The sequence below is a fragment of the Mustela nivalis genome (genome assembly GCF_964662115.1).
Source record: "Mustela nivalis genome assembly, chromosome: 3".
In the NCBI taxonomy this organism is placed as follows: domain Eukaryota; kingdom Metazoa; phylum Chordata; class Mammalia; order Carnivora; family Mustelidae; genus Mustela; species Mustela nivalis.
In genome coordinates, this window is record NC_139022.1 from 105708669 (window position 1) to 105830564 (window position 121896).

Here is a 121896-nt window from a genome sequence, read left to right on the forward strand (position 1 = left end):
CCGAGGTAGTGGCAACCTGCAGGATGAGTGCGAGCAGCTGGAAGAATCCTTCTCCCACAACCCCTGCCTCAGTGAGTGTGTTCATCTGCTTCCAGCCCCCATGGGTCTGTCAGCTGGATCCAGGCAGAGGAAAAGAGTCAACTCTGTGGTCCACCCTGGTTCCATCCATCTGCTGCAGACGTCTTCTGCCCCCTCCTCAGCATAGGTTTACATCCCCTCCAGTCTGGGCCTTCTTCCTTCTCCCATTCCATGAATGACCGACCCCCAAGCTTCCTGTTCTATCTGTCTTGGCCCCAGGGACACTCTCTATCTCAAGGAATAAGCAAGCAGAATGAGACAATAGCCCACTCCCTGCTGCCCTGCTATATGCCAGGGTCCCTTCCATGGGAGCCTGAGAAATCTCTGTCATTTGCCTGCTTGCATTTTACCTTCTCTCTTCTCCTCAGTGGAGGCCATTGCAGCTAAGATGCGTTTTCACAGCCAACTCTTCTCTCAGGACTGGGAAGACTCCACCTTTCCTGTGATGGAACACCAGGTAGGGCCTCCTCTATTACACACGTCTTACCTTTACTGGACTATCTGGAGGAAACCCAAAGAAGGGGATAGAGGGTGTGACCTCTCTGTGGTCATGAATACCATAGACCTCTAATGGATACCTCAGGGGAGGGGGCAAGGCCTTGACTGAGGCCAAGGTGAGGAACAGGGTAGAGCTGACTCCATTCCATTTCTTTTACAGAACAAAAACCCTGCTCTGAGACCACAGCCATGGGTGTCCTCTCTTTTCTTCTGTACGCTTCCCTTGATTCTGTTCCTGAGCCTCTGGTAACTGGACTTCCTCTGGGCCCCTTTGCCCTCTACCACACCCAGCCTGACCCGCAGCCTGCAAGGGCTAAGGAAAGAGCAGCATCAGGAAGGAGGTGCAGTAAACAACATGGCGACCCTGACTGCACACTCATATCCAGCTGACTCCAGATGGGGCCATAGTAGAAACTGACTGAGTTCTCAATCCCTCTGCTTCTGACTCAGGCTGCCCTTCCTTAGGACTTGGTGACCATGGTTTAGTCCTATCTTTTGGTGGAGACCACCTCTACAAAGCTCTCTCCTAATCCCTTCCTTCTGCCCACCAGAATCACCCAGGCTCTAGCCAATCAGTCATTCTCTATTGCATTCTCCAGGTAGGCAGGGCTGGATGTTCTGATGGGAACCTAGAAAGACATTCCCCATGGTGAGGAAGGCTTGGGCAAGACTCCTACCCCTTTGTCAGCAGGAGATGAGAACCTGCTGCCTACCCTTCCTGGGGATCCTGCAGAGCATTTGAGCATCAGGGAGCCAGAGCATTTGGGTCTGGCTTTCTTCCTGCTCCTGTCCCAAAGTACTCCCAGCCACTTGCATCATGATTAAATATTTGTCTTAAAGACTTTGCTCTTTTCCTACTTTCTCACATTGTGAATTTATACAGAATTAAGGGTGTTGTGGACACAAGAGTAGAGGCCAAGTGAGACAGCAACCCTGCCACCGGAAGCTGTGTGACTTCCAGCAAGTCTCTCAACCTCTCTGTGTACTTGACATGGAGTTGGAAGAACAGACAGCTTATGGGAAGCTGTTGACTTTGTATCTGTCCCAGATCCAGCTATTTCTAGAATACTGTCTGGGATTTGCCACAGCAGCTAAGAGGGGAGTGTCCTTAGCCTATCAAAGCAATTATGGAGCACGTTTTTTGTTTGCTCCAGACCATGATGGGGGCCAGACGAAAGGAGAGACTGGCCCTTGATCTCATTTGCAATCCTGTTGGGATAAGGAAACAAAGTAGTTGGGAAAATATATTTATAGAGCTGTGGATGTTTGCCTATTAATTCATTCACTCATTCTTTCCATAAGCATCTCATGAGGGCTGGCTCTCAGGCACTGTGCTGGATGTAGGAGATTCTGAAGTAATAATTCAGATCCTGTTTCAAGTCTTTTACATACCATAGCAGGGGTGTAGACAAGACAAGAAGAAGGAGGTAGTATGATGAGTTATTATAATAATAACCCTCACTTATCAAGTTCCTACTACATGCATTAATTCATTTGGTCCTCCAACATTTGACTTTGTCAGTTACTAGCTATATGACCTCAGGCTCATCCTTTCTAGACCTCACTATCTACATCTGTAACACAAAAAAGCATAGAACCCAGTTCATAAGGAATGAGATAATCCATGTGAAAGCATTGGGACTGACACATAGTAAGAATTGAATAAAGGTAGCAATTATAGTAAGTGGTTTTTGTAGATTTGGACGATACAGACAATTATAAAGAAGAAAGTAAAATCTTTAAAATCCCACCCACAAACTGACGAATGCTCTCTGCATATCTGCACATGAGAATTGGTGGGTATGTATAATTTTATGTAAATGGGGTATCCTTGTGTGAGGCACAGATACCTTTCAGCATGCCTAAATGGAGCTCGAACTGCATCACCCTTTTTATCAGCTGCAGAACACAGACTTGTGTGGATGTGTATTCCTTCATATGTGGTTTATTTAACCAGATGGATATTTTGACTGTCTTCCCATTCTTCTCCTAACCAAGTTTTAAGGTGGTGAGGAGGTGACTGGGGGTGGAATGTGTGTAGTTGTTGTCAGAATGGTGGGTGAAATAGGGAAGCCTCTCCTTAAATGTTCTTGTATCCCCTCCCCCGCATAGTCCACCCTGCTCCCAGGAAATGCTTGGCCAGCGTGCAGCCCTGCAAACTTCAGTGAGGGCCCTGGGTAGACCTTCCCTTACTTCCCCTCCCAGGAAGATCTCTGAGCTGGCAAAGCCTCTCCATTTGCTTTGGCTCCATTAGCCTGGGGCTGGGGGTGTGAATGGTACAGTCATTCCTTGCTAAGTGCTTGAATTAGACTAATAGGTCATCTGTGCTTTTCTCTGAAGAAGGTCCAAATTTCTGGTAAACAACCAGACCACTCCCTGAGCCCAGGGCCCAGAGCCAAGACCTGGGGTGGGGGCACAGTGGCTGGACAAAAGCTTTTAATGGTGTGCTGGCTGAGTGGAATGGTGAATGCCATTAGACTAGCTCCTGGGTAACAAGGTGGGAAGGGCCAAGGGCTGCAGTGGTAAATAGCGAGTGCTGAATTACAGGCTTCTCCACAGTCTGGGGGTAGAACAGACTGTCTTTTAAGTGAATATCTTCATACTCACCTATTCATTCATTCATTCATTCAACAAACCTTTAGCAAGCCTTTGCTCTGTGCCAGGTTATGAGTATTTTTCAAGACCTTTCCCTGACCATTGATGGGCTCTCACTGTGGTGAAGGGGCAGCCCAGGACTCTAACAGCTGGACCTCAATTGTTTATATCAATTTTAATGGTTTTGGTTGGCAAGTTTTTGGCTTTCTATTTCTAGAAAAGCTTATAAGCATGAGAGATTTATGCTCGTTTTGTTCTCTATGTATATTTAAGTTAGATAATAGTAAAAAATACTTAAAACCAATTAAAAAAACAATTCATGTTCTTTTGAGGACTGGAAATAATACTTGGTACAGCATCTGATAGAGGATGAGTATTCAGTAATGAGTAGGTATTACTGTTACTGCCTCTGGGAGGGCATCTCTGGGTACCGGGTGTTCTGGAGCAGGGGAGTGATGGTGCTGGGTCTCCTTCCAGTTGTGGGTTGAATTCTAGATGGGGCTGCCCCTGGGACATTCACTATTCAAACTCTGAACTCCAAGGGAAGCCAGAGCTCTGGGTCTGTATCTCTGGTCTGAGGGACCTTGGGTAAGAAGACATGGAGTCAAAGAAAGTCAATTTCTTTAAAAGATTTTATTTATTTATTTGAGAGACAGAATGAATGAGAGAGAGAACATGGTGGGGGTGTGAGGGCGGAGGTCAGAGGGAGAAGCAGACTCTCCGCTGAGCCCAGAGCCTGATGCAGGACTCGATCCTGGGTTTCTAGGATTATGACCTGAGCTAAAAGGCAGCTGCCTAACCAACTGAGCCACCCAGGCACCCCAAAGAAAGTCAGTGTCTTAGTCAGGGATCTTTTGGCTAACAGAATCATTGGAATTACCTAGTAAAAGGGATAAGTCATGTACTCCAATCCCAGGAAATTCAGCCAGGCCTTGTACTGAGAATGGTGAGTTGGGAGCCAGTCTTGATTGGCCCTCTGTTGAAGGCCTAGACATCTTGAACCATCTACTTCATTCTCTCTGCAGACCAGCTTCTTGTGCATGACCTTACAAGTCTAGCGAATTCACCTTAAATGATCTCCCATCTTAGTTCCAAATTCACAGAAAATCTGATTGTCTGTGCACAGGATCTCGACTGGCCTTCCTGGATCAAGGTACAGTACCAGGCCTACCAGCTTGGTAAAGGAAACAGAGCCACATACTACTAAAGTAATTACAGGGTCTCAGGTCAGTTAGTGGAGGGCATTTCTCAGAGAACACAGTGTGGCTCAGCAGAACCCCCAAAGGCATAGACTCTTGTCCGGGAATTGGGGTGGATCTTAATCACCCAAAGCCCAGCTTTGCTTCTTTAGTGGCTTCCTTCTTGGCCTTGGAGTATCTTCTCTGAGCTTCCTTTTTGGATACCCTGAAGCTTTCCCATCCCTGAAGGGATGGGAATGTAGGAACACAGGCCAGTTGCTGTGGTCCTTTGGGTCTGAGAAGTACGCTTGGAGCTAGATCTGAGTAGCAGTTCTTTATGGCTGCAGAAAGAGGCTTTGCTAGATTTTTGTTTCTGGCAGTTGAAAAGGAAGGCAAAGTGAAGGGGATCAGAGTATGCCATTCCAAAATATGGCACTTTGGCGTAAAGATTATTTTGAGCTGAAGGCAGTAGAGAAGCAACAGATGCAGGAAGAGTTTTGTGCCCTCCACTTAACAGCCTTAAAGCAGGGCGTAATTGAAGATGGGGAGTCAACACCAAGATGAGTTTGTATAAGCAGACCTTCTAAAATAGCCCTTCTCTTCCATTAGTTCCCCCATATATTTCCTACTCGCTTCTCTACAATTTATTGCCCTTTGGCCCCAAACCCTCTTTACTTTGTTAGAAGGGCACATAAGACACCTGATCTAACTCTGGGTCTTATTTGAGTTTCACTTCTTTTCTGTAAACTCCCATGCAGGTAGGTATTAATAGAAGTTTTGTCTTTTCTCCTGTTTTTTTTTGTTTGTTTGTTTTTTGTTTTTTTAAAGATTTTATTTATTTATTTGACAGAGATCACAAGTAGGCAGAGAGGCAGGCAGAGAGAGAGAGAGGGGAGGAAGCAGGCTCCTGCTGAGCAGACAGCCCGATGCGGGACTCGATCCCAGGACCCCGAGATCATGACCTGAGCCGAATGCAGCGGCTTAACCCACTGAGCCACCCAGGCGCCCGTCTTTTCTCCTGTTAATCTGCCTTTTGTTAGTTTAATTCACAGGCTTCCAGATACTGAACATAGAGGGCAAAATAAAAGACTTTTCCCCCCTGATGAAAGCATTGCTGTTTCTTTGGCTGATAACTCTCCATCTCCAACTCTACATTCCATCCAACCAACAATCATGGTCTCTCACCCTTTCCTTTCCTGGGATCCCTGTTGTCAGAAATTCCAGTCTCTTTTCAGTATCTCTGCTTCTTTCAGGAGGAAGCCTCTTCACATCTGGAACTTGGGAGACTTGGTCCAGTAAGATTCCTCTTTCACATATGGAGCTGGTCAAGGCCTTGAGTGGCATACTGTGGGGGTGGGTCTAAAGGTGGAAGAGAGCCAAAAAAATATTAACAACTCACATTTATTAAGAGCCACATGTATGCAAAGCATGATGCTGATGGCTTAATGAGCATTACCTCATTTACTTTTCAGAACGGTCCCACTTTTTCCCCCATTTTACGCGGGGGCTTAAGAAGGCCAAGTAACTTGTCCAGGAATATAGGGCTGTCAAGTGACTGATGCAGGAATCAGACCTCAATCTCCCTGACTCCCAGGCATGATCTTTGATCCAAATCACTTTTGTGCAGTGTTGGGGTGAGACCTTATGTTCTGAATTACAACAGAGGCTACGATGAGGAGTGTGGGATAAGGGGGAGGAGCTCTTTTAGGATGTAGATATGGTTTCCTGGAAAAGAAGATATTTGGGCTGGACCTTGGAGAATGAGTAGGATTAATTCGGCAGAAAGCAGGGAAGGGCACCCCCCAAAACCACAGTGAGCAAACACAGAGACTGGAAAGTGCAGGAAGTGTTGAAAGAATGACAAGTAGTGTGCTGTGACTGGAGTTCTGTGAGGGAAGGTGCTCCCAGGTCTTACTATCACTCATCCCCCCACCTGGCTGTCCTGGGAGAGGGGTCTTCTACACAAACACATCCAACTGCAGAGCTGCTATTGTGAAAGGCAGGAATCCTGGAGAACTGATGTGAAGAGTTCTGGCCTGGCATGCTTGGCATCCCTGGCCATTGGGAGCTCCATGGTGCCTTGACCCCTCGGTGACTCCCAGGACACAGAGGTCAGTCTGTGGGGGTGAGAGGATGAAGTGAGCCTGTGTCTGGGCTGGGAACAGTGACAAGGAGAAAGGAAGAGCCCATCCCCCAGAGGGGGGTACAGGAAAGAGCCCCTTCCTGTACTGATCCTGCTTCCATTCCTGTGGTCAGCTTAAGTATCAGGGTGTTTGTTCTGGGAGTATGGTCTTCCCAGACTTTGGTTGGCTTTGGGGTTCCTATGGAGGCTTCCTCCTGTTGAGCACCCACTGGTAGCCAGGTAGGGCAGGCCATAGGTTGGCACAGAGATGAAGACAAGTTTTGTGGTAGAGACAGACAAGTTATAAAGACACAATTATTTGAGTACTTGGTATGTGTCAAACACCACACTAAGAGCTTTACATGTACATCTTTTTTAAAGCTGAGCTGCCTCAGGGGCTCGTCTCCACATGGTATCAATCTGGCATCCACAATATCTGAAGCAAATTTAAATAATTATTGCACCATCTCTTGGAAAAAATACACAGCAAAACTTAAAATCCTCTTTCCCCGTCTGTCTCTGCATTGTATATACAAAACAGCCATCTCTGCACAATCTTTTCTCTTTCTGCATGCTCCTTGGTAGAGGTTTATTCCATGAATAAATAGTTAATATTTTATCTCACGTGTATAATCCAGTTGAAACTTCCTCACAGCCCTCCGAAGGCAGGCACTGTTATCCCCATTTTACAGATGGGGAAGCAGATGTCTAGAAGTTAATTCTTGCCTAGGGTCCCACAGCTAATCACTGGCAAGTGCATTTGATCCAGAGTCTAGGAGACTGCTTAGGAAGGGACAGTCCATTTATGAGGGTCTTCATTTGGAGGAGGCAGCATTTGAGTAGAACCTTAAAGGATAAGAGAAGCTCAATAGACAGAGATGGGCAACAGAAGTGTTTTAGGAAGGGAGGGACACTCAAGAGATAAGCACATCACACACTGTGATGTTTGGAGAGAGGCAATCTTGTTCCTTTCCCCCCTCAAGCCTCCCTCTTAACAGTGGTGGGCCTGGCATTTAGGACGCTTGCCTCATTTCCCAACTTTTGCCCCAGGCCGATTTTGCCTGTGCCCTTTAACAGCCTCTATCACAAAGCCGCCTTGTGGCTTCTGAAAGAGGCCATCTGATTCAGGCTGGCTCCCTATCACCCTCCTCCACCCCTTATAGGGGAAGAGAATTCCCTCCTAGGCCAAATCAGATCACTTAATTCTTCAGGAATTACATGTCAAGCCTGTATTAGGAAACACAGCTCTCTAGTTCAAGAAAACATGTTGTAGTGAAAAGAGTACAATGGAAAGTGAATCCAGCCTGATTTGGGCTTGAATCTCAGCAAAACTATTTATCGGGGGTGGGGGGTTCAAGAGAATTGCTTAATCCTGTGAAGCTTCAGTCTCTTGATCTAGAAAATAACTATTGCTAAAAAGTTGTGCCTGATAGATTTGTCAGAGAGGAAGAGGAAATAGCTGGCCAGGAATATATGATCTAATATTTACTTTGGTGTTGGGTATCAGGGACTTGTTGAATCCAGGTTTCTCTGGCAAGAAGTGGACAGTAGGAGATGTCAGGCATGTGGGAGGAAAGTGACCCTTAGTAAGTACAAGAAAAGAGGGGAGGTGATGGTTGCAGTATGGACGGAGGGGTCCTAGTCCTGAAGTCTTGTTGTCCTGCTGGAACAATTCCATGAGCCGCTCTCAGCCCCAGCTTCCTCTCTTGGAAATGCCAATTCAACTTAATGAATATTGGCCAAATGCTTGAACTGCTATTTCACCCATTTCATTTTAAATATATATTTTTTCATATTTTGCCTTGTCCCAGAAGAGATTTGAGGTGACTTTTAAAGATACACAATACAGGAGCAACTGGGTGGCTCAGTCGGTTAAGCCTCTTGCTTCCCACTCAGGTTAAGACTCTTGCTTTGGGCTAGGTCACCATCTCTTGGGTTGTGGGATTGAGCCTCCAGCCCCCATAGAGATCCCAAAGGCAGGAAGTCTGCTGGAGAATCTCTCCCTTTGCCCCTCTACCACACCCCTCGCAAATAAATAAGTGAAATTTTTTTTTTAAATTAACAACAACATGAAAATAGAGGACCAGAAACCAGGTTGCAGAGAGAATCAGAGTAAAACAGTGACATGTGGATCATTTCGGTTATCTGTAAAACATGTGAAAAGATCCTTCTCAGATTTACCCCATTATCACAAAGCCCCTAGTCTATACTGGTTGCATGTAGTAGGCAGTAGAAGACATATCTTAAACAGAACTAAAGGTAATATTTCTGTTTGTGCCTATGTGTGTGTGTGAAGGGGAGGGAGGAATAATCCTTTGTAAATTACACAGAAGTACACAGTTTGACACCCCTATATTGGGTAAGAGACCACAGCAGCTGCCTCTGCTTTCTCTATGGGCCGGAGGATTATAAATCTACCGTTTGATTGAGAAGGGCATTCAGTGAGGGGAAGCAAGGGAGAACAAGCCCCAGTCAGTGTTTCAATAAGTTACACGAAAATAAATATTGAGTGCTCATTATCTGCCAGATAGTCGGCTAAGCATTTCGCATTTTGTATATTTCACATTTAAATTTAGTTTAAAATTAAATTTCACATTTAAATCCAGTTTAAATTATACCTCAGAGGATAGAAAGTTTAGGAGTTGAGGTCACAAGCTTGGGTAGGGAGGGGTGGGGTCCCACCTCCCTCAGTAGCTTGCTGAACGTCCTTGGTTATTGCTACGTTCCTCCACTCTGTGAGCCCCAAGTTCCTCCATCCCCCTTTTGGGTCGTCATAATGAATCAGCAAGCTGAAGCATGTTAAGTGCTCTGTCCAGTGTTGGCATAAAGTAGACAACAATAGCATAAACAATGCAAATAGTTATTGACCGATCAGGATGGCAGGGACATTCAAACCCTGAAACGGTATCCCCCACCTCGGATGCCCCTGGCAGGGCCCTGGGTTTAGTTAGGGCGGTACCGGCAGCTCCCCACTCCCACCCCTGGCGCGGGCTTCTCCCACCCCTGGCGCGGGTGGAGCCGCGATGGGCAAAGCCTCAGGCAGCGTGCGGGGAGGCGAGCCGCCTAATGCAGTTGTCAGTTAATTAGGGGAGAAGGTTATGTCATTAACGGCGGGATCGATGCAAAGGGAATTAAGAGGCTCTGGCAGCGCCGCCGTCGCGCGCTCTGCGCGGGCCCGGGGCCGAATTCAACAAAAATTCGATACGCATTAGCTGAGGATCAGTGGCCGCCCGGGTCGCGGTGCGGCCGAGCGGGGGAGCTGCGCCTGGGTCCCTCGGCTAAAGCCGGACGCGGTGCTCTGCTGGGAAGGGCTTGTGGCGGGGAGGGCACCACCGGCTGCGCGGCCGGGAGTCTCCGCAAGACGCTGGGTGCGAGGCGTGGGATGCCGGAGGTCATCTCAGGGAAGCGTCATGGCCTGATCCTAGCAAGGCAGCGAGCACTACGATCCTGGGTCACCGTTCAAGCATTGCGGGGGAGCTCCTCCTGCAGTTTCCCAACTCACTCTGACCCTGCTCCTCACCCCCTTACCGGGCCCACTGCCACTCATCCATCAGGCCCGGTGGACCTCAGTCACTTCCCTAGACTAGGCCAGGCCATCCTGTAACCCACCCTTACCAGCACTTATTTCTTCTTAGCCTTTATCACAGTCTCATGATATGTGTGCGATCTGTGCGACTTTCCTGGTCAGTGTGTTTCTCCTGACCAGCTTGCAAACTCTGGGTGGGGAGACAGTGTGGGCCTGCACCCACAGAGCCTGGAACGAGGCAGGTGCTCAGGAAATATTTGCAGAAAGAAGGAATCCCCTCAGCCGCAGTGAGTTAATTGGTAGAAGGAGGAAATGAAGACTGGAGGAAATGAAGTGACCTCCCCAACATCACAGCCATCTCCCAGCTCCCACGCTCTTTCCTTGAATAGACTACCTAATCTGTCTGAATCCTAGTTTTTCCATCTAGGGCAAAATTCATTATAGTAAACTCCGTTCTAGGTGCCAGGAACCATGCTAACATTTATTTGGATTTGCTCCTTTAATTCTTAGAACAACCCCGTGGGATTGAAATCATTTATTATAGGGGGCCTGGGTGGCTGAGTCCGTTAAGCCTCTGCCTTGGGCTCAGGTCATGATTTCAGGGTCTTGTGATCAAGTCCCACATCTGGCTCCTTCCTCAGCAAGCAGCCAGCTTCTCCCTCTGCCTGCTGTTCCCCTTGCTTGTGCTCTCTTAATCTCTCTCTCTCTCTGACAAATAAAGAAAATCTTTTTAAAAACCATTTATTATGAAGGAGGAATTTGAAACAAGCGAGAGCTGGGCCGATCATTTGCCTGTTTACCCTCAGATCCATTGTCCCCTTTCTGATATTCTGTGTCACAGGTGGACCACCCCCGTACCCCTATCCCACCTCCCATCAGGCTGCATTTCCCAGGCTCCCTTGTCAGCTGGATTTTGGCTGGGTTTGGCCAATGGTAGCCACTGTACAAGATTGGAGGGCTGAGGATAGAAGGAGCCAGTATTCCTGCCTTGACAGCTTCTGGGGGCCTTCCTTTGGCCTCCAAACCAGTGTGGTAGTGGTTCACTACCACTGAGTTACCTCACTTTCCCCGTTTTGGCTTTAAAGTTCTTCTGTCACCCGAGTGGCCACAGTGTTAAATTCTTTGTATTAAGTTCCCTCTGTCTGAAATACTTATAGGGAATTCATTTTCCTGATGACTGTAAGAGCTGTGATTTCAATCCTGATCTGTCTGACCACGACAGTGTGCTTAAAGCATTTTATGGAAGATGAGAGTGGGTAAAACAGTAAGAGAGTGATAACCATTTAACCACCCCAGCCAGAGAACTCTTTCCAGGTCTCTTCTGTGAGAGAAATCAGTTTTAAAGCTAATGGTACACTCATAAAACCTTTTGTTATTTATTTTTATATTTAAGAAATTCTACTCTCCATAGCTAAAATATTGTTTATGCCTAGAAATGAAGATATTAACGGAATCTTAGTTAATATTTAAGATAGTAACTAGAGTTGTGAACATTCAATGAACTAATGGCATGTGGTAGATGTTCCATGACGATATCCTCCCTAACTCCTTCAAAACCTGACAGAATTTTTAGTACCTACAGTTTGTTCGTCTTGGTGATCCTGGAGGGCGGAGGACAGTAGCTCTGTTGTTCATTCTTTAGCATCGTCCTTTTTACACTGTAGATTCACCTTGCCCGTTGGACCAATGAGTGAGAAGTAGAAATCAGAGGGCTGGCCCAGCAGCAGAAGATGTGTGCCATGATTGTTAGTTCTGAGTGAATGCTCCTAAATCAATTGGACCGCCCCAGAGACTTGGTTGGCAATGAATGAGACTGTGAGATGCTTTTGACGCACACATTCAGGTCCTGATTTGAGTGAAGATGTCTGCTCAGCGGTCCCGAGGGCAATTTTCTCCTGATTGATTTGCAACTTTCAATCTTAATGGAAAAGAAGCCAAGTCTAAAGGAGGTAGTTTAGTCCCTAAACCAGAAATCCTTGTGCTTCTCTTTCTGAACTTGGGGAGGAGGGTGGGTCATCTCCTATTACCTGCAAAGGGGGTACAGAGGCCAAAGTTTGTCAGGGAAGGGTATTTAAGGTGTGTTGGTAGCTGTGAAGAAGAACTTCTTAACCTACACAATCCCAGTGACACGGGAGAACCAGGAGACCAGAAACTGCCCCTAATGACAGAAGAACAGCAGCTAGCAGATCAGGTCTTCAGCAACCACAGCCTGGAGCCTGGGGCTGTGAAGTCTCACTTGTACCCTTGATCAAGGAACTTCACTGGAAGTTATTCAGCAGCTGAAACTTGCTTTTTTACAGGGCACCTGGGTGCCTCAGTTAGGAAAGCGACCGAATCTTGATTTCAGCTCAGGTCATGATCATGAGGTGGAGCCCTGCATTATGCTCTGCGCTGGGCATGGAGCCTGCTCGGGATTCTCTCTCGCCCTCTCCCTCTGCCCTTCCCCACTCTGCTCTGCTCTCTCTATTAAGAAAAATAAAAATAAAAAAATCGTTTCTTACCACAATAACATTAGCCTATACCCCTAGAAGTGAAGAGCACAGGATCTGGAGTCAAATAAATCCAGGTTTCAATCCCAATTCATTGTGACTTGACTACTTCTCACTTAACCTTTCTGAGCCTCTCTTCCTCATCTGTTAAAACAGGAATGATAATACCTACCTGGGGTGGTTTGCTGTGAAGATTAAATTAGATGCTAGGGTGAGAGCTTAAGAAATGATAGCCATGGGGTGCCTGGATGGTTCAGTGGGTTGAGCGGCTGCCTTTGGCTCAGGTCATGATCTCAGCATCCTGGGATCGAGATCCGCATCGGGCTCTCTGCTCAGTGGGGAGCCTGCTTCCATCTCTCTCTGCCTGCCTCTCTGCCTACTTGTGATCTCTCTCTGTCAAATAAATAAATAAAATTTTTAAAAAAGAAAAAAAAAGAAGAAATGATACCTATGATTAAATTGTTCACAGATTTAAATTGCTCAGTTGGATAAGCTCCTTCCTTTGGCTCAGGTCGTGATCCTAGAGTCCTGGGATCAAGCCCCACATCAGGCTTCCTGCTCATCAGACAGCCTAATTCTCCCTCTCCTCCCCACTCTCTCACTATCACTGTCTCTCTCTCTCTCAAATAAATAAAATCTTAAAAAAAAAAAAATTGGGGCACTTGGGTGGCTCAGTGGGTTAAAGCCTCTGCCTTCGGCTCAGGTCGTGATCCCTGGGTCCTGGGATCAAGCCCCCTATGGGTCTCTCTGCTCAGTAGGGAGTCTGCTTTCTCCTCTCTCTCTGCCTGCTTCTCTGCCTACTTTTAATCTCCATCTATCAAATTAACAAATAAAATCTTTTTAAAAAACCACATAACAATAACAAAAAAAAAACACAATTTATCCACCAGCTAGTATTTTGGAATAAAATAGTCTGGTCAACTAGGTCATTATAGTCTTCAGAACTCTCTACAAATCAAATGCTTTGATTTGTTGCCCATGGTCCACTTGAGGAATTGTTCCCACTCATAGTCCCTGCCAAAAAGCTAGACCTGGGCATCCATGTTTGTACTCTCTCCCCTTGGCCACTGTTGATTGGACCAAGAGTGAACTCTTAACCTAAGGACAAATCAGATTCCTTTCCTGGGAGCTGAAAAAGTCAATTGTGGGGAGTCATGTAGATTCCAGAGCAAGTACCACCATTTTGAAGTGTGTATAGTTCATGGATAAGCTGAGAAAACTGATAAGGAGAGGTGTGAAGAGAAATACAAAGAAGAGACCACGTAGCTTTACTCCACGTGAAAAAGAGAAATGGCTCTGGTCCTGGTGATTTTTCAGTTTCATGAAGCTTACCTTTGCTAATTTCCTATCTTTGGAGTCTATGCAGTCTGTACCCAACCATTAATGCCCACCTTTTCCTGGGCTAACATGCGAACATCTCTTTTCCTTGGAGCTACAGAGACCACGCTAGGATGAGAGCAATGTTGTTCCTTTATGAGGTAAAAATGCTTCTTTAAAAACTCGAGTGGTCTTTTTAGGAATGAGCTTGTATAAAACACACCCTTATGATAGAAAAGTAGTAAGCACAAATTGGTCAGACCAGTTACTAACCAGAGTGTCAACAAGAAACTAGTCAAGAAACCTTTTTTCCGGGGCGCCTGGGTGGCTCAGTGGTTTAAGCCGCTGCCTTCGGCTCAGGTCATGATCTCAGGGTCCTGGGATCGAGTCCCGCATCGGGCTCTCTGCTCAGCAGGGAGCCTGCTTCCCTATCTCTCTCTCTCTCTCTGGCTGCCTCTCCGACTACTTGTGATTTCTCTCTGTCAAATTAATAAATAAAAGCTTTAAAAAAAAAAAAAAGAAACCTTTTTTCCCATTTTGTCATTGTACTGAGTCCCAAATTATTTGATTTGCAACAGTGCCTTGAAGTTCCCAAAGAATTGCATTACACGATCTTACAGTTTCTAAAAGGATGTTGAGGAACTAAGCTTGGGTGGGGTTCAAGGACTTACATGCTCTAAAATTAGATTAGAATTAAAGTAAAGGCTCTCTGGATGCCTGGCTGGCTCAGTCAGAGGAGCTTGTAAGTCTTGATTTTGAGGCTGTGAGTTCGAGCTCCACCGTGGGTGTAGAGATTACTTAAACTTAATAAAATTTAAAAAAATAAACATAATTATATATATATATATATATATATATATATATATATATATATATATAAAAGTAAATGCTCTGGTATCCACTCAACTTAGTAGTTTTGTGAAGGTAGGGACTGGATCTTGGTTGTTATGTTTTCTCAGAGCTTAGTGCCTATTCAGTAAGTAATTTTTTGAATAAATGTTGAGACCTCAATACTGTCATCAAAAGACTGAAAAGGAGTTTGGAAGCTTTAGAAAGTAAAATGGTGATTTTTTAAAGAAGATTTTATTTATTTGACAGAGAGACACAATGAGAGAGGGAACACAAGCAGGGGGAGTGGGAGAGGGAGAAACAGGCGTCCTGCCAAGCAGGGAGCTTGATATGGGGCTTGATCCCAGGACCCTGGGATCAGGACCTGAACTGAAGGCAGATGCTTAATGACTGAGCCACCTAGGTACCCCAAAGATGTTGATTTTTTATTTTTTATTTTTATTTATTTATTTTAAAGATTATTTATTTATTTATTTGTCATAGAGAGAGAAGCGAGAGCAAGCACAGGCAGACAGAGTGGCAGGCAGAGGCAGAGGGAGAAGCAGGCTCCCTGCCAAGCAAGGAGCCCGATGTGGGACTCGATCCCAGGATGCTGGGATCATGACCTGAGCCGAAGGCAGCCGCTTAACCAACTGAGCCACCCAGGCGTCCCAAGATGTTGATTTTTTAAAGAGGATTCTAATTCTAAGGCAGAAGTATTGAAAAGTAGGTAGATAAGAAGGATGGAAGGAGGGCTCCATGGGCTTATAACTTCAAAATAGCCACAGGAAGAAACACCAGCAAATTCTGAAAGTTTCAAAAGTTTGAGGTCATGAGCTTCATTGAGAAGTGCTAGCATTTTATGAGTTGAATTGCACCTCTCCAAAATTCCTTTGTTGAAACCCTAATCCTCAGTATCTTAGAAGTATCTTAGTAGGAAATAGAACCGTTGCAGGGGCTCCTGGATAGCTCAGTCTGTTAAGTGTCTGACTCTTGATTTCCACTCAAGTCATGATCTCAGGGTCCTGGGATCGAGTCCCACACTGAGCCCCACATTGGGCTCCATGCACAGCGGGACTCTGCTTGAGATTCTCTCTTCCCCTTCCCCTGCTCATGATCTCTCTCTCAAATAAATAAATAAGTCTTTTTTTTTTTTTAAGGGTAAGTTTATTTATTTAAAAAAAAAAAAAAAAAAAAGAGGGACACCTGGGTGGCTCAGTGGGTTAAAGACTCTGCATTTGGCTTGGGTCATGATCCTGGGGTCCTGGGATCGAGCCCCGCATCAGGCTCTCTGTTCAGCGGGGAGCCTGCTTGCTCCCCTCTCTCTCTGCCTGCCTCTCTGCCTGCTTGTGATCTCTGTCTGTCAAATAAATAAATAAAGTCTTTAAAATAGGACAAAATCTTTTAAAAAAAATTTTATTTATTTATTTGACAGACAGAGATCACAAGTAGGCAAAGAGGCAGTCAGAGAGAGATGAAGGGAAGCAGGTTTCCTGCTGAGCAGAGAGTCCGATGCAGGGCTTGATCCCAGGACCCCGGGATCATGACCTGAGCCCAAGGCAGAGGCTTTAACCCACTGAGCCACCCAGGTGTCCTGAGATAGGATAAAATCTTAAAAAAAAAATGGGGGTGATGGACTCCTCAGTGACTCAGTCATTAAGCATCTGCCTTTGGTTCAGGTTATGACCCCAGGGTCCTGGGATCAAGCACTGCATCGGTCTCCCCACTCCGCAGGAAGCCTGCTTTTCCCTCTCCCTCTGCCTGCTGTTCTCCCTGCTGTGCTCTCTCTCTCTGTGTCAAGTAAATAAATAAAATCTTTTAAGAAGAAAAATAAAAAATTAAAATTTAAAAACGGAGATAGGGCCAAGGCAGATGTAGTTAAGATGAGGTCCTGCTGGAGTAGAGTGGTCTTATAAGACAATACATCTTGTATTCTTTTTTTTTTTTTTTTTTAATATTTTATTTATTTATTTGACAGAGAGAGATCACAGCAGGCAGAGAGGCAGGCAGAGAGAGAGGAAGGGAAGCAGGCTCCCTGCTGAGCAGAGAGCCCGATATGGGACTCGATCCCAGGACCCTGAGATCATGACCTGAGCCGAAGGCAGCGGCTTCACCCACTGAGCCACCCAGGCGCCCGATACATCTTGTATTCTTATAAAAAGGGGGAAATTAGGGGTGTCTGGGTGGCTCAGTGGGTGAAGCCTCTGCCTTTGACTTGGGTCATGATCTCAGGCTCCTGAGATCGAGCCCCGCATCGGGCTCTCTGCTGATCGGGGAGCCTGTTTCCCCCTCTTTCTCTGCCTGCCTCTCTGCCTACTTGTGATCTTTTTCTCTGTCAAATAAATAAATAAAATATTTTTAAAAGTGGGGGGGTGGGGAATTAGACAAGCACAGAGGAAGGATGTCAGGCGAAAATGAAGGCAGAGATCAAGGTGGTGCTTCTACAAGACAAAGATACCAAAGATTGCCAGCAAACCACCAGCCAGGGGAAAGGCCTGGAACAGGTTCGTTCACAAGCCTCCAGCAGGAACCCAAGCTTCTGACACCTTGATTTTGGACTTCCAGTCTCCAGAACTGTGAGACAGTACATTTCCATTGTTTAAGCTACCCAGTGTGTGGTACTTTGTTATGGAAACACTAGCAAACTAATATAGGAAACACACAAATCCAAAAAGACCTCCCTTCTGTCTCTCCAGTGGCAATTCATACCCAAGCCCAGATGTTTAGAAATATGTGTGCTCTCCTCAAATCATTGCTGTTATAACAGCTCCTGTCAGGCCTGCTTCTAAGCAGCAGTCAGAAAGACTGGGAAAGCCCCTAAGACCTCAGTCATTTTAAGTCCAGTCACCTGCAATGATGCAGTTAAACAAGAACATCAAGAAATTCCTGCTTAGGCCTGAAGAGCTTTAAAAATGTTTGGGGGTGCCTGGGTAGCTCAGTCGGCAAGGAGTCAGCTTGGAATTCTCTTTCTCCCTATTCCCCCACCCCCATCCCAGGCCACTGGCTCTCTAAAATAAATGAATAAATCTTTTATTCAAGAATTTTAGAATTATTTAGCTATTTTACCCTCCTGTTATTTGAATAAGCAGTGACAATTGCTTTACATTCATTGATTACTACCTGTTGGGGAATTTGCTAAGGACTTTATACAAATCACTTCTTTAATCCTCTCAACCTTAGGAGATAAGAACTATTATTATTTACATATTATAGACCGGAGACACTGAGACTCAGTGAGTTAGCTTATCTATAAACACACAGCTAGGCAGTAATGGAACTGATCTCTAACCCAAGTTGGCCTGAGCCCAGAGCCCAAGTTCTTTGTTACCATGCTGTTCTGTCTCCCAGCCTAAGACATAGCAAGAGCTCATGGAATATTAATGCTCTTCCCTTGTCTGACTTAGTCTTGTTGTAATTGACATAAAAGCTACTGTTTGTTCTACCTGCTTCAAACTCAAAATGAAAGTAAAGTGCCAGGCACATAGTAAGTGCTCAGTAAGTATTAGCTATTATTACTATTAAAATTGCATTGTACATGTTCCTGTCTAGTAAAGATGGCGAATCCCTAGTCTACTGCTAATAGTGGGTACTTAGAAGTGTTCTTGAATGAACAAGGCCAGTGGGATAGGGACCTGGAAAGTAAAGTTGATCTAGGAGAAAATGAGAGGCAAGAGTGGGGAGGTTGGGGCTGAGGAAGGGAGCGAGGGACACAGAAAGCAGTTGGCAGAAGGCCAGACTCCACTTTCCGTTGCTGAGGCTGCCCCTGGGGATTGGGGGGTGGGGGGGGGTGTAGTCCCTCTGCTTCTGGATTGGTCAGTTTACCTTGTTTTATCCTTTACTTCCTCCCTTTCGGGGTAATGGGGAGGCTGCTGCTTGTGGTTGTATAAAGCTTTCTGGAATTCTTCCAGGAAAAGGATAAGCTTGTGAGGCGCTAGCAAATTCTGGGGGCATAGGAGTGTGTGAACAAGAGTGATTGTGTCCGGGCCGTCAGTGCCAGGGTGAGGCAGGAGGGTAGGAAATCAGGTGCATTTCTGTATAAATCCCAGCTCTCCCATTCCAGCAACTGTGTGACCTTGGGCAGGTAACTTACCTGCCTGAGTCTGATTTCCTCTTCTGTAAATAAGGACGAAATAGTATCTATTGACAGGCATTTAAATGCTTAGTACAATGCCTAATAAGTAATTGCTGCTATTATTATTATTATTTTAAGTGTTAGGATTTGATGTCTTTTCTGCCTGAATATGTGGATTCACCAGTTATCCTCCTCTCCCACCTATTCCCTCAGTCCTGAAAATTTGAGCCAAGTATTTCCAAGTGCCCCCTGACACCCCTATTTTCCCTTGGGCCTTCCAGTGGGGCCAGGCCTTTGGATACCTTTGGGCAGCCCCAGGATAGGAGAAAGCATGCCTTCATGATTCTCGGATGGTCCTTTTTTCCCCACAGCCCAGGAATGATTGATAAAAGCCTTATCTGAGTCACATTCCATTATGAGATTAAATCAGACTTGCTCTGGGGCCTTCTGGCTGCTACCCCAGGCTGGATGCCGGCAGCTCCTGGTTATTGCCTTTGGCCCAATCTGAGGTCATCACACTGCTACGGACCCAAGGGACCCCAAGGGGCAGGAGTTGAAGAGAGGCTCTGGCAGCCATTTGGGATTACTTTCAATTAGCCAGCACTGACTAAAAATGGAAGCCACAACCAGGTACCCACTCGGCACCACGGGGAAGCAAATCAGAGATGGACACTTACCCCGCTAGCTCCAATCCGAGCAAAGGATGACAGGCTCCTTGAGAGCAGAAGACAGAGATGTGGGAGATTAGCAATGGGAGTAATGAGGCCAAGCAATAATTCTGTGGTTGCAGGCAAGTTGCTAAATTTCTCTGAATCTTCAACTCTCAACTTGGAACATTAGCATTTACTACAAAAGTTAACCTAAATGGAAATGGTACTTGTTAAAAGGACAAGACCTTAAGATAAGACTGGGTTTGGATCCTGGCTTGGTTACCCACTGGCCTTGTGACATTGCTGTTAACTTCTTAGAGCCCCAATTTCCTCCTACACGGAAAGGAGGAAATAACACTTTTCCCTCCCAAAGTTGTGAGGGTTATGGAAAACTAGGCATAGCGGTTAGCTTTGACTTGGACAAGTGGGCTTACATACTTGTCCCTCCCCACCCCACCACCAGTGCTGCTCAGTCAATAGGCACTCATGATTTTTCTTCTCCTTCAGGCAGTGTGGAGGGGTATGGGTTTAGCCTTCTTGTGTACCATCCCAAATTAGGAACACAGGAGAAAAGTTGCATTTCTCTTGCTAAGGTCTTTCGTGCATGTCTTTGTGTGACCTGGCTGAAGCCTGGACTAAACCAGGTGCCACATCTATATGAGGTCACCCATGTGGAGTTTACTGAACTGTTTAGGACCAGCCTAAGCTTCAGGGGCAGAGCAAGGAGAAAGGGAGAAAGAAGGATTTTATTAGCTTTCAACAATCAGGTGGGTCTGGGAATAGTCATACGCAAGCTGTGAGCTATCTGGAAGGCTATCCAAAGACAAGTGAAGTCTAAATGCTCAGAGCCAGGCTGCCCCAGAAAAGGCTCAATCTGAAGCCTGGGTGCCAACTCAGGACTCCCAGTTTATACTTCATTCTCTCTGCCTGGGTCTTTTACCTCCCTGACTTTTTTTCTCCCCAGCTCTTGTTTTTATTTGCCACCACTTCTAAATTTATTGTGGTTGATTGTTTTCCTGTCCTGGACCCACTTGGTAATCTGGCATGTGTGAAAGGTCATCAGATCCTGTGCCTGTTGGAAATGCAACAGTCTTTGTGTACCTCTTGTGTGCCTGACATGATCTCATCTCATTCTCAAATCAACCCTATCAGCAAGCTTCTCTTAATATCCTCCTATTCAGGATGAGGAAACTGTCATTCTAAGAGAGAAGACAAATTGCTCATGGTCACTTCGCCAGGTAGCAGCTGAAGCAGGACTTGTCCAAAGACCACATGACTCCAAAGCCTGTGACATTTCCGCTCCAACTCCAGATAAAGAGCATGCACAGTTCTCAGCTGCACCTTCTCCCCTATGGACCCTGGGAAAGTGTGTGAGCTATTCTGTTTTCCCAGGGAGGGCTAAAAGCCCACCAGAGTGGCTCCTGTGGTCTTCAGAAAAAATGGGACAGTAGGATGTCTACTTCAGGGGAGAGAAATCGGGCCCTGAGCTTGCAGGAGGAGGGATACTGGGAGTGGAGATTATTCTATCCAACTTTTAAAGAACATAAGCAAAATAAAACAAAAATGGGGGAGGCAGAGGTTACTTTGAAGTGGTGCCAGTAGGTGTACCCTGCTAGGACAGTGCTTTTGGGCCCATGGGCCTTGGAGTCTGCTAGACCTGGGTTCGAGTGCAACACTGGCATCTGCTTCTTTGGGTGACCTTAGGCAAGGTATTTAAATTCTCGAAGCCTCAGTTTCTTCATCTGTAAAATGGAGATGATGACAGTCCTTTGTTGTGAGGATCAAATGATACCATGCACATAAAGCCCTAATACGTGGACCTCAGCCAATATAAAAAAAAATGGTATTATTTAGTAATAAAATTGGGTTAAGAGTAGACACCTTTCAGAAAGTTTCTATATCTTGGGTGGTGGTTATATGAATGTACGCATATGTAAAAAATATCATTGAACTGGAATGTCCACCTAAAATCAAGAAACAAATTCAAAACCGAAGCACTGGGATCAAAGAATTGCAACTCTTTGCAAATGTTCACATAGATTTGTGTAGAACCCCAAAGGGTGTCCTGATTATAGGAGGTAGACTCGGGTTTTTAAGAGGGAGAAAAGAAAGAGGAGTTAAGTTGTTTCTAAGACGAGTTCATTGGTGTTGATAAGGAGGACTGGTTTTGTACTTCATTGATTGGTCAGGTGGAGTAGTCATTAGGCAAAAGTCCATGTCTTTTCAAACAGGATTTTCTCATTCTTGCTGACTTCTGGGGATGCTGGAGATTTGGTCCTGTTCAAAGATTTAGAAAACAAGATGTGCAAGACAGTTCCTCCAAATGGCTGCTCTGGCTTTATTTTAAAAATGGATCTATTTGCATTATTGTTCACAGTGCTGCACTCTTCACCTGTGAAAATATGTACTTGTATGTATCATATACTTCAACAATAACAACAACAACAACAAGAAAAACAAAAGGAAGCTCTTGTGAGCCAGGATTGATGAAGAGAAGGGATTCGAAAAATTTTTTTAAAGAAGATATCACAAGTAGGCAGAGAGGCAGGCGGGGGTGGGGTGGGGTGGGAGCAGGCTCCCTGCTGAGCAAAGAGCCAATTCAGGGCTCTGATGGGGCTCGATGTGGCTCCATTCCAGGACCCTGAGATCATGACCTGAGCCGAAGGCAGAGGCTTAACCCACTGAGCCACCCAAGCAGCCCAGGATTCAAAATTTTTTAAAAATGACACCTGAATGGCTCAGTGGGTTAAGGTATCTGCCTTTGGCTCAGGTCATGATTCTGGAGTGTTTGGATGGAGTCCTGTGTCTGGGCTTCTTGCTCAGCAGGGAGCCTGCTCCTCCCTCTGCCTGCTGCTCCCCCTGCTTGTGCACTCTCTCTCTCTCTGGCAAATAAATAAAATTTAAAAAAAAATTTTTTTTAACTTTGCAGCCTAAAACGTAGGGGAAAATGTATTATGGAGGTATGTCAGGCAGTTAATTAATAAATGCATATGGTTTTTCCTCCCTGGATTTTGTCATGCTTTGGGGATTTGTCAGTTTTCTTAAATGTATAATTTTTTTGTGACCCCTTGTGTTGTTCTGAGCAAATATTCACTTTTATAGTTAAAAAACCCCACCCTCTTTGGTAGGGCCGAGCGGTAGGACCCTCTTCCCAACAGGAGAAAAGGCAGGAGCGTCCAGGTTCCATAAGCATGGAGCCACACCCAGCATGCCCTCCTCCCATTGCCCGGCTGTGGGATCTTGCAGCTGTCCTTGGGAAAGCCTGCCTAATGGGAAGTCTGTGGCCATCAGGCTCAGCACGGTACCCCTGCTGAGGGAGCTCCTGCTGGATCATCTTCCCTAGGAGAATGAACAACATAGTGATGTCAGTCCCATCAATTCTCCCTCTTCCCTACAGTTCTCAGCAGTGACCTTGGAGGTGAGGCATCCTTAGGGGGACTTTCCTGAGTCAGGGATAAAGGACATCGAGAAGGGGGTTACCCAGGGAGCCCCTGAAGAGCAGGACTGGTAGCCAGGCATCCCATTACACCCTGGGGCTATTACCTTGGGGAAAAGGAATTAGACAAGCCTGATTTTCCATTATGCAAAGAAAGGGCTTTTCAAGTAAATTTCCATTTAAGAATGAGCTTAGATCAGTGAAAGTGGCGGCCATAATAGCTTAGATGGTCATCACAGCTATTAAAAACACATTTTTTCCCCCTGTGCTCAGGCTGCCTTGTCATCTTCATATTGTTCATCCCCAGAAGACTGTGACTCAACCTTTCCCCAGCTTCTGGGAGCCAGGTTAATGTCCATCTATATTTTCAACTTTTTAATTCTTCAACATATAGGGTATATGAAATTTACATGCTTGGAACAGGCTGTGGGTGTATCCAGAATGTTATAAAAAGTAGATCTGGGGTTGGAGATGGGCAGTGTGTAGTCAGTAAAGCACTCCACACGTTGGTCATTGCTTACAGTGTTGAGCTCACCTCTCTCTTCACACCATCTTATGCTGCCCATTCCTTGCTTAGGTCCTCATACATCCACAGTTCATTTTTTTTTTTTTTTAAGATGAAAGTTTTAAAATATAGGCAACTTTAAAAAGTTTCTTTTCGGTGTAACAGTATTCATTGTTTTTGCACCAAAAAATATGGAACTCTTCACGAATTTGTGCGTTATCCTTGCACAGGGGCCATGCTAATCTCTGTATTGTTCCAATTTTAGTATATGTGCTGCCAAAGTGAGCACTCCACAGTTCATTTTTAGTTCAAGGCATTCAAACTGGTGTCTATGTCACTTGGATACCCTTCTCCCACTCTCTCCCAGACTGACACCTACTTACTCCCAGGTCTCAGCTTGAATCTGATGTTTTCAAGGACGCCACCCTAAAACCCTCAGACCAGGGTAGGGCTTTGAATGGCTTTTCTTTGTCTGGGTAACAAAGCACCTTCAACGATGCATATGCTCATACTTCTGTGATTTTGACTGGGCTCCATCTTGCCTGGGGTGATCTGGCAAAGTGCAGCTGCCATCAGTTGTTGGGTTGACTGGGTGCTAGCTCTTCCTGGATAGTCTCACTCATACATCAGGAGCCTCAGATAGACTGCTGGGAACAGCCGAGACAGGTGGAATGTCTGGGACAGCGAGGAGGCTAAACTGGGGGTTTCCTACATGGTGGTTTTCAGCAACAAGAGGTTGGCAGTAGAAGCTACAGGGTCCTTAGAGGCCAAGGCTCAGAAGTCACATAACAATGTCTCTTTCATTGTATCTATTGCTCAGCATCGGGCTCCCTGCTCAACATCGGGCTCCTTGCTCAGTGGGGAGCCTTCTTCTCCCTCAGCCGGCTGCTCCCCCTGCTTGTGCTCTCTCTCTGACAAATAGATAAATAAAATCTTAAAAAACAAAAGTCATATTGCAAAAAGGCACATACCCAGGGAGAGCTAGTACAGCAGCTCTGTAAGCTTTTCTTCCACTGCTCTTATCATAACTGTTATATAATTCCTTGTGTGATTGTTTATTTATCGTTTTTATCCCCCCACTAGACAACTTCAATGAATGTGAGGACTGACTGTCTCATTCATCACTCTATTCCAAGAGCTTGGCACGAAGTGAGAGCTAATTAAATGGTTGTAAGTGAACACATGGATGGATGAATGAATAAAAAAATGAATAAATGAAAGATAAGATTCTTGGAGTTCCAAAATTGCAGCATAAGATTTTGTAGATAGTCCTAGGTTTGAATCCCAATTCTATCCCTTCCTAACTGTTTGACCTTGGGCAATTTGCTTGATCTCTCTGAGCCTCAGATTTTCTTTCTTTCTTTTTATTTATTTATTTTTAAGATTTTGTTTATTTATTTGACAGAGAGAAACCAGTGAGAAAGGAAACACAAGCAGGCAGAGTGGGAGAGGGAGAAGCAGGATTCCTGCTGAGCAAGGAGCTCAGATGCTAAATGACTGAGCCACCCAGGTGCTCCTCTTTCTTTCTTTTTTAATCTTTAAAGTGGGGGTAAAGGGGCACCTGGGTGGCTCAGTGGGTTAAAGCCTCTGCCTTTGGCTCTGATCATGACCCCAGGGTCCTGGGATCAAGCCCTGCATTAGGCTCTCTGCTCAGTGGGGAGCCTGCTTCCTGCTTCCCTTCTTCTCTCTCTGCCTGCCTCTCTGTCTACTTGTGATCTCTGTCAAATAAACAAACAAATTCTTTAAAAAAAAAAACAAGTGGAGGATAAAAATAACCCCCACTGTCACAGTCCAGTCCTAACTATAAGGGTTTCAACTCCACATTCATTCTCCCCTCCCCCCCTTTTCTTTGAGACCCTCTTAGCTTTTCTTACTTATTAGGTGAGGGGTATTAGTTACCTTACTTTAAAGGCCTTCCTCCAATTCCAGAGCATTGGAAACTGGGTTTTCAGGACAGAGTACATTCCGCAAAGGTTACCAAGACTCCATTCTATATAGACCACTGTGTCCCAACACCACTACTGGGTGTGAACCTGTGGTTCTCAACTAGGGGTGATTTGGGCCCCCCGCCTCCAGGCCATTTGACCATTTTTGAGACAGTTTTGGTTGTCACAGTTGGGGGTAGGGGCATGCTGCTAGCATCTAGTGGATGGAAGCCAGAGACATGAAACATCTTACAATGCACAGGACACACCTCCCCTAGCCCCAACAAAGAATTATCTGGCCCCTACAAGGTTGATATGGCCCAAACTCTGCTGGAACTTACTGTTCTTTCAGTAATCACCAGGTTTAGATATAATAAATTCTTCTTGGCAGTAGTCAACCCTCGCCTTTCTTTAGCCTCTGGTGTCTGGTGATGGCCACAGTCCTCCTATCCCTGGACCACACAGTTTTGAGCAACAGCTTTTCCTCATAAGCAGTTTGAAGAGAGGGTAGGGAGGAAATGGCTCCATCTGTTGGCCGGAGCCTGCATCACAGCAGGGAACACGGCGGATTTTTCCAGGAGAGACCTCAGGTGTGTCATCATCCTTCACGGTATTACACACCCCAAGGGCAGCCAGAAAGCTGTAAGTGGGACAGCACGTGACTAGATGAAGTTGCTACTGATGCTGTCTCACGTGACGAGTGTGGGATTAGGGCCTAGGTTATTGTATTTCAGGGTTTCGTTGTATTTAGCAACTTCTTATTCTTCTTGGAATACTTCCCTTCTTATTCTTAATTGTGAAACATATATTTATATCACATATAGTGCCTAAGCATGCTTTTACACAGCATACAGTATATAAGTACAGTTTAAATAATAATAATAATAATATATATTTTTAAAAGATTTTATTTATTCATTTGAGAGAAAGAGAGAAACAGAGGGAGCACAAACAGGCTCTGAGCAGGGAACCTCAAGGGAACTCTGTCCCAGGACTTAGAGAGCCTGACCTCAGCTGAAGGCAGATGCCTAACCATCTGAGCCACCCAGATGCCCCCAGTTTATTTATTTTTTTTTTAAGATTTTATTTTATTCATTTGACAGAGAGAGATCACAAGTAGGCAGAGAGGCAGAGAGAGAGAGGAGGAAGCAGGCTCCCCGCTGAGCAGAGAGCCCAATTCGGGACTCGATCCCAGGACCCTGAGATCATGACCCGAGCCGAAGGCAGTGGCTTAACCCACTGAGCCACCCAGGCGCCCAAGATGCCCCCAGTTTAAAGAATAATATTAAAAGAAACACCCATGACCCACTACTCAGATTAGGAGAAAACATTACATACCGGTTCTGTAGAAGCCCCCCCACCCTATGGAAACACACTGTCATCAGCTCTCTTTCCTTCCCTGCCTTCTATCCCTTTGCTTTTTCTCCTTTCCTTTCCTTCTTTTGTACATTCTTTTCTTCCATTCTGTTCCTTTTAAAGAATTTTTTTTCGGGACACCTGGGTGGCTCAGTCAGTTGAATGTCTGCCTTCAGCTCAGATCATGATCCCAGTGTCCTGGGATTGAGTCCTGCATTGGGTTCCCTGCTAAGCATGGAGCCTGCTTCTCCCTCTGCCTGCTTACCTGCTCTGTCTGCTCTGCCTGCCCTTCCCCCTGCTTGTGCTCACTCTCTTTCTCTCTCTGAAAAATAAATAAAATCTTAAAAAAAAAGAATTTTTTTCTTTCTGCCCTCTGACATTTAATCGCTATGAAACCTAGAGTAAGATACTTAATTCTATGGACTTCAGCATATCTATCTATAAAATAGAAATAATAAGAACAATACCTACTTTACTGGCTTGCTGTGAGATTTAATGAGGTAATGTTTGCATAGGCATCAAATGAGATAATCTATGTAAAATCTTAACAGACTTTGGCATAGTTGTAAGTCCCTAAACAGAAGCTATTTTTTTTACATTATTATTTTATTTTATTATTACCTTTAAAAATTTTATTTATTTATTCATGAGAGACAGAGAGAGAGAGGGGGGCAGAGGGAGAAGCAGACTTCGCAAGGAGCAAGGATCCCAATGTGGGACTTGATCCCAGGACCCATGGATAATTACCTGAACTGAATACAGATGCTTAACCATCTGAGCCACCCAGGCACCCTATATTATTTTTATTATTTTTTAAAGATTTTATTTATTTATTTGACAGGCAGAGATTACAAGTAGGCGGAGGGTGGGGGAGGAGGCTCCCTGCTGAGTAGAGAGCCCGATGCGGGGCTCAATCCCAGCACCCTGAGATCATGACCTGAGCTGAAGGCAGAGGCCTAACCCACTGAGCCACCCAGGGACCCCATTTTAAAATAATTTCTTCTCTGACAGAAGAACTCTGTGTTATAACAGAAATGCACATGGCTGTGAGAATCAGAGAGACATGGGTTCAAATAGTGGTTCTGTTATATACCAGCAGTAGTCACTAAAACTCTCCAGCTATCAAATGAAGGGCAATAATACTGATGGTTGGTAATCTATCACACAGGGCTGTTGTGAGAATCAGAAGAACAGAGAGTTAAAGTACACAAGAATCAGCTAAGAGACGTGTTAAAATCTTTCTCTCCCTCTCTCCTTTTCTTCTTCACTGACAGGGTAATTTTCTTTTCAGCAGGGGTATTAAAGGCAGCTGTGTGCCTGTACAGTTTCTCTTAAGCTCTATATCCAGTTTGTCAAGTGTTTATCAAGTGGCAACAAGCACCTTCCTGGCTTTGTGTTGTTAAGCCTAGGATACTAATCTCCTTGGAGGAAATGAAGTTCTAGGGTCATCTCCCTTCCTAGTTCTGAGCCCCTGGTTGAGGCCACTGGGCATCAGGATGTTGAGTGCAGCTCTGCTCTCTGAGACCCATCCTGTGAGCTTGGAGGCTGCCTGCTGGGTTGGCTTGGTGATGTGTCCTTGTGCACACTTAGAAGGAGGCATCCTGACCAGTAAGTAGACACAGTGGGGGCTCATAAAATGAAAGCAGAATCTCTGACTGTAAGGCAGGGATCAAACTCTGGGGTCCTCTCACCTCTTCTCCCATTCAAGGTATCTGTCGAATATTATGCTGAGGGGAGAGTCCTTGTCCCTTGTTCTTTGTTCCGGAGTAGGTGAGATAATGAGAGACTGAGGTCTCTGACTTTGGTTTCTGGAAGGGGTTCATAGGCTTCCAATGGGAGAGGAGCTTGTGCATCCCAACCATAATTGTAACTTCTTAATTCCTCATCACATCACTACCTTTTCATTCAGGTGCTGTTTAGTTTGTTTTAGGTGTTTTTTTTTTTTTTTAAGATTTTAGCTATTTATTTGTCAGAGAGAGAAAGATCACAAGTAAGCAGAGAGGCAGGCAGTGGGGGAGAGGGGCAAAGCAGGCTCCCTGCTGAGCATAGAGCCTGATGTAGAGCTCGATCCCAGGACCCCGAGATCACGACCCCAGCTGAAGGCAGACACTCAACCCACTGAGCCACCCAAGCACCCGTAGCTTGTTTTAGTTTTAAGATTTTATTTATTTATTTGACAGAGACTGACACAGCGGGATAAGGAACACAAGCAGGGAGAGGGGGAAAGGGAGAAGTAGACTCCCCGCTGAGTCTGAGCCACCCAGACACTTCTCATGTACTGTTTAAAAACAGAGATTGGGGGCGCCTGGGTGGTTCAGTGGGTTGAAGCCTCTGCCTTCAGCTCAGGTCATGGTCTTAGGGTCCTGGGATCGAGCCCCGCATCGGGCTCTCTGCTCGGCGGGGAGCCTGCTTCCCTTCCTCTCTCTCTGCCTGCCTCTCTGCCTACTTGTCATCTCTGTCTGTCAAATAAATAAATAAAATCTTAAAAAATAAAAATAAAAACAGAGATTGTTTTCTTTCCTCTGACTTGCACTGAGGCAGTCTGAGTTCCAATTTTCAATTAAAAAGTTATCAGAGGCAGGGATGCCTGGGGGGCTCAGCCAGTTAAGTGTCTGCCTTCAGCTCAAGTCATGATCCTAAGATCTTTTTCCTCTGCCTCTCCCCCTGATTGTGCTCTTTTTCTCTGTCAAATAAATAAATTAAATAAATAAAATTAAAAAGAAAAAAGAAAGCTATGGGGGCGCTTGGGTGGCTCATTCAGTTAAGCATCTTCCTTGGGCGCTGATCATGATCCCAGGGTTCTGGGATGGAGTGACACGGGAGTCTGCTTCTCCCCCTCCCTCTGTGCCCTATCCTCCCACTTGTTCTCTCTCTCACACTGTTTCTCTCTCAAAGAAATAAATAAAATCTTTTAAATCTACAAAATCCATGTAATAGGAGGGACTGGGAGAGGAGGGATCGTATAGGAATAAATATTATATGACATTACATCAAAAAACAATACAAGGTAATGATACTACTAGAACAACTATGGCCTTAATTATTGTGTAAAAAATGTATGACAATTCTATCCAATTTAGGTTTTCATTCATTGGGACAAAAGACTGATTGCGCCCAAAATGTGTTGTCTTGCCAAAGCATTTGAAATCTTCTCTATATTATTGTTTAAAAAGAAGACATAAAAATTTATAAAATCATATACCATTGTAAAAAATGTGATATTTTAAAGGGGAAAATGTAAGAATTCTAAAGAAGTCATGAAAGCATTATTTGACCACCTATAAGGCCATAAACAATCACATCTCATTCTATATGTCAGTATATATCCAGTTTATATACACATGGGTGGGACTCCTGGTTGGCTCTGTCAGTCAAGTGTCCACCTTTGGCTCAGGTCATGATTACAGGGTCCTGGTATCAAGTCCCATGGAAGGCTCCTTGCTCAGCAGGGAGTCTGCTTCTCTCTGGGCCATCTGTTCCCCCTGCTTCTGCATGCGAGGGCTCTCTGACCAAAAAAAAAAAAAAAAAAAAGAAAGAAAGAAAAGGAAAAAAGAAAATATACACAGGGGTATGATACAATGCAATTTTTGTATTTGCTAACAAATCAGGCTTTTTGTTCTTATTAAAACACGTATAAAGTGTACATCATTTGTGTAACAAGAAAAAAAAATTCTGCCTCATACTGTATATTACAGTGTAATAAAGTTGACTTTATAATACAATTTTTAATATTACATATAGATGTAATATATATACTATATATACTAATCTAAAACAAAAGACTTTAACCTAAAAGCACTTATATATAACACCCAAGGAATAACAAATGATTTGAAAAATTCTCAAGAGAGCAGGTAAAGTCATATATACTATGAAAAGTTTAAAAACAACAACAACAAACTGTTGAAAATGTCCACATAATGTTTAAGAACCCTAGGGGTAGATCTGGCTTTTAATCTAGGCTCTCTCCTTGGAAAAGTGATAGAAACTTCCTGAAGTTCCATTTCGTCTGTAAAATTGGGATGATACGACTATCATTGAGCTGTTTAAAGGTTAAACCAGAATACGCTTGTAAAAAGACAATCCGTTATAGGTTAAACCCTCATTAATGTTAACTATCCTTAACCCCTGGGGTGGATAAAGAGGAAGGATTCTTCACCCGAGGCCATATAGCCTACTACTCAAGGAAAAATCCAGAAGCTACCGGGCAACCTTGCTAGACCTTACATCATTTCGCCGTCCAATAGTACAGAATCTGCCTACAGACCACTCTCTCTCGTCCAACCGCATCACCACTAAGGGGCAGGGCATTTTCCCTTCTGCACCCTTTCTTGCTCCAACTCTCAGCCCCAGCTTCCCAAACCACTATTCCATTTACTCGTACGTCTTTGTACCGCCCAGAAACAATGCCTTTTTTAAAAATCCCCCTACATCTTCTCTAACTTTCTTCTCTAACTTTCCCGCCCCAGTAGCTCTTGAGCAATCGGAGATGGGATTCTCTCTTCTTTCCCCGCCTCTTGGTGACGTCAAGAGAAGTCACACCTCTCATTGGACATTCTGGAGCAGAAGCCTACCAATATCTGGCAGACTTTTTTGGTGCAGACGGACCGCTAGTATTGTCGCTGGTGATTGGCTGGAGTGACGAGCCAGGAAAATGGCTGCTAGTCCGTCTGTAGTCCCGGTGGCTGTGACTGCTGCGGTGATCCCCGTCCTGTCACCCAGCAGCGATTTCTCAAATTTGCGAGAAATTAAGAAGCAGCTGCTACTCATCGCAGGCCTTACCCGGGAGCGGGGCCTGCTACACAGTAGCAAATGGTGAGATGTCGGGGTCGAAAGGGGCTGGACTTGGATCCTTGGCCTTGGGGTCCGTGGAGCTAATTCAGTTTGGTTGTTCCAGGTCCGCGGAGTTGGCCTTCTCCCTCCCTGCCTTGCCTCTGGCCGAGCTGCAGCCGCCGCCGCCTATTACAGAGGTAAGGATTTCCATCTCTGCTAGCGCTCCTCATCAACCCGAAGAGTTACCGAGTGCGCTGTCGCTGGATGGGACCATAATGCTTATCAGGAATGTTTGTGGAGGGAATTCAAGAATTTAAGGAGCTGAATGTTCTAAGCGATTTTATCAGTGTGGGTTTGTTGATCTTTGTAAAGATTTGGTGGTGCTTTACTTAAGCTGGAGAAAATTAGTAAACAGTCCTCAAAAGACTTAAACCTTTTAAGGTTTTGTAGCCCAACCCAATGTTCTTTACGATGAGGAGGATCAAAATTTTTGGTTTTTTTTTTTTTTTTTTTTTTTTTAAGATTTGTCAGAGAGTGAGAGCGAGAGAAAGCACACAAGTAGGGGGAGTGGTAGGCAGAAGGAGAAGCAGGTTTCCCTCAGAGCAAGGAGCCGGATATGGGACTGGAACCCAGGACCCTGGGATCAAGACCTGAGCTGAAGGCCGAGGTTCAACGCACTGAGCCACCCAGGACTACCCAGAAGACTCAAAGGTTTTAACAATAGTGTGAAACTGGCTTTGGATTCAAATAGTTCAAATCTCAGCTACACATGTGACTTTGGGCAACTTACATAATATGATGAGCCATAGTTTTTTCATTTGTGAAATGTAGATAATAATAGTATCTACTTTAAGGGAATATAGAGAAAATTAAATGAGATACTAATATATTTCACATATGACCTATATAGCAGGTATTTTTACATAGTCTGTGTAGTCTGAATGATTTTCATCATAATCCATTTCGTTTTTCCTGAAGATGCCACTTCTTAACCCCAGAAACCATGAGTATTTCCTACTCCAAAAGGTATTGGAGATGAGAGGGGATGGGGAAGGAAAAAAGCAAATGGTGAGAGGATATGAAAAAGGACACTAGAGGAGTGCCTGTGTGGCTCAGTGGGTTAAAGCCTCTGCCTTCAGCTCAGGTCATGATCCCACGGTCCTGGGATTGAGTCCCAAATCCAGCTCTCTGTTGGGTGGGGAGCCTGCTCCGCCCCCACCCCGCCTCTCTGCCTACTTGTGATCTCTCTCTCTGTCAAAAACAAAAACAAACAAACAAAAAAAAACTTAAAAAAAAAAAAAAAGCCACTAGACTCCTAAGCTGAATGGATATATTTAGAACTTGTTACAATGAAGGAAACACTGAATATGTTTTGGTTCTGATAATATTTGGTTTTGTTCTGATAATATTTGCAGCAAGAGGGATAAGGAGAATGAAGTTATTAGTTTTAAACAACTTATTCCTAGAATTTGTGAGGATTGTATGCTTTTTTAACTTAAATATGCATCATCTCTTTTATTTACATACAGAATTATGTCTGTGTTCTATACCTTTTGCAATACTAACATGTCAAAACTTTTTGAAGTACAAAAAACACAAGTAATTGCACAGTATATTGCATTTTTTTAAAGACATTATTCATTTATTTATCACAGAGCGAGAGAGAGCGAGCACTTGTAGTGGGGAGAGACAGGGTAAGGGAGAAGCAAACTCCCTGCTGAACAAGGAGCTTGATGCGGGACTCCATCCCAGGACCCTGATATCATGACCTGAGCCCAAGGCAGACGGTTAACCAACTGAGCCACCCAGGCATCCCACTATATTACATTTTTGTACATATTTGAAAGACTAGAAGAGGCAAATATCAGATATTAATGCTAGACATTTTCCATGATGTTTCCACTATTTCCTCCTCAAATCTCTACTACTTGCTCCATTTTACTGATAAAGAAGGAATTCTCAGGGGCACCTGGGTGGCTCAGTCGTTAATCGTCTGCCTTTGGCTCAGGTCATGATCCCAGGGTCCTGGGATCTAGTCCTGCATCTCTGTCAAATAAATTAAAAAAATATTTTAATTAAAAAAATAAAATAAAAAAGAAAGGAATTCTCAGAGAAACTAAGTAACTTCCCTATTAATGTCATGAAACCAGTAATTTAGAGAATTGTAATTTGAATCCAGGTCCCTAACACTAAAGTCTATGCAACTCCCACTAAATTTAAAGAAATAGTACATGTTTCTGAGTGTATTGGTTTAGTTTTTTAAATTTTTATTTTTTTCCCCAACTTTTTATTTTGAAAAAAAGTTCCATAACCTTAGGGAGCACCTGGATGGCTCAGTCAGTTAAGTGTCTGCCTTCAGCTCAGGTCATGATCTTAGGGTCTTGGGATAGAGCCCTATATCGGGCTCTCTGCTCATTGGGGAGCCTCCTTCTTGCTCTCCCTCTGCCCCTCCCCCTGCTCGTTTTCTGTCTGTCTCCTTTCTGTCAAATAAATAAATAAAATTTTAAAAAAATTTCCATAACCTTAGTTTGTAATAAAATAATATACAAAAATAATTTATTCATATATGTATATGTAAATATGTATATATTTATATATATATATATATGCTAGGTTTTGGGGAGGAACAAAATACTTTTTCTTACATCTTGAAATTAATGGGTATACTTCTTTTTTTGTTAATGAATATGCTTCTTGAATTTTAATTTTTATTGTCTTATATAAACTTACTTAAACTTATATAAACTTGTCTCTCTTCTAGGAGGATGCCCAGGATATGGATGCTTACACCCTGGCCAAAGCCTACTTTGATGTTAAGGAGTATGATCGCGCAGCACATTTCCTGCATGGCTGCAGTAGCAAAAAAGCCTATTTTCTATACATGTATTCCAGATATCTGGTGAGGACCATTTTAAGATGTCATTCTGCCTTCAGTGAAACATCCATATTTAACACCAATGGGGAGAACTTTAATCTTTCAAATAGTTTAGCAGTAGTCTTCTTGTTAAATGTACTTTATACTTAACGGTAATAAAGAAAGTATCAAAAAAAAAGTTTAAAAATGACAGTATCCACAGGGTACTGGGTGCCTGGCTGGCTATTCTGTGGAGCATGTGACTTTTTGATCTCTCAGGGTCATGAGTTTGAGCTCATGGGTGTAGAGCTTTGGGTGTAGAGCTTACTTAAAAAAATAAAATCTTTTTAAAAAATTGACAGTATATTTTTTTTAAGTTTTATTTATAATTCATGAGCCCAAGATCATAAGTCGTGTGCTCTTCTGACTGAGGCAGCCATGTGCCCTGATAATACTCATTATTGACAAATGTGTGAGGCAATAGACTCCCTATTTTGGTAGTAAAAGTTTATAAAGAGGTTTTAGAAATCAATTTTGGCAGATTATGTCCATATGAAATACCGTGACCAGACAATTCTTTTAAGAAACTTGTCAAATAGAAATAGTTCAATTAAAAAAAAAAAAGAAAAGAAAAGAAAAAAAAAAGAGAAATACTTCAATATATGCACAGGATATATGAATAGGGATATTTATTATTTTTTGTGATAGCCATAAAATGTCAATAACCTAAATAGTCATTGTTGATTCTTGCCTGAAGTATTCTTTTTTTTTTTTTTTTTAAGATTTTATTTATTTATTTGACAGAGAAAGAGATCACAAGTAGGCACAGAGGCAGGCAGAGAGAAGGAGGGAAGCAGGCTCCCCGCTGAGCAGAGAGCCTGATGTGGGGCTTGATCTCAGGACTTGAGATCATGACCCGATCTGAAGGCAGAGGCTTAAGCCACTGAGCCACCCAGGTGCCCTTTGCCTGAAGTATTCTTTAAAGTGATGTTGCAAAGTGATGATTTTCCACACCAGTATTCTCTCTACATTTATTACTTGCCACTTGGCTTTCTATACTATACATGAGCTTTTCCTCCCCTTTTCCATTTATTTATTTATTTAATATCAAAGATTCATATATTTTTAATTGTTTGTTATTTAGTACTTTACCTAATTAGTTTGGTGCTTGGTTTATTTCAGATTTAACCTTTGGGAGCCCTTGAATTATTTAAAAGTAGTGACTGGGGCGCCACGGTGACCCAGTCAGTTGAGTCTCTGATTCTTGGTTTCTTTTTTCTTTTTTTTTTTTTAAAGATTTTATTTATTTATTTGACAGAGAGAAATCACAAGTAGATGGAGAGACAGGCAGAGAGAGAGAGAGGGGGAAGCAGGCTCTCTGCCGAGCAGAGAGCCCGATGCGGGACCCGATCCCAGGACCCTGAGATCATGACCTGAGCCGAAGGCAACGGCTTAAACCACTGAGCCACCCAGGTGCCCCTGATTCTTGGTTTCTATTCTGGTTTGATCTCATGGTTGTAGGATCCATGTTGGGCTCTGTACTCAGAATCTGCTTAGGACTCTTCCTCTACTCTTCCCCCACCCCCCAAAATAAATAACTCTCTAAAAAGTAAAAAATAAGAGCAGTGGCTGGTATTATTTGCCATTTGGTTAGACTTGGGCCCTTTATCTGGAGTCAGGTTGCTAGTTTTAGAATGAGTTTCAAAATAAACTGAGATAATACCTTTCTATTGATTTTCTCTTACAGTCTGGAGAAAAGAAGAAGGATGATGAAACAGTTGATAGCCTAGGTATGAATTTCTTTTCCTTATCTTTTGGACTAAAGCTCATGCCTACATGAGCCAGGCAGGTTATAAATGTGTGAAGTGGACCTAGGAGGACTGTTACAAATTGGGGAGCACAATTTCCTGCTTGTTACATACCTCCGGCTGAGGACTACCTTAAGGAAATGTGGGCCTAGTATTATCAAGACTTTCTTCCCTTGGCCCTACACTATTCTTTGGAACCTGAAGCTAAAAACGCTGATTTTTAGTTGAGGCTTGTGATTTTTAAACATTGATAACTTTTGAATTTTTAAAACCCTTCTGCCGGCCTGGAGCACCTGGGTAGCTCAGTCAGTTGGGTGTCTGATTCTTGATTTTGGCTTGAATCATGATCTCAGGGTCCTCAGGTTGAGCCCCACTAGAAGATCCATGCTTAGCTGGGAGTCTACTTGAGATTCTGTCTGTCTGACTGTCTGTCTCTCTTTCTCTCCCCTCACCCCCCCCACCACTTACACTATCTCTCTCTGTCTAAAATAAATAAATACATCTTAAAACAACAACAAACAACCTCTGTGGATCTAACAACATATGACTGCAGATCATTTATCAGTTGTAATTTCTAGAACAAAGTAAATGGATTGTATAAGATGTTGGCCACTTCTCAGCATTCTTACACAACTGGTGTAAGTTCCAGTTGTAACTTTGGTTGATGCCAAAGGGAATGTCTAGATCTATGAAATGAGCATTGGCAGTCTTTCCTTAGATGTGAGATTTTGTTTCCTAGGTCCGCTGGAGAAAGGACAAGTAAAAAATGAGGCACTTAGAGAATTGAGAGTGGAGCTCAGCAAAAAACACCAGGCTCGTGAACTTGATGGATTTGGCCTTTATTTGTAAGTGTCAGAGTAATTTGGATTTTTCTATAACATTTTCTCCTGAGTAGAGGGGAGGTGTTAGAGGGGAGGTGTTATGAAACATTAACTTCTCCTGTAATTGTTTCTTGCCTTCCTAGATATGGTGTGGTGCTTCGAAAACTGGACCTGGTGAAAGAGGCCATTGATGTGTTTGTGGAGGCTACTCATGTTTTGCCTTTGCATTGGGGAGCCTGGCTAGAACTCTGTAACTTGATTACAGACAAAGAGATGGTAAATTGAGAAATTTATATGAATGAACTTCTGCTCCAAGTCTTATGTGATTCTGTAATGGGATGGGAGGAGAGAGGTTTGCTAAACCTTTGCTTGTAGCTAGGTCTTTGCTCCTTCTGTAATCTCTTTCACTGTTGGAATTTCAGTCTTCATTTGAAAGTCTAATGTCTGGCTCTTGGCTGGTAGTTGCTGTTGTATTTATGTGTAGTTAGATTATCTTCTCTTTATTTCACGTTTCCATATTCGAGTTCTACTGTAACTTGTTGTATAAACTAAATGTTAGTATACTTTGTTTCCTTATTCCAGAAATGCTATAGGAAAGGTTTCTCTGACATCAAGGATTATATTGAAAACATTTTTAAGGTCTCTTCTGGGCTGTCCTAGGACTCCATAAAGATTTATAGATTTGTTAATGAAATAATGTATATGGAAACTGCTTTATCAACAGCAATCCCTTTATTAGTCATTGTTAGAGGACATTGTCTATAGAGTTTATTTTGCCATTCTTCAGTAGTTAATGGAATAGATAATACACTTCATTTTGTTGGCTTTGAAGAGCCAAAGGCTGGTTGATTTCCCCCAATAATGGTATGTGTTGCTAAATCTGTGTCTGAAATCTTACCTTGGTTTATTCTTATTCATTATCTCTAACTGCCTGATAGACTTTTATTAAAAGTTTGTTTTATCTCTGAACTCAAAATATGCAAAACCAAGTTTCTGATCTTGCCTGACAAATTCTCATTCTTCCTCCCAGCTTGAGAGGCTCTCTTGATAGCATCACTGTTTTTCAAGATACCCAGTCTTGATGCTGTCCGTCATATTTGTTCTCTTTCTCTTACTCTTCTTATGTCTAGTCATTTGCCAGACCTCGCCATGGTTTTCTTCTTATATACATCTCTTTCTCTTGGTTTTCTTCGCTATCTTGGTTTTCAACATAGATTTGAATTACTAGTAATTAATAGCTACTTTTCTATCTAGCTTTTCCATTTATACACTCGCATTCCCAAGCTATCGTGTTTACTCTTTTCAAACTTACTCTTAAAACACCCATGTCATTATGTCATTCTCTTGCCCCAAATTGTAGTGGTCTCCTGTTGCATCCCACTTGCTATTGCACCATAGTACCTGCCCTACCAGTTCAGTCTTATTTTTTCACTACTTTTGAGCACATAGCTTCCTCTTAAACTAGGCTAGTTTCCTCATCCTATTTACATACACTCATCAGGATTGTTTTGCCAGTGTTTATGTTGTTGCCCTGCTTAGAATGTTCTTTTTTTCCTCTTCCTCTCTCTTTTTTCTTTTCAAATTCTAACCATCCTCTAAGACTCACCTGAAATCCTATCTTTTATTTGAAGTCTTCCTCAACTAGGTCATTCCTTCCTATTGTGCTTGTGAGTCCTGCTCACTTAATTGAATTGCCCTGTGTTCATTGTTAGGTGTTCTCATAGTTTTGGTGATAAATATCTTTAGCCAATAAAGATAGTTCCTTGATGTTCATTTGGGAGAGAGGTCAAAGTATATTAAGTGTGTCCCTCTCTCTCCTGCTGGCAGCTGAAGTTCCTGTCTTTGCCAGACACCTGGATGAAAGAGTTTTTTCTGGCTCATATATACACAGAGTTGCAGTTGATAGAGGAGGCCCTGCAAAAGTATCAGAATCTCATTGATGTGGGCTTCTCTAAGAGCTCATATATTGTTTCCCAAATTGCAGTTGCCTATCACAATATCAGAGGTGAGTGAATAAGGACAATGAAATACCATCAAATCCTGAAGGTAGCACTGTATTGTTTTCTAAATTTTCTTATCTTCTTTCTACAGATATTGACAAAGCCCTATCTATTTTTAATGAGCTAAGGAAACAAGACCCTTATAGGATTGAAAATATGGACACATTCTCCAACCTTCTTTATGTCAGGGTGAGCTGTTTCCTTTGCTTACTCTTGTTCAAGCTCTTTTGTGCTTTAATCTCCAGGATTGGATTGTCACTGGGTTGCATTAGCCATGAGAAATATAGTTCATGGAGTTCCTCACTCTTGCTTAGATTGTCTTTCTTTTTTCTTCCAGAGCATGAAATCTGAGTTGAGTTATCTGGCTCACAACCTCTGTGAGATAGATAAATATCGTGTAGAAACATGCTGTGTAATTGGTAAGAGACTACTTTTTTTCTTTTAAGATTTGTTTTCCTAATAAGTAATATAAATGTAAGAATAATGCTATAAAAGCATCAAGGATAACAAAATCATAGACTGTAGAATGTAAAAACTGGGTATAATCCCTCCTCCAAGATTGGTAAACATGACTCCAGAATATTTTTCTGTGTGAATACTAAAAATGAGAGTGTGGGTGCATATGTGTGTATAATTTGCTTGCAAAACTGTATCATTATAAACACTGATTTGTAAATTCCTCTTTTCCTTTTTAACTGTTTATCTTTTCAATCATTTTATTTAGTACATCTAGATTTGTATTATTTTGATAGCTATTTGGTATTACATAGATGTGCCATCATTTTTATGCAGTCATTTTCTATTGTATAAGTTGTGGCCACTGTTTGTTGATATAAAAATAGTTTCAGGAACCATCTTTGTGGGTGTGGATGTATGTGTGTGCATGTGCAAAATGGTATTGTTTTCTTTTGTTTTAGATTTTATTTATTTATTTGAAAGAGAGATACAGCAAGAGAGGGAACACAAGCAGGGGGAGTGGAAGAGGGAGAAGCAGGCTCCCCGAGACCTGATACCAGGACCCTGAGATCATGACTTGAGCTGAAGGCAGACACTTAATGACTGAGCCCCAAAATGGCAGTTTTATTAAAGATCGGGGTACAGGATCTGTGGGCAGAAAGAACTGCTGTGCTGGGGTCTTGAGGAGTGGGGATTATATACTTGGAGTTGGGGGAAGGAAAAGGGAGGTTTCAAAAGAACTTTCATGTGCTAAAGAGGACTGACCTATAAAATACTGAAGGCCTTGTCATTTTCAAGTTAAGATTGTTTTCCCCTCTAGCAAGGTATTAACTTTAAGATAGTTGGGAGATTCCTGGAAGAAAATCACACATGTCCCACCCTGGAATGGGGGTTTAGGGGAGGTTGTAGGCTGTCAGCTTGTGCTTTGTCTTCAGATTGTCTTCTGCTCTCTCATCATTTCCCCCCTGAACAGTTTTGACCCTTAAATCTTCAAGGTTGTTGAAGGTGGAAGATCTCATCTTTTGTAACTTCTTCTTGCTGAGTAGGGGTGTAGTGATGCCCCTACCTAGGTCAACATTGTTCAGTTGGGGAACATATAGGGGAGTTATGAAAGGGGAGGCAGCTGAATCCAACACAGTTAACATATATGAACTTCCTTGAGTAGATGGGGTCATCTGTTCATGTGAAGTCATTGTAGGTGTAGTCTTGGCACCAAGCAGAGAGATACTGAAAAAGACAATGCATTAAGAGGAGTATGGCTATAAAGAAGTCCAGTAAAGAGATCCTTAATAGTTGACTATAATTCTCCTCCAATCCAGGAGTTTAAAGCAGTCGCTAAAGGAAAGAGAACATTTAAAGCACCATTTTGAGTATTCATGTCAGTTTAAAACCCAGAAATATTTTTGTGATAATTTGAAATAAATGCACAGCATTCTGTTCTTATGATAGTGCAGGTTCTGCCTTGTGCAAGAGTTAAAGCACCTAATGTCATTCTATTTTGTAAAGCTGCCTTACACATTTGTATTACTTCAGATTTAATGGAGAAATGTTATCTTGAGTGTCATTTAGGGATTTGATCATGTACTTATTAAGAGCTTCTTTGTGTCAAACAACATCCTCCAGTCTTAAAGAGGGAACAAAGATGGATCATAGGTGGTCATACCAACAAGACACAGGACATATCCACCATTGTTTTATATTTGGAAGGTTAGCTGGGTTGGTAATGCTTTTATTTATTTATTTATTTTTTAAAAGATTTTATTTATTTATTTGATAGAGAGAAATCACAAGTAGGCAGAGAGGCAGAGAGAGAGAGAGAGAGGAGGAAGCAGGCTCCCCGCTGAGCAGAGAGCCCGATGCGGGACTCGATCCCAGGACCCTGAGGTCATGACCCGAGCCGAAGGCAGCGGCTCAACCACTGAGCCACCCAGGCGCCCCGGTAATGCTTTTAATAATGCGTCCATGCATCCAGGCAAAACCCAGAGTACCTGGGCCTATCCAGCCTGGGGGAGCAGTGGCCACAAGTTAGAGTCATGTAGCCACTGAGTCCCAGCCAGGAGCGGGCCATCTAATACTGGGCCTCCTTGAATTGCAGTCAGGATATTAAGGGCTATTTAGTTTTGGAGGGTCATCCTTTGAATTTGTGTGAATTTCAGGTCATTTGATGGGGGACTTATGGCTTGATAATAATCCCTTTTCTTTAAATTGCACCATGGACATATAGGACTAGGATGGCATATTTAGAGTCAGTATAAATATTTTTAAGGCTTTTGCCAATTGCAAAGCACAGGTGGGGACTACAAATTCTGCTTTGGGGCAGACGTGTTTGCTGATAGGGCTTTGGCCTCAGCAGTCTGAGTTAGACTGACTATCGCATAAGCATACCTAGCTTTTCTTACCCCTTTTTCATGAAACAGCTGCCATTGGTAAACCAACTGTCGTCTGCATTTTTGATAGGTGAATCTTTTTTTTTTCTTAAGATTTTATTTATTTATTTGACAGACAGAGATCACAAGTAGGTAGAGAGGCAGGCAGAGAGAGAGGGGGAAGCAGGCTTCCCGCTGAGCAGAGAGCCCGATGCGGAGCCCATTCCCAGGACCCCAGGTCCATGACCTGAGCTGAAGACAGAGGCTTTAAACCACTGAGCCACCCAGGCACCCCTAGGGGAATCTTTTAAATCTGGTTGACTAGAATAAGCAAGATCAATGACCTCTGAACAGTTATGCTCTATAGAGGTTATGATGGTCAGGTCCATGCATAAGGGTTGCTGGGTTTAAAGTTTGACAGGTTTTAAGTATTATTTCTGGCATATCTATAACCATTGCCTGGTGTTTAATATGTCAGTTTCCCATGGGATGCCTGGGTGGCTCAGTTGGTTAAGCATCTGCCTTCGGCTCAGGTGATGATCCCAGTGTTGAGGGATCAAATCCTGCATTGGGATCCTTGTTCAGCAGGGAGCCTACTTCTCCCTCTGCCAGCTCTGCCTGCAGCTGTCCCTGATTGTGCACTCTTGCTCTCTGATAAATAAATAAAATCTTAAAAAAGAAAAAGGTCAGTTTCCCAACATCCCTTGGTGGCTTTTGGTTTCTAAGACACTCTGCACCTGATGTGAAGTCATTACAGTCAGGGACTGTCCCATAGTGAGCTTTGAGGCTCCTTTTACCAGGAAGGCTGTTACATACTTGGCTAAAGTCTTTATTTGAGATTGCACCTGAATAGAGGTGGCTTCTCGAATAACTATGACTACAAGGGATGAAACCATCAAGAAACTCCCCCTCTTTAAAAGACATTTATTTATTTATTTATTTATTTATTTATTTATTTATTTGAGAGCACGAGCGGGTGGGGGGAGGGGGAGAGGGAAAGGGAGAAGCAGACTACCCAGTAGATGCTACCAAACCTCTTCCCCCGGTTGTGACAACCAAAAATGTATGCAGATAACTGTCAAATCTTGGGGTTAGACTTATCTGTGGTTGAGAACCATGGCCCTATGTACTGTACATACACTAGTATGACCTGATAATCAGTTGACATCAACACATCAGTAGCCACTTTTGGATGAAAGTAAGCTTGGTTGTGATTGAAAGCCTTGGTACCCTAGAAACAAAAGGGAGATGTCTGTTGCTGGGTGTGTGATGACACGGCATTGAGATCATACACACGGCGTTGAGATCATACATTTGTATCTTTCTAGGTCAGAAGTTCTTTTTTTAATTTTTTTTTTTAAAGATTTTATTTGACAGACAGAGATCACAAATAGGCAGAGAGACAGGCAGAGAGAGAGGAGGAAGCAGGCTCCCCCAGGATCCCAGGCAGAGCCGAAGGCAGAGACTTTAACCCACTCAGCCACCCAGGCGCCCCTAGGTCAGGAAGTTCTTAAACCAATAGAATTTCAGTCCATCAATTCACTATTTCTAGCTCTTGAGGAAGTTGTAGTTCAGTATGAGAAAAAAGCATTAAAAAATGTAATAGGGGGTACCTGGGTGGCTCAGTCATTAAGTTGCTGCCTCTAGCTCAGGTCATGATCCTGGAGTCATGGGATCAAGCCCCATATTGGGCTCACTGCGTGGCAGGGAGTCTGCTTCTCCCTTTCCCACCCCTGCTGCCTGTGTTCCCTCTCTTGCTGTGTGTCTCTCTGTCAAATAAATAAAATCTTAAAAATAAAAATGTAACAGGAACTATTGGAATGTGAGAGTGGGAGTTAGTGATCTTTTCAGTGTCAGCATTATGAAGAAAAGATAAAGTCTGTTATGAGGGTAGAACTTTCTTTTATTCAGAAAACATCTTTTGGGGACGCCTAGGTGGCTCAGTTGGTTGAGCAGCTGCCTTCGGCTCAGGTCATGATCCCAGCATCCTGGGATCGAGTCCCACATCGGGCTCCTTGCTCGGCAGGGAGCCTGCTTCTCCCTCTGCCTCTGCCTGCCATTCCGTCTGCCTGTGCTCACTCTCTCTGACAAATAAATAAAATCTTAAAAAAAAAAAAAGAAAGAAAGAAAGAAAACATCTTTTGAGCATCTTCCGAGTGCCAGGCACTATACTTTGTATTGTAGTACCTACCCTAATTGCCTATTGAGGAATACTAATAAGAAAATAACTATAATGTAATAGGTTGAGTGTTAGGATTGAGATAAACTAAAGATACTGAGAGAGTTCATATAAAAGATACCTAATTTAGCGTATGATTAGGGAAGTCTTCTTGAGAAGATGGTCCTTGAAGGCTGGGCAGAAGTAAGAGAGTTCAGTAAGGAAGGAAAAGGATTGACTTGGGAAGGGCATTGCATTGCAGAGGCACTGAAGTATGAAACGGGCATTGGGCATGAAGGAGCTCCTTGTCTGGAAGCATGGTGTGGGAGGTGGAAATGTTAAAAAAGGGGCCAGATCTTGACGAGTCTTTTATGCCTTGCTGAACATTTGGAACTTATTTTGAAAGTGGTAGGAGTCTTCTGAAGAATTTTTAATCAGAGAGTGATGAAAGTTCTCAGATTTTCATTTTCAAATGATGACTGTAGTCAGTGTGCTGGAAGAATTAGAAAAAGGGCAAGACTAGAGTCGGGGAGACCAGCTAGGAGATTTTTGCAATAATCTAGTCTAGGGATAATGATGAGAGCCTACGCTGAGGTATTGGCAGGAAGGATGGAGAAAGGCTATTAGATTTAGAAAATATTTAGGAAATAGAAGAAATAGGATTTGACAACTGGGTAACCAGATGGGCAGCAGTGCCTTGTATGTGAAGAAAGAAAACAGAGGTTGGGGAGATAAGGAACAATCCTTTTTTTCACCTCTTGACCTAGAGCCAATTAAAATAAAAGAAGACATATATCTGAAGAGTAATGATTTAGGAGTTTTTCAGTTTTTTAATAATCATTTGAGGTGAACTTTTTCTTTTTTTAAAGATTTTATTTATTTGAGAGAGAGAGAGATAGTAAGAGAAAGCACAATGTGGGGGGTGGGAGGCTTAGGAGGAGGGAGGGAGAAGTGGACTCCCCACTGAGCAGGGAGCCTGAGTTGGGGAGTGGGGCTCCATCCCAGGCCGCAGGGATCATGACCCGAGGTGAGGGCAGATGCTTAGCCAACTGAGCCCACCTAGGCGCCCCTTGAGGTGAACTCCTTAATGAAGTGTTTTATTCTCAGCATATCTGTAAATGGCCAGCACAGTGCCTGACATGGTAAATAAATGTTTGTTGAATTCAGTCCACTGACCTTAAAAATAAAAAATAAGGATTATTAGTTCATGGCTAAAAATATACTTAAGCTTTTACATTGTAGCCAGTTCAGAGGAATTAAAAAGGAGAAAGAAGAATGGAGAGAAGAAAAGAAACTGAGGACCCGAAAGAATGAACTCTCTTACGAATAGAGTGGTGGCAGGGATCTCCTGTTTTAGTCCTTGCTTTTCCTCTTAGGTCATGATACCAATTGATTGTTAACCTCTTTGTCTTTTCTGGAGTCCCAATCTCTGAGAGGCAGCACTTAAATATATATAACAGCATATACTATAGAACGGTGTAGTTAAGTTTGGACTCTGGAATCAGGCTACTCAGTTTAAATCTTGGTTCTACTAGTAACTAGCTGAGTGACTTTGGGCTTAACCTGTCTATGCTGTATTTTCCTCAATAAAGGCATAAACAGTAGATCCTTCTCTCAGGTAATTGTCATGAGGATTAGATAAATTAATGCCTAGAAAGCACTTATAACAATGTAGGTTGCCCAGCATGTTGTAGCCTTCATTATACTTTGGCTCTTCCAAATAAGACAAAACAAAACAAAACAAAACAAAACAACCAAATCTCATTTACTTGGTCATTGCTCAAAACTTGGCTTGTTCTGACTTATTTAATGTCTCTGTCATCCTCACTGCTTTAGCACCTAGGGCTTATATAGGGCTATATCCCTTTTCCTGGGTGCCAAATCAGTATTTTGGCCTAGAAATGTGCCATGTTGATACATATAGCTTTCATTCCTTCCCTTTTCCTATTCCCTAGCTAATGACTATTTAGGTTATTTTTTGATTTGTACTGTTAGAAACATTTTGTTTCATAGCTACAACAGAAACAAGATTTGTGGGGTTTTTTAATTATTATTAAGTATAATGTTATATTAGTTTCAGGTGTACAACAGAGATTTGAGAATTCTGATTTTTTTTCTTTTTAAGATTTTGTTTATTTATTTGACAGAGATCACAAGTAGGCAGAGAGGCAGGCAGAGAGAGAGAGAGGAAGGAAAGCGGGCTCCCTGCTGAGCAGAGAGCCTGATGCAGGGCTCGATCCCAGGACCCTGAGATCATGACCTGAGCCAAAGGCAGAGGCTTTAACCCACTGAGCCACCCAGGTGCCCCAACAATTCTGTATATTACTGAACACTCACTATAATAAGCATAGTCACCATACCAAGGCACCCCAATAAATACAATCTTTAAAAAGGAAAGAACTACCGATACATGCTACAACATGGGTAACTTTGGAAACAGCTAAGTAAAAGAAGCTTATGAGCTTCTTTATTGACTGTATTCCCTATGCTGTACTTTGTAGTCTGTGACTTACTTTATAACTGGAAATGTGTACCTTGTAATTATTCTTTTCTAAAAATAGCTTTATTGAAAAAAACCCAGCTTTGTTGAGGTAATATTTAATACCATAAAATTTACCAACTTTAAGGTTACAATTCAGTGAATTTTTATAAATTTGTACAGTTGTGTAACCATAGCCATAAATCCAGTTTAGAATATTCTGGCACCCTTGGAAGTTCCCTTGAATGTGTTTTTAGTCAGTCCCCCTTGCATTCCCTAGCAGCCACAGATTTGCCTTCTCACTATCTATTTTGCCTTTTCTTGGAATTTTCATGTAAATGGAATCTTGGAATATTTAGTCTTACTGTGTAAAGAAGCTCATAAGCTTCTTTTACTTAACTGTTTCCAAAGTTACCCATGTTGTAGCATGTATCGGTAGTTCTTTCCTTTTTAAAGATTGTATTTATTTGGGTGCCTGGGTGGCTCAGTGGGTTAAAGCCTCTGCCTTCGGCTCGGGTCGTGATCCCAGGGTCCTGGGATCGAGCCCCACATCGGGCTCTCTGCTTCGCGGGGAGCCTGCTTCCTCCTCTCTCTCTGCCTGCCTCTCTGCCTACCTGTGATCTCTGTCTGTTAAATAAATAAAATCTTTAAAAAAAAAAAAAGATTGTATTTATTTATTTGACAGAGAGAAAGATCACAAGTAGGCAGAGAGAGAAACAGGCGGAGAGAAACAGGCTCCCCGCTCAGCAGAGAGCCCGATGCAGGTTTCCATCCCAGGACCCTGAGACCATGACCTGATCCTGAGGCAGAGGCGTAATCCACTGAGCCACCCAGGCTCCCCAATTCTTTCATTTTTTAAAATTTATTTTTATTTATTTTTATTTTTAAACTTTTTTTAAAGATTTTATTTATTAATTTGACAGAGAGAAATCACGAGTAGACAGAGAGGCAGCCAGAGAGAGAGAGAGAGGGAAGCAGCCTCCCCGCTGAGCAGAGAGCCCGATGTGGGACTCGATCCCAGGACCCTGAGATCATGACCTGAGCCGAAGGCAGCGGCTTAACCCACTGAGCCACCCAGGCGCCCCAATTTTTAATGTTGACTAGTATTCCATTGTTTAGAGATATACATTTTGTTTATCCATTTCCTGATTGACATAAGACAGATGGCTTCTATACCCTTTCTGCAAATAAAATCTTTCAAAAATGCCAAAAACTTCCACTTGTTCTCTTCAGGACCAATGCTAATAGACCTGCTTTGATTCTTGTGGAAGAGAGGAGCTCAGAGCTCTGCCTTTTTATCCTTTGAGGACCTCTTTAGAAACCTAGGAATATAGTTGGAAAACTACCAAGCTAAAACATACTACAGACATTTCCTACTTTTTTTCATTGTTGTTTTTTGTTTAAAGATTTTATTTATTGGGGCGCCTGGGTGGCTCAGTGGTTTAAGCCTCTGTCTTCAGCTCGGGTCATGGTCTCGGGGTCCTGGGATCGAGCCCCACATCGGGCTCTCCGCTCAGCAGGGAGCCTGCTTCCCCCCACCTCTCTCTGCCTGCCTCTCTGCCTACTTGTGATCTCTCTCTATCAAATAAATAAATGAAAATCTTTAAAAAAAAAAAAAGATTTTATTTATTTATTTATTTATTTATTTATTTATTTATTTATTTGTCAGAGAGAGCACACAAGCAGGGGGAGTGGCAAGCAGAGGGAGAAGCAAGCTCCCCGCTGGGCAAGGAGCCTGATGTGGGACAGGATCCCAGGACTCTGGGATCCTGACCTGAGTGGAAGGCAGACACTTAATCTAACCGACTGAGCCATCCAGGTGTCCCTTTCTACCCTTTGTTAAGAAAATGTGGATAATTAAGGAGGGCATGTGATGTGATGAGCACTAGGTGTTATACCTAACCAAAGAATCATTGAACATAGGGTGCCTGGATGAGTCAGTGGGTTAAGCCTCTGCCTTTGGCTCAGGTCATGATCTCAGGATCCTGGAGTCAAGCCCCATATCAGGTTCTCTGCTCAGCAGGGAGCCTGCTTCCTCTGTCCCCCAGCCTGGTTACCAGTGATCGATGTCTCTCTCTTTGTCAAATAAATAAATCAAATCTTTAAAAAAAAAAAAAAAGAAGAAGAAGCGTTGAACATTACGTCAAAAACTAATGATGTAGGGGCCCCTCTGTGGCTCAGTGGGTTAAGCCTCTGCCTTCGGCTCAGGTCACGATCCCAGGGCCCTGGGATTGAGCCCCGAATCGGGCTCTCTGCTCAGCAGGGAGCCTGCTTCCTCCCCTCTCTCTCTGCCTGCCTCTCTGCCTACTTGTGATCTCTGTCTGTCAAATAAATAAATAAAATCTTTTTTAAAAACCCAAAAAACAAATGATGTATATGTTGGCTAATTGAATTTTAAATTTAAAAAATGGAGGAAGGGGCGCCTGGGTGGCTCAGTGGGTTAATCCTCTGCCTTCTGCCAAGATCATGGTCTCAGGGTCCTGGGATCGAGCCCCACATTCGGCTCTCTGCTCATCAGGGAGCCTGCTACCCCCTGCGTCTGCCCCCCCCCCGCCCGCCTCTGCTGCCTCTCTGCCTACTTGTAATCTCTGTCTGTCAAATAAATAAATAAAATCTTTTAAATAATAATAATAATTAAAAATAAATAAATAAAAATTAAAAATGGAGGAAAAAAGCAAAAAGAAAATGTGGATAAATGCTATATTCAGATGAAATAAACTGAAGAAAAACTTTTAAGTGTTAGGGAATTTTTTTTTTTTAAACCAGAATGTGTGATAGATGCAGTATATTTCCCAAGGTAATGATGGTGTTCCCTTTGTATAAATTGGCTTTTTTGCAAACACTGTGGGGGAATGGGTTATAGTTTCATGTCTGCTCTGGAATGCTATTTTAGTGAACTTATATTTTTACCTGTCTAGTTATTCATATATATATTTTTTTATTTTTCAATCAGGCAATTATTATAGTTTGCGTTCTCAGCATGAGAAAGCAGCCTTATATTTCCAGAGAGCCCTGAAATTGAATCCTCGGTATCTTGGGGCCTGGACACTGATGGGACATGAGTACATGGAGATGAAGAACACATCTGCTGCTATTCAGGCTTATAGGTGAGTTTCTAGTTGAGGAGGGAGGTAGAGGGGATTACTGTGATGTTAGGAGCCTCTCTTGACCCTATAAGTCGCTAACCTTGATTCTGCCATCTAACCAGTCTCTCTTGCATTTTATAGACATGCCATTGAGGTCAATAAACGGGACTACAGAGCCTGGTATGGGCTTGGACAGACCTATGAAATCCTTAAGATGCCATTTTATTGCCTTTATTATTATAGACGGGCCCATCAACTTCGGTAAGTCTGGTGAATGATGTGTTTTATGAGAAGAGCTCATACTTTCCTTTACCTTTTGATAGGTACTGAAGAATCACAGTGAATGAATGGTTTTGACTCTTCGAGACCTGGGTTTAAACGTGCTGTATGCTTTTTGATCATTTTTTATGTAATGTATTCTAATGGGTTAATAGTTTAATTGTGAACACAAAATAATACAGTTATATGAAGAATTGTATTAAAGATCAGTCACTGTGTAGATTTGAAATAGTGGTCGGTAATGGTGTTTCCTTAAGGAGGGACTTTAATTTTTTTTTTTTTTAAGATTTTATTTATTTATTTGTCAGAGAGAGAGGGAGCGAGCACATGCAGACAGAGTGGCAGGAAGAGACAGAGAGAGAAGCAGGCTCCCTGCTGAGCAAGGAGCCCGATGTGGGACTCTATCCCAGGACGCTGGGATTATGACCTGGGCTGAAGGCAGCCGCTTAACCAACTGAGCCACCCAGGTGTCCTGGACTTTAGATTTTTTTTAAAGGCTTTGCTCAGACTGCCTGTTCTTTTTTCTTAGGCCCAATGATTCTCGTATGCTGGTTGCTTTAGGAGAATGTTATGAGAAACTCAATCAACTAGTGGAAGCCAAAAAGGTACCTGTAATTGGGTCCTGCAGAATTGGAGCGGAAATTAGCAGTTTGGATGAACGGTTGGGCTCTCTGCTTTAATTGTCCTTCATGCTCATCTATCTACATATGAAAGTCTTAAGTATTTATGGAATCATAGGCTAAAAAGCAAAGAAGAACTGACATTATCAGTGTGCCTATCAGTCTAGTAAAAATGCTTTGCATTCTGCAAGTCCATCCACACTTCTGGGTGGCTTATAAGACTTGGGCCTTTATGTGGTAGGCCATGGCATATGGGACATTGGTCAAAGTGACCAGATTTTTTTTGTTTTTTGTTGTTTTTTTTTTTGACAGTGTTATTGGAGAGCTTATGCTGTGGGAGATGTGGAAAAAATGGCTCTGGTGAAACTGGCAAAGTGAGTGAAAGGAGTGAAATGCTGTTGTTATTTCTGTTGGCTTCGCTGGTATGGTATATCATGTGTTTTTACTTTTATCACTAGCTTGCTTTGAGATCCAATTTGTACTTACAGACCAATTTATTTTGTAGGCTTCATGAACAGTTGACTGAGTCAGAACAAGCTGCCCAGTGTTACATCAAATACATCCAAGATATCTATTCCTGTGGGGTATGTGTCATGAGCATCGGAATTAGGTTGCTGATCTCATCCTGACCACCTCAGTCACTCCTGCTTTCCCTGTCTAGGAAATAGTGGAGCACCTGGAGGAAAGCACTGCTTTCCGCTACTTGGCCCAGTACTATTTTAAGTGCAAGCTGTGGGATGAAGCTTCAACTTGTGCCCAAAAGTGTTGTGCATTCAATGATGTGAGTAGCAGTTCTTTACTAAAGGGTTTGGATTTTAGGCTCTTTACTGTGACCCGAGGATGGAAGATGGGTGAGAAGTGGAAAGGCTACCTTGACCCATGACACTTCAATATCAGCATTTTAGAACTTGTTTTTGAGAATAGCTTTGGACATATTTTGAAATAGTTTCCTGACTTTGTTTCAGACCCGGGAAGAAGGGAAGGCCTTGCTCCGGCAAATCCTACAACTTCGGAACCAAGGCGAGACTCCTTCTACTGAGATGCCTGCTCCCTTTTTCCTCCCTGCCTCACTGTCTGCTAACAACACTCCCACACGCAGAGTTTCTCCACTCAACCTGTCTTCAGTCACACCATAGTTGGCTGCTTTCAAGCCAGCACATCACTAGACCCATGTTAAGCCTTACCTTCGTGTAAGGAATGGCCACGTCTGTTCTTCCAAGGACCTTGGTTTTTTTGTTTATACAGATGGAAATAGCTCCTTGGGGACAGTTTATAGAATCACCTTTGGTCTAGACTGACAGAAGAATCCTGGCAACAGAAATTGTCTTTTGCCAGTTAGAAGCACTTCTCTTTCCCTTCTGTTCAGAGAGTGGCTTCAGATCTTGGCCTTCTTCCCAGACCTCTTCCCCTCTAAAAAACATCCCTTTAACAGCACTTTAGCACAGCAAGGCTTACAGGAACAAAATTTCAATGCTGCTGGGAGTGAGAGATTCCTTAGAGAGGCATGGAAAGGAGAAAAGTGTGCCATTCTACCCTCTGCAGGCAGTAGGGGCAATGTGTACCCTAGGGAGGTCAGGGCACTTGATAGACATGATCTCATCATTCTTGAATTTAAGGAACATGACTATGCTGTCAGAGGTAAGATTTGAACAGAGTGAAGCTGTACCTTTGTTCTTGCTTTGTGGGGACAGTCTTCTAAAACATCATTTTAAGGACTTTCCCTAGAAGCTTTCAAATAGAAAGGAGCCTACTAGAGTTAAATCAAAGAGACAGAATCTTACTTTTTAGGGAACTATTGATGGCAAAAGAGCCTATGGAGTTAGCTATACTCTTACTAAAGCAAATCAAGGAGGCAGGATTAATAGATAATTTCATGGACATTCAAGAGTGTTAATGTTTTGTGACTATATAGACAAGAATAAACTCACTTCAAGATGGTCTGTTGTAATAAATATTTTTGATGTTATTTTTCTCCCCCCTCTGTTATCTTCAACAAAATGGTTCTTTCCGACTTCACTTGTTTAGATAAGGTAAAGAGAATTTTCTTGCTATATTCTTGGAGGGTTTCAGGGCTGTCATGTGTATTCAGTAGGAGGTAATATGCTCAATATTATATTACCTCCAATAGGAGGTAATATGCTGGGATTATAATGTCTTCTGTAATAAATTTGAACTGTATTTATGCTGTAGATTATTCTGAGCTCAGGGCCCAGCCTTCCTTTGTTATTTCCAGAACAAGTTTGTTAGTCAGTGACCTCTTCAGGAACGACACTTCATTTTATATTAAGGTATCTATATTTTATATTTTATATATAGGTGTACATATATATATTTAATACAACTTTATATTAAGGACATTAGAGTATCTAATGGCCCTTGGATTCATTTCTTACAAGGCTTTTCTTAGTTTAGCTGTCCACTAGTTACATATCTCTACTGCCATTCCTGTTGAAGGTTCCAAGGGGCCCAAATGATGTTTAATTTTCAATTTTTTCCCTGTTTTAAAAGTCCCATTTTAATGAATTTGTTAAATTTGGAATTCAAACAAAAAATGTGAACAGTTTGTTTATTTAATACAACTTTGTGTGTGCATAGAAACCATATAAGTAAAAAAGCATGAGATTACATATTTGATTATATTACAAAAGGGAGGAAAATAACTATAGTGTATATATATATTGCATTCTGGATACAGTTCCAGGTATTGGTAAAGCTTTTTAAGAGACCTGTTTCTCAAGCAGTGGCCTGCCTCAGGGCGATGACTGCTCTCTCCTTCCCCACAGCCTTAGTATTTTTTGCCAAAAGGCCCAGACTTGAGTAAAGGGGAGCGCCGTGAGCGCAGGATCCGGGCATACGGACTACAGTCTGTTGATTGGCAGGTGGGTGTTCTGGGAAGTAAATTTCGAAGAAACGGTTTCTTCCCTGGGGGCTGTTGGTTTGGTTGCTGGTTTTCCTGGTTGGCACCAAGGCGCTTTTTGGTAGAAGCCTGGCCTTGGAGTTTTAGTACAGTATGATACTGCTCTGCGATGCATGCTGCCTTCTTCCGAAGGTCCAGTTTTACTAGCATCATGTTATTCTGGAGCTCAGCCAGGGTCTGATCCTAAGGAAGATGAATAAAATTAAATAAAACATTTTCGTCTGGTGTATTAGAGAAACTAAAGTGCAAGGTAACAGGTGCCACCCACTACCTAGTTACTAACAACTGTTTTTACAAAGATTAATTCTCTAAAATAAGACTTATCATTCAGTAGGGAGTGTTTTCTTTAAAACCCAAACAAATAGCACTGAATAGAAGGACATTTTGTAATATGTGGCATGAGCTTGAGTAAGTTTATTTAACCTCCAAGAGCTGTAGTGCCTATGTATTAAGAGCTGTGTTTAGGGGCACCTGGCTGGCTCAGTCAGTAGAGCATATTACTCTTGGTCTCAGATCATGAGTTTGATCCCCACGCTGGGTGCACAGATTACCAAAAATAAATAAACTTAAAGAAAAAAAGAAAAAGAAAAAGCTGTGCTTAGTCTAAGTATTTTTTGCACTCTTGAAATCAGGGTGCATTTTCTGATGACAATTGTTATAGCTTAACTGTTAGTGTTTTGTCTTAGTGATATGTAAAATAACACTTTCATAAAATCTATGCATTTTGGCTTTTTTGGTTTTTTAAATACAGAGTTTTATTTTTTTAAATAGGCTCCATGCCCAATGTGGGGCTTGAACTCATGATCCCAAGATAAAACTTTACTGACTGAGCCAGCCACATGCCTCTTAAAATCTACACATTTTGGATGAAATATGATCTACTTCCATAGGTTTGTTATAACAGAAAATGCCTATAGATTACTTAGATTAGTAACCTTGTACTTAATAAATAATTTTATTCCTTTAAGACTAGCCCCCAAACCTCTGTCTTTCTCTTCTGCTTCTCATTCTTCTTTCTCACATATGTTCTAGAGTGGGCTGATGGGAGAGAAGAAGATATATATATAAGGTGCCCTGACCTGTTTGATTAAGATGTCATCACAAGTGGTCAAGGCTTGACGAAGTTTTCCTGCCCCAGTGCTGTGGCAGCAGGCTCTTTCTGCTGACTGGAGAGATTCACCAAGTTTCTGAAGCTCTGTCCGCAGCAGCCTTATATTCTGAAAAAAATAAGTAGGAACCACATTGTGGCCAAGATCAACCAAGATAATGAGCTGAAGGAATTGAATAGCCACTTGAAGAGAAGTAAAATTAGAAGGCTAGTCAGCTAAATGAAGTAACCACTCTGCCGGACTATGCACAAAAAACAATAACCCCAGTCCTCACATGAACCACGGATAGAGGGCTGGAAGCTGCCTTAGGTAAGATCCTTGGTAACAGAGAAAGGTGTAAATTACCTTTTGGCCCTCCTCTAATTTCTTGTCCACATCAGTGGTAAAGGGCTTGGCTGAGGGTGGTGGTTCTAACATTTTCTGATACTTCTGTAGTTCTGAGGGAAGGAAACAAGAAAACTTTAACATGTAGGCTTTCTAGCCTTGGACTTACGTCTTAACTGAACTAACAGTAGCTTTTATATTTGCAGCAAATATAAAAAGGGAGGTCATGTGCATCCTAGAGTGAAAGGTCAGGGGATGTAGCTCAGAGTTGAGAAAATTAACTTGGAGTTGGGAATCTGAAGGCCCAAGTTTCAAGAACAGTTCTTCTCTGAACCACTCCTATGCTTTTTGTCCTCTCTCCTTCCTTACCTTCAGTGGTGGAGTTTAGCTCTGCTCTGCACTGTTCCAGTTTAGCTTTAACCTCATGGAGCTGCTGGTTGGAGGCAGAAGCTGCCAACCTTTGTGACCGCCGAAGGGAAAGTTCAGACCCTGACTGTTGAGCTATTGGCTGCTGTCTGGCTTCCTGTAAAAGAGCTTCTAACTCTTCAATTTTCTCATCCCGGTCCTAAGAGGGAAGCAGAGAGCACAGTTCTATCCAGAGTCAGGCAAATCCTGCAGGAACAGATGACTGAACGGTGAACAAAACCTTCCCTAACAGTTATGCTTGAAAAGCCCGTTAGCAGGGTACCTGGGTGGCTTAGCCGACTAAGTACCTGACTTCAGTCTGACTTCGGCTCAGGTAGTGATCTTCTGGGTCCTGGCTCCACACTCTGCAGGGAGTCTGCTTCTCCTCCCTCTGCCCCTCCCACCCTGCTCATGCTTGCTCTCTCTTTCAAATAAATAAATAAAATCTTAAAATTTAAAAAAAAAAAAAAAGCCTGTTAACACTTAAACCATTTCAAGGTCAACCAACCCTTAATTCATAGACTGACACCTATACAGTACAAGAAGACTAGGAAAAAACTGAGTTACATATTCCTCCCCTACCAGAGTTTATAAAATCTATTTACCTCAGACAAGCTAGTGATGGGAATCAGTGGCCAGTTGAGGCTGCTTTCAGGGCAACTCACCTGAAGCTCTTCTTGGTAAAAACTTGTAAGTGACTCCTTGAGGATCTTTAGTTTCTCTTCATACATTTCCTCTAATAATTCCTTCTGGGTGTCCAAATGTTCACTGTCAGAGGAGAAAAATGTATAAAGAAGATGGGGTATGGGCATGGTGGAGCGTGCCTATAGTCCCAGCTGCTCTGGAGGCTGAGGCAGGAGGATCGCTTGAGCCCAGGAGTTCTGGGCTGTAGTGCACTATGCTGGTGTCCGCACTAAGTTCGGCATCAATATGGTGACTTCCTGGGAGCGGGGGACCAGACCACCAGGTTGCCTAAGGAGGGGTGAACCGACCCAGGTCGGAAGTGGAGCAGGACAAGAAGATGGGGACACATAGACACACACATGCAACACAAACGATGGAATGCTACTCAACCATAAAAAATGAAATCTTTCCCTTTTGCAATGACATGGATGGACTAAAATTATTTTTTTTTGGACTGAGAAATTATGTTAAGTGAAATAAGTCAGAGAAAGACAAAATACCATATGATTTCACTTTTATGTGGAATCTAAAAGACTTTTTTTTAAATAGTCTTAAATACAGAGAACAAACTAAACTGGTGGTTGCTAGGGGTAGGGGGTTGGGAGGAATGGTTGAAATCAGTAAAAGGAATTAAAAGGTAAAAACTTCCAATTGTATAATAAATAAGTCACAGAAATGAAAAGTACAGCATAGTCAGTAACACTGTAATAATGTTATGGCTGATAGATGATGACTACACTTACTGTGGTTAACATTGAAAAATGTATGGAATTGTCAAATCCTTAGCTTGTACATGTGAAACTAATACTGGTGTCAGTTATACTCCATAATAAGTCCTCTTTTAAGAGAGTGAGAGCAAGGGGTGCCTGGGTGGCTCAGTGGGTTAAAGCCTTTGCCTTTGGCTCAGGTCATGATCTCAGGGTCCTGGGATTGAGCCCCACATCGGGCTCTCTGTTCAGCGGGGAGCCTGCTTCCCCCCCTCTCTCTGCCTGCCTGTTTGTCTATTTGTGATCTCTGTCAAATAAATAAAAAGAATCTTAAAAAAGAAAAAAAAGAGTGAGAGCAAGTTGGCAGGGAGGGACAGCGGGAGAGGGAAAGAGAGTGCCTAAAGCTGGGTGCACACCCAGTGCAGGGGGGGGGGGGGGGGACTCCATTTCATGGCCCTGAGATCATTACCTGAGCCAAAAATCAAGAGTCAAGCTTAACCAACTGAGTCACCCACACGCCCCAATAATAAGTTTTTCTTTTTTTTTTTTTTTAAAGATTTTATTTATTTATCAGAGAGAGAGAGAGAGAGCGAGCACAGGCAGACAGAATGGCAGGCAGAGGCAGAGGGAGAAGCAGGCTCCCTGCTGAGCAAGGAGCCCGATGTGGGACTCGATCCCAGGACGCTGGGATCATGACCTGAGCTGAAGGCAGCTGCTTAACCAACTGAGCCACCCAGGCATCCCTAAGTTTTTCTTTTTAAAAGGAGAAGAAAAAGTCAGGGAGCGAAGATTCGGAGGAGTAAGTTTGGAGAACAGAGCTTAAGGCACAACTCTATCCTAGTCCCTATTCCCCACTCTCTCTTTGGTGTAGTTGACAGACCAAGAGTGGTCACTCAGCTGATACCTGCACCACTGTTCCCGTTGTTGCATCTGTTCCACCATCTCATTGCAAATTTCATCACGGAGCTGCATCTCCAGCTGCAACTTTTCCTGCCGTTCTTTACAAAGCAGTGCTTTCATGGCTTCCACCACCTGTAGGAGCTCCTGGAGGGACACATAGTTCACAAGTGATCAGATGTCCATGCCCCACAAAGGTAAAGGCCCACCTAGAAGGCAGCATGGAAAATATGTAGCCATCAAGCTGCTACCCCAGAGCTTTCTTGCATTCTCACCTCCTTGCCATACATGGAGATGTCAGTGTCATTTTCAGTGTCATCATCAAGGCCTGGATCTCTCTTAGCTCCCATCTCTAAGCTGGGAGATGCCTGTTGACTCTGTTCCTTGATGAATGACTGTAGTGATGGGAATCCCAATTGCACAGGTGGAGCATGCACGAGCTAGGGATGGAGCGGGTGGGAAATCAAATCATAACTAGTCCCTAGCAGATTCCTTAAATAAAAGTACCAGCCCAAAGTGAGCACAACCATTGCACCTACATCTTCTTACCTGGCTGGCAATGGCTGAGAACTTGGCCACATGAAGGGTCTCATCATAGGTAGATGCAGAGGGATTCACATTGACAATCATGCAGGAGCGTCCTCGACCTGTGAAGAAGCCTTGGAATACTCGAGTCAACTTGCTGTCACGGAAGGGAACCAGGTTCTGTTTTGACCTAGCAAAGGATCAGAGAACAGAGCTGTGAAAAGAATTCCAGCTCTTGGAGTATCCCAGCACCATCTCCAGTAATGACCAGGAGGTCTCTTAGCAAGCTGCAGTGCTCCAGACCATCCCAGCCCACAGTTTACAGTCAGAAGCTCACCGATTCTGCTGGTTTTGGCGCAGGGCAGCAATACAACGGCCCAAGGTGTGCAGAGAAGTATTAATGTTTCCTGCTTCTTTTAGTCGCTCACCACTTTTCTGATCTTTGCAGCGCTCCGAGCCAGCCAGATCACAGAGTGACAACCTTGAATGGTGGACAGGATCTGACATAAGGACCCCACATGTTATGAGCTTTCCAGCCCTTCACATAGTTCTCAGGAGGGGAGGACCCACCAAGGATGTCTGTACCCAAGAAAGCAGAGCAAGACTCTAATAAAAGTAATAACTCTTGGGGACTTCCCTTAACCCCTACCTCTGTACCATTTATAACCAAGCAGTGCACATTTCTAAACTTTTCTGTTTTGTTTTTTTTTTTTAAAGATTTTATTTATTTATTTGACAGAGATCACAAGTAGGCCGAGAGGCAGGCAGGGTGGCGGGGGGGGGGGGGTGAGGTGGGGGGAGCAGGCTCCCTGCTGAGCAGAGAACCCGATGTGGGGCTTGATCCCAGGACTCTGGGATCATGACCAGAGCTGAAGGCAGAGGCTTTAATCCACTGAACAACACAGGCGTCCCATCAGCCCACATTTCTAAAGGAAAAACTTACTCGCTAATCTTGGGGATGATATCCCCTTCCCCCTGAAGGTGCAGGATCCGTATTGAGAAGATGCTGTGACTGGAAATCAAGAAAAAAAAAAGAAAAGTCACTGTGTATCTTCCATGACTAGGCGGAGGACTATTGTTTCCTAGAACTTATGAAAAGTTGACTCCCACAGCCCATCACCTGCGGCTAGAGTTCTGGTTCAGATGGGTGCTGGCAAAGCTCTGGTTTTTACGACCCACTTTGAGCAGTTTCCAGGCCTCCTCAGCATCCTGAACATGAATCCAGTTGAGATCTGAGGCAAAGAGAAAGGTGCACAAAAGACGGGAGCACCTAACTTGTCCAGGTTTCTCCCAAGTCCCTTTTCAGGGTTGTTGGCAGCCTCCCCAACTTTCCATACCTTTCACATATGGATTGCCATTCTGGTCTTCACATAGCCGCAGAGTCTGCCTTTTACGCTGCTGGCTAGGTGGTTCTAACAGGTCATAAAGCAGTTCATTGTAGATCTCAAAGAAGGAGATCCAGATGGAGAAGCGGATATCAGCAGGGACACTCACAGGGGCAGTGTCTGGCTGTGCCCATCGGTGACTCGTTTCTGGGGAAGAAGCCCATGTACACGGCATCAACTCCAGAGTAGTCCATCTCCCCTTCAGCCTGTGGGGGCCTTAGAAGGAGCAGCTTAGGTTGAAACCTTTGGTCTATACATCTGGCAGCTGCTGGGAGCAAGGGAGTGGGTTTCTACTGTTACTTGGTACAAAGTCCAGTCATGGTACATACCATCCAACTGGCTACTGCTGGTCACGTGACTGGAGGAGAGACCAGCAATGCCGCTGTCAAAGCTGGTGCTGGTACCCATTCGACCTTCAATGTAGACACTCCTCTTCAAGGAGGTGGACAGCTCCTCCTGGAGGGGCCCAGGGAGAAAATAAGCACACAGCTTTCCACAGATTTGTCCTCTTATCCCCACCTCTGTAAACCTAGCACTTCACCTCTTGGAGGCCTCCACTTAGCAGGGCCAGTTTCTTCATTTCCTCCTGTCGGATCTGCTTGCTGTCTAGCCAGATTACCTCATTGAAGAATACAGGCTTCAGATCAGGTGTTGGATGAAGCTGACCTTGGAGGCTATTGAAGATCAGAGCTAATGACCGGGGTAGGATCCCTCCATCTTTGATGGTACCTGGAAACATGGTGAAAGATGGATAGCTGAGTGTTCTTCCCAAATTCAAAAACATCATTACAGGGGTATCTGTATGGTTCAGTTGGTTAAGTGTCTGTCTTCTGACCTTCAGCTCAGGGCATATCCCATAGAGTCCTGGGATCGAGTCCCATGTTGAGCTCCCTGATTCTCCCTCTTCTCCTCCCCCCTGCTCATGCACTCTCCCTATCTTTCTCTCTCAAACGAATAAATTAAAAAATCTTAAAAACAAAACAAAACAAAAAAGCACCATTACAGGCCAATCAGCAACTCTGTGAGGGCTATTACTCACTCACCTTGAATTGTGTGGGTTTTCCCTGAGTTGGTGACTCCGTATGTATAAATAAGCCAGTTCTGCCCTTTGAGTACATCCTTTACCATCTCCTTCACGGTCAGGTTGAAGAAGGATGCCTGTCCCACTTCTGGCCCAAAGATCTAGAGACAGACCCAATTTCTCAGAAGCCCATTCCTCATCTCTCACTTGCCTCCTGTACAGAGCCAGCAGATAAGTCCCTTCCTGGGTGATTGGCTCTGGAGACCACTCAAGCAACCTCTTCGTGCAGTGCTGCCAGATGCTCTCCAAACACTGAAAATTAAACCACTCTGCCAGTGCCTCTTTCATCCAAATCAACAAATATTTCCAGGTACTATCAGGAATGGAGGGATCGTACCCTGGTCTTTGCCTCTGATCTTCAGTAGTCTCCAAGGCCATTGTGTGGGCCTTAGAGCAACACAGTAATCACAGATGTGGGCTTTGGAGATGGATAATTCTAGATGCAAGGCCTAACACTACCGATTCAACAACATAACCTTCACTGAGTCATAGTATCCTTATCAGGAAAATAGGGACAAGAATGATAATAATAATGGGAAATGCTGGGACTTAATGCACATAAAGTATGTGATGCACTGACTTGCACATGAGTCCCCAAAATTATAGACATAATGGATGTAATTATAGACGTAATGGATCTCACGATCAATTGAAAAGCTTCCCCTCTAAAGAGAGAATTAGGTTGCCCCTAATATGTTGGTTCTTGTTCATAAAGTAGTAGCTCCATACCTGGGAAAAGGTAAATCTATGGGCAGCTTGTCCAATTCCCCTCTCATTACTCTTCTGGGCAAAGGAATCCTTGGGTGCCTGTAGAATAAGGGTCTCCACATTCTCAATACGGACACAATCCTGAGAAGGGGTAAAAAGAAAAAAAATCACCGAAGGAAACAATCCCGGGAACCTTTACTGTATTGCATCATTCTATCTTAAATCCTCCCGCCTTAGACACTCACCTGATCTTCCCGTCGTTCCAACTCTGAAGGTAACAAGGGCCTAACTCTCAGGTATACTTTCACCTTCTCTGTACCATCCTCTGATGGAACCTGTGGCAGAATTCCAGGGCGGAATCAGCAATTACTTCCAAGCAGATGGGCAAACATAGCTTATTTCCAGAGAATCTGCTAACACTACCTCCATTTCACCTCAAATGTCTGTACAGAAAGCTACTCTATAGCTCCATAATCATTCCAACCCACATGGGTTTTTTCACTGTTTTATCACCCTTCACTGTCTTCAGTATCCTGGAAACATGGCCTACCACACTGACTTTCTGAATTAGAACTGGTTAACTGGTAGGCAAATTAGACTGTGGTATTACAGCAAAACATAGTAGTTAAGCACTTTGGAGGCAGACAAACCTAAATTTGAGTTCCAATTCCATCATTTAGAAGTATGACATCTTGAACAAGTTCTTTAGATTCCCGCCTCTGTTTCCATATCTATAGAACTGGGTTAATAATAGAACCCACATCATTCAACAGACGTTTAGAGATCTACCTACTATGGCCTGGGAACTCTAATGTTCTGGTAGTCCACAGTCAGGGACTGTGCTCTCATGAAATTTTCTCTATAAAAGAGGAGACATCCTAGTAGAGTAGTGCTCAACAAGCACTATTTCCCTGCCAAAGGGACATTTAGCTACGTCAGGGGAAGTTTCTTGGTTGTCACAGTGGGAAGGAGCTAGTGACATCTAGTGGGAGGAGGCCAGGTATGCTGCTAGACATCTTAAGGTACAAGACAGCCCCATAAAACAGAATTATTTGGCCCCAAATGTTAATAATGCTGCAGCTGAGAAACCCCAGTTTGGCATAAAGACTCCATAAATGGAAGTTACAGTTGATATTAAAAACATACTAAATGGCAATATGGTATTGGGCAAATTATTTAACACATCTAGGCCTCACGGTGAAGAAGAGAACTATTAGCCTTCCCTCATAGGACTGAGTATGCACGTGAGTATCTTTCATTAATGGAATGCAAATAATAGCTCTTATGGACACACAAATTTACATTTTTGACTTGTCCTGCTCCTAATTTTGAATTGATTTCTCAGACCCTTGGGATTGCTGTCTTTGACCTCATACTAATTCTGTTAACAACAACTGGTAGACTGAGGCTATCACTTTCTGCTGACAAGCCACTGTCCAACTCCTTTACCTGCTGCTTATCCTCCAGGGAGGTGGAGATGACAGAGCAGTCTGATATCAGGTCCTTTCGTACCACAGACCCTAAATCTGCAGCTGTGGACTCAAACATGGGGGAGACTACAACCTCCTCATCTGACAGCAAGCCGGCTGGCGGAGGAAGGATCCCTTGAGACATGACAGCAGGGGCAGCTTAGGTCTACAAAGAGACAAGAGTGGGTCGGGAGGGGAACCTTAAGGGACAGAAGGGGCTGCAAATTTTAAGAAACAATTTCCTTGCCCCAGGACACCTTCCTCTCGCTGCCTTAATTCCTACTCCCTTATTCCTTCAAATCCAGTAGAGGGATAGGGGGTAAGAGAAAGAGTTAATCACGTAATCCTGTCTTAGGCATTTCCGACCGCCAAAAAGAATGAAGATACCTCGCTTTTCCAAAAGCAGAAGGCCATACACTAACTAGGGTGCCTCGCTCACCGGTGTAGAGGAGAAGGTATATTTGCCTTAGGCTCCTTCTCCAACCTCACTCTAGGCCCCAAGGGAGGACAGAGGTATTAAAAAAAGGGGGAGGGGTGGCGGCAGCTTCGGTTTCTAAGAGCCTATCCCTCGAGGGCAAGAACTGGTACCGCAGCTGGGCTCTGGCACAGCCCTAAACTCACCGAAGACGCGACACTCGCTCCTCCTCTGGTACCGGCTAACACACCCTGCCGCCGAACCTGGACTTTCGTCGTGTGAGAGCACAACTCCACCCACGAGGCGCACCTTTGTTACTGATACAATGTTTTAAATTACGCGCTGCGTTCGTTCGGCCAATCAGACCGCGAAGCCTGCAGCTGCCAATCAGCGCAAGGAAAGGGGGCGGCTGAGCCCGGTAGACCGTTTGCTCTGGCTTGACCTCTGCTTTCTAATGTGGGTCCGGGTTACCAACTGACGGCGTTTGGACTTGGGCCGCCTACAGTTCTTCGCGCTTAACACTTTTCTTTTCACCCTAGGAGCTTCTTTCTAAGAAACCTAAAGGATATTCTGAGGCTTCAGCGCCATCCTCTTTAGCACATTCCTTCCCAGGAGCACTCAAGAAGCCTGGTTTAAGACTTGTTCTTCCTGGGGATGGGACTACGTTTCCCAGGAGGCATCGCGAACAAACTGCCGGACTCTATTTCCCAGAGTTCCCGGGCATCGGCGGTGCCAGACCGTCTTCCCTGAGGGGGCTGGAGACTTCAGGGCCAAGATGGCGACAGGAACGGGTAGTAAGTATGTCCGCTGTTTTTGCGTGGAAGGCCTTTTAGAACACAGACTAGGGACCAGATTTCTGTCACACGTTTGGGGATTAGGAGCAATGATTGCCCAAGAGTTCAGGGTCTTGAGAGACCTGCGCTTGGTCGTATCGTGAAGACTAACGATTAGAGGCCCTGAAGAAGTGCAGGGTGTTGTGTCTCAGGGAGGCTGCGGAGATTTGAGAGAAGCAGCTCAGCGAATCCTTGTGTGTTTGGGAACTCTGCGGAATGCGAGATAAAGGCGCTCAGGAGACCTGGGTGTGCATACGAAGAGATTCTGTGAGCCATAGGGAGTAACCAACCGGCTCTCAGCCGTTCGTTTCTGGCCAGCGTTTGTGAGGCCCGTGGTCTATCTCCCAGAGAAATGGGGTACTTTAACTCTTAGCTTTTTCGGCCGCTAGGGAAGTAGCGTTATGTGGATCTGAGCCATTTTCCTGTTTCACACACTTAGCTGAGAATTTATTTTAGGCCTGACAGCTAGAGGGAGGTTGAAGTACGAAGAGAAGTAAACAAGTTTATGCTAAGAAGGAGGCAGGGCAGGAGGCGCGGGATGGGGGAGGGGAGCGGCTGCTGGGAATCCTGGGAAAGAAGCCCTGGCGTTCAAATTGGAATCCAGTAGTCTTAAAACTGGGCCTTTCTGGAGAACTGCCTTATTCTTACGCTGACATTCTCCCCTGCCATTTTAAAATAAAACAAAGTAGCCATGTCATTTAACGAAGTAGAATGTTTTGACAGATATTCAGCGCAATTTGCAGGGAATGAATAGTGATGATTTTTTAGGACAGAGGTGAAAATCAAGATTGTGTGTAGTAACTCACTTTGTTCCTACAAGGTGGGATGTTTTGCATTAGGCTTTTAGTCCTTCCTTTGGGCCTTAGAACTAGTGCCTCAGTAGTTGTTCTCTAAGACTTTTCTCCTTTTAGAACACAAGCTGCTGAGTACTGGCCCTACAGAGCCATGGTCCATCCGAGAGAAGCTCTGTTTAGCCTCTTCAGTCATGAGGAGTGGAGATCAAAACTGGTAAGGTATCTAAGATAGCTGCATTCTTGGGTCTTAGAAACTTTTGGTATTTTTTTTTTTTTATTACACTGGTGGATTCCTGTGGTTAATCATACTAGCGTTTAAGCAGTATTTCTTTTTTAACAGCATTATGGAGATTTAATTCAAATTAAATAAAATTAACCTAGTATATACACATAATTTAGTATATTCACAGAGTTGTGTGACCATTTTCACGGTCTAATTTTAGAACATTTTTATTACTTCTAAAAGAAATCTCTTACCCCTTCCTTAGTTGTCACTGTACAATCTCCACTTCCCCAGCATTCACCTCTACTCCCACCCTCAGGCAGATACTCAGTCTCCTTTCTTTCTCTGTAGTTTGCCTATTCTGGAAATTTCATACAAATGGAATTCTGTAATTTGAGGACCATCTGAACTATTTCCTTAATTTTTAAAAAAATATTTATTTATTTATTTTAGAAAGAAAGAGCTCACAAGCAGGCGGTTAGAGGGACTCCTTTGTTTTTTTTCTTTCTTTCTTTCTTTTTTTTTTTTTTGTTATAGAGGGACTCCTTAAGCAGACTTCCTCCTGAGCTTGCAGCCCAACTCAGGGCTTGATTCCAGGATCCTGAGGTCAAGACCTGAGCCAAAATCCAGAGTCAGAGGCTCAATTAACTGAGCCACCCACGTGCCTCCAGCTGAACTATTTTTTTTTTAAATTTTAATTTAATTTTAAGATTTTATTTATTTGGCAGAGACAGTGAGAGAGGGAACACAAACAAGGGGAGAGGGAGAAGCAGGCTTCTTGCTGAGCAAGGAGCCTGACAGGATCCCAGGATCCTGGATCATGACCTGAGTTGAAGCAAGATGCTTAATGACTGAGCCACACGAGTGCCCCTGAATTATTTTTTAAAACAACCTCATTCTTTTTACATTCCCACAAGCAATGAGTGAAGGCCCCAATCTCTTCGTATGCCTGACAACACTTAGTGTGTGTCTTGCTAGTGGGTATGAAATGGTATCTCTCTGTGGGTTTGATTTGCATTTCTTTGATGACTAATGTTGAGCACATTTTCATATGCTTATTGGTCATTTATATCTCTTCAGAAAAATGCTCTCATCCTTTGGATTCTTTTTTTTTTTTTTTAAGATTTTATTTATTTATTTGAGAGAGAGACAGAGAGTGCCTTAATGGGGGGAAGGGGAAGAGGCAGAGGGAGAAGCTGATATCCTGCAGAGCAGTGATCCTGGGACCCCAGGAATATGACTTGAGTGGAAGGTAAACATTTAACCCACTGAGCAACCCCCAGGTGCCCCAATCCTCTGGATTCTTTATATTATTACTGTTACTGAGTTTTAAGCATTCTTTGTGTGTTCTGGACACAAATTGCTTGTCAGATAATTTGCAAATATTTTGTGTGCTGTCCTTTTACTTTCTTGATTGGTATCACTTAAAACACAAAGTTTTCCGTTTTGATATGTCCAATTTATTTTTTCTTGTGTTGCTTATGCTTTTGGTGTCATAGCTAAGAAACTATTTCTGTGGTTTTTTTAAGATTTTATTTATTTATTTGACAGAGATCACAAGTAGGCAGAGAGGCAGGCAGAGAGAGAGAGGAGGAAGCAGGCTCCGTGCTGAGCAGAGAGCCCGATGCGGGGCTCTATCCCAGAGCCCTGAGATCATGACCTGAGCTGAAGGCAGAGGCTTTAACCCACTGAGCCACCCAGGCGTCCCTATTTCTGTATTTTCTTGTCAAACCTTTATAGATTTAGCTCTACACATTTAGGTCTGTGATCTGTTTTCAGGGTTTTGTTTGTTTTTTAAAGTAGGTTCAACTCTCAAGTTGGGGCTAGAACTCACGATCCTGAGATCTAGGATTGCATGCTCTACCAACCAAGCCAGCCAGTCACCCCATTTTGAGTTAATTTTTGTATATGTTGTAAGGCAGAGGTCTCTTGCACATAGGTATGTCCCATTTTCCAGTATTTGTTAACAACATTCTTCTTTCCCTATTGATACCGTCTTGGCACTCAGTATTTCTTTTCTTTTCTTTTTTTTTTTTTTTTTAGATTTTATTTATTTATTTGATAGACAGAGATCACAAGTAGGCAGAGAGGCAGGAAGCAGGTTCCCTGCTGAGCAGAGAGCCTGATGCGGGGCTCTACCCCAGAACTCTGAGATCATGACCTGAACTGAAGGCAGAGGCTTTAACCCACTGAGCCACCCAGGTGCCCCTCAGTATTTCTTTTTAAGGACCATAAAGTAGAACTGTGGTTTCCAACTTTTTACTTCTAGTGTATACCCTTTTTTATATTTATTTTAAAAGATTTATTTATTTTCTTTCTTTTTTAAAATTTTTATTTGAATTCAATTAATGTATAATGTTGTTATTGGTTTCAGAGGTAGAGGTCATTGATTCATCAGTCCTTTTTTTTTTTTTTTTTTTTTTTTTAAGATTTTATTTATTTATTTATTTGAGAGAGCACCAGTAGTGGGGAGAGGCAGGCAGAGGGAGAAGCAGGCTTCCCACTAAACAGGGAGCCCAATGGGGGGCTCAGTCGTAGGACCCTGGGATCATGATCTGAATCAAAGGCATATGCTTAATGACAGCCACTGAGGTGCCCCCATTCATCAGTCTTATATAATACCCAGTGCTCATTACATGAGTAGCCCTCCTTAGTGTCCATCACTTAGTTACCTTATCCCTCCCACCCTCTTCCCTCCAGTAACCTTAGTTTGTTTCCTGTGATTAAGAGTCTCTTATGGTTTGTCTCCCTCTCTGATTTTATCTTAATTTTATTTTTTTCTGTCTTCCCCTGGGATCCAGTTTTGCTTCTTAAATTCCACATATGAGTGAAGTCATATGATAATTGTCCTTCTCTGATTGACAAGATCTATTTTAGAGAGAAGGAAAGAAAGTCCCTACTAGGAAGGGGAGGGGCAGGGAGGGGCAGAGAGAGCCTCAAGCCTACTATTCTGTGCTGAGTAGATCCCCACATGGGTCTCCCATCTCACCAGGCCTGAGATCACAACCTGGGCTGAAACCACCTGAAATCTGAGCTGAAACCACAATGTAAGCTGACTGCATCACCCAGGCACCCCTCTTTTATTTTTTATTTATTTATTTTAAAAGATTTTATTTATTTATTTGACAGAGAGAGAGAGATCACAAGCAGGCAGAGAGAAGGGGAGGGAAGCAGGCTCCCCGCTGAGCAGACAGCCTGATGCAGGGCTTGATCCCAGGACCCTGAGATCATGACCTGAGCGAAGGCAGAGGCTTTAACCCACTGAGCCACCCAGGCGCCCCTACCCCTCTTTTATTTTTAACATTTTCTGTTTTTCCTCAAGGTTTAAGAAAACCTTTTTTTTGCTGTTTAAAGTAGTATCTACACCCACGGCGGGGCTTGAACTCCCGACAACCAGATCAGGAGTTGTATGCTCTATCAGTTGAGCAAGCCAGGCACCCCTAATGACACCTTTTAATTGTCCTAAGTCTTGTAATTACTTAATTTTCAAATTTGTGTCTATGTGGTACATCTCTACTACTTTAATTATTCAAATGAGTTTGCTAAGGCTTCCATTATTGATCACATTTAGCATTTCTGCAGCGTTATTTTTCAAATAACTTTTTTTTTTTAAAAGATTTTATTTATTTATTTGACAGATAGAGATCACAGGTAGGCAGAGAGGCAGGAAGAGAGAGAGAGGAGGAAGCAGGTTCCCCGCTAAGCAGAGCCTGATGTGGGGCTCGATCCCAGGGCCCTGGGATCATGACTTCAGCCAAAGGCAGAGGCTTAACCCACTGAGCCACCCAGGCGCCCTGTCAAATAACTTTTTTTAAAAAGATTTTATTTATTCATTTGAGAGAGAGGGAATGAGCAGAGTAGGGGGAAAAGGGAGAATCAGGCTTAGCAGGGAGCCTGATGTGGGCCTCCATCCCAGGACTCCAGGATTATGACCTCAGCTGAAAGCAGCTGCTCAACCATCTGAGCCACCCAGGCACCCCTCAAATAACTTTAAAGGTGAAATCTGGATATCCTAGGTAGTAGTTGTTCTTGAACCAAATTAAATGGTAAACTCCAAGACAAAATAAATCACACTAATTTGATAAATTAGATTAAAAATAGTATAAGAATACTTAAGTAAAAATGGAGTTTTATTTATTTTAAAAAATATATATTTAGAAGGGTACCTGGGTGGCTCAGTTGTTACGCATCTGCCTTCAGCTTAGGTCATGATCCCAGGGTCCTGTGATTGAGCCCAGCATTGGGCTCCTTGCTTGGCAGGAAGCCTGCTTCTCCCTCTCCCACTCCCCCTGCTTGTGTTCCTTCTCTTGCTGTGTCTCTCTCTGTCAAATAAATGAAATTTAAAAAAAATTTTTAGAGAGTGAGTGAGTGGAGGAGGGACAGAGGAAGAGGGAATGAGACATGCAGACTCCTCTGCTGGGCATAGAGCCCCACGGCGTTTAGTCTCACAAACCTGAGATCATGACCTGAACTGAAATCAAGAGTTGGGCAATTAACCGACCGAGCCACCTAGGTGCCCCAAAACTTGGATTTTTTTTTTTTTAAGATTTTATTTATTTATTTGAATCACAGGTAGGCAGAGAGGCAGGCAGAGAGAAGGGGGGAAGCAGGCTCCCTGCTGAGCAGAGAGCCCAATGCGATGCGGGGCTCAGGATCATGACCTGAGCTGGAGGCAGAGACTTAACTCATTAAGCCACCCAGGCACCCTGATATTTTAAATTGTTTTTCTTTTCTGAGGAGGTACTAAATCAGAAGGTTCAAAATGGTACACAATGTCTTCTGTCACTGTAGCTCATCTCCCAGTGTTAGCATTTTCTTAGAGTTTCATTTACTTGTGTTTCTCCAATATTAATTTTATATACATGAATAAGTGGTTTTTTCTCCCTCTACTTTATAAACAGAAATGGTTTAATACTATACATACTATTATTTTTTTAAGATTTTATTTATTTACTTGACAGATAGAGAGATCACAAGTAGCAGAGAGGCAGAGAGAGGGAGGGGAGAAGCAGGCTCCCTGCTGAGCAGAGAGCCTGATGCAGGGCTCGATCCCAGGACCTTGAGATCGTGACCTGAGCCGAAGGCAGAGCCACCCAGGCGCCGCTATACATACTGTTCTTGCTGCTGCTTCTCTTTTTTAATTTAACTTAATATATGAAGCTCTCATGCCTTTTTTTAAAGGCAGCTACATGGTATTGATACAGATAAACTATAATTTATTTGACTGGTACTCTTTTTAAAAAAAAATTTTTTTTTTATTTTTTAAATTTTGTTTGTCAGAAAGAGTGAGAGAGCACGGGGAAGCAGCAGGCAAAGGGAGAGTCAGGCTCCCTACTGAGCAAGGAGCCCATTTTGGGACTTGATCCCAGGATCCTGGGATCACAACCTGAGTCAAAGGCAGACACTCAGCCAACTGAGCCACCCATGTGTTCCTGGTATTCTTTTTTATTTACTTATTTTTTTAAACTGGTACTCAAGGGGTGCTTGGGTGGCTCAGTTGGTGAAGCATCTGCCTTTGGCTCTGGTCATGATCCCAGAATCTTGGGATCCAGTCTGCATCGGGCTCCCCTGCTCTGGGAGAGCCTGCTTTTCCCTTCCCTTCTTCCGTTCCCCTTGCTGTAAACTCGCGCTGTACTCTCTTTCTCTCTAATAAATAAAATCTTTAAAAAATAAAAAAAACAAACCAGTACTGTAATGATGGACATTTGCTAATACAGATACAACCTTGCATAGTTATTTATTAACTGAAAGCAGAATTACTGGGTCAAAGAATGTAGGTGTTCATAGAGTTTGATAAATATTTCAAATTGTCTACTCTGAGATTCTTTGGATTTATATTCCCATCGGTAATGTATCAGAATGCCCCTTTTTCTATGTCCTGGTTGTTAGATATTTTTGATGTTTGACAGTATTGTAAAAGGTGAGAAATCTCATGTTTTGCATTTACATTAATCTTAATGACGGGTGAGGTTGAATATCTTCGTGTGTTAAAGAGCCACTTGTATTTCTTTTTTTGTAAACTGCTTTTTCCCATTTTTCTGTTTATTAGTCTTTCTCTGTAATTGGGGAAGGACTCCTTACATATTAGGGAGATGAGCCATTTGTTTGAGCTATGAGATAGTTTTTTTTTTTTTTTTTTTTTTTTTTTTTTTTTTAAAGATTTTTTTATTTATTTATTTGACAGACAGAGATCACAAGTAGGCAGAGAGGCAGAGAGAGAGAGAGGAGGAAGCAGGCTCCCCGCCGAGCAGAGAGCCCGATGCGGGACTCGATCCCGGGACCCCGAGATCATGACCTGAGCCGAAGGCAGCGGCTTAACCCACTGAGCCACCCAGGTGCCCCGAGATAGTTTTTTTTTTAAACTAGTGTGCCATTTGGCTTTATTTATGGTACCATTTTTACCTTAACACTTCTAAAATGTAGCTTATTAATTTTGTATATATTTTTTAAGACTTTATTTATTTACTTGACAGTGGAAGAGAGAAAGAGAGCACCTTGTGCTCGTGTGTGTGCACAAGCAGAAGGAGCGGCAGACGGAGAGGGACAGCAGGCTCTCCACTGAACAGGGAGCTCTATGTGGGACTTGATTCCAGAACCCTGGGATCATGACCTGAGCTGAAGGCAAATGCTTAATGACTGAGCCACCCAGGTGGCCCTAATTTTTTTAACAGTTTCTAGATTTTTTTTGACCTATGTAGAAAGTTTTACTTTAGTTTGAGATTATAAAATAATTCTCTGATTTCTTCTAATACTTCCATGGTAAAATTTTTTAAAAATATTTAAATTATTGATTCATTTGGGGCTTTTCTTGGTCTAAGGTGTAAATTATGGATCAAACTTTAATTTTTGCTAATAGTATCCATAGAACTATTGAACTTTTAAAGGAAAAGAGTTGGGGTGCCTGGGTGGCTTAGTTGGTTAAGCTGCTGCCTTCGGCTTCGTCATGATCCCAGGGTTGTGGGATTGAGTCCCGAATCGGGCTGCTTAGTGGGGAGCCTGCTTCTCTCTGCCTCTGTCTACCTCTCTGCCTGCTTGTGCTCTGTCTCTCTCTGATGAATAAATAAATAAAATCTTAAAAAAAAAGGAAAAGAGCTGTGTGATACCATTATCTCAACACAGATATTAAAAACTTTTTTCTTTTTAAAGTTAACCTAGTTTTTCGGGGCACGTGGGTGGCTCAGTTGGTTAAGCACCTGCCTTTGGCTCAGGTCATGGTCTCGGAGTCCTAGAATAGAGCCCCACATCGGGCTCCCTGCTCAGCAAGGAGCCTGCTTCTCCCTCTCCCTCTACTCCTTCCCCTAGCTCATGTGTGCGCTCTCTCTCTCTCTCTCTCAAATAAATCAGTAGAGTCTTTAAAAATACATTTAAAAAATAAAGTTATGTAGTCTTTCAACCAAGAGAAGTGTGAGAATAAAATAGAGAATCCCTGTACCCAGACTAGATTTAACAAATCTTAATATTTTGTCATGTTTTCTTTGGATCTTTTCAAGACTTTAAAATTTTATTTATTAGAGAGAGCGCATGTATGAGCAGAGAGAGGAGAATCTCAAACAGGTTCTGAGCTTAGCGGAGGGCTTAATCTCAGATCCCTCAGACCATGACCTGAGATGAAATTGAGTTGGATGCACTACCAACTGAGCCACCCAGTTGTCCTTCTTTGGATCTTTTTAAAGAAATAAACATAAATACAGTTAAAGCCCTACACTCTTCCTTGATCCTGTTCTAGTCCTGTTTTTATTTTTCAAATTTTTTTTTTTTAAAGATTTTATTTATTTATTTGACAGAGAGAGATCACAGTAGGAGAGAGGAAGGGAAGAGATCACAGAGAGAGAGGGGGAAGCAGGCCCCCTGCCGAGCAGAGAGCCCGATGTGGGACTCGATTCCAGGACCCTGAGATCATGACCTGAGCTGAAGGCAGCGGTTTAACCCACTGAGCCACCCAGGCGCCCCTATTTTTCAAATTTTTAAAAGGTTGTATGATTGCATCATAGTAGAAAGTTGTGTCTTTTTTTTTTTTTTTTTTTTTTTCAGTTAATATTATGTGGTATAGGGGCACCTGGGTGGCTCAGTGGGTTAAGCTGCTGCCTTCGGCTCAGGTCTTGATCTCAGGGTCCTGGGATCGAGTCCCGCATCGGGCTCTCTGTTCAGCAGGGAGCCTGCTTCCCTTTCTCTCTCTCTGCCTGCCTCTCCGACTACTTGTGATTTCTCTCTGTCAAATAAATAAATAAAATCTTTAAAAAAAAATATGTGGTATATATTTTCATTTTACCACATATATTTCGTAATTATTTTTATGGCCTATTTAATATTTTATAGAGGTGAAATGCCATAAGTTAAATATCCCCTGCAGGCATTTAGGAAAAACTTAACTGTTTGTTGTTTGATCAAGTCTATATGGTGCTTTCTTCTTGTTACATGCTTTGTTAGATTATCATTTTAATAATATATTCCTAGGAGTTGTGTTAGTGGATCAAAAGATAACTTTTTAGTCTGGATACATTACAAATTGTTTTTCAAAAGACACATCTCTTTCAAAAGGACCAAAATCAACATAAAAATACTTGCCCAAATGCACAGAAATGATAATGTACAAGGTTCTAATACCTTCACTTCACTCAGGAAATATATCACCTAGGAAAACTGTTTAGCAATGATACTTTCCCTCTAAATGAAATTTTTTTTTTTAATTTGCGAGAGGGAAAGCACACAAGCTGGGGAGGGGTGGGGGAAGAAGCAGGCTCCCCACTAAGCAAGGGGTGTGCAATGCGGGACTTGATCCCAGGATACTGGGATCACGACCTGCGCTAAAGGCAGGCGTTTTAACCAACTGAGCCACCCAGGGCCCCCCCCCACCCCCCCGCCAAATAAATTTTAAGTGGTTGTGTCATTTTCCATAGTCACATATTTTAGAATACTTCCTAGTGGCAGTTTATCGTTCTAAATTTTGTACTCCAAACCTTGAACTTTTAGCATACCTCCCCCCCACCACCCTTTTTTCCCCGTTTCATGTGTAATAATGGTTTTCTCATTTTGTGTAGGGTGTCAGTTAGCAGAGCAATCAAGCCATTTGCAGAACCTGGCCGCCCTCCAGACTGGTTCTCTCAAAAAGTAAGTTCCCAAACAAGTGCTCTTTTAGAGCAGTCTTTTTTTTTTTTTAAAGATTTTATTTATTTATTTGACACAGAGAGAGATCACAAGTAGGCAGAGAGGCAGGCAGAGAGAGGGGGGAAGCAGGCTCCCTGCTGAGCAGAGAGCCCGGGCTTGATCCCAGGACACTGGGATCATGACCTGAGCCAAAGGCAGAGGCTTAACCCACTGAGTCACCCAGGCGCTCCTAGAGCAGTCTTAAGAGATGTGAAGTGAGTTTCCTTTTGGGCCCTGCCCTTTAATTGTAAGGCTTTAATGCCATGAAGAGATAGCATAGTTGAGAATACCTTTTCATTTTTCCCACTGTTTGCCAGTTTTTTCATGTGTGTTCATATTACAAACTTTCTTATCTGTGTAACATAATATGTACAAAGCTAAGCTTGGGAGTTAGAAGATCTGGGTTTAATATGACTTCAGTTAGAGTCTTTGGACCATGATTTTCAGTTTTCTCATTTGTAAAATAGACAAAAGTTGCTTCAGGATTGTTGTGAAGTTTTAGTTGAGGTAATACCTATAAAGCATTTAGCACAGTGCTTTGCATATGGTAATTACTCAGTAGATACTAACTATCAATGTTGGCTGTTGGGTTGTTTTTCCCCAAATATATGAATTCTAGGTCAGAAGACTCCCTTTTCTGTGTCCTGGTATTTAGGATTTTTTTTTACAATTTTATTTATTTGAGAGAGAGAATGAGAGAGTGAGTTCGCAGTAGGGTAGAGGGATAGAGGGAGAAGCAGACTCTTAGCTGAGCAGAAAGTCCAGACCCTGTCCCAGGACTCTGGGATCATAACCTGGGCTGAAGGCAGATCTTTAACCAACTGAACCACCCAAGCACCGCCCAGTATTGTGTATTTTTGACTGATGTGACTGCAGAGTAATTTGCCCTCCTAGAAACCACTCATATCCTTTTTTTTTTTTTTTAAGATTTTATTTATTTATTTGACAGACAGAGATCACAAGTAGACAGAGAGGCAGGCAGAGAGAGAGAGGAAGGGAAGCAGGCTCCCTGCTAGGCAGAGAGTCCGATGCGGGGCTTTAACCCACTGAGCCACCCAGGCACCTCAGAAGCCACTCATATCTTAATAGAGATCTCTCTAAGTCTTAGTCTGATCTGGTAAAACTTTGAAAGTTGCTTCTTTCTAGGCTTGCTCATCATATTTTTACTTTTTTTCCATAGCATTGTGCTTCCCAGTACTCAGAGCTTCTAGAGACCACTGAGACCCCAAAGTGAGTACAAAGCCAGACATTCAAGCTACGTCTCTTTAGTGGAAAGTGTCCACCGTGGAAGTCTGCTTTATATCTATTAACATTACTGGGTGATTAAAAAATAGAGCAGAAGTTATCTATGGTTAAATGGTGGAGAGACTCAAAGAAAGCAGTTGGGAGTGGGAATAGATGTTCTTCTATTAAAATACTTGTTTTTAAATTTTCTACAGACGGAAACGGGGTGAAAAAGGAGAAGTGGTTGAAACCGTTGAAGATGTCATTGTTCGGAAATTGACTGCTGAACGAGTTGAGGAGCTAAAGAAAGTGATAAAGGAAACCCAAGAAAAATATAGGTACTTATCAGAGAGAAAATATGAAGTGGTTGGGAGAGACTAAAGGTACTGAGTTCTTATACCGGTCAGAATTTTTTAAATAGTAGACTGAAAATCTCAGTTAACTTACTTCTCTTTCTAGACGGCTGAAAAGAGATGCAGAACTAATTCAAGCTGGGCACATGGACAGCAGACTGGATGAGCTTTGCAATGACATTGTGATGTGGGTTATATTGTTCTTCCTTTTGTACACATCTCTCTCGTTTTATCCTGTTTTCACCTCAAGTAATCTGACTTATCTACTCCATCTGCCACCCCTTGATTTGATTGATTCTGGAAGGGAGAAGCTGCAGAGTGGCCTAGTAGCTGGGAGGGGGTAGTGAGTGGTAGAAGGTAATGTGATGGAATATTTCAACATGAGGCCATAACTTAGTTTTAACTTGAAAAGTGCTTTAGTTTGCCTATGAAGAGCTGGTAGTTAGGGAGTACACTAAAAATTTTCCCATTTTATGGGTGCCTGACTGGCCAGTGAGAGCATGTGACTCTTGATCTTGAGGGTGTGGGTTTGAGCCCCACATTGGGTGTAGAGATTACCTAAAAGTAAAATCTTAAAAAAATTTGTAAAGAAACATACCCTGTTATGCTACTAAGGATTCTTGTTTAGGCCTTTCCTTCAGAAAGTGCTAGTCTGGCAGAGAATTTCCTTGTGAGGGTAGGGTACTATGACCTACAGAGGAACTAGAGCTGGCTAGGATCTTACTCTTACTTCTCTCTTTAGGAAGAAGAAATTGGAGGAAGAGGAGGCGGAAGTGAAGAGGAAGGCTACAGATGCTGCATATCAGGGTAAACCGAACCTTGTGACTCTGTTTAACCATTAACTATAGGATACTGCATGGTGGTAACAGCTGAAGACTACATTGTAAGATAGAATCCACTGATGCTTATTTACTTGTATACTTTTCTGTATTCTCTTCTCTTTTACCAGAGTAAAAACATCCCTTTTTATTCAGGAAGAAACTCTTGGAAAATGATTTCTGCTCAGTTATCACTAGACTTTGGGTCATTTTAGGATACAAAGGCTTAAAATAAATGTTGAACATTATTAAGTTTTTAGAATTCAGAGTCCTGTAAGATTAGGAATAGCCCACTCTTTGGATAAGAACTTAAGCATTTGTAAGTCTAGGAATACATGCTTTGAGCCAGTGAGGTCTTTCCCTCTTGTAAAAGCAGAAACCTAATAACTTGTCAAAGAGGTTATTGAGGGATGTTTGAACCACTTTGCTATCTCAGGACCTTTGAGATAGTTTAGTGAGTTTGCTTAGTGTGAGAATTAAGCTTTGGAAAAATGAATCTAAAAAGTTACCTGTCTCCCAGAAGTGTTAAAGATTTCTAATCCAGACTCATAATGCAGCTTTAATTATGCAACATCCCCATTTGTCCTTTATTATAATAGAGCAGAGTAGTGTCTGCTTTCATTTATTTAATCTTAAAGACTAAGTAATTGTTGGCTTTTATGTTCTAGCTCGTCAAGCAGTAAAAACACCCCCTCGGAGATTACCCACTGTGATGGTCCGCTCTCCTATAGATTCTGCCTCCCCAGGAGGTGATTATCCACTTGGAGACTTGACTGCAACCACTATGGAAGAGGCCACCTCTGGAGTGAGTATATTTTCATCTGCAGGAATTGATCAGCAAAGGGGCAATAAGCCAGCAGAGAACTGAGTGATGAGGAAACGACTTTTGGCCTAGAGTCATTTTCTTCTCTTGGTCTGAATGTGAAAGACTTAAAGTACCATGTTCTGTGCTCTAAGATAAGGATGGACCTAAAAACATTGAGCCTTGTGACCTTTTGGGAGATAGGTAAAATACGATGTTAAGAATTATTTATAAGTAAACTAGTCTTATAAAATTTCTGTGGAAGTAAGTTTTCTTGTAAATAGAATATTGATAGTGGTTAAGCAGATTGTAAAAGACAGGTTGGGTGGAATGTTTGGGTCATTGTGGGTTTGAGTGGGTAGAAGAGAAAAAACTGTGGGGAAGAGTGGAGTGGCTGAGAGCAGGAGGGGTAGAGGGTTTCTGGGCAGTTTCACTCAGGACTAATAATGAAATAGACACACTAACCCATCCAGATTAGTAGGGAACCTTCCAGAGTTTGAGAAGTCAGATAAAGGTTCTCTGTTGTCTCTTAGGTAACCCCTGGGACTTTGCCGAGTACCCCAGTCACCTCGTTTCCTGGGATTCCTGACACCCTTCCTCCAGGCTCTGCACCCTTAGAAGCCCCCATGACCCCAGTAACAGATGATTCACCCCAGAAAAAGATGCTTGGACAGAAAGCAACTCCACCCCCCTCCCCTCTGCTGTCAGAGCTCTTGAAGAAGGGCAGCCTCCTGCCTACTAGCCCCAGACTGGTATGGAGACTTCTGTGGGTGTTTGAGAGCTGTGGTGATTTAGTACTTTGGAAGGGAGTGCCTGGGACCTAAAATGTGACATGGAAAAAAAAAAGTTCAAAAGAGAAAGAGATCTCCTAATTAAATGTTAATTTAAAAAACAAAAACAGAAAAAACCAATAAGTTGATAGTATCCTTGGGTCCTGAGTTATCTGAAACCACAATTATTTCAGTTCTCTTCTCCAGAGAACTCTCGTCAAATAACTTTTAAAAATTAGAGCTTCCCTTGGGTCTGAAATTATTCTCTTTGGATATTAACTTTATGAAGTTTGGTCAACTGCTGGAGTGTTTTTTGGGAAGTGGTAGTAAAGGAAAGCTTGAGTGTAGCCTTCACCTCTATTCTTCCCTGGTAGGTCAATGAGAGTGAAATGGCTGTGGCTTCTGGCCACTTGAACAGTACAGGTGTCCTCCTGGAGGTAGGCGGGGTTCTTCCCATGATACATGGTGGGGAAATGCAGCAAACACCCAACACTGTTGCGGCCTCCCCTGCTGCCTCAGGTAAGTCAATAACTTTCTGTTGCCCTCTTTACTTCGCAGATGTTGATCTTAGTGTTGACTGTCTTTGGTTTCTAGCCTTTAGTAGTAAGCAACCGTCAGTTGTAGATGTAAAACCCAACTTTTTTTGGTGCTCCTTCACCTGTTAAACCACGTAGTGCCCCAGATTGTAAATCCATTCTTATTTTCAAAGTACTGATAGCTTTGGATGACCACAGCATAGATATCAAAGAGAAGAGTGAAGTTAGTAGTAAAACTGCTTCCCTGGGGCTTGTGAAATTATGGAAAAGTGATAGAGATACCTGAGGTTATAGGACAGGGGATTGAGATTTGAAGCCAGAGAACTGGATTTAGTGTCAAGCCTGCCGCATACTGATTTTGTGGCCTTGGGTAGATGATTTAACTCATGAAGCTCAGTTTCCTCTTTTATTAATTGCAGTGTGTGTACTTCATAAGGATGTCATGAGAATTAAGTGAGATAGAGATAGATAAAGTAAAGCAAGAAAAAACTTGACAAAATATCAAACCTTAGATAGGGATATTTGAATGGTATTGGATTTGGGTGATTTATGGCATGCTTAATTGCAGAAGTGACAGTTTTATTCATACCAATTTTTCATGGTTTTGTTGTTACTGTTTAATTTTCTTCTGGGAAAAAAGTTACCACCTATTTTTGACAAACTGTGTGTTCTAGTGCTTTGGGTCGTTCCTAACTTGGAAGAAGATCTTTATTAGTAAGGCTGGGAAAAGTAAGGGTATAGATAATCTTATTCAACAGAGAAGTTTCTTTTCATTCTTTGAGACTAAAAATTTTCTTGGTTGAGTCTTAAAGTGGCTATTGCTTCTTGTTCATGTGCTTTCCTCTTACCTCGTTTTATGTACCTCTTTGTTAGGTGCTCCCACTCTTTCCCGGCTTTTAGAAGCTGGTCCTACACAGTTCACCACTCCTCTCGCTTCCTTCACTACTGTTGCCAGTGAACCTCCAGTTAAACTTGTGCCACCCCCTGTAGAGTCTGTGTCTCAGGCTACCATTGTCATGATGCCTGCGCTGCCAGCACCATCCTCTGCTCCGGATGTCTCCACTCCTGAGAGTGTAGCTCCAGGTGCGTCCTTGACCTGCGCCCTGAGCAGCCACTAGGTCCAGAATTCCTTCTCGAGCTTCAGTTAGAGAGAGCAGACCCAAGAGCATCAACTCCAATTCAGTGCTTCTGTTCTGTTCTCCATGGACACATACCATCTTTATCCTTAGAAAAACAAGAATTTGAGAAGATGTGGGTGGGCACTTACGTGTTGGGGGAAAGGGCTAAGTGTATAAATATGAGTGGGCTTAAGAACATGTTCTCACCCTACTTTCTAGATAAAACTGGGGTCAAGAAAACATACAAAGATGTCGATCTAAGATTACTTTTTCTGAGCTTAAGTGTATGGGTGCTTGACATCTGTCTGTAGCCTTGGTTGGTCTCAAGGTGGTCACTTGGTATCAAATAAGGTTCTGAAATGTTTTTCTCTTCCTATTATTCAGTGAGTCAGCCTGACACTTGTGTCCCCATGGAGGCTGTGGGGGACCCACATACTGTGACTGTTTCCATGGATAGCAGTGAAATCTCCATGATCATCAATTCTATCAAAGAAGAGTGTTTCCGATCAGGGGTAGCAGAGGCCCCTGGGGGATCAAAGGCTCCCAGTATAGATGGGAAGGAAGATTTAGATCTGGCTGAGAAGATGGATATTGCTGTGTCCTACACAGGTGAAGAGCTGGACTTTGAGACTGTTGGAGACATTATTGCCATCATTGAGGACAAGGTAAGTATTTCGCAAAGCCCAAAAGAATCTCTCATGAGTCCTACATAGGTTTCCCTCTTCAGCCTCTCCTTACTTCTTATAGTAAGAATTAAATAAACAACCAGTTCTGTTTCTGCCCGTCTCTATCTCCTTAGTCCTAAAGCCCTTTGGTGCTCACATGAGTCATCTGCCCAGCCATCCCAATGTTACTGGTTTGTTCAGGATAGGAACCTATCTATTGGTTACTTCTACTATATGGAGAAGATGGAGAGAGAAGCTACAGATTGAGGCCATCTCATTTGATGCTAACAGAATTGAGGGACTTGGGCTTATTTCTGTGAATTCAACAGTGTGTGTATTATGGAACAGGTGGATGATCATCCTGAAGTGCTGGATGTGGCAGCAGTAGAAGCGGCGCTGTCGTTCTGTGAAGAGAATGATGATCCCCAGTCCCTGCCTGGCCCTTGGGAGCACCCTATCCAGCAGGAGCGGGACAAGCCAGTATCTCTGCCTGCACCAGAGATGACAGTAAAGCAGGAAAGGCTGGACTTTGAGGAAACGGAAAACAAAGGAATCCACGAACTGGTAGACATCAGGGAGCCCAGTGTTGAGATTAAAATGGAACCTGCAGAATCAGAACAAGGCATCTCAGGTCCAGAAATAGTAGCTGGAGTTGTTCCAGCCACAAGTATGGAGCCACCAGAACTCAGGAGTCAGGACTTAGATGAGGAACCCAGAAGTATTGCCACTGGAGAGATTGTTGAAGCTGATGTTCCCAGTGGAAAAGGCGATGAGACTCCACTTACAACTGTGAAGACAGAGGTATTTAAAATCAGGGGCTGGGAGGATGGAGGGTTATACCTTAGGTAAGAAGTGACTGTTCAGGCTTTCCTCTTGAGTTCCTGAATTTTCACATGGTTGATGTGTCCGTAGCCCACAGGTATGATTATTGCTACATATGCTTATCCTGTTCCTTGTAAGGTAACCATTAGATTCCTGTTACATAAGTAGGACTTAGAATTTCTTCTGTAGTCTCATCATTGAAAAATAAACTTGTGTCAGGTGAAGTGATCTATCAGTAATTAGAGTATTTATTCTTTTTGGTCTTCAGGCATCTCCTGAAAGCATGTTGTCTCCATCACATGGCTCCAATCCCATCGAAGATCCTTTAGAGGCAGAGACTCAGCACAAGTTTGAAATGTCAGGTAAATAGTAAGGCCAGGAATTCTGTACTCTGTAACTAACTTGAAATCCTTTGCTTTGGCTTCTGAGGGATTGTGGGTTGTGGGCAAGTAGAGGAGGTAGAATAGGTCAGCATGGAAAGGAGAGCTGCAGGGGATTATTGTCCATAGGAAGGGGAAGGCTAAGGTGGAAAAAACTTCAGGTAGTCTTTCTCTCCTCTGCAGACTCATTGAAAGAAGAATCAGGGACTATTTTTGGAAGCCAGATAAAGGTATTTCAGACTTTTCTTTATTCCTCTTGCTGTGTGACTAGATTTCCCGATAGCACTACCTTTTTAATGAAATACAGTAAACATACATCTTACTCTCTGAGATGAGACTGGTTAAGGAGTTGCATGGGGAAAAGTTGCAGTGGATAGTTGGGCATACTGGCAGTACTGTGGCCACATGTGCTTCCCAAAGGGTTTGTGAACATCACACAGAGCTTTCTTTTGCACATAATGCATAATGAAGCTTTGATACTTCCAGAGTGATTTGGAGTAAATAGGGATGCCAGAGTCAGGGAGAACATGTAAGAAATCAGATTATTAGTTACACTGTCCAAAGAAAATTATCCAGAATTTTCTTTTTAGAATTACTAAAGTGGTAGTAACAAACAGATTTAAAGTAATGCGATGTGAGCTTGCTCCATCAGAGGAGACACAAAATAAAAACTATTTTTGATAACTTTGTATCCAGGGTCAGAATTCCTCTCAAGAGCAAGGGGAAAGAAGGAACGCCTCTTAGCTTAGTCTTAAGTAAGTAGCTTTTTTTTTTCTTCCTTTTAAAAAGATCCTGGGTCTTATTCTTTGTCCAGGTTCTGTATTACTTGATCAGTGAGTGTACGTAGATGGTAGTATAAGTGATAGGGCTCAGTCAGGAAACAGTGTGAGGCCGTTTTCTAGAACTGATCTAACCCAAAAGATCATGTTTAAAGATGCTTTGCTGGATAGCTTTGCTTGCTTTTGTTGACCGGAGCACACTGTGTCTAAGGATGCCCCAGGTGAGGATGAGGAGGAAGATGGAGTCAGTGAAGCGGCCAGCCTAGAGGAGGCTAAGGAAGAAGATCAAGGAGAAGGCTATTTGTCAGAAATGGATAATGAACCCCCTGTGAGCGAGAGTGATGATGGCTTTAGCATTCACAATGCTACGTTGCAGTCCCATACACTGGCAGACTCCATTCCCAGCAGCCCTGCATCTTCACAGTTGTGAGTATCTGGATTCTTCTTTGAGGTCAAGATAGTAGGAGAGGATCTTTTCCTTTGCTTTTACTTTATCTTGTTCTCTTTCCTCCTGGCCTGGAGCTAATAGTTGGCAAGAAATGATTAGGAATTTTATTTTTTTTTAATTTTTTTATTTTAATTTTTATTTTTTTGGACTTAATGCCTAGTAGGACCCCTTTGTTTCTTTATTTCAGCTCTGTCTGTAGTGAAGATCAGGAAGCTATTCAGGCACAGAAAATCTGGAAGAAAGCTATCATGCTTGTATGGAGAGCTGCAGCTAATCATAGGTGAGTTTTACCAGTCACCTAGGAGTTTTTCTCCTGCTCCTCCTCAGTGACTAGAAAGAAGTCTGGGTGGATTTATATGGGATTGGTGGCTTTGACTTTTACAGTCTTCACCTACTTAAATCAGATTCCCTCACTTGTGCTTCTGAAGAGTAAGTCAGTAAATGCACCTTATTCTTTCTGGACAGATATGCCAATGTCTTCCTGCAGCCTGTTACAGATGATATAGCACCTGGCTACCATAGCATTGTACAGAGGTAAGCCATTATCCTTTCAGCACACTGACTTGCCTGAATTGTAAGTTGTTCAGTCTTAGTGGATTTTTACTATAGACAATAAGTTTAAATCAAGCATTTTTGATGTGAGTAAAGGTGACCAAGTGGTAAGTTGATCATTTCAGTGGCTGGATCACCAAAGATAGTCTACAAGTATTAATTTATTACCTTTCCTAGCCAATACTTATTATAAAGATTGACTTTGGTTTTTGGATTAAGTGCATGTTGTGGGATGAGGGGTTGGCATTTCAGTCTTGACAGCTAAGACTAAGAGTATATATGAGAAGATCTGTGTGATAATAATATATTTGGATCCATTTGAGTCCTCTTCCCCTCCACTTAACTGTTGCTGCTGTTGTTTTGTTTTTAGGCCTATGGATTTGTCAACTATTAAGAAAAACATTGAAAATGGACTGATCCGCAGCACAGCTGAATTTCAGCGTGATATTATGCTGATGTTTCAGAATGCTGTAATGTATAATAGCTCGGACCATGATGTGTATCATATGGCAGTAGAAATGCAGCGAGATGTCTTAGAGCAGATTCAGGTACTTTGAGGATCTTTAGTGTTTTAACAAGGATGAAATGAAAATACTCAGGGGAAGGATTCATACTGATGTTGGGAAAGGATGCTGGTGACATTTAATTGGAATAGTCTTCAGGGACACAGGAACATTTTGTTCTTGATGGATTCATGTTGGTTTTCTCAGGTTGAATTGGTAAAAGAGTTATGAGAATATTCTTCCTTTCTTGGGTAAATACTTCAGTTTCCAGAAGTTTTTAAATATTTGGGGGGAATAATTTTTTTTATAGAATGGTGATTGCGTAAGAGTGTATATATATATATACATATATATATATATATGTATGTATGTATTTATTTATTTATTTGACAGAGATCTCAAGTGGGCAGAGGGTCAGGCAGAGAGAGATGAGGGGGAAGCAGGCTCCCTGCTGAGCTGAGAGCCAGATGCAGGGCTGGATCCCAGTACCCTGGGATCATGACCTGAGCCGAAGGCAGAGGCTTAACCCACTGAGCTACCCAGGTGCACTGTGAATGCATATTTTTAAATTACATTAAGTATATACATAGTTGACCTTCAACAAATAGTTTCTTCTTCCCTTTTATCACAGATAATCTACTTCTGTCTTACAGTTGCACTGTCTGGCACCCTTTGGGATATTGAACTTCAAGGGATGTTGTCTGTATCTGCTTAGTCTGCTAAATTAAATTACCTAATAGCCTTTGGTTCATTTGGTTTTTTTCTCTTTCTCATTCTTAAGAGAGATTTATTCTGTATTCTATCCAAAAAGCCAAAAAAGAGATATTTGGTATTTAGATCCTTTCACTAGAATGAAACCCTAATACGCTAAACTTTCAATTAGTTGAGAAGTATTTGAATGCTGTTTACAAACAGATATTAAGTGAAGTCCTATTTACAAAGCCAAAGGTGTCTTAATTCTTCCTACTGGATCAGGTCTCAGGGGCCAACTGTCTTTCTTTCCCTGTAGCAATTCCTTGCCACACAGTTGATTATGCAGACATCTGAATCTGGGATCAGTGCTAAAAGTCTTCGAGGGAGAGATTCTACCCGAAAACAAGATTCTTCAGAGAAGGTGAGGAGACCAAGAAAAAGCCTGTATTCCAGTGTTCCAGAGCTAGAAGTCTGAAGCATCCAAGGAGCAGTAGATTACTACTTGGTACTTGGTGACTGCTGGGCTTATATATTCCAGTGGTGTATAGACATATAAATCTTTGGATGTACTCATCCAAGCGTCGAAAACACTTGGCTGTGACTGAAAGGTCCAGTCAGTCACTTGAGAAATTGTGAGCTGAATGAGTGGATTATTAATTTCTCTGGGTGAGTGCTTACAAGGTGGGGGAAATGACTTTTGCAGCAATTGGGGACCATCATTTCCTGCTCCAGAAAGCATAATGGCTAGACTGCTTTTGGATCTCTTTCCTCTTGTTCTTGAGTTTTTAAATTTTGTCTTCGTGTGTGTGGTGCTTGTGTCTCTGTCCTGAGGTTTGGGGTGCTTGCGGCTGAGAGTTTCTGTGGAACCTGATCAGTGTTTGTTTGTCCTCTAACAGGACAGTGTCCCCATGGGCTCTCCTGCCTTCCTTCTCTCTCTCTTTGTAAGTATTGAATGGCTGCAAGGGGTGGTGTTGCCACAGAGATTCTCAGCTCCTGCTGGGGGTGGGTGGCAGAGGGAAATCCAACATGCAGACTGTGGCAATGTCTTGAACTTCTCTTTATTCAGGTCATTGAATAAGAATCTGTCTCATTTTCTGCATTCCTGTCTTTCTGCATGTGTGTGTGTGGGCTGGGTAGGGACTATTTATGAGTTCATTGGACTGAAATGAGGTATTCTTGGTAAGGATCTAGGATACACCTGCTCCTCATTTTTGACTCCACCTTTTGCCAATTCTTTTCTTGCAAATAAGATTGCTCAGAGCAGCAGCTGCTAGCTGGCTTTTTATAAGTGTTCCTCATACCAACAGATACTCAGCACATAATTATTTTTCCTCTTCCCCTAATGTTGAGTTGCAAGACTGATGCCTGATACACAAATACTCAGTAAATTTAAGGATATTAGTAACGATGAGTACTGCATACAGTAGTGGCTGGTAGAATTAGCGATATACTTAGTAAAGCTAGTCCTAAAGACTTACTGTTTTCCTCTGTGGATTGAATGACCCTCTGACTCTGTTCATTATGGGGCCCTAAGGCATGATGTAATGGAAGAGCGTCAGCTCGAAAACCACATGATCTTAAACTCACTGGATTATCTCTTGTAACCTTGTTTTCCTCATCTGTATGATGGCGCTAATATAATGAGATACCTGTCCAGCCTACCTCACAGGGATGTTGTGAGGATAAAATGAGATCAAGGTATGGAACTGGCTTTGAAAAAAATTAAAGTGTTAAACAAATGCAAGGTGGTATTTTTATTGTTAATGTCGCCTCAAAGGCAGCTTATGTTCGTGAGGTCTGAAAAGTTTGAGTCCTTGCATGTTAGAAATGTAAAAATATGGCCTAGCCCAGCAAGTGTTCACTAATTCATCTTGCCTACAGGCATCAGCCTGTACCACGGACGGAACACTGTAATCTCCCTTCTTTCTTACTGGCCTGCAACAGTGACTCTGGATCCCCAAGCAGTTGGCTGGCTGTTGCAAAGCTGGTTAATAGGATGATTTATCTATTGAAGACAGCAAAGTATTGCACAAGAGGAAGGAGCTGGGCTGCAGGGAGAGAGCAGCAAATGGAAAGAAGCCTTCTGATTGTCCTGATCTCATGGAAAACAACTGTCAGGAGGTGCTAGGGAACTAGTGCCAGGGTCAGTCTGCAGGAAAGGCCTTTCTTATAGGGACCAACAGCTGGACAGGTATGTTAGCCAAGAATCTCACTATCCACTCCCCTTTCTGACCCTCCCACCTTTCTTTTATTCTACCTGTTCTTTGAACACAACTTGGGGCCTGGGTGGGATGACTGATAGTCATTCTTTGGGACCCCAGGTGAAACCCCAGTGACCTGTGTGGTGGGCAGAAGCAAAATAGCCTGTCCTGCTTTTCTTCTCACAAACTACTGCCAGGAGTTTTTTAGCCCACTCTGTGGGAAGACAGATTTGTACCTCTCATTTCCTGGATTTTTCTGCTGATTTCTCTTCCTTCTTCCCCAAGATACCACATCCCCAGCATTGTTGCAACTTTTTTCTTAACCTCCTGATCAACTCACTCATGCTCCCTTTCTTTGTCTGCCTGTCATTTAGGATGGGGGCACCAGGGGGCGCCGCTGTGCCATTGAAGCAGATATGAAGATGAAAAAGTGAAGCTTCAGAGTATCCTCATTGAGCTGAACCTGAAGTAGAAGTAAACAAGAGCTTGGGCTTGTCGGCCCAGTTCCAGAAGTGGAAGTTACAGAAGAGGAGGCACCTGGGCCATGTGACATGAGCTGGGGAAACTCTCTCAGAGAGTTGGAGTAGTACAATTGCCTGTTGTAGGGCAAAAATCATGGGCTATGTTAATGTCCTAATGTGTAGCTAGCAGATTGTAGCTAGTTTGTACTGTCTGGTGAAGTGTACAGACTTTTTAAAACAAAACACCTGTGAAGTGTGTGTGTATACAATAAAGTGAAAGAAAAGAAAACTCTAGCCTTTGGTGTGTTCTATGTGTATGTGTGTGTGTGAGAGGCTTGAGATTTTTTTCTGCATGATAGTTGTTATATCATCTGTGGAAATGAGATGATTGGGGGGGAAGTGGTATTATAATATGAACTATTCAACAGCCTAGAGAAGGTAAGTAATCAAGATTGAATTTATAATTAATGTTATAAAGTGTTGCATTGTGTATTGAGGATAATCTTATTCAGCTTTTCTTGAATGTTTTGGGAAAACTTAAGGTTTTCAGAGTTCTGTTTATGGTATTGCTTTTAATGAATATTAGATCACAGACAGAGGTAGCACTGACCTTTATCTCAGACATTGGTCCTACTTAGTGTACTATCTTAGCAGGTGGTATTTCTAGGACAGTATGATACTATTTCCTTCCTGATTCTATATGTAGGGTTCTTGTGTATTTTATAACTCATTGCTATTTGAAGGCTAAAATCAGTTTAAGGGGAAATTTATCATCTGAGTTTATTCCAATTTTTGTTACTAAGTAAAAATTAACTCCATGAGGTAAACCAGTTAGGAGCCTTATATTATACAGAAATGGACATTAATAGGGTATTGTCTAGTACATTGAGTTTTCTTGAAAAAGATGTGTTTAAGAAAGATAATAGAAGTTACTGATCTTTCTGGCTTAAACTGAAGCTTGTTAGGATGCTAAGGATGTAGAAGACACAGTCTTGTGGGGTGACAGAAGGGAAGTCAGTCAATTTAAGAAGATCAGTAATTGTAATACAGGGGTGCCTACATAGCTCAGTCGGTTAAGCATCTGACTTGATATCAGCTTAGGCCTTGATCTCAGGTTCAAGTCCCTCATTGGGCACCACGCTAGGTATGGAGCCTACTTTAAAAAAAAGCGGGGGGGAAGTATATTCCCAAAGCAGTCTATAAACTTGCATGTAGTACAAGCCATGAAGCCCTAAAAATGAGAGAAGATTGTAGAGGAGATCCATTAAAGGATACAGACTTTGGGTTGGTAGAGAAGGTGGCAGATGTGCTTTACAACACATTGGATTAAAGCTCAAGAAACTGACCAGGAGGTTTTGGCACTTATTTAGAACAGAGGATGGGCATTGAGAAAAGGTACCATGGATGGAAATTGATAAGTGGGCTTGTTGACTGAATATAAGAGAAGTAAAGAGAATTAGGAAAATAGTGTTGATACGAGGGAAAAGGGAGTTTAGGAAAGAACGTGATTTTGGAGATATTCAGGAAGAGAAGTGATTTTAGTTAGAAACGTTAAAGCAGATGGTATGGCACCTTTGTGTACATGGAAAAATGAGACCAGAATGCACATAAGAAGTAAAGGTGGAGATACAGGAGCTATTTGAGTAGAGATCAAAGTTGAAACCTCAAAATGCAGACATTATTTTAAGTATTAATAAGGAAGCAAAGGCCAGACAAGAACATAAAAGAAGGATTTCTTGCAACTGGTGAGAGAGGAGGGAGGGGTGCCGGGGTGGCTCAGTCAGTTGAGTCTGATTCTTGATGTCAGCTCAGGTCTTGATCTCAGGGTCATGAGTTTGAGTCCCACACTGAGCTGCATGCTGTGTGTGGAGCCTACTTAAAAATGGAGAAGAGAAAGGGGTAAGAAAACCAGGATAGTGTAGTGTAATGAGAGGAGCGGAATATACTTTTAAAACTTGATACTGTACTCATTCTGAGAAGTGAGTTGGCTATGACTGGAAGAATGCCACAGATGATTTTAAAGTATGTTTTGAGGATTCAGTGGTTGATTAAAAATGTCTATACACTTAGCAAAATATCTCTTATCCCTCAAATGTATTGTCTTCCAGTTGAGATTAGGGGTGATTGGGGATAGAAGAATTTTGTTCAACTAGCTATGTTCCTATTCCTTTCTTCTGGAGTATGAGGAAACTCAAGAAAAAATTACTGGGTAATACCTCTGTTACACTGTTTGACATGAGGTTTTTTCATTTTATTCCTAATGACAAACATTTCATCTCCTGATGTCTCTCCTTTCAGTTAGCTTTTATTCTTTGTAATGGTGAGTAGAAAGAAGTTTCTTATCCCTCAACTTTGTACTGAAGATTGGAGATGAAAATGCCTTAGAAACAGCGGTATGAGTGAATTTAATGCATTCTTCTGTGTATTTACAGATGGGGCGTGAGTGGGTTTGGTTCGATTCGGAGCAAGACTATCCCAATGACTCTGAGCTGAGCAACGACTGCAGGTCCCTCTTCAGCTCATGGGATTCCAGTCTGGATCTCGATGTGGGCAGCTGGAGAGAAACTGAGGAGCCAGGGGCTGAGGAACTAGAGGAAAGCAGCCCAGGGAGAGAACCTAGTGAGCTGCTTATGGGGGACGGAGGCAGTGAGGAATCTCAGGAAGAGGCAGAGGAAGTCAGCCGTCAGAATCTCCTCCACTTTCTGTCTGAGGTAATGGGGAACCGTTATTTCCAAAGTTGGGAGAGTCTCAGCTTCCTAAGAGAATGCTTGCCCAGATACACATTTCTACCACTCTTAATATTGTTTACTAAAATGCAAGCTCCAAAGTGGCAGGAACTAAGTTAATTGTTATGTTTCTAGGACTTCATGCTAATACACAGTATGTGCTGAATATGTACTTTTTGACCGAATGTTCTAAGATCCCAGTCATAAGGAGCCCAAGGTCATAGGAAGTGGACTGCCCTATGAATATCTGTTGCAATTCATTTTTCAGAGTCATGGGAGGTGACACCCGAGCTCTTGGAAGGTTATAACATTATGACTTCAAGGCAGTATTTTACAGTGCCCTTATTACCCTGGTTTAGGGCTGAAGGCCAGAGATAAACCGAATTGGATAGTTTATATTTATGTGACAACTTCACACATTCAGGAGAACCTAGGTTAAGATAAATCCATATTATGTGTTGCTACTTCTTTCTGCAAAGTCTGTGGAGGAAAAATTTTCAAGTTTTCTGGACTACTACTCCCAGTTGATCAGAGTTGACACTTGACATGAAAAATTAGAGCACAAGCTCTTTGAAGAGGCAAGAAATATATCTATCTTGTTTACTATTAGGTTCCTAGCAACTAGTTCAGTATCTGGGTATCTGAGTTATTTTATACATCTTATTTATTTATTTTTTTAAAAGATTTTATTTATTTATTTGAGAGAGAGCACAAGTTGGGGGTGTGTCAGAGAGGGAGAAGCAGACTCCACTAAACAGGGAGCCTAATGTGGGGCTCAATCTTAAAACCCTGGGATCATGACCTGAGCTGAAGGCAGACGCCCAATCCACTGAGCTACCCAGGGACCCCTTTTTTATACATTTTAATTGATGGAATGAATGAATTAATCTGTTTGCATCTCAAACTGAGTCATAGTGGTAATGTAATCATGTAATGTTATTGATATATAAATAATGGTTTCCAGTGGTGTTCTTATGCATACTATGATTGCAGGTAGCTTATTTAATGGAGCCATTGTGCATTAGCAGCAAAGAATCCAGTGAAGGTTGCTGTCTTTCATCTGGTACCAGACAACAAAGGGGAAGGGAAATGGAAGCTATTGAGAAAGAAGAGTCATGCAGAGAGCCTGAACAGTCTTCAGCAAGAGTAGACCCCTTGGTATTTGAGAAGTCACTGGGAGAAAATGGAAGGCCAGAGGTGGCTTCAGCACCCTCAGATATTTGTGTAATTCAGCCACTAACCACGGAGAGTGAAGAGGTGAGTGAGTAACTTAAACCAGCTGGCTGATTGGTCCTCTACCCAGGGAGGCAGAACACATAGTTACTGCATGCAGGCTAACCCCAGAAAGTTTGGGTTCCTGGGGGCAAATCCAGGTTTCAGTGCCCTTAACTATAAATGTTTTTTCACTGTAAATGGAATAGTGGTGCTCTCTCTACCTTAGATTTGCTGTGAAGTTGAAGTGAGACATTTCATGTAAAACACTTCGCTTAGTGCCTGGCTCACAGTGAGCAATCGATACACTTTAGAATGTCATTATGTTGAATATTAGGCTAGCAACTCCAGGGCCACAAGTCATACTGACAGTTTTAAAAGGATACAACATCCATCTAGAAATTAGTTTATTGGTCTTTTATTTTTTCTTGGATACAGAATCATAGTTCTCTGGCCAAATTGTTAACAAGAATTCATTGACTAAGGTCTGGTTAAGTTATCGTTCTCCAATCTCTTGTATAGCTTTATGTAATTGACCCTTTCCACCTTAAAGTCAGCCTTCATTTACCCCATGCAAGTAAAATTACCTTGCAGATAGTAAATCTCTTTCTGAAGATTTCTTTGTTTCTTGGCATTCCCCGGGGAGGTTCAGGAAGAATCCAAAGAGGAGGACCAGGGTGAAGGGTATGTGTCAGGGGTGGAAGACCAGCCCTCTTCAGGTGAGTGTGATGATGGCTTCAGCATTCAGGAGACTCCTCTGGTGGATATCCTTTTCAGCCGTACTACCTCTTCAAAGTTGTAAGTATGGATTTTTATCCAAGATTGTTAAGATTCACACTTTTACTTCTGTTTATGCCTACTTGAATTCATTACCATGAACATGGATTACTTTTGTAAATTAATAAAAAGAAATTAAAATTTGGAGAACACTAGGAATAGAACTAAATATAACTTTATTGTATAAATAGACGTCTATGTTTTCCTCTTATGAAACAAATCTGTTTCAGGCGTCTGGCTGGCTCAGTCAGTAGAGTGTGTGACTCTTGATCTTGGGGTTGTAAGTATAAGCCCCATGTTAGGCAAAGAGCCTACTTTTTTTTTTTTTTTTTTTTTAAAGATTTTATTTATTTATTTGACAGAAAGAAATCACAAGTACACTGAGAGGCAGGCAGAGAGAGAGAGAGAAGGAAGCAGGCTCCCTGCTGAGCAGAGAGCCCGATGCGGGACTCGATCCCAGGACCCTGAGATCATGACCTGAGCCGAAGGCAGCGGCTTAACCCACTGAGCCACCCAGGCGCCCCAAAGAGCCTACTTTAAAAAAAAAAGTTTCATTGACATTGAAAATCTCATTCATAAATAACCTTTCTCTATTTATTTAAAAAGATTTTATTTATTTATTCGAGAGAGAGAGAGAGAGAGAGAGCATGCGTATGTGTGAGGCAGGGAGGATCAAAGGGAGAGGAAGAGAGAAACCTTATCAGACTGCGCTCAGCACAGAGCCTGATGTGGGGCCTGGTCTCACAATCCTGAGATCATGACCAGAGCCAAAACCAAGAGTTGGACGCTTAACCGACTGTGCCACCCAGGTGCCTCAATAAACTTTCTCTTTAATTACTGTATTTATTCAGGAAACATTGCCATTCAGATTGTCCCTCAAGTCTAATACTGAAACTGTACTTCTTTCAAAAATACTTAAACAACTCCTTGTAACTTGTAATTAAAAATTATTTTGAAGTATTGATCTCCTTTGTTTCCTTTTTTTTTTTAAAGATTTTATTTATTTATTTGACAGAGAGAGAAAGATCACAAGTAGGCAGAGAGAGAGTGGAAAGCAGACTTCCCACCGAGCAGAGAGCCCGATGTGGGGCTCGATCCCAGGACCCTGAGACCATGACCTGAGCCGAAGGCAGCGGCTTAACCCACTGAGCCACCCAGGCGCCCCTCCTTTGTTTCTTTTTCACAGATCCTAGGAAATTGTTTGTATAATTGTCTTCTTATAAATAATTATGAAGCTAAAGAGTACACTGTGGAAACTTAATTTTTTTTTTTTTTAGTAAAGGGAATTTTTTTTTTTAAGATTTTATTTATTTGACAGATAGAGATCACAAGTAGGCAGAGAGGCAGGCAGAGAGAGAAGAGGAAGCAGGCTCCCTGCCAAGCAGAGAGCCTGATGTGGGACTCAATCCCAGGACCCTGAGATCATGACCTGAGCCGAAGGCAGAGGCTTAACCCACTGAGCCACCCAGGCGCCCAGGAATTTCTCTTTAAATCAGAAAAAAAAAAAAAAAAAAAGTTTTTGTTATGGTAGTAAATAGTTCCTTTTCTGGGCCTGGTCTTGTAACTATATACTGAGAGAAGATAGCATGACGTATTGTTTTTTTAAGTAGCAGATTTCAAAATTCTGTTATGCAAGTAGAACATAGCTTAATACCTACGTTGTTGAAGAATTGCTTCCTTTGCTTTTCTGTAATGCCCTGTGTAAGTATGAACAGAGGGCATATATGATGACTTTCCAGAAAACAGGAAATCTCTAATCTGGGACATTTTATCTCATGACATTTTAGTACCTTGAATGGCAAAATCCATGTTCTTATTTTAGGATTTAGGATAAACATGGAATATTTATTAGAAAGCAACAGATAATAGAAATTGAGTCTCCTTGGCCAAATGACTTAAGGGAAATAGAAAGCTGAGATTTTGTGTTATAATCAGGCAAGCTTAAAACTACTTTGAAAGATAGACGTTCTCCAGGCTCCTCTTTTCTTGGTTCCCCTTAGTTGGTACTAACTCTCAGGAAAAAATAGAAGTAGAACCTGTGGAGCACCACTCTAAGCTTTCAGGTGCTTTCCGTTCCCATGTTTTCCTTGTTGCCTGGCATGCATTTCCAAATAGGTGGAAATAAAGGTAAGCTAGGGATTATTTCTTAAAATATTGCAAAGGTGATAAATTATGATCATATAATGGAAAGTTATAAGGCAGTACCTTTCATATAATGGAAACTTTAAGGCAGTATTTTTCATATAATAGAAACTTAATAACGTTTGTGTGGATATATGAACAAAAATGCCCTGGTACCAAGGAACTGTTCCTCATTCTGGTCAACTGACCAGAAACAAAGGAAGAGGTTTGTTTTGGTCTTTAAATGCCTTGTTCTGACAGGGTTCTGGATATAAGGACAGTTGATTTTTGTGTATATAATTTAGATGCAGATGAGATACCATATCCTGAAACTGCATAGTTGTTTGGAATTGTTCAACTTGGAGAAAGATAAAATGAGATGTGAGTTGTGCTTGAATGGACACACACCGTATGGTATATAAAACACAAAGAGGGTATGAAACTTTAGGTGTAAGAAGAACCCATTTTGAGAGATTAATGCAATATATTAAGTAGGAAGTATAACATAATGTTAAACTTTGGAATAAAGAGAAAACTTGTCAACTGGGAAGATTATAAGATGAAATAAAACATTGGACAGTAGGACCTAGAAGAAAAAATAACTAGACCATTTAGCCCAGAGAAGGAAGGACCATGAGGAAAAATGAATTTTTTTTTAGGTATTTTGTTAGTGAAAAGGAGAAATATGTAAATTGTATAGAATTCAGATGAAACATAAGGGAATTCCCTAAGATGTATAACCAAGTATTTTCTTCTCAGGAAATGTAGGAAAAATACTTATTACTGTAGCATGTTTCTGCATAAACATAGGACCAGATTCATTTCCAAAATACTTAATACTATGAAATACGTGAGCACTTACTATGTACCCCACACTTGGGGAGCATCAGTGAACAAAGACTACTTTCATACACCGTTTTTTAGAGTCACAAGTGCTGAAGAGCAAATCAGCAAGAGTCCAAAAGACAGAAGCAACTGTAGATTGATAGTAGAAAATAACTATTTCATTAGGTAATAGTGACTGATAAGAGAATATTTGTAGTGTTTGGGTTCTCTTATGGAAGGATTAAATATGTTTTAATTTCTGGTGTTAGTTCCTTCCCATATTAAGTAGGAGCACTATATAATGAGGAAATCTCTTTACCTACCTGGGAGAGACAGAATACCATATGTGAAGTTACTGTTTCCTTTCTGTCCTGTTTTATCGTATAGGTGTGATATAGGCCAGAGTGACCCTGTTCAGGATCACTTGTTATTTAAGAAGACTCTCCTGCCAGTCTGGAAGATGATTGCCAGTCACAGGTAGGTCTCCAAGCCACTCTTGGCCTTCACAGTCCCTCTTCTCATTTGAATGACTTTCCAGAGTTTCTTCATTCTCTCAGAGTTTGTTCCTTAACAGGTTCAGCAGTCCTTTTCTGAAGCCTGTGTCAGAAAGGCAGGCCCCAGGATACAAGGACGTGGTGAAAAGGTCAGTGGAAAAGGGGTCAAGAACAGTTGGTTGCTTCTATATCTGTCTTTTCCAAACTTTATTTCTGATTCATCCATCTTTCTTTCTTTCTTTCTTCCTTCCTTCCTTCCTTCCTCCCTCCCTCCCTCCCTCCCTCCCTCCCTTCATTCATTCTTTCCTTCCTTCCTTTCTTTTGATTTTATTTTTAAGTAATCTCTACACCCAACATAAGGCTCAAACTCACAACCCCAAGATCAAGAGTCACATGCTCCACCAATTGAGTCAGCTAGGTGCCCTGATCATTTCTTTATTTCATTTAGATTACTTACAAACTCAAGATATATTTTATATCTGAACAAGTTTGTAAAGTAATGGTAAGCTTGGTCTTCATTTGAGAAAGAATGCAGGGAACAAAAGGATAATAATAGGCTTTTTTTTTTTAGTATTGATTTTTAAAAAATATTTATTTATTTGACAGAGAGAGAGATCACAAGTGCACAGAGACACAGGCAGAGAGAGATGGGGAAGCAGGCTCCCCACTAAACAGAGAGCCCGATGCGGGGCTCAATCCCAGGACCTTGAAATCATGACCTGAGCCGAAGACAGAGGCTTAACCCACTGAGCCACCCAGGCTCCCCTTAGTATTGATTTTTAAGTAACATCCATTCATTGTAATCTCCCATAGCCTTTGATAGCTTTTGGTAATATCTTTTGGACCAAAGCTTTAAAAAGAACACTATTATATTCATCAAGCCGTTATAAGTATGCTAAGGCAAAGATGGTAATACAAATGGCTATTATAAACATTGATAGCACTATTTTGGATTTTTATAGCATAATTCATTAAAAATGCTGTCATAAACCAGTGTTTTAATAGAGTATAAAAGATCAGGAAAGCACCTTTGGACAATGAAAGACTCATTCTATACGTGAGGAAAGTAAGGCTCAGAGGTGCTCATGACTTGGGGTGATCAACAGTGAAGAGCAGAGCTAGAACTAAACCCTAGATTCTTAACCTCCTAGTTCAGTCCTCTTTCTACACTGTTATGTCTTCCCTTATATACGGACTCTCTGTGTCTCATTAGTTATTTATCTAAACATTCACTTGATTCACACTCTTTTCTAAAAAAGAAGAAAAAAATTCTTAGCTTTTGAGTATATAGTAAGAGTAGCAGATTAAACAACTTGTATAGGACTACACATTGAATAGTCAGTAACTCCTCTGTGACAGACTAATCATGGGTCTCCTTACAACTTTGGTATGTGGGGCCAGTGCCCCTCCTACAGGGGTAGAGTATAGTGGCCTCTGGCCTCCAGAGCTTGTGGCCTCTGGAGTCAGGCTGCTTCTAAATTGGAATTCAAGCTGTGTGACTTTGAGCAAGTACTTAACCTCTTTAGCATTGATTCCCCACTGCCAGTTGGTGATAATAAAGGTACCTAGCTTTTATAAGTTTACTGAGAGGGTCAAGTGAATTAATATACAAAGTACCTTGTACTTGGCAAGGTAAGCACTTGGCCTATTGTAAAAAACCAAATGTTAGCTGCTGTTGCTATTTTATTATTTGGTGGGAATTAAGAGCTGGTTCTCTAAGAGATTATGTTAGGTCCCACATAAAGGTTTGATTTCCTTTGGTTTCTTTTGGCCATCTGCAGACCCATGGACCTAACTAGCCTGAAAAGGAATCTGTCTAAGGGACGTATTCGTACCATGGCTCAGTTCCAGCGGGACCTGATGCTGATGTTCCAGAATGCTGTGATGTACAATGACTCTGATCATCATGTGTACCATATGGCTGTGGAGATGCAGCGAGAAGTCTTAGAGCAGATTCAGGTACTGTATGTAGCGAGCTGTAAGAAAAAGGAGTACAACCTCTGGGATCTGATTTCAGAAAGTCTGTGAGAATAAGAGCGATATTAAGGTGACCTTGTGTTCTCAGAGTTTGTTTTGTTTTGTTTTTTTAAAGATTTTATTTATTTGACAGAGATCACAAGTAGGCAGAGAGGCAGGCAGAGAGAGGGGGAAGCAGGGTCCCGGCTGAGCAGAGAACCCAATGCAGGGCTCAATCCCAGGACCTTGAGATCATGACCTGAGCTGAAGGCAGAGGCTTAACCCACTGAGTCACCCAGGCGCCCTCAGAGTTTATGTTTAGACATGGTTAAAGGCCCTGAGGTATTGACATTGTACCTACTGCTTTGGAAAACTCTAAGCCTCTGTAGGACCAGCTTTCATAGATAGTGAAGTAAACTAGTATAGGAAGATAGGCAGCAGTGGAAGAGTCTCAAGAGAGATGGGGATAGATAAGTAACTGGAGCTCCTGTTTCCAAGGCCTCAAGTCAAGAGGGTTTTAACATGCAGACCAAAGCTATACCTGTTGATATTAATGTATGTTCACACTGTCCCATCTACAGGGGTAAGACATGGTAGGTAGAAGACATTTGGGAGTTTCTTTTCTAGGAAGGAGCATATTTAAAAGGAAAAAAAGCATAGTCAAACCTCATTGCAGAAAAAGAAAATTGCGTTCAAATCTCCGTAGTTTTTAAGATTCATAGCTTGCTATCTGCCTTGACTCTGTAGGTGCTGAGTATTTGGTTAGACAAAAGAAGAGACTTAAATAGTTTGGAATGAGAACCAGCCAGCTATGTGGATGATGGAAAACGTCTGGATAACCAGGAGCTGCTGTCCTGACCTTTTCTGGATTTGGGACCTTTTACTGAGACTCAGAGAAGATCCCAGTACTTGTTTACCGGTTTTCTGTTGCTTTTCTAGTAAGAAAAATGTGTTAACTCACAACCAAGAAGTCAAAGGTGTCTGTGGACATAATATAAAACGGGGAAAGCTGAAATCTGGGGTTATGCCATAAATGTTCCTCACTTCTTTGTTCCAAAGGCTTGATTTAGATGTAACTAAATTAAGCCTCTTATAACTGCTCTATAAATAAATGTTATTTCACAAGTTGAAGATTGCTTTTTTAATGATTACAGAATCTGGGAATAAAGGGGACAACATCTCGTGTAATGACCGTAAGGTATTTGACGTGGGTTTCTTTTTTTTTTTTTTTAAGATTTTATTTCTTTGACAGAGATCACAAGTAGGCAGAGAAGCAGACAGAGAGAGAGGGAGAAGCAGGCTCCCCGCTGAGCTGAGAGCCCGATGTGGGGCTCGATCCCAGGACCCTGGAATCATGACCTGAGCCAAAGGCAGAGGCTTTAACTCACTGAGCCACCCAGGCGCCCCTTGACGTGGTTTCTTATATATGCTATCTGAAACGGGATGGTGGGGGATGAGGGGAAAGTGTCTACAATTTGTCTCATTATTTATAAAGATATAATTTAATTGTCCTTTAAATGGCTAGGAGGGTAAAATAAGATGAAAATGTTGGAAAATGTCTAGTGCTCGAAGATTGGCAGGGGGAATAAAGACAGGTGTAGGCTTGCTCCTTCCCTTGATTAAAAAGAACTACCCAGAGTCTGTTACGCACTGTGCTGGGATTGGCCCTCTGCAGCCGCCGTCCCTGAACTGTGCTTTTGGTCTCCTAGCAACAAGCGGCGGTAGCCGGGCAGCAGTTGGCTTGGGGGTGAGTGCGCAAGTGAGGGCTGTACTCGGGACTGCGAGTGAGCCTGGAAAGGCCCGGGGACCTGGGGTTCCTGCTTTCTAACCAGGCCTGATCCTGTGTGTGGACTTCCAGGAGGGGCGGGGACCGGAGGCGGCTTACCTGCCCTGGGTGGAGAGTTGCTGCAGAGAGGCTCACCCGGTCTTCAAGACCTTCAGACTACCCCTTGGCCTCTGGACCTCAGTGAGAGCGCTTAGGAAAACCAAGGGCACGAATTAGAGGTAGAGTAGAGGGGCGCCTGGGTGGCCCAGTCCTTAAGCATCTGCCTTGGGTTCAGGTCACAATCCCAGGCTCTGGGCTCAGGGGAGAGTCCGCTTTTCCTTTTCCCACACCCATGCTTGTGTTCCGTGTCTCACTGTGTGTCTCTCTGGCAAATAAATATCTTAAGGGGAAAAAAAAAAAAAAGACATAGGGATCAAGCCCCCACATCGGGCTCTCTGTTCCACAGGAAGCCTGCTTCCTCCTCTCTCTCTGCCTGCTTGTGATCTCTGCCTATCAAATAAATAAAATCTTAAAAAAAAAAAAAAAAAAAAGACATAGAGTAGAAATTATGTTGTTCTTAAAGTTCATTTATGAACCTAAAACCTAACCCCTAACCTGGGGCTCAAACCCAGGAGACCCAGAGGTCAAGAGTTACGTGCTCCTTGGACTGAGCCAGCCAGGCACTCAGAAGTGATATTATTGAGACACTGCTCATAGAAAAAGATTCGGCAGTTTGTAACTATAAGTTAATAACATCAAGCGCCTAGTAATATATATTTTTAAAATATTTTATTTATTCATTTGACAGACAGAGATCACAAGTAGGCAGAGAGGCAGGCAGAGAGAGAAAGGGGAAACCAGGCTCCCCACTGAGCAGAGAGCCCGATACAGAGCTCCATCCCAGGACTCTGGGATCACGACCTGAGCCGAAGGCAGAGGCTTTAACCCACTGAGCCACTCAGGCGCCCCAAGCGCCTAGTAATATTGTTTTTAATCATGGTTACATTAAATTTGGGGTGGGACGATGCATGTCGTTGCAGTTGATACCTGTAGAGAATCTACTAAATTGTACCCTGAAAAGACAGAATGGAGATGTCAATGCCCCCACCTCAGATATATGTAGAAAAAACTCTGGCTATTATCAAACCGGATATTGTGGACAAAGAGGAGGAGATACAAGATATCATTCTCAGATCTGGATTCACCATTGTTCAGGTAACTCAGGGCATGATGATCATGTTTCTTTTTCTCTCTTTGCTCATTAAGAAAAAAAAAAATGGGGGCGCTTGGGTAGTTTAGTGGTTGGGCATCTGCCTTAGGCTCAGGTAGTGATACCAAGTCTTGGGATCTGGCTGCATTGGGGCTCCCTGCTAAGCAGGGACCCTGTTTCTCCCTTTCCCACTCCCTCTCTTGTGTTCTCTCTCTCTCTGTCTCTGTCAAATAAATCTCTTAAAAAAAAATTTTTTTTTAGGGGCACCTGGGTGGCTCAGTGGTTTTAAGCCTCTGCCTTCAGCTCAGGTCATGATCCCAGGGTCCTGAGATCTAGCCCCACATCGGGCTCTCTGTTCACTGGGGAGCCTGCTTCCTCCTCTCTCTGCCTGCGTCTCTGCCTACTTGTGATTTCTGTCTGTCAAATAAATAAAATATTAAAAAAAATTTTTTAAATGCTTAAATATGTTAACCTATTTAGTGTCTTAGTACTGAGTACTAAACTTAGGTTTATTATAACTTTATGTATTTATTTTTTAAGATTTTATTTATGTGTCAGGGTGAGAACAAGCAGGGTGAGCAGCAGACAGGAAGCAGGCTTCCTGCAGAATAGGGAGCCAGATGTGGGACTCTATCCCAGGACCCCAGGATCATGACCTGAGCCAAGGGCAGCTGCTTAACCCACTGAACCATCCAGGCATCCCTTATTTTAATTTAATTTTATTTTTTTATTTTTTTTAAGATTTTATTTATTTATTTGACAGAGAGAGATCACAGTAGGCAGAGAGGCAGGCAGAGAGAGAAGGAAGGGAAGCAGGGCCCCTGCTGAGCAGAGAGCCCGATGTGGGACTCGATCCCAGGACCCTGAGATCATGACCTGAGCCGAAGGCAGCGGCTTAACCCACTGAGCCACCCAGGCGCCCCCTTATTTTAATTTTAAAGTGTAAAAGTTATATGTGTTAGTTTTAATTTTTTTCATACTTCAAAAGGATATAAAATGAGAATTAAAATTCCTTTTCTCCCTCTGCTCTAACACTCAAGTCTCAGTCTCCAAGGAAAGGCATCTTCTTAATGCTTTCTGTTCTTAGAGGATTTTTTTTTAAGATTTTATTTATTTACTTGACAGACAGAGATCACAAGTAGGCAGAGAGGCAGGCAGGGGGCAGGGGGTGGGGGAAGCAGGCTCCCTCCTGAGCAGAGAACCTGATGCAGCGCTTGATCCCAGGACCCTAGGATCATGACCCAGGTGGAAGGCAGAGTCTTTAACCCTCTGAGCCACCCAGGCGCCCCTTTGCAGGATTTTTCTAAGTATTTACAAACATTTCCTCCCCCATGAAACAGGACAGTCCTCTTCCCTTGACTTCTTTACAGAGTTGCTCTGATAGCATTCCATGTTAGTATGTATGGCTGAATTGCTCTCATTCTTCTTCGGTTCTGTGTAATATTCCCCTCTGAATGAATGACAATTTACTTGTTCCTCAACTGATGGACTTTAGACTGTTGGTATTATTTTTCAATTACTAAAAACATTTAATGTTTTAAAGCCTTATTCTGCAGTTGGTAGAGGTTTGAAAATGTATGTAAAAAGAGCCTTGTTAAAGATTATCAAATATAATGAAATATTATAAATACTTTTTGTATCATCCCTATTTGAAATTACAGGGTTTTTCATTCTCATATTTGTATAGTGTCATATTGTCTATTTTGTCAGTGTTTTTAAAAAGAAAACGGGGGTGCCTGGGTGGGTCAGTTGGTTAAGTGTCATGGTCTCAGGGTCCTGGGATCAAGTTCAGAATTGGGCTCCCTGTTCAGCAGGGAGTCTGCTTCTCCCTCTCCCTCTGCCCCTTCCTCCTGCTCACATTTTCTCTCTCCCTCTCTTCCTCTCTCTCTCTCTCTCAAAAATAAATAAAAAGAAAAAAAAACTTTGTCTTCAGGAAAAATAAGGGATTTCAGCTGAACTTAGAAGGATAGGTAAAGGCTCAGAGTAAGAATGATAACAAGAAAGTTTAAGGAAGTAGTGCAGGAATGTATAATGAAATATTTAAAAGACTCAGATAAAGAACATTTTAATAAGTTTTTAAAAAGATTATAAGATTTAAAAAATATTATATTTATTTATTTGACAGAGGGAGAAAGACAGTGAGAGAGGGAACACAGCAGGGAAGTGCGAGAGGGAGAAGCAGGCTTCCTGCTGAGCAGAGAGCCCAATTCGAGGCTAGAGCCCCAGGACCTGAGCCTCATGACCTGAGCTGAAGGCAGGTGCCTAACCAACTGAGCCACCCAGGTGCCCCTTTAATTAATATTGCTAGGATTTTTACCCTTAATCAGGGTAAACTCCAAATAGATCTAAGATTTAAATATTTTTAAATTAAATGATATACATTCTAGGGTCACCTGGGTGGCTCAGTCGGTTAAGCCTCTGCTTCTGCTCAGGTCATGATCCCAGGGTCCTGGGATCAAGGCCTGCATTGGGCTTCTTGCTCGGCAGGGAGCCTGCTTCTCTCTCTGCCTCTGCCTGCCACTGTGCCTGCTTGTGTGCTCACACACTCTCTCTTGCTCTGACAAATAAATAAATAAAATCTTTAATACTTAAAAAAAGGAAAAAATGATATAAATTGTAGAAGAAAAGGTGCATGAATTTCTTTTATTCTTGGAGTGGGACAGCTGTTTTTTACTGTGACTTATCATCTCGGAGCCATAAAAGAAAAGGTTGACAAGTCTGTAAACATAAAAAACTTAGCATAGCCAAGTAAATATCATAAAGTTAAAATGTGAAAGCACATGACAAACATGGAAAGATTCTCAATTCATAACACAAAGGGCTAATCTCCTTTAAATATATAAAGAGTTCCTAGAAAAAGATTTTAAAAATCCATTGAAAATGGGTAGAACAGGGTTGCTTGGGTGGCACAGTTGGTAGGGCATCTGTCTTTGGCTGGGGTCATGATCCCAGGGTCCTGGGATTACCTCCCCCCATCCCCCATTGGACTCCTTCCCAGCTGAGGGGGAGGTCTGCTTGTGTTCCCTCTCTCTCTGTCTGTTTCTGTCATATAACCCCTCTCTTTCTCTCTGTCTCTGTCATAGAAATACATACATACATACATCTATCTTTAAAAAAAAAAAAAAAAAAGAAAGAAAAAGAAAAATTTAAAGAAAATGAAACAACACTAAGGTGTGCCTGGCTGGCTCAGTTGGTGGAGCATGCAACTCCTGATCTTAGGGTTGTGAGTTCAAGCTCCACATTTGGTGTAGAGATTGCTTAAACATAAAATCTTTAAAAAAACCCAAACACTAAAATACTATCTAGCAAAATCATAAAGGTAAACCCCTATGGAAGGGAATCTTGCAGTTATCAAGCAGTATTATAAATGCATCTACCCTTTGACTCAGCAATTTTTTTTTTTAAGATTTTATTTATCAGGTAGAGATCACAAGTAGGCAGAGAGGAGGGTGGGGGAAGCAGGCTCCCTGCTGAGCAGAGAGCCCAATGCAGGCTCCATCACAGGACTCTGGGATCATGACCTGAGCCAAAGGCAGAAGCTTTAACTGAACCACCCAGGTGCCCCTAACTCAGCAATTCTAATGATGGAATTCCTCCTGTGACCCATGTATTATGAAGTGTCATATATACAGATTATTTTTTGCAGCATTTTTTTCCACCTTTAAAAATTTAAATTCAATTAATTAACATAGAATGTATTATTGGTTTCAGAGGAGGTAGAGGTCAGTGATTCATCACTTTTATGTAATACCCAGTGTTCATTATATCACATGCCCTTCTTAATGTCTGTCACCCAGAGCATTATTCATTTTTGAGCAAAAGATTGAAAACAACCTAGCATTCAGAGATGGTTTGAATAAGGACTCCTGAGTGGCTCAGTTGGTTGAGCATGTATCTCTTGATCTTGGGGTTGTAAGTTCAAGTCCCACCTTGGGTGCAAAGATTACTTGAGAAAAAAAATCTTGGGATACCTGGGTGGCTCAGTCAGTTAAGTTTCAGCTTGGGTCATGATGGTGAGGTCCTGGGATCAAGTCTCCCATCTGACTCCTTGCCGAGTAAGAAGTCTGTTTCTCCCTCTGTCTGCCTCTCCCCCTGCTTGTGGTCTCTCTCTCTCACAAAAATAAATACTTAAATATCTTTTTTAAAAACCTTAAGAAAAGAATTAGTTAAATAAACTGATGAAGCCATAAAATTGAATACTCTGCAACTAATTGTAAAATGAAAAAAGAGGAACCTCTCCATGTCCTGTTATGGAAAAAAAAAGGTGACAGAACTGTGTACAGCAATCTTTTATAATAGAGAAAAGCAACATATTCATAGTCATGTTTGCCAGTATTTGCAAATGAAACACTGGGAAATTAAAAAATGGTTGCCTATTGGAGAGCAAGGAAAATCAGGGTGGATTAGGACAGGGATAGGAATGTAATTGTTCAGTATATACTTAAAAAAAAAGATTTTATTTGTTTATTTGACAGAGATCACAAGTAGGCAGAGAGATAGAGGGGAAGCAGACTCCCCGCTGAGTAGAGCGCCCCATTCGGGGCTCGATCCCAGGACCCTGAGATCACAACCTGAGCCCAAGACAGAGGCCCAACCCACTGAGCCACCTAGGTGCCCCCACAGTATATACTTTTTTATAGTGCTTTGAATATTTTATCCCTGTAAGTATACAACCCATTACATTTGGGGGAAAAAAACAATTAAATGAAGTATACAAATAAGACGAAGCTATTCTATTTAAATTTTTTTAGAAGTCCATCTTTTTAAAATAATTAGTGAAAACCTTAAGTAGTTCATGTTAAATATGCCTAAGAATCACAAATACTGATACATCTTAATTTTAAATAATAGAAAAATAGGATTATATTGAATCAGATGGTTTTGTAACTTCTCAAATTTCTTTTTCTTGATTATATGAATTTCATTATAAGAACAGATACAAGCACTGTTTTGCAGTAGCTGGTCCTTGAATGTTAATTAGCATAAATCCTAATGTTTAGGGGCACCTGGGTAGCTCAGTGGGTTAAAGCCTCTGCCTTTGGCTCAGGTCATGATCCCAGAGTTCTGGGATCGAGCCCCGCATCAGGCTCTCTGCTCAGCAGGGAGCCTGCTTCCTCCTCTCTCTCTGCCTGCCTCTCTGCCTACTTGTGATCTCTGTCTGTCAAATAAATAAATAAAATCTTAGAAAAAAAATACTAATGCTTAACACTTTCCCAAGTCAGCAGTAAATTTCGTACCAAAGAAAGTTTTGGTATGTTGCATGCTTCTTTTTTGTTTTAATTGTGATAAAAATATACACAACATAAATTTTACCATTTTTAAGGGTATAGTTGAGCAGTATTAAATACATTCCCTTTATTGTGCAGCCATCACCACCATCCATCTCTAGAACGTTTTCATCATCTGGAACTGAAACTCTGTTTTTAGTACTCACTAACTGTTTACCCCTCTTCCCAGTCTCTGGGAACCACTATTCTGCTTTTTCTGTCTCTCTGACTTTAACTATTCCAGATATCTCATGTAAGTGGAATTGTACAATATTCTTTGTATCATATACTTTTAAAATGGGCTTTTTGTAGTTGGAAGTCTATTTCTTAGGCTTTCTTGTTGCTTCTAGAGAAAACCTGAAAAATGACGCATCCTTTCAATAGGTGGCAGTATTTCCTTTGTTACAAACTAATGGTTGCCTTTCTGATACAGCTTAGCTTTGTGAAAATATTCACCTGAATTCCAAAAAAATTTTACTTGATCTAATTTTTTTAAAGATTTTATTTATTTATTTATTTGACATAGAGAGAGACAGAGATCACAAGCAGGCAGAGAGGCAGGCAGAAGGCGAGAGAGAAGCAGTCCCAGCACTGAGCAGGGAGCCCGATGCGGGGCTCGATTCCAGGACCCTAAGACCTTGACCCCAGCCGAAGGCAGCGGCCTAACCCATTTAGCCACCCAGGCACCCCTACTTGATCTAATTTTTTAAAAGATTTTATTTTTAGGGATGCCTGGATGGCTCAGTGGGTTAAGCTTCTGCCTTCAGCTCAGGTCATGATCCAGGGTCCTAGGGTGGAGTCCCACATCAAGGTCGAGCTCAAGCTCCTTGCTCAGTGGGGAGCCTGCTTCTTCCTCTGCCTGCCCTCCCCTTGCTTGTGCCCATGCTCTCGCTCCCTCTCCTAATTTTAAAGAAAACAATGGAATTACTGATTCATTATCAAAAATTTTTAAAGATTTTATTTACTTGAGAGAGAAAGGGAGACCGAATGAGCAGGGTGGGGGGAAGCAGACTTTCTGCTGAACGTCAACCCTCACCCCCACCCCTGCCAGAGTGGGGGGAACTTGATGCCAGGACTCTGAGATCATGATTAGAGATGAAGTCAAACACTTAAGGGACTGAGCCACCCAGGTACCCCTCATCAATTTTAGTGTAAAAGGAGCTCTTAATTTTTATAATTATTCTCCATTAGACAGCATATCTGTAGCAGGTGGCTTCCTTTCCTTGTTAAGGGGCATGTGATAAGGGCTTACATTATAACAGATGAAATTTTTATTTATTTATTTTTTTTTCAAAGATTTTGTTTATTTATCTGACAGAGATCACAAGTAGAGAAGCAGGCAGAGAGAGGGGAAGCAGGCTCCCTGTTGAGCAGAGAGCCTGATGCGGGGCCTGATCCCAGGACCCTGAGATCATGACCTGAGCTGAAAGCAGAGGCTTTAACCCTCTGAGCCATCCAGGCACCACGACATTATTGCAATATTATTAACTCTTTTCTCTATGCTGTACTTTTAATCTCTCTGACTTACTACTCATTTTGTAAGTAGAAGTTCCTACCTCTTAATTCCCTTCATCTTTTCACCCCTGCCTCCTCCTAACATTACCTCTGCCAACTGTTTTCTGTGTTTAAGAGTTTGTTCATTCGTTTTGTTAGATTCCACATATCAGTGAAATCATGGTTATTGTCTTTCTCTGTCTGACTTATTTCATTTGCTGTAATGCCCCCTAGGTCTGTCCATAGTGTCACAAATGGCAAAATCTCATTCCTTTCTATGGCTGGGTAATATTCCATTGTGTATATATATACCACATCTTTATCCACTTATCTGTAGATTGATCCTTGGGTTGCTTCCATGTCTCAGCTACTGTTTTTTTTTTTTTTTTTTTATTCAAGATTTTATTTATTTATTTGACAGAAGAGAGAGACAGTGAGAAAGGGAACACAAGCAGAGGGATTGGAAGAGGGAGAAACAGGCCTCCCACTGAGCAGGGAACCCAACATGGGGCTTGATCCCAGGACCTGAGGATCATGCCCTGAGCTGAAAGCAGATGCTCAATGACTGAGCCACCCAGGCACCCCTCAGCTATTGTTAATAATGGTACCATAAATGTAGGGGTGCATATATCTTTTTGAATTAGTGCTTTTGTTTCTTTGGGTAGATACCCAGTAGTGGAATTACTGGATCATTTGGTATTTCTATTTTTAGTTTTTTGATGAAACTCCATACTAGTTTCCACAGTGGCTGCATGAGTCTATATTCACATCAACAGTGCATGACAGTTGGTTAAATACCTTTGAGAAGTTTATTTATAATCTACATTTAACTTTATCTTTTCATTTCTTCATAATAAAAAAATCTCAATTTTATTGAGATCAAATTTGTATTAATTTCAAGTTATTAATTATTTAATGACTTATTACTGAACTGTCATTTGAAATACTTTTGTTGACTTTGTTTCTCTTATAGAGAAGAAAACTGCATCTCAGCCCTGAGCACTGTAGTAACTTTTATGTGGAACAATATGGGAAGATGTTTTTCCCCAATTTAACAGCTTACATGAGTTCTGGACCACTTGTTGTCATGATATTAGCTAGACATAAAGCCATCTCTTACTGGAAAGAACTTTTGGGACCAAGTAATACCTTAGTAGCTAAAGAGACTCACCCAGACAGGTAACTTTCCTAGGGGGAAAAGTGGAATCCAAGTATAAAAATGAGAAGAAAACAACAACTACAACAACAACAACAACACCAAAAGTGATTTTTCATTGTAATAAGAATATCTTTACAGTTGAAATTTTCCTAAGACAACTTTTTTGTATTTTTTGGTTGGGATGGGGTGGGGTCAGTTTTACGTTTTAGCTATTTAAGTGTCCATCTTAATAGCAAATACCCCAAAAGGTCTCAGGGAATGTTGATTTGTATTTGATTAGACTAATTCTTCTCCTCCTTGAATTAAAATGCCACCTAAGTAGGATTTTTCATAAGAATATTGGCATGGCTTTTTAAAATAATATTGTTTATAGAAGGCCAGAGAAACAGATTTTTAGCATTATCATTAAAGTTTGGAAATGCAAGGACATTGAATTCTTGCATTTTTTAATATACTTTGCCTTTTCACTTCTCACAAAACAACACCTCTTCTTCACCCAGAGAACTCCTATTTCCCGGTGTATCCTATTGCAGATTTAAATATATTTGACCCTCATCTAGGTAGATTTAAGCTAAAATTCAAAATAGATTAAAACCTCCACATGTGAGAAGTGGCAATGCTTTTGTAAAATTCCTAAGTAGAATGCATATGTAAAGAGTAAGGAAAGGATATCACACTGAATGGTCATCATCTCTAACTTACTTTTAGCCTAAGGGCAATTTATGGCACAGATGACCTAAGGAATGCACTTCATGGGAGCAATGATTTTGCTGCAGCAGAAAGAGAAATTCGATTCATGTTTCCTGAAGGTGAGTTGCTGATGAGTAATTTAGTTAAGTGCTTCTCACTATTGTTTGCTTTTTCTTTTATTTGGGTGATGCACCTGGGAAGGAAGATAACAGGGTTTTTCTCCAGTATATTTTGTCATATTTTGAAGTTACAGTTACTTACAAACTTGAGGCCAAGAATGGAAAATTCATTATTTTCCTTAGAACTAACTTGTGTCCTGTAGGGCATCTGTTGAGAGGAGTTTACTTTTTTCTTTCTTTTCTCTTAGACTAGCCATGTTTAGGGTTTCTCTTCTCCTTTGTTGCAATTCCTTAGGTGCTCCCTAATGTACCAGTAAAGTTTGTTACCCATGAAAAAAAGACTCTCCCTTGGAAATTATGATAGATTTCCCACTTTTTCTAATACTTTACTGTTTGCCTAATGAATGCTTACGCAGTTATGAAATTCGTAGGTCTCAGACTGGTTTTTTGTTTCCATCCTGTTATGGAAGTCATAAACCTTTTAGAACTGGGCATAGTAAGGAACAGCATTGAGGTTTCTAGTTTGTTATCAATATTTTTAGATCCAGAAGAAAATTTGGTGATTTCTGATGTAAAGAAAAAGATGCAAAGCATTGGGAAGCTTTGAATTTTTTTTTTTTTTTTTTTTTTGGCCTGTTATTTTTCTTTTGAGTCATTTAGGCCTATTCTTCAGTATTTTCTACTGATGACTTATTCAAAGAAAACTGAAATCTGTCTTGGAGATTTAAAAGTCCTGATTTTTTTTTTTGTTTTTTTTAAGATTTTATTTATTGAGAGAGAGAACATGAGCCTGGAGGAAGAGAGGGGAGGACAGAGAGAGAGCAAGAGCGGAGAAGGAGGGAGAAGCAGACTCCCCGCTGAGTGGGAAGCCTGCCAAAATGGGGCTTATCCCAGGACTCCCAGATCATGACCTGAGCTGAAGGCAGATGATTAACAGACTGAGCCACCGAGGCACCCCTAAAAATCCTGATTCTTTATTTTTTTTTTTAAAAGATTTTATTTATTTATTTGACAGACAGATCACAAGCAGGAAGAGAGGCAGGCAGAGAGAGGTGTGGGGGAAGCAGACTGCCTGCCAAGCCTCTAGAGAGCCTGACACAGGGCTCGATCCCAGGACCCTGGGATCATGACCCCAGCTGAAGGCAGAGGCTTTAACCCACTCAGGTGCCCCCAAAAGTCCTGATTCTTAAATAAAAACTGAGTTTTGTTTTGTTTTTTAAAAAACTGATTTAAAGTTTTTTTTTTTTTAATTTTTCATTTAAAAAATTTTAAGTAATCTTTGTACCCAGCATGGGGCTTGAAGTCATGAACCTAAGATCAAGAGTTGCATGCTCCACCCACCTAGCTAGCCAGGTACCCCACAAAAACTGTTTTATAGCTATTTGTACACAAAAGGATTTACCTACTTAAATATTTTATTTGTACTGATCTAATTTCTTTTTTTTTTTTAATTTTATTTATTTATTTGACAGACAGAGATTACAAGTAGGCAGAGAGGCAGTCAGAGAGAAGAGGAAGCAGGCTCCCCACTGAGCAGAGAGCCCAAAGCGGGGCTCAATCCCAGGACCCTGGGATCATGACCTGAGCCGAAGGCAGAGGCTTTAACCCACTGAGCCACCCAGGCGCCCCATTATTGATCTTATTTCTATCACCTATCCCTTCCACTAGATTTTCTTTAGAATTGTTTATTGTGGAAATTTCAAATGTAATCAAAAGTAGACAGAATAGTATAATATACTCCTGATGAACCTATCACCCAACTTAAATAATTGTGATCAGTCCTATTATATCATCTATAACCTCTGCTTCTATTTCTAATGCTTCCATATTATTTTAAAGTACATCTCAAACATGAAATGTGTTTTTAATGTGATAGTACTTTAGATTTAGTCCTCTTAGTGAATTATATTTTTCCTCTGACTCCAGACATCTAACTTCTTTCTGTTTTTTTCTCTTCTCATCAGTAAAATACAAATATTAGTAGTGCCTGTCTAGCTAGGGATATTGTTAGGGTGAATATATAAATGCATGTAAAATTCTTAGAGTGTTTGGTGCATATGTGCTCCACTATTAACTGCTATTACTGTTTTATTTTCTCTAGTTTTTGTTCGTTTGTTTTGTTTTGTTTTAGAAGCTTTTCTTACTCATAGGGTTATATACCTAAGCTATTCTCTTAGATTACCTTTGCTTTTACCTATTGATTTGTCTTCTAGACATGAGTTTAAGAGACATAATTAGACATTTGAGAAGCAGAAGTTGTGGGATAAATATAAATGATTAATTACCTACCACACTGCAGATCTTCTACTATGATAATATAAAGTTTTTTGAGTAAATTCTCACAGTTTAGGATATGAGCTCTCTCTTGCTTAGAGGTCAGTCAAGAACTAAGTGTAAAACCCTATAGGATGTTTCACTCAAAAAAGTCACAAAGATATTTAGAGTTCCTAACCCTTGAAAAATGTAGCACCCTTACCTCTCCCTTTCAAAAGAGATGGCTAATTCAAAGCTTTGCTATATTTTATTCCTTCAACAAATTTATTGAATTGCCTACTATGTGCCAGAAATACAAAGATGAATATTTTAACAAAAGAAGTACAATTCTTATACACTGAAAGGCATAAAACATTACTGAGAGAACTGAAAGGCTATCTAAAATAAATAGTTGTCCCAGGGGTGCCTGGGTGTCTCAGTCGGTTAAGTGACTGCCTTCAGCTCAGGTCATGATCCCGGAGTCCTGGGATGGAGTCCCGCATCGGGCTCCCAGCTCCATGGGGAGTCTGCTTCTCTTCTCACCTTCTCCTCGCTCATGCTCTCTTTCACTGTTGCTCTCTCAAATAAATAAATAAAAAATAAAATAAAATAAAATAAAATAAATAGTTGTCCCAGTCCCATGTTGATGGATCAGAACAGTCAGTATTGTCAGGATGGTGGTTCTCTCCGAATTGATCAATTAATTTAATGCACTTCCTATCAAAATCCATACATTCTTTTATGTAGAAGTTGGCAAGCTGATTCTAAAATTTATCTGAAATTGCAATAGATTTAGGCAAGGTAAAACAATTTTTAAAATGAAGAAATAGGTTGGAGAACTTCCACTAATCTTATTTCAAAATTTACTATGAGACCACAGTAATTAAGACAGTATAGTACTAGACATATAGATCAATGAAACACAATTGAGAATCTAGAAATAAATCCTTACATTTATAGTCAGTTGACTTTCAACAAAAGTGCCTAGACAATTTGATGGAGAAAGGGTAGTCTTGTCAACAAATAGTGCTAGGACAACTGAATGTCCACATGTAAAAAGAGAGAAAGAACATAGATCCTTGTTTCACACCCCCATACAAAACGTAGCAACAATGGATCATAGACCTAAACATGAGAGCTAAAAATAGCTAGAAGAAAACATGGAAAATCTTCATGATCTTGAGTTGGACAAAGGGTATGCATATGATATCAAAAGCGAGATGAATAAAAGATAATATTGGTAAGTTAGACTACATCAAAATAAAAAGTTTTTATATTTCAAAAGCCATCATTAAAAATATTGAAAAGATTAGCCACAGACTGGTAGGAAATATTTGCAAATCATATAAAATAAAGGACTTTTATAGGATTTATAAAGAACTCTTATAATTAATTCAATTTTAAAAAGGCAAACAATTAAAAAGCAGGCAAAAGATTTGAATAAGCATTTCATAAAAGATACACAAATGGCTAATGAGCACATGAGAAATTGTTAAAACATAATCACTGGGGAAATGCAAATTAAAATCACAGTGAAATACCACTGCATACCCACTACAATGAATTATAATCAATGGCAAGGATAAAGAGATACTGGGATCCTCACACATTATTGTAAAATGATAAAGCCACTTTGGAAAACAGTTCGTGGTTTTTTAGAATGTTAAACATATGCTTACCATGTAACTCTGTTGCATTTCCGCTCCTCTTAGAATTTACCCATCCAAGAGAAATGACAACATAAATCTACATAAAGACACATGTGAATGTTTATAGCAGCATTATTTAGTATAGCCAAAAACTGGAAACTCAACTATCTATTAATGGTTAAACAAAATCTTGGATAGCCATACTATAGAATACTATTCAGCAATTAAAAAAAAAAAAAAAACTACTGATACATGTTCTACAGCATGGACGAAACTCAAAACAATGCTGAAAGAGTCCAGGCACAAAAGACAACATACATGATCTGTTTATATGAAATATCCAGGAAAGGCAAATTTTTAGAAATAGAAGCTCAGTGCTTGCCAAGGGCTGGGGTGAGAATGGGAAATTGCAAATAGGCACAAGGGAACATTTTGGGGTAGTAAAGTATTCTAAAACTGGATTGCACATACACACACATACACTAAAAATTTATTGTATACTTCAGTGGGCAAATTTTATTATATGTGAATAGGCCTCAATAAATTTTCTTAGTAAAATTACAAAAAATAGATGAGGTCCCTTCTCCCTTGGAGTTTACATCTAATGTTCAGAAGATAGCCATTAAACAATAATTACCCAAATAATTGCACAGTTACAATGACTGTATAATTAGTTACTATATGGTAAGTGCTATTCAAAGCAATTTTAGGGTATTATAAGAAACTATGATAAGAAAGGCCCAACTGACAAAGTGACATGAGATCCAGGGAAGAACATTCTAGCATATTGAACAGCATGTCTCAAGTCATGAGCAAGAGAGAATGTGACACGTTGTATAAACAAAGATCAGGGGAAGATAAATATGAGGTTGGAGATGTAAGTAGAAATTGCATGGTATAGGGGCGCCTGGGTGGCTCAGTGGGTTAAAGCCTCTGCCTTCGGCTCAGGTCATGATTCTAGGGTCCTGGGATCGAGCCCCGCATCGGGCTCTCTGCTCAGCAGGGAGCCTGCTTCCTCCTCTCTCTCTCTCTCTGCCTGCCTCTCTGCCTACTTGTGATTTCTCTCTGTCAAATAAATAAAATCTTAAAAAAAAAAAAAAAAAGAAATTGCATGGTATAGATTCCTGTGGGACTGTAAATGCAATGAGGAACCAATGACTTTTTAAGGATGGGAATGGCAATAATCAATTTTCATTTTTATTTTTATTATTTTTAAAAAATATGTTATTTATTTATTTGACAGAGATCACAAGTAGATGGAGAGGCAGGCAGAGAGAGAGAGGAGGAAGCAGGCTCCCTGCTGAGCAGAGAGGCCGATATGGGACTTGATCCCAGGACCCTGGGAACATGACCTGAGCTGAAGGCAGAGGCTTTAACCCACTGAGCCACCCAGGCACCCCTTTATTTTGATTTTTTTTTAAAGATTTTATTTATTTGACAGACAGAGATCACAAGTAGGCAGAGAGGCAGGCAGAGAGAGAGAGGAGGAAGCAGGCTCACTGTTGAGCAGAGAGCCCTATGTGGGGCTCAATTCCAGGACCCTGGGATCATGACCTGAGCAGAAGGCAGAGGCTTTAACCCACTGAGCCACCCAGGTGCCCCTCATTTTTATTTTTTTAAAGATTGTATTTATTTGAGAGAGGGAGAGAGCACAAGCGAGGGGAGGGGCAGAGGGAGGGAGAGAAGCAGATTCCCTGATAAGTGGAAAACCCAACACTGCTTGACAGGGGGCTTAGTTCCAGAACCCTGGGATCATGACCTGAGCTGAAGGCAGACGCTTAATCTACTGAGCTAGCCAGACACCTCTCAATTTTCATTTTTAAATATTAGAAAGAGCCTGGGTCCAGGTTACAGTAAACATGGTCAGTGTGGTCTTAACTTTCAAGGAACTTACAGAGTAGAAGAGACAGATGACAAATATTTGTGTAACCAAAATAAAACAAAATTATTACAGTGATCAGTACAAAAAAGAGTGCTGTAATGAAACTAATAGGAAGGGAAACTTACTCAAGTCCTTTAAGACATCTAACTTTTTCTGATGAAGGATGAAGGACTGATGAAGGACTCTCTCATTGTTAGTTGTCTCATTGGGACTGAGCCCATATACTAATCACACAGAAATCTGTCTTCCCACCTCTGTTTCCTTGGGCCAGTGATGATTTATATCTGAAGACATGAGACCAGCAGCTTCACATTCTCATCTTTATCAAAAGTTGCCCATTGATGACATATAAAAATGAAAATAGTCTGTCAGCTAGGTCCCGCTCACTCCTTTTGTCCTTCTCCCTTCTATCCCACTTGGGCCCCTTGTCTCATGAGCAAGTGGTCTATTTCCCTGCCTTCCATGGAAGTGCCTCTTTCTTCCAAAGATCAGTCCCTTTGCCCTGGAAAACTCATCTATTAATAAAGCTATTTAAAGGAAAAAAAAAAGTTGCCCATTGAATGAGGTCAACCTCAAAAGACTTACTAAGACTTATAAAATACATTCTTCCTGGTATAAAATAAATTCTTTGTTGTACTGCAAGTCTGGTTGACACACATTAGTATTTGAATAAGACTGAATAAGACTAAAATTTTCCTCGATCTTAAAAAATTTATTTAAAAACCTGAAAAATAAGAGCAGGAATGTGGCACACAAAAACAGTTTTTATGTGTATATTCAGTAGTTTATAAGGGAGCGAGAACTATGTGTTATTCACTGTTGTATCTATGCCACTTTGTAAAGTGCCTGCCATTATGTCGCGAAGAATTAATTTGTTGAATTAATTGCCTAGATTTTACATGTTCTTCATATATATATATAATATATTTGTAAGTGGCAAGGATCAGCGATCCACTAAAAGTAGATTTATTTATTTATTTATTTATTTATTTATTTATTAGATTAACATATAATGTATTCTTTGTTTCAGGGGTACAAGTCTGTGAATCATTGGTCTTACAAATTCACAGTGCTCACCATAGCACATGTTCTCCCCAATGTCCGTAACCCAGCTACCCCTATCCTCCTTCCCCCACGCCCAGCAATCCTCAGTTTGTTTCCTGAGATTAAGCATCTCTTATGGGGAGGGTATGCTCTGCCTCTCAAATTCTTCATTCATATTTTTCTTTTTCATGACATTGTCCATTGTAATATTTACTGTAAAAAAAATGGAAATGCAAATGCAGACAAGGATGTAGTAGAAAACATAATCCTATACACGATCCTATACACGATCCTATACACGATCAACCTTAGCGGAGAATCCTATACACGATCAACCTTAGCGGAGTTTTTTGGGTTTTTTTATTTTTTTGCTTTTTTTAAAAGATTTTCTTTATTTATTTGACAGACAGAGATCACAAGTAGGCAGAGAGAAAGGCAGGCGTAGAGGGGTGGGGAAGCAGGCTCCCTGTCAAGAAGAGAGCCGGGGGCACCTGGGTGGCTCAGTGGGTTAAGCTGCTGCCTTTGGCTCAGGTCACCATCTCAGGACCCTGAGATTGAGTCCCGCATCAGGCTCTTTGCTCAGAGGGGAGCCTGCTTCCTCCTCTTTCTCTACCTGCCTCTCTGCCTACTTGTGATCTCTCTCTGTCAAATAAGTAAATAAAATCTTAAAAAAAAAAAAAAAAGAAGAAGAGAGCCCGATGTGGGGCTGGATTCCAGGACCCTGAGATCATAACCTGAGCTGAAGGCAGAGGCTTAACCCACTGAGCCACCCAGGCGCCCCAACCTTAGCATTTTGATATATATTTTTTTGCCAGTCTTATGTGGTCTTATTATTTCTCTGTGTGTGCTTGTGTGTTTTTGAACACACTGTGTATGCTATGTATCTAGTTCTGTTTCCCTTTTGTTAAAAAAACAAAACACAAACCTTTATAAGTAGCATGCCACTAAAATTTCTTTCTTTGTAATGATTATATTTCATCATTTGTGTTAGTTTTAATGGGAATACATTTGTATTTGCAGTGATTATTGAACCCATTCCAGTTGGACAAGCTGCTAAGGATTATTTAAATTTATATGTAACACCAACTCTGCTTGAAGGACTCACAGCACTTTGTAAGGAGAAACCAGCAGATCCTTTTGTAAGAAATCTTTTTATTCACAATAAAGAAATTATCTATAGTTTTCATATTTAAAACATTGTATTTTTTTCACAGAAGACGTATTTGTTTACATCCCTAGATACTTCAATATTGCTCAGTCAGGTGGAAGAATAGTTGGGTGGGAAGAACTAGGATGGTATCTAGGGCCAAATGTCTTCCTTGTTTCTTCCTTATTGGTACTCCCACTCATTTGAAGACTCAGAGATAATCAAGGAAGTTTGTTTCATTCATTTTTTTTTTTTAAGTAACCTATATACCCACCATGGGGCTTGAACTCACAACCCCCAAGATTGAGAGTGGCATATTTTTCCCACTGAGCCAGCCAGTCACCTCAGGGAAGGTTATTTTAATATCAGCCCTGACAAAATAGTATCTCCAGCCTGTGTTACCATTCTGAAAGGGAATCCCCTTTGGAAGACAAAAGATTTAATCTCTCATACTAACTTTGTCACTTTTACCAAAAACAAAAGATAAGGTTATTATTATTATTATTTTTTATATTATGTAATCTCTACGGCCAATGTGGCGCTTGAACTCATGATCCCTGAGACAAAGAGTCACACACTCTACTGACTTGAGTCAGCTAGGTGCCCCTAGCTGATTATTTCTTTAATAACTCCTTTTCATTGTGACAATAACATAGTTTACTTAGTAGGAAACCTGATATTACTGAAAAATATAAAGATGATAGGGGCGCCTGGGTGGCTCAGTTGGTTGGACGACTGCCTTCAGCTCAGGTCATGATCCTGGAGTCCCGGGACCCCGAGTCCCGCATCGGGTTCCCCGCTCCATGGGGAGTCTGCTTCTCCCTCTGACCTCCTCGCTCATGCTCTCTCTCACTCAAATAAATAAATAAAATCTTTTAAAATAAATATATAAAGATGATAAAAAGATACCCCTGGTTCCATTTCTAAACATGGTCTTTGAAGTCATCTTGCCTAGATTCAACTCTGACTCCAGACATCTAACCTCTGAGTTTTTCTCATCAGTAAAATGCAAATAGATTAGTACCTGCCTATGTAGTAGGAGTATTGTTAGGATTAAATGTATAAATCTATGTGAGGGCACTTGGGTGGCTTAATGTTTAGGCATCTGACTCTTGATAATAACTCCGCTCTGCATCTCAGGGTTGTGAGTTCAAACACCTCTGGAGCCTACTTAAAAACACACACACACACCAAGAGATATGAATGCATGTAAAATTCTTAGAGTGTCTGTTGCATATGTGCTCAAATATTAACTGCTATTATTTTGTCTTTTCCAGTCCTGTTTTTTCTTGGCTCAGGTTTTATTTTTTTATTTCTATTACTATATGTAAACATATATCCCATAAATATCACTATATTTAAATATATATTTTATAGAGATTATTTTAATAGCTAAGTGATTTCTTTTATTGCCCTTATCATACTTCTTTTGCTATTTGAGTTGTTTGCTATCATAAATAGTGTAACAGAAACATCTTTGAGTATAAGGCTTTTCACACAGAGATTATATCATTTGGAAAGAGATAAAAAAGTACAGGGGTGGCTGACTGGCTTACTACTAGAGCACATGACTTAATCTCAGGGTTGTGAGTTGAAGTCTCAGCTTGGGCATGGAGCCTACTTAATAAAATAAAAAATAAAAAAAAATAAAAGGTAGAATTATAATTCAAAACATGAAAATCTAAAAAAATGTTGCCCTTGGGACCCCTGGGTGGCTCAGTCAGTTGGGCATCTGCCTTTGGCTCAGGTCATGATCCCAGGGCCCTGGGGTTGAGTCCCACATTGTGCTCCTTGCTTGGTGGGGAGCCTGCTTCTCCCTCTGCCTGCCGCTCCCTCTGCTTATGTTCTCTCTATCTCTCTGACAAATAAATAAATAAAATCTTTTAAAAACATGTTGCCCTTAACTTGCTTTTCTAATTAATTTTTTTGAGTAGGTAATATTTAGAACAGTTTTTTTAGTAAGCAATATTTAAATATGGTATGAAATTCAAAAGTTACAAGAAGATATATCATGAAAATAACTCTCATTCTTATTTCTGTTCCTCAGTCATTCAGTTATACTTCCTGGAGTCATTCACTCTTAGCAGTCTCTGTATATCCTTTCAGCAGAGAAAATCTGTACATATATAAGCATATATATATATATTTTTTTTTTTTATAAAAGTTTTTTTTTTTTTTTTTTTTTTTTATTTATCAGAGAGAGAGAGGGGGAGAGAGTGAGCACAGGCAGACAGAATGGCAGGCAGAGGCAGAGGGAGAAGCAGGCTCCCTGCTGAGCAAGGAGCCCGATGTGGGACTCGATCCCAGGACGCTGGGATCATGACCTGAGCCGAAGGCAGCTGCTTAACCACACCTGAGCCACCCAGGTGTCCCTAAGCATATATATTTTTACTTAAAAACATGTACATTTACAAATGCTAGCTACTAAATATGCCATTTAATTCTTTTTACCTTATTTACACAATATATATTATGAATTATTAAATAACACCACAACCAAAATTGCCCTGTTTTAAAAGAACAGCTCATGGCATTCTCTTGAATTGATGTTTTACAGTTTATTAATTAGTCACATATAGATGGTAGTTTATGTTGTTTCTATGCTTTTATTACTATGAACTGCCAACAGTGAATATCTTCATTCATATGTCTGTATACAATATATCTATGAATAAATTCCTACAAATGGAAATACTAGTAAAAAAATAATTTTTTTTTAAAAGAATGTTTTGATGTGTTTGATGTGTGCGTTTTAAATTTGGGTAAGGGTGTGCCTGGGTGGTTCAGTGGGTTAAGCCTCTGCCTTCTGCTCGGGTCATGATCTCAGGGTTCTGAGATCAAGCCCCACATTGGGTGCTCTGCTCAGCAGGGAGCCTGCTTCCTCCTCTCTCTCTGCCTGCTGCTCTGCCTACTTGTGGTTTCTCTCTGTCAAATAAATACATAAAAATCTTAAAAAAAAATTTAAATTTGGTAAGTATTGCCGAATTTTGTAGTGGTTATACCATTTATACTCTGATTAAAAGTAGCTGAGAGGGCACTCCTGGATGTCTCAGTCAGTGGAACATGTGACTCTTGAGCTCCAGGTCACAGCTTCAAGCCCCACATTGAGTGTAGAGTTTACTTAAAAAAAAAAAAAAAGGTGGGGTGCCTGGCTGGCTCAGTCAGAAGAGCATGCGACTCTTGATCTTGAGGTCATAAGTGTGAGCCCCACCTTGGGCATAGAGATTATGTAAATAAATGAAAAACTTTAAAAAAAAAAAAGGAAGAAGAAAGTCAGAAAATTCTCCAAATTTATTTTTCGTTTTCATGATTGTTTTGTATATTCAGAGCCTCTTGATATTCCATTAAGCTTGAGGACTGACTTTAACATTTTTGCAGAAACATTTTTGGGAATTTCGTAAGGATTAGATTGAATTTGTAGCTCACTTTAGGTAGTAATGACATGTTAACAGTATTAAGTCTTCCAGGGTACCTAGCTGACTTGGTCGGTGGAGCATGGGATGTTTGATCTCAGGTTTGTGGGTTTGACCCCCATGTTGGGTGTAGAGATTACTTAAAAATAAAACCTTAAAAAAAAGAAAAAAAATAGTATTAAGTCTTTGTATCCATGAACACCGGTTATCTTTACATTTACTCGGGAATTTAAATTTCTTTCAGCAACATTTTATAGTTTTCAGTATGCAAGTTAGTTAAATGTACTCCTAAATTTTTTTTTAATGCTCCTGGGATGGAAATGATTTCTTATTTTCCTTTTGGGTTGTTTATTGCTGATATATAGAAACACAAAAGATTTTTAAAAAATTTTTATTTTTTTTTTAACATGTATTATTAGCCCCAGGGGTACAGGTCTGTGAATCCCCAGGTTTACACACTTCACAGCACTCACCATAGCACTTACCTTCCCCAGTGTCCATAACCCAACCACTCTCTCTCTACCCTCCCCCAACCCTCAGTTTGTTTTGTGAGATTAAGAGTCTCTTATGGTTTAGAAACACAAAGGATTTTATGTTAATCTTTTAACCTACAACTTTGCTGAATTCATTAGTTATAATAGCTTTCCTTGGGATTTTCTTTAAAATAGGATCATGTCAACTGTAAAAGGAGATAGTTTGACTTCTTTTCCAATTTGGATCTATACTTGACAATCTTGCATAATATAAAACTTAGTGTTTCAGTTTTTTGTTTTTTACAGTTTATTTATTTGACAGATGGAGATTACAAGTAGGAAGAGAGGCAGGCAGAGAGAGAGAGAGAGAGAGAGAGAGGAGGAAGCAGGCTCCCCACTGAGCAGAGAGCCCTATGCTGGGCTGGATTCCAGGACCCTGGGATCATGACCTGAGCCGAAGGCAGAGGCTTTAACCCACTGAGCCACCCAGGCGCCCCTGTAAACTGAATTTTAAATTGATATATATTTATACTACTTATAGTGTGAGTTTGTATATACAGTGTATATTTATATCATTCATAATATATATTTATAATTTATAGTATATGTATTTAAATGTTTATTACAAGTTTTTTTTCTGTTTTCCATAGAATTGGCTAGCTGATTGGCTACTGAAAAATAATCCCAACAAGCCCAAGCTGTGTCACAATCTGTCTGCAGAAGAACCTTGAAGTTCCTCAAAGAACAAATCACTATCTTACTGTGAAAGACATGCTTCTACTTTAAAACAAACCTTCCTAAGGGGTTTAAGTAACTATGTGCGAAATGAGTTGTTTTTAGAAATGTTTTAAACAAATGACTGTGTTTTATGCATAAGATAGCATTACCTAAGGTAAAATATAGCTTTAGGGTATAATTTTTGTTCTCTAATAAGAAAATTGATTTTATTTAGAAGTATTTAAAATGTTAATGAAACAAATGTATGTTTTTTTTGTGGTCATAAATGGGCATCCAGTTAGGAGAACGGTTAATTTATATAAGACACATTAGAAACAACTGAAGATGAAAAGACTATGTGCCAAGAAAAACCTGCTTTCAATTCCTGGGCCTCTTGACACACAGGCAAAGGTAGTGGCCACTGAAATGCCACTAGGACAGGGTAGCTGAAGACACATTTGATGGTGTGTTTACTATATAGAA

At 41.7% G+C, this 121896-nt stretch overlaps 5 protein-coding genes across 19 annotated transcripts in view; 4 read left to right on the forward strand and 1 right to left on the reverse strand.

Moving 5' to 3' along the window:
* Positions 1 to 1415, forward strand: part of GFRA3 (GDNF family receptor alpha 3) — a 31140-nt gene extending 29725 nt beyond the window's left edge. For both annotated transcript variants that reach the window (XM_082725581.1, XM_082725580.1), the window contains 3 exons: positions 1 to 71; positions 447 to 535; positions 737 to 1415. The exon at positions 1 to 71 is cut by the window's left edge and continues 64 nt beyond it. In XM_082725581.1, the coding sequence (XP_082581707.1) occupies positions 1 to 71; positions 447 to 535; positions 737 to 826 (250 nt within the window). In that variant the 3' untranslated portion in view covers positions 827 to 1415. The remainder of the gene's footprint in view (positions 72 to 446; positions 536 to 736) is intronic.
* A 29774-nt stretch (positions 1416 to 31189) lies between these two features.
* On the forward strand, positions 31190 to 52227 carry CDC23 (cell division cycle 23). Of its 2 annotated transcripts, XM_082725552.1 has the most exons (16): positions 31190 to 31390; positions 31473 to 31545; positions 34110 to 34247; positions 35950 to 35992; positions 36750 to 36855; positions 36975 to 37107; positions 38659 to 38836; positions 38923 to 39020; positions 39169 to 39250; positions 49244 to 49397; positions 49518 to 49637; positions 50185 to 50260; positions 50588 to 50649; positions 50781 to 50859; positions 50937 to 51056; positions 51241 to 52227. In XM_082725552.1, the coding sequence occupies exons 1-16, from the start codon at positions 31230 to 31232 to the stop codon at positions 51409 to 51411; spliced, it is 1794 nt and encodes a 597-aa protein (XP_082581678.1). In that variant the 5' UTR covers positions 31190 to 31229; the 3' UTR covers positions 51412 to 52227. The 2 variants fall into 2 exon arrangements, with proteins under 2 accessions (XP_082581678.1, XP_082581679.1); XM_082725553.1 differs by lacking the exons at positions 50185 to 50260; positions 50588 to 50649 and having other exon boundaries at positions 31197 to 31390.
* A 600-nt stretch (positions 52228 to 52827) lies between these two features.
* On the reverse strand, positions 52828 to 63290 carry KIF20A (kinesin family member 20A). 2 transcript variants are annotated; one of them, XM_082725521.1, is made up of 19 exons: positions 63108 to 63290; positions 62467 to 62652; positions 61263 to 61352; positions 61039 to 61158; positions 60272 to 60410; positions 59770 to 59957; positions 59558 to 59684; positions 59181 to 59375; positions 58964 to 59075; positions 58787 to 58855; positions 58181 to 58324; positions 57868 to 58033; positions 57594 to 57758; positions 57326 to 57465; positions 55696 to 55798; positions 54995 to 55190; positions 54647 to 54738; positions 54272 to 54409; positions 52828 to 53375 (listed from the first exon to the last, which is right to left on the reverse strand). In XM_082725521.1, exons 2-19 carry the CDS (start codon positions 62629 to 62631, stop codon positions 53061 to 53063), a joined length of 2664 nt encoding a protein of 887 aa, XP_082581647.1. In that variant the 5' UTR covers positions 62632 to 62652; positions 63108 to 63290; the 3' UTR covers positions 52828 to 53060. The 2 variants fall into 2 exon arrangements, with proteins under 2 accessions (XP_082581647.1, XP_082581648.1); XM_082725522.1 differs by lacking the exon at positions 62467 to 62652 and having other exon boundaries at positions 63108 to 63272.
* Position 63291: 1 nt separating this feature from the next.
* BRD8 (bromodomain containing 8) lies at positions 63292 to 98259 on the forward strand. 9 transcript variants are annotated; one of them, XM_082725476.1, is made up of 28 exons: positions 63292 to 63695; positions 64646 to 64742; positions 73790 to 73859; positions 75076 to 75125; positions 75335 to 75457; positions 75579 to 75659; positions 76215 to 76279; positions 76959 to 77095; positions 77626 to 77844; positions 78237 to 78381; positions 79272 to 79481; positions 79901 to 80181; positions 80530 to 80982; positions 81272 to 81365; positions 81567 to 81613; positions 82374 to 82588; positions 82798 to 82890; positions 83076 to 83144; positions 83533 to 83710; positions 84675 to 84779; positions 85255 to 85299; positions 89453 to 89731; positions 90740 to 91003; positions 91605 to 91756; positions 95069 to 95158; positions 95256 to 95324; positions 96957 to 97134; positions 97879 to 98259. In XM_082725476.1, exons 1-28 carry the CDS (start codon positions 63677 to 63679, stop codon positions 97927 to 97929), a joined length of 3879 nt encoding a protein of 1292 aa, XP_082581602.1. In that variant the 5' UTR covers positions 63292 to 63676; the 3' UTR covers positions 97930 to 98259. The 9 variants fall into 9 exon arrangements, with proteins under 9 accessions (XP_082581602.1, XP_082581603.1, XP_082581609.1 ...); XM_082725477.1 differs by having other exon boundaries at positions 91611 to 91756; XM_082725478.1 differs by having other exon boundaries at positions 63624 to 63699.
* Positions 98260 to 98763: 504 nt separating this feature from the next.
* On the forward strand, positions 98764 to 121675 carry NME5 (NME/NM23 family member 5). 4 transcript variants are annotated; one of them, XM_082725602.1, is made up of 6 exons: positions 98764 to 98878; positions 99937 to 100111; positions 107841 to 108046; positions 108735 to 108835; positions 116684 to 116802; positions 121347 to 121675. In XM_082725602.1, exons 2-6 carry the CDS (start codon positions 99983 to 99985, stop codon positions 121425 to 121427), a joined length of 636 nt encoding a protein of 211 aa, XP_082581728.1. In that variant the 5' UTR covers positions 98764 to 98878; positions 99937 to 99982; the 3' UTR covers positions 121428 to 121675. The 4 variants fall into 4 exon arrangements, with proteins under 4 accessions (XP_082581728.1, XP_082581727.1, XP_082581730.1 ...); XM_082725601.1 differs by having other exon boundaries at positions 98875 to 98973; XM_082725604.1 differs by lacking the exon at positions 98764 to 98878 and adding an exon at positions 98886 to 98915.
* The last annotated feature ends 221 nt before the right edge of the window (positions 121676 to 121896 follow it).

What these genes read in the sequence shown, in the direction of transcription:
- KIF20A (XM_082725521.1), bottom strand. Translation starts at nt 62,631, where the DNA reads ATGTCTCAAGGGATCCTTCCTCCGCCAGCCGGCTTGCTGTCAGATGAG. An exon ending in TGGAACGACGGGAAGATCAG is followed by an intron (nt 61,159 to 61,262) that starts GTGAGTGTCTAA and finishes ACCCCTTCTCAG; the next exon opens with GATTGTGTCCGTATTGAGAA. An exon ending in GAAAACCCACACAATTCAAG is followed by an intron (nt 59,958 to 60,271) that starts GTGAGTGAGTAA and finishes CCATGTTTCCAG; the next exon opens with GTACCATCAAAGATGGAGGG.
- NME5 (XM_082725602.1), top strand. Translation starts at nt 99,983, where the DNA reads ATGGAGATGTCAATGCCCCCACCTCAGATATATGTAGAAAAAACTCTG. An exon ending in CTGGATTCACCATTGTTCAG is followed by an intron (nt 100,112 to 107,840) that starts GTAACTCAGGGC and finishes TTTCTCTTATAG; the next exon opens with AGAAGAAAACTGCATCTCAG. An exon ending in AGAAACCAGCAGATCCTTTT is followed by an intron (nt 116,803 to 121,346) that starts GTAAGAAATCTT and finishes TGTTTTCCATAG; the next exon opens with AATTGGCTAGCTGATTGGCT.
- CDC23 (XM_082725552.1), top strand. Translation starts at nt 31,230, where the DNA reads ATGGCTGCTAGTCCGTCTGTAGTCCCGGTGGCTGTGACTGCTGCGGTG. An exon ending in TGATTACAGACAAAGAGATG is followed by an intron (nt 37,108 to 38,658) that starts GTAAATTGAGAA and finishes TCCTGCTGGCAG; the next exon opens with CTGAAGTTCCTGTCTTTGCC. An exon ending in TGCCTATCACAATATCAGAG is followed by an intron (nt 38,837 to 38,922) that starts GTGAGTGAATAA and finishes TTCTTTCTACAG; the next exon opens with ATATTGACAAAGCCCTATCT.
- BRD8 (XM_082725476.1), top strand. An exon ending in CTTTGCAATGACATTGTGAT is followed by an intron (nt 75,660 to 76,214) that starts GTGGGTTATATT and finishes TTCTCTCTTTAG; the next exon opens with GAAGAAGAAATTGGAGGAAG. An exon ending in GCACAAGTTTGAAATGTCAG is followed by an intron (nt 81,366 to 81,566) that starts GTAAATAGTAAG and finishes TCTCCTCTGCAG; the next exon opens with ACTCATTGAAAGAAGAATCA.